Source organism: Rhipicephalus sanguineus, chromosome 11 (genome assembly GCF_013339695.2).
Source record: "Rhipicephalus sanguineus isolate Rsan-2018 chromosome 11, BIME_Rsan_1.4, whole genome shotgun sequence".
Classification (NCBI taxonomy): domain Eukaryota; kingdom Metazoa; phylum Arthropoda; class Arachnida; order Ixodida; family Ixodidae; genus Rhipicephalus; species Rhipicephalus sanguineus.
The window spans coordinates 39,851,047-39,993,995 of NC_051186.1; the positions used below are offsets into that span (position 1 = coordinate 39,851,047).

At 46.6% G+C, this 142,949-nt stretch overlaps 9 protein-coding genes across 12 annotated transcripts in view; 5 read left to right on the forward strand and 4 right to left on the reverse strand.

Annotated features, from left to right (window-relative positions):
• Positions 1-1,191, reverse strand: part of LOC119373358 (blastoderm-specific protein 25D) — a 430,103-nt gene extending 428,912 nt beyond the window's left edge. For all 4 annotated transcript variants that reach the window (XM_049420437.1, XM_049420436.1, XM_049420435.1 and 1 more), the window contains exon 1: positions 667-1,191. The gene's annotated coding sequence lies outside the window, so the exon portion shown is untranslated. The remainder of the gene's footprint in view (positions 1-666) is intronic.
• Positions 1,192-2,714: 1,523 nt separating this feature from the next.
• LOC119374971 (ubiquinol-cytochrome-c reductase complex assembly factor 2) lies at positions 2,715-3,182 on the forward strand. The gene has a single exon (XM_037645169.2). It carries the CDS (start codon positions 2,781-2,783, stop codon positions 3,180-3,182), a length of 402 nt encoding a protein of 133 aa, XP_037501097.1. The 5' UTR covers positions 2,715-2,780.
• A 71-nt stretch (positions 3,183-3,253) lies between these two features.
• LOC119374654 (protein ARV1) lies at positions 3,254-14,717 on the forward strand. Its single transcript, XM_037644824.2, has 6 exons — positions 3,254-3,443; positions 4,569-4,688; positions 6,461-6,593; positions 11,978-12,044; positions 12,834-12,976; positions 14,417-14,717. Exons 1-6 carry the CDS (start codon positions 3,351-3,353, stop codon positions 14,512-14,514), a joined length of 654 nt encoding a protein of 217 aa, XP_037500752.1. The 5' UTR covers positions 3,254-3,350; the 3' UTR covers positions 14,515-14,717.
• Positions 14,718-17,643: 2,926 nt separating this feature from the next.
• On the forward strand, positions 17,644-19,955 carry LOC119373203 (uncharacterized protein K02A2.6-like). The gene has a single exon (XM_037643211.2). It carries the CDS (start codon positions 18,411-18,413, stop codon positions 19,905-19,907), a length of 1,497 nt encoding a protein of 498 aa, XP_037499139.1. The 5' UTR covers positions 17,644-18,410; the 3' UTR covers positions 19,908-19,955.
• Positions 19,956-73,566: 53,611 nt separating this feature from the next.
• Positions 73,567-80,131, reverse strand: LOC119374694 (trafficking protein particle complex subunit 6b). Its single transcript, XM_037644868.2, has 6 exons — positions 80,011-80,131; positions 79,762-79,823; positions 79,556-79,673; positions 78,811-78,894; positions 75,439-75,532; positions 73,567-73,653 (listed from the first exon to the last, which is right to left on the reverse strand). Exons 1-6 carry the CDS (start codon positions 80,089-80,091, stop codon positions 73,619-73,621), a joined length of 474 nt encoding a protein of 157 aa, XP_037500796.1. The 5' UTR covers positions 80,092-80,131; the 3' UTR covers positions 73,567-73,618.
• Positions 80,132-80,251: 120 nt separating this feature from the next.
• On the forward strand, positions 80,252-98,215 carry LOC119374692 (pinin). Its single transcript, XM_037644866.2, has 9 exons — positions 80,252-80,399; positions 80,748-80,822; positions 82,613-82,678; positions 84,475-84,532; positions 86,742-86,927; positions 89,534-89,689; positions 90,136-90,274; positions 93,178-93,564; positions 96,386-98,215. Exons 1-9 carry the CDS (start codon positions 80,269-80,271, stop codon positions 96,595-96,597), a joined length of 1,410 nt encoding a protein of 469 aa, XP_037500794.1. The 5' UTR covers positions 80,252-80,268; the 3' UTR covers positions 96,598-98,215.
• A 1,604-nt stretch (positions 98,216-99,819) lies between these two features.
• On the reverse strand, positions 99,820-108,587 carry LOC119374693 (zinc transporter ZIP9). The gene is made up of 7 exons (XM_037644867.2): positions 108,122-108,587; positions 107,809-107,914; positions 105,737-105,988; positions 104,113-104,190; positions 102,658-102,743; positions 102,294-102,428; positions 99,820-101,231 (listed from the first exon to the last, which is right to left on the reverse strand). Exons 1-7 carry the CDS (start codon positions 108,215-108,217, stop codon positions 100,980-100,982), a joined length of 1,005 nt encoding a protein of 334 aa, XP_037500795.1. The 5' UTR covers positions 108,218-108,587; the 3' UTR covers positions 99,820-100,979.
• Positions 108,588-108,910: 323 nt separating this feature from the next.
• Positions 108,911-119,889, forward strand: LOC119374695 (enhancer of rudimentary homolog). Its single transcript, XM_037644869.2, has 3 exons — positions 108,911-109,085; positions 111,619-111,824; positions 119,768-119,889. The coding sequence occupies exons 1-3, from the start codon at positions 108,951-108,953 to the stop codon at positions 119,868-119,870; spliced, it is 444 nt and encodes a 147-aa protein (XP_037500797.1). The 5' UTR covers positions 108,911-108,950; the 3' UTR covers positions 119,871-119,889.
• A 5,464-nt stretch (positions 119,890-125,353) lies between these two features.
• On the reverse strand, positions 125,354-134,344 carry LOC119374810 (uncharacterized). The gene is made up of 5 exons (XM_037644998.2): positions 134,054-134,344; positions 132,965-133,081; positions 131,167-131,375; positions 128,342-128,430; positions 125,354-125,461 (listed from the first exon to the last, which is right to left on the reverse strand). The coding sequence occupies exons 1-5, from the start codon at positions 134,172-134,174 to the stop codon at positions 125,443-125,445; spliced, it is 555 nt and encodes a 184-aa protein (XP_037500926.1). The 5' UTR covers positions 134,175-134,344; the 3' UTR covers positions 125,354-125,442.
• Positions 134,345-142,949: the final 8,605 nt, after the last annotated feature.

Genomic DNA, 142,949 nt, shown 5'->3' on the forward strand with positions numbered 1-142,949 from the left:
AAACAAGAAACTGGCATGAAACCTCCGCAAAACTGACGGCGTTCCGAAAATTTCGACGGGCCACAACAGAAAGCACGTTTAGTTTTCACAACGCGCCGCGACTGCACTTTCGGAGATGCGATTTCATTCAAACTCGCGACTCTAGAAGTGTGCATTCCGCTGCGAACACGTCGATGCTGCCCTTGAACTCGGATATAATTCGCGACTGAAGCTACGTTGGAGGACTCCGATCCCGTTGGATAAGGTGTCTCGGACCGAAGTAGTCTAACACTCGTAGCCAATAGAAACTATAGCACGTCATCGCAAACTTATTCGAGAAAAAAGAAAAACAGTTCATTGATTGACTGAATCCTCAACACTGGCACATACCCAATCTGATGGATTGGCCAAGACTGCGTATCATAACATTTCGATGTTAACTTGGATGCTTATTAATAAAAATAAAAGGAATTAAATAACAGCTAATATATCAACGAAATTCTGCAAATATTGTGCGAGCAGACCAACTATTTTGAATGTATATATATTAGATTTTAACGCATTTCTTTAAGGATTACTTTACGAATATTTGTTAAATCAGAGATTAGAAATGGATACGTTTAGTAGGTTGAATAAAATTCCAAACCGCATCAAAGACGTGCCTGTGGCAATATCTTTCGCACTCACCTTCTTTTTCTTTTCACGGGGTCATGAAGGCAGTCAAAACTTTCAGCGTCGGCGGGTGGTGTCAGGCCACTATCCCCCGTAAAGAACTCTTGTAGGACGCCAAAACAAAAGCACGGTATCCAAAACCAACTGGCACTTACGCAAACGCCGCACAGCCAAGCCAACACACTCACTGGCCACGATTCACGAAGTCGGCTGTCAAAATCGCACGGTAGGCTTAACCGGAAGAAGCCCGTGGTGTTGTCGGTCAGCGGAGGTGCAGTCGTGCTCCTAGCAGCGCACAAACGAGACCGAAGTCTTGACGACTACGCGAGCCATGGCGAAGTCGAACACGGGAGTACAGTGCGGTGTGACATTCCAGGCGGGACGAAGTCGATGAGATGTCTTGCCCCTTCTCGGCGGTGACGAACGTGGGGTAAAAATGCAGCTCTTGCGCGCGAAATGCAAAGAACACTTGGCAAGCGGCGGCCGCAGCGTGCTCGTATGCACGCACACGGCTGCTGACACCTGTGCATACATACACACACGCGCGCTCGTCGCTGGACGTCGAAACAAAATTGCTGGCGCGCACCGCCCACCTGCGACGTCGCTGTCTCCCTGGCGGACTCCGTAAGAAACTCACTGACAACGTCGCTTTTGGGAATTTCTCTATCCTACTATAAAAAATGCAAATATCATCGTTGCCTTCTGATTTAGTTTTGTTATATTGGTTGCAACATTGCTGTACATATGCATTTAGCCTACTGTAATTCTTACAAACAAAATGTAGCCTCAGAGATTCAGCCACAGGCAATCTTCGAGGCCATGCGCTCGCCGGTATCGCTTTAGCGATATGGCTTTTAGAACATCTTGCACAAATAACGCAACGTATTCGGTTTCATTTGGAGTGAGGTTTGATTAATTTCTTTACAGGTGAGTCAATGAGCGCCAGAAATAAACGACATCAAGAACGTCACTTCATCACCGCGATTTGTACCTGTGCAAAATGAACCGCTGTAGCCAGGTGTGCCGCACATCTTACAGATCATTCATGGCCAATATTCATTTCAGCTTTTCGTCATTTGTTGTAACCTTCACCCGCAAATGGTATCATAGGACATTCAGGAAGGAAAACTTGTGGAGGTGTGGTGGCTACCGGAGGGATCTCTGTCGCTTTATCTCCACAGAGTTTCTTGCAAACGTGGAGTTTCACGTCATATAGCATGAACTTCTTTGCTTGCGGCATGAGATTCTCTGTCTCTTAATTCCTTCTGGTAGTCGGGCCTCCTACGTTAGGCTTAAACGTAGTTTTCGGCTTCACCACTAAGCATATCCTTTGTACGTCCGCGAGGGAAATTACAAGGACGTGCACAAATGTTAAGGATCACCTTTGAACTGCAGGATGAGCATAGGCATTGGCTAAAGCAAGCGCAAAGGCGACGAAGACGTGTTTGTTTCTGATGGCCCAGCACAGAGGGCCTGTGGACGACTGCCCGATTCCAACGGTTTCTTAAACAGCTCTCGGCATTTCGGGTGTTCACGCGGCCGCGCACACGTTATTTTACTGTTATTTCGGCATCACCGCTGATTCGGCCTTCTTGCCTCATAAACAAAATTCATGCAGACTTTTAAAAAATGTGTCACGCGCGGTGCATTGTCGTCTGCAAGCAAGACCGTGGAAGAGTGTCGTCATACGGCCGACTCTCAGAAACGCAAGATTAAAGCAAATGATATACAATAAACCTTTATTATCCGGCACGATACGCGTGCATCAAACGCATTTTTCTGATGTTCGCTGGAAAGTCAGAGCATGGCCTCAAAGATGGTCGCGCTTAATTTCGGAGGCCATAGCTAAAAACAAAATTGATCGGTACTTTTTTTTTTTTTTCCTGCGTGACGGAGAGGCTAGGCCTATCTGTCGCGACATGGGAGCGGTCCGCTACATGCTAAAGGGCCTAAATAAAGTTCTTCCATTCCATTCTTTTCACCTTATTCTGCTAAAGGCGAAGCCACATCACCATCATCATTACCATCATTCTCCAGCCGATGTGAAATCCAAGTTCATACAATCCAAGCTTCGACTGCTTCGACTTTCACGTCCGTGCACGCTCAATCGCTGATGTCCGCGTCCGCAAATGGCTGGAGCTAACTTGTACCGCGAATACATGAAAATCTGCACCGTCTGGCGCGCTGATCCCGTGCGGAGCGGCAAATGCCTGGGCGAGTACGTGCGGCGTAGAGTGGCCGAAGAGTTCCGCCAGAGCGAGCAGACCGTGGTGCCGGACGCCGAACTGTGCTCCCGTCGACTCGAAAGCCTGCGTGCCCTCGCCTCAGATCGGTACGCCAAGCAGTACCCGAGGGTCTCCGTCTCGTCAGCCCTGGGGCTCACGAGGGCCGAGTGCGCCAAGGTGATCGTCGAAAACCTGCACACCGCCGAGGGAGCCGAGCAGGAGAAGTCGCTGCTCGGAAAGCTCAAAGAGCGGCTCTCTTTCAAGACCGACATACGGGAATCGACGCCTGCCGAAAGCAAGAAGTGAATAGCGAGTAGACGGAGTAGCGGACGTGTTTTTTCGTGTGTGTAGCCGTTACCCGGTCTAGTCCCGGTTTGGATTTTCGTAGAGATAGTCTTCAAGCGAGAGAAACTTTTGTTTCTTGTGCCGTGTGTATCGTGTGTAGTAGGGACAGTTTTCGTAACAAGTGTCACCATGAAGGCGAGTTACGCCTGCATTCATTGCGGCGAAAAGCAGCAGCAACTGTACAAGAGCTACGGTCCCGACCTGCTGAAGTTGTCGAGATGTGTGAGTATCCTCGGCGTCTTCTCGTTCTCCAAAACAAATAGCCAGTAGAAATAGAAGCGGCAGTGTTCTTTCTTGTGTGTTGCCGCTGATTACTGGCGATTACCGCTGATTTCGTGTGTGTTGCCGCGTTACCAGGTCTCGCACCGGTTCGGAGTTTCGTAGAGATAGTCATCGAGCGAGAGAAAAAAAAAACTGCGTGTTTTGTGCTGCGTGTACAGTAGAGACAGTTTTTGTAACAACGCATGACCATGAAGCCCAGTTACGCCTGCTGTTCTGTCACGCGAATCGTATTTTCGATACACAAGTTACATCGTATCGTCTAGAAAGAGGTGTTTGAATGACGCATCAGGCAATATCTATACAGACGCAAAGGGTACCCGAAAGTCTGTGCATCGGTTCGCGGGGATAATTTGTGGTGGAACACTTAATGCATGCTCCCTTAAACAGTGGACCACACTATTCATTGAGAAAAATGCACCATACAAATTATGCCACCTTATCACACTTATGTATTCTGCACCTTATAGCACGTCTTTGATTACCTGACTAATTATTGTGGGCCTTGTGACACCATCATATCTGTGTAGTATGTGCCAGCTTGAGCAACTATATTTGACCTACATTCAATACCTACTACACCATACTGAGCTAGCGAAAAGCCCATCTTGTATCGTCAGCACGGGTTGTGCATGATTTTTTTATGGTGTTGATCTTGTTTCACTGCAAAACATTGACACTGTTTTAGCATAGCTCCTACAATTTGTCGCTTGATCTCCTGCACTACACTACAGCCAACTAATGTCTCATTGGATCGGCTGCATATTCGTGTGCACACGTGCCTCTAGAAGGAATAAACATTACCTTAAAGGTTCTGTCACATGAAATGCTAATAACCATTGCTTACTGTAATTAACATTTCCTGTTTCCAAGAACGTGCCTGAAGTGAAACACAAAAGCAATCAGTTGTATGCTGCATCACTTTCACCACTCTGAGCCTACATTCCTTTGTCTCATGTTACCATATTTTGAAACTGTGTTTTTCTTTAATGCTTACACATATCCATTGCAGACTTCTGATTTCTAATGCTCTATTTTGTGTTCTATTTCTTCTCTCAATTTTTTTAGTCTGGCTGCAATCGTGTTGTTGACGAGTACATCGAGATGGAGTTCTCAATCGTCCTGATCGACGCAGTGCTGCAGAAGTTGGAGGCATACAGGCACATCATTTTCAACGTTGGGATGGGCGTAAGTACTCGAGTCCCGCAACACCTGATCATTCTAGAAGTTCGCAGCAAGATGTGCTGTGTTATGTAGGATATGTTGCACAAAGAACGGACAATCACCGGAAAAAACGAATCAGACTCCTTCTATCTACATCGGTTTTTCCTGTGATTGTCCGTTCTTTGCACAGCCTATCCTACATAAGACATGCACCAACTCGCCCAGCAATTTCTTCTCAGATGTGCTGTCTCATACCGGAATCGCGTGGTCACCATCGATCACAGTTGGTCCCGATCGGAATGAAATGCTACTACACATTTACATTTAATCACAGTTGAGACCAGTCAAGTTAATGTGATAGTTATCCATGCATTGCAATTAAGCTTCTTGATTGCTATTTGCCTAATGTCGGCATCCTCTAGCTGGGTGAGCTACAAAACGCTAAAAACGAGAACAGCCATAGTTTTGTAAAAACATATGTTAAAACAGCATTTGATAAGAAAGGGTAGGCTGTAAGATTGTAATCATGTCTAAAAGTTATGCGTATTTTGCAAATTGGCACCTGTAGCCACGACCCTGTGCAGTCCTAGATTTGCAGTCTGATAGGCAGACAACAATTGTTTGCTTGTTATGTTGTTTAATAACCCAAAATTTCAGGACGCTTGGGCTACGCCTTCAAGAGTAGAATGCAATAGTGTGGTCGGGCTCCGTTCGCATAGTCATGTCATTGGCTAGCCAGACTTCGCTTCTCAGTGGACATTTCAAGCTTGCCGTGAAGAGACGAACATTTGTGTGAGCAACATTGCCCATTATAAGTGCACTTGCAAAGTGGCCCGCTAAATAATAAGTCGTCATACTGTGAGTCAGCGAATTACCCAATGCGCGTACGCAATGCAATACGCACAGCTGCACACTTTGTTGATGTTGTTGCTGACGATGGGGGACAATCAATTACCGTATTTACACGATTGTAAGTCGACTCGAATGTAGGTCGACCCCCCTAAAATCGCACATCAAGAGAAAAAATAAAAGTGCGAGAGCATTTCATTAAGGAAATTTATTTTCAATGTCGCTGAAGAAAACAATCTTAAATGCCGGTGTGCAAAGCTGGCTTCACGGCAGTGCTTCGAAGCTCTGCAGAAAAGCTAGCTTTGCGGCAATACGCGGAGATTTTTAGAAAGTTTTCCGTGAATCATTGCTGAGGGTGCGGGTTGTACACGAGAAAATACGGTATATGTTACAGGTAGAGCCGGAACGTTAACATGATGTCGTAATCATGCCACAGCATGCCTGATTTATCGTTTGTTTCGCTTTCAGTTGTAACTCGACCTTACAATCGAAACTAGTTTCGATTGTAAGTCGACCCCCCAACTTCGGACTTCAAATTTTGATAAAATGGGTCGACCTACAATCGTGTAAATACGGTATGCATGGGCGCTTTGTAATGGGTGGGTCTTGAAACCACCTACTCGTTGCACAATTCACATGGCGTGATGCCTGGTGCCATTCTACGGTTCTGCCATGCAATATTACATGTGTCAACGAGACTCTTCGCACAGTATGATGCCTGTGTAGGATTTATTTCCTGCAACAGATTCAAGCACTGGCATGTCTTTGTGTTAGAACGCCTGACTGCCACGCAAAAGTCCTGGGTTTCAATCCTACTCGACCTGAAGCTGATTTTTATTTATTTATTTATTTGCGTCTATCTCGATTTTTCGCTCACAACCAATGACAAGAGCGTTAGCACCTTGTGTTCTCAAAGCTCTAGCATGCTCTTTCTTGTCCCGAAACAGAGGCCTTGGAAGATTGCCTTGCTCTTCCTGCTTGGCGAAGCCCTGGAACACTGGATGTCAAGGCAACAGACTCATAAGGCGGGCTACGACTTGGAGTGGCACTTCTACATCATCTGCCTTTTTCTCATTGCTAGTAGGTGTATATACCACCCTCATCCCGCATTATTTTTATCACTCGACCCAATATTTAACCTTAAGGTGGCGGTCCTACTCCGGCGAACCCCCCTCCGCATTTTACGCATTGTTTGCGGACGCACTGTGCTCGCTGCGCTTGACAAATAAATATTAATTGTAATAATTCATAAAGCTTATGATCTCCGCTTTCTAATGACACCTGGTGTTAATGCCTGTTCGGAAGCGTTACCTAATAGCAATGAAAATAGTGTGAGCAACAAAAGGCATTTTTGTTGTACAAGCCTCCGTTGTACTGCCAGTACGGCGAAACTGTTCAACATAACAAGACCAAATTTACCGTGCCTTTAGAAGAAGTGCTATTTAAGGTTTCTATGAAGAGATATTAGCCATAAATTAATCAGTAATTTATTTACGCTCCAATGAAAATGGGCAAAATATTACGGTAAAAGTTTTTGTGAGAATATCTTTTTTCCTTTTCAAAGCAGAACAATAATATTTAGTGGCTACGTAGACTACATTACACTTATTTTCCATGCGAAGTTGCTTTGTGTTCTGACGAAAACTTGATGAATTATTATTGTGTCAATGCGGCAGTTTATGGCTGTACTTGGTCACGCATTACCGATGAAGCGACAAAACTGTACAAGCTTATACTGTGAACTTCTACATAATGAAGAAGCAAGGCCCTTTCTATGATTCTATGAAGAGAAAATTCCTTTATCTTTATTAGGGAACCTGCAAGACAGCAGTGAATTTACGTAATTTTCCTGCTGACCAGTCCCGTAGAAACTCGCTTTTTTTTTTTCTTTTAGACGCTAATTGCCAACGAGTATTGCACATTAGTAGATGCATATTGTGTCTTTTATCTACTTGTGCTCACTAACTTGACCACTGTTTGCTTCAAACAAAATATTTTCAATGAATCATAAGTCTCACAGGCGTTTCTTGGTGGTAGCTCCATCTATGAAATGAAACATCAAGTTGCTTTATGCGAGTTCAAGCGTTCGCCAAAAGTGGCGCAATTAAACATAATAAAACGGGTAGAACAGGCATGAATTATATCTCCAGGCCTCATAGGTTGCTTCACTAGCTAAGTCTAGCCGCCGCGCGTAACAAACACCAACCGTAAAAGGACGAGGGCTTAGTGATCATGTTAGTGATAAACCCTTTCCACTCGCCCCACGTCAGCAGGCAGGGCGGTTTCATCAAGCGGCAAATGGTTTCGGTATGCAGGAAGATTGCGCGTTCGTCACGCGTTCTTAGAACCAGTGTTCCCCGGCACGTCTTTAGTAATGTGCATCTCTTTGTGGTTCAGCTGCTCGTGTTTTGCGCGTTCCTTTGGGTGTTTTCGTGCCTGTGAGGTTCGAAATTGTGAAAGGAAGGACGCTGGCATGCCGTGTGAATGATACGTATGTAGCGCCGCTTCAAAGGGGACACGATGGTGAACGTATGAAAGCTTGTCATTGCCGGAATTTTCAAAGTATGCCTGTCGAGCACTGTGCCGACAACTTCCACTGACCAGTAGTGGTAAGTTGTACCCAATCAGGTAATTACATCCTAGTTGCAACGATGCGACAGAAGCGAGACTTTGTTGAAGATGCAGAACGTTCTAGTCAACGTGGCAGAATATTCAATGTACGGGACCCTGGAAAAGTTATATTGTGCTTTGTGAAAAGACGCACTCACTTCGGATAAGACGATCACTGTCTTTGCCACTAATGAGCGCTACGGTGTCAGGAAACAGTTCGACTGAGGAGGACTACTCTACCTAGTGGGGGGGATAACGCTGTTGCGCACTGCTACTTTGTCGTAAAGCGGCTTGCTGCGTAGCCAGAACTACTACTAATGATCGGATAACAACTAGTTCGTAGCAAAGTACAAGGCGGACAGTGCAATGTCTGGTCAACGAAGAATAACCTGACTTAGACGCACGTGAGAGTGGCCACATGAACAAAATAGTGCCGATACATATGCTACTGACGAACATTTTGTTGAAAAACTTTTGCGGCAACCTAAATGGAAAACTTGTCGATGGTGCCTGTAAGCCAAAATAAAGGAAAACCACAGCTTTCCACAACAAATAAGTGTATTCATGCTTTTATAGAACAAGCATAAATAAAAACTGGATTCTGTAAAAGCCTACATGACGGGTCATGTAAGCCCCCAAGGCGACCCTGTCCAGCTCTGACCCAGTGCAACAACAAGCCCTGGTCGACCGTCGTGCCCGGGCGGCAGCAAGAGCCAATGGTCTTCCGGACTAGGAGGCCCACCCCCAATATCGACTTATTTCTACCAATAAATGTTGTAGTCTCTCCCTCCCAAGGGGGGGGGGGCGCCCAGCCCCCTCGTGTGCACGCCTACGCTGGCCGATGTACCTATACTCAGATTCATACAATATATGCAACGCTGTGGAAGCTATACAAGAAGTTCAGTCAGCAGTATGTGTGACTACGCGCGTCTTGCGCCTGGCTTTCATCGTTGTAAACGCTCGTGCGAGACGACCACGAACGCGCCTGCACAGCGTCGCGAAAGGTCAAATGAGAACAAAGAGACGAAAATAACGGGGTGTCTTGCCATCCAACGCACAAACCATCTTGGTTTATTACTGTTCCCAAGAGAAAAAAAATCATGCCTCACATGGAAAAATCATTGTCTTCTTCCTCACGCAAACGCATTTGTCAGACGTTTCGCTGGCAGAAGCATGTGTTCTAGGAGGTTCTAACTCCGGTAATTAGTGTTAGTCATGTGTTCAACTGATCATCAAGATGTACTTTATTTTGGTAACCATTTATTACAGTTTGAGAGGATGAAATTTCGCAGATAACTCTCGAATTATAATTTGCTGAAATCTGTCTGTCCATTTTTTCCTCCTCCAATTGTAATAAGCAAAAGCACGCCTCCCCCCCCCCCCCCCCCACACACACACAAAAGACATGAGCTCGCGCGATGCTATAAAAGTCACTGGCACGGTCGCTAAAATGAACCAAAATGAGTGTTTTAGTAGCGGCCGTGCAATTCCACTGAAACGCTGCGAAGCGTTTGATTGATGTTTTGCTCAATACTATTTCACTGAGGCACATTATATTATGTGAGTGAGTGCGTTGGTGAGAGCGTAGCGCGTGCGTGTGGGTGAGAGCGTGTGTGTGTGCGTGTGTGAGTGCACGCTGTTGTACGCACCAGTGCGTGTGTGTGCGTGTTTTTTTTTCTTTTGTTCTCAAGCGATTGTATTTAGACGCTGCGCTGTCCTTTCTCAAGGGCTGCAATAGGAAGCGAGCGTTTGTCCTTACAAACTGGGGTACTTATCGTCATGTCGTTGAAACGACGCCAACAGTTGGCCCCGATTGTAGGTGAAAGACGCCGTCCGCGTTTGTGCTCCTTGCTTTTTGTCGGCCGATTTCCGTCACCTAGCGCGACATATAACATATAAAACACGCGCGAGGCGACGCTGACCATACTTGCGCGCGCAGTTTTCTCGCTTTCTGCAAACGTGGATGAGTGGCGCCGTCTGTTGTCGTTTTTAGAACTATTGGCAAGATGGTGGTAGTGGAACCGCCACCTTAAATGGACCAACAACTGGCCAGAACATGCGATTAGATCCTGGTATAAATGAAAACGCCGTAAAGTATAGCGACCGATTCCAGCATCCTTCTCGCGTTGCGAGTAGGATTTACATTTTTAAATTGTGTGTAAAAGTAACAAAAACCGGTATGTCACACAGCCTAGCGGAAGAGCCTTGAAGCTGGATTATGAAGTCGATCACTTTGCTGTACGTAGTCTGATGCTGTCACGAGTGCCATAATTAGTCCTCAATGTTAGAGTATGTATATTATTATCCAGCCCCACTCAATTCTATGTTGCTTACGAGGTAAAAGGAGCTGCACAGTGAGAAGCGGCACTGCCTTCGCGACCGCCAGTGGACCATGTCGAGCCGCGGCGCAAGCGCGCGAAGTGTACACATGCGCAGTAACTCACCGCGCTCGAACACGAACCGCTCACGCGCTCACTGTTTGCAGCATATGTTGTCTCGTGTGTATAATGACTTCATATTCGCCACAGATGGAAAAATTCTGATTACAAATGTTTTGCGCCGTTTTCCACGTTACCATTCCGTGATTAGGCACTCTGACCGCTGAGCTTTCCGCTGCGCTGAAGAAAATAGGTACCATGAAAATTGGTTGTCGGTCCCTTCAAGAGAGTTCTCAATTATCTTGCAGAAGTTATTTTTTCAGAAATTGTATCATTCCATCGTAATCACCAGGCCGTGCCACACTTGAGGTACAACCTGTTGCCAAAAAAGTACATCTGAGCCCTCGCACTTCTTGCTCAGGCAAGGATTGGGCAGTGAGGGACTCAAACATTGCCGACTCATTTACCACGACAGACTGCAGCCAATGAATTGAAGGCCTTCTATTAATTCTGGCATTCATTTTTAGACACACTGTATTTATTTCTATATATTTTATACGCATGCCCCTGCACAGCATTTATTTTAAATAACGATTTTTAGACTACTAACCCGCAATGACATGATACTTTTACTGGCGCTCTTTGGCCTCAGATGCCCTTGCACCAATAAAATGTAATGTAATGAAAAAATTGCTAGTAGGTGTCAACAAATACCTCTCTTACATGTTTGTCTGTTGTTTTTACATTTATCATTTATCTCCTGGGCCACTGTTGCATAGCGACACCTTCTTCACTGCCAATGCCTTTTTTGCTTTCATGTTTCATTGGCAACCAGAGCCAGGGATTTATACACCCAGGGCCGTACCCAGGAATTTTTTTCGGGGGGTGTTTGTGTGTAAAACGGCTAACTTTGGCAACTGGTGGTCACTGTGAACACGTGCAAGCATTTTAGTGTCACCCGAAAATTAAAGCATGAAAAAATTTCGGGGGGTGTCAGAATCCCGTCAATCCCCCCTTCGTTACGGCCCTGTATACACCCCATCCCCACCCGCCCTTAAGTGGAGCCAACAACTCCACAAATTATTTCCAAAATACCCATATACGGTAGACTCTCGGTAAACGGAAATTGCTTCAAGTGAAAGGGCACACCCTCTGCTCCTTGGGGAAAGCGTCCGATGATTAGAATAAATTAATTGTCGAGCTAGTTGGTCTTGCGTAACTGGCTGAGCTAAATTAGCGCAAAGTATAAAATGTCTCATTTCTTGTGTCACTTGTCATTTTATTCTTGGCACTGATTTATCTCGGGCAGTCACCGGATGATTAGCTCAAGCAAGAATTCTTGGCTTACGAATAAAGGGGTGGGGTGACTACTGATACACGGATTATCGAAATTCTTTTTTCCACTTCCGCAATGTAAGAATTGCCTTTTTCACTGTCCCAGCCAATGTTAAAAGCTTAAATATCTCTCCCTCACAGGTAATGCAGTCTTCATTGCAGCAGTCATCCTACTCACAAGGCTGTCTGCACGCTGCCTTTGCGATTGGTGAGTTCGTGAATTTGTTGCTGCGTGCTGTACATAATACCCTCGCATAATTTCTGCACTTTCTTTTTTGCCTTGGTATGCGAATTTCAGAAAAGCCATGGCTACAGCTATTTCATTGAAAACAAGCCTGTGCTGATTCGTGTCATCTAAATGTACTAGTGTTAAAGATAAATAAAACAGAGATTTGATATGCAAAATATCTTTAATTGACGTACTTGAACGGGTGTTTTAATTCTGTCCTTTTACGCTGCATGAATGACTGTGCGAAAATCATTATTGAGTGTATTATAGGATGCATTGGTAATCTGTTACTTTCACTATAGTCGGGTACAACTTTAGATGGCAGTGTCATTTCCTGTGGATGTACACTAGCCTGCACCAATGGGCATCCTCTCTAGACTGGCAGTTACGTACAAACGGCCTTTTTTTTTTGTTTCATTTTTTTGTTTCATTTTTTTGTTTCATTTCGCGTTGAATGCGCACCAGTCAGGCGCGGCGCCAGGATTTTTTTACTGGGGGGGGGGGGGGGCACCCACGGCAAGTGAGTTCCTTTAGGGGGGTAGGGAGGCTGGGAACATATGCGCTGTGTTTTGAATATGTTTGCTCTTGGGGGGGGAGGGGGGGGGCAAAGGGGGGCAGGTGAAAATTTTGGGGGCACTCCAGTACCCCCCCCACCCCCACCCCCCCCATGCCCCCCCTGCTGGCGCTACCTCTGGCACCAGTGCATGAAGTAGCGAGACTTTATTGTCGCAAGCTGTCATCATTTGGCCACGTTTTATGCGTCGGCAGGACGTTGCTTGCACGAGCGGTGATACTGGGCAGCTACGGCAAGCTGCTTGCACTCCCAGCCAACCTGTGGGGCTGTGACCGCTTCCAGTCACAGCTCTTCCTCGCAACCTTCTTCCTCTTCTCCCAGGTGCAAGCCTGCAGAGGTGCGTGACCTCCTCCTGCCATCGTATTACTGTTGTGCTTATAATGAAGTAATTGCATTTCTTCTTGAAAATTTCTATAGAGATACGTGTACTTGGGGCCTCATTTTACCGAAGTAAAATTGTCATGTCAGTGGATACAATGAACTTAATTCAACTCTGAAGCAAAAAAAAACGAATTGGTGCAACTTGCCCTAGTGGTGCAAGACTGGAGCAAACAGCGGAGTTAGGCGGCCCTCCTTGTTTCTCTTTATTTCTCTTTCTTTGTTCCTCTTTCTGACTCTTTTTTTCGATCTCCTTTTTGTCTCTTGTTTCTTTCTCTATATATCTATTTCTTCCTCACTCTTTCTATCTTATTTTCCTTTCTTTCCCTATTTGTTACGTTCTCTCTCTATCTCTGTTTCTCGCTTCCTCATTCATTCTCTCTCTGTTTCTTGCTTTCTCTCTCCTTCTGTCTTGATATCTCTTTTTTTCTATCTCTTCCTTCCTCTTCTTTCTCTCGATGCCTTTCTTTGTATTTCTTTCTATCTTTTTCTTCCCCTCTCTCTTTCTCTGTGCTCGTTCTCTCGCCCATCAGAGTTATTGCATCCCATGTCAGACAATTTGGTGCAGCGGGAAAGCACGCGCCAGGCACACATGTTCAAGGAGCAAAGAAGAAGGTGAAGGCGCCTGCATGACGTTGAGTTTTCATGAGCCGAAGCTTTTGCACCAACTACATCACTTTCCACGAACTCTATTGAATGCTGGTGGGCGCAGCTAGGTGTGGCCTTTCACGTTGCACCAGTGCCACAGTTACCTTATTAGCCACAAGGCAGCCAAGCCAAGCCAGTGTGGCACGGTTCCCGCCACTTCTTGCCATCTCACCCAAAATTGACAAAAAAGCAGTCTGTCGAATGGCGGTGGTTACAAACTAGGACATATTTGAATCCTGCGCTCTTGTACATCATATATCTGGATGTATACGAAACGGACAAATGCAAATGTGATTCCAGAGCCACTCTGGAGCATATATTATGGGAGTGCCGCGGGATTAGTGGCAATAACGGGAACGCGGCCTCTAGTGACAGCCTTCGCGCATGCTGGGAAGCCACGCTGGGAAGCCCGTCCTTGAGGATCAACTCTGGGCCGTCCAGCGGGCCAAGGAAGCCACCAGGACTCCCAACTGCCACCTAGGCGGGGCCTTTGGGCTGCCCCACCAACTCGCAGGACTCAATAAAGTTATTTCCTTCCTTCCTTCCTGGAGAGCATTACCGTGGGCTGCAGTGCCATCTTCGTCCATGTGCATTTAGTGTTTTGCGAACTATTGACTGTATATTGAAGTAAAGGTACATAACGGATATAATGAAGTAGTGGTTGTAACGAAGTAAACTTCATTTCCCCTTCAACGTCATTACAACGGGATACAGTTTGTAACGTTTCACTGGGTTTTCCTGCAACTTGCAGCCATTACCGGAATGGGACGCCTCCAGACGGCTGCCATCGTGTTTGCTTCCTACAGTCTACAGCAGAGCTTGAGCATCTGGATGTCGCCCTTCCTGTGACCGTTGAACGACTGTTGAGAAGCCATTCAACGCCAGTACAGAGGCGGCGTGGATTGGAATCACCGCTGAAGCCCTTGGAGCATTTCGATGTCGAGTGACGAAGTAGGCAGACTTACAGCGTTCCCTTCAGATGTTTCGTTGAGCTCTTGAAACTTTTAGTGACTAGCGCATCGTTTCAAATACAGCGGACTGTTAATTTACAAGTCGTATTTGTGCTTTTTTGTTGTTCGTTTCACTGCATCAGCAGGTTGCTCCAAATTAATGAGAAGTTAAAAAAAGATTGGGTAGAAACCATATGCAGTACAGAGCTCATGGAAAGAAACACGTCATTTATAGACTTAGTAAGGCAGCAATTTTACTGGGTACTATCAGCGTCAAATGAAACCCGAACACCGGCAAGCAGTGCGCGCCGTCCAGTTATCACCATGGAGAGGTGCGCATATATGCGCAGTGCTGCCGAACCGGATGCGCACACCTGTCCATGGTGATAACCGGACGGCACGCACTATACCTCTGCGAATGCTTGCCGGTGTTCGGGTTTCATTTGACGCCGATTGTACATCGCTACCGAGTGTACAGAAATGTGGCCCTCGAACGTGCACCAGTCACATGTGTACTTTTTGGCTTGTGCGAACATTCGAGCAGTTTGAATATTCGAACGAATATTACAGTATTCGAATTCACTTTGAAACGAATTTAAATTTATTCTAAATTTCGAAGCATTCGAATTGAATGAATAGACATATATAAACCGCATGTAACCCCCTGTAAAGGTGGTTTCACTACAGTGCAGGGGTGCTGTACCGTGAATACATCTTTCCAGGGCAAATCCGCACTGCCGCGAAGCCCCACTTCAAGGTGAAATGAACAAATTACCCTCACATCGATTCATCATTTTTTAAGTTTAAAGGCTCGTTATACTGGCTTATGTGCTCTAAGTAAAGTAAATTTTAAAACGTAATGTATTTTACAGTATATCACTTGCATTCTACATTAAGTCAAATCCTACTACTATTCAAAGTTGCTTCCACTTCCCTTTGAGCCAATAAGAATGACATTTGTACATTGATTGATTGAATAACTTTATTAAAAATAGTCCTGAAGCGCGGTTTTTTAGGCCAAGGAGGGCCGCGTCCACGTCGGCACCACCAGTCCAAGACGGGTGGCTGCGTCGTGGGCCTTCTGGACAGCCCTTGATTGATCGTCCAGTTCGTCGCTCTTGGTGAGCCGCATCAACTTCTCCCATTCCCGGTCGGGATCAGCGAGAGAGGCGGGGCATCTCGCCATCACGTGTCTGATTTCCATGACGCCATTACATGCATCGCACACTGTCCTTAATTCCATCTCCGGATAAATTTTACTTATGTTGTACGGCGTCGGGTAGGTACCCGTCTGCAGTAACCGCAGCCTGTGGTCTGTTTAATTTTTGGTGTGGCAACGGAAAATGCCTACGCTCCATGTAGTAGTGCTTGGTAATTTCGTTGTATGACAGCAGTGAATCTTTTGTGTCGCCCGAATGGTCATGGACGTCACCTCGAGTTTGACCGGCACGGCATGTCAGTCCTCGTGCCCGGTCGTTGGCGACCTCGTTGAGGTTCACTCGGGTTTCGTCCACTTGTCCCATATGCGCAGGAAACCATCTGATGGCTGTTGCCTTGTTTAAATTTTTAAAAAATATTGTGTAGGTTAGTTCGGTCATGGCAAATATGCCCATTTTTCTTTATAATATGTGATATATACTATTTGAATTCGATTCGAAATTATTCGACCAAATCACTATTCGCTTCGAATTCGTTTCGAACCTAAAATGCACTATTCGCACAAGCCTAGTATTTTTATAATTCCAATAATTGATGCTCTCTCGATCCTGGGCTTGTTGGCAATCAACAGTTTCTGATACGGCAATCTGATACTTTATCGAGGTCGCTTGTCGTTTCACATTGCCACATTTCATTGTTGCCTGAATATACATAGACGCATGACAGTCGTCGTTGCCTGAAGCAACTGAAGTGTTGCACTGCTAAGCACGTGGGTGAAGGTCCAATTCCTTGCATGGAGGAAGGGAACAGTTTGGAGGGAGCATTGCACAATGCGATAGACATGCCCAGGAATTTGGGACATAGCTTTTAGTTCGCCGTTTTTCACACCACGTGGCGTACGGACCATCAACTTTCAAAAATTGGCACGATGATGCATGCCGCACTGCAGACAAAACGAGAATACGTGCAACAAAAACCAGCACGACATCGACTATCGCCACCAAGAGCGAACCGCAATCGCCAACTGACAAGCGCAACGCGTACGACGAGTGGTCAGCTGGCTGCTCGATTCTGAATGGGCAGTTTTTTTGCAATGAATGTGTGTATACAAGTCGCTTGGCTGTGCTTGAAAAACACTGAAAATCTTGAAAGGGTGTGCTGCCGTTCCTCTCATCCTTTTCAATATATTTCGTTCAACTGTACTGTCGTCAGCCCCTGTGGGTTTCGGTGAACTACAGCTTCAAGCCCAATTTTCAGGCAAAGCTGTCCCTGCCACCGTGATCGTTATAGGGTGTTCTGGCCCTAGCCTTTGCGGAAGGGATTTAATCCAAGCATTGTCAATACTTCCGAGCGAGTTCCTCGGAACAGTGCAATCGATGTCAGTTGCTCGCGACAGCCTCTGCACAGAGTTTAACGCACTTTTTGAATCTGGGCTCGGAAGAATTCAGGGGCCTCCTGTGAAATTCCACCTTCGAGAAGACCCAACCTAAGTTCCACAAGCCACGGCCTATCCCTTACGCTCTTCGTGAGAAAGTGGAAACGGAGCTGGAACGCTTAGTGAGTGAAGGCATTTTATCGCCTATAGCACATTCAGAGGGGGCGGCACCAATAGTGCCGGTACTAAAGAAAGACGGGTCACTCCGCATCTGCGGTGATTTTAAGACCACTATTAATGCTGCGTGCATAACTGAGCAGTATCCACTACCTAACATAGAGGATATTTTCGCGTCACTTCGTGAGGGATCTCTGTTCACTACATTGGATCTGAAGGACGCATATAACCAGCTCCCCTTGGATGAGGAAGCGAAGAAGTTGGCCGTGATAAACACGCACAATTGGGGCTGTTCTGCTATAACCCTCTCCCGTTTGGAGTTGCCTCGGCTCCCGCGGTTTTTCAACGGCGCATGGAAACCGTCCTGGCTGGCCTTCCAGCCGTGCAGGTGTACTTGGACGACGTATTAATAGCCGAGCGTCCAGACAGTAACGACTCCGTGCTCCGGGATGTTTTGCACCGGCTACAAGAAAACGGTGTCAAGCTGAAGGCAGAAAAATGTCACTTCAGTAAAGACTCAATCGTCTATTTGGGGCACCGGATCGACAAAGACGGCTTGCACCCGTTGGAAAAGAACCTGGCTGCAATACGTGATTCACCACGGCCTACGAATGTGAGCGAACTGCGCTCGTTTTTGGGTCTGCTGTCGTATTATCACCGGTTCCTGCCACACATGTCAGCCATGTTGGCCCCCTTGTATTTTCTACTAGAAAAAGAGCATAAATGGGAGTGGGGTGAAACCCAGGAAAAATCTTATCTCAAGGCGAAACGAACGCTTCTCAGCTCACCAGTGCTGACATATTTTCAGCCCGACCAACCAGTGCGGTTGGAATGTGATGCATCACCGTCGGGTTTAGGTGCCGTCATCTCGCACCGCATGGGCCACGTGGATAAGCCCATCGCTTTCCGTTCACGCGCACTGACGCGCGCCGAAAAAAAAATATTCGCAGCTCGAGAAGGAAGCTCTGGCGCTGGTGTTCGGAGTCTCAAAGTTTCGAGACTACCTGTTGGGCCGCGAGTTTGTGTTGGTGACGGACCACCAACCACTTGTGGGTCTTCTACGAGAAGATCGACCGGTGCCTCCAATGGCGTCGGCGCGTATCCAGAGGTGGGCTCTGTTCCTAAGTCAATACCGGTACCACATCGAGTACAGGGCCGGGAAGCAAAACGCCAACGCAGACGCACTTAGCCGTTTGCCAGTGCCGACACCAGAGGCCGTTTACTCGGAAACCTTGCCAGAATACGTGCTGTCCACAGAGAATCTTGACAGTTCGTTCGTGCCAGCTGGTGCTTTGAGGGCTCTGACGAGTGCAGACAAAGATCTTTGTGTTGTCCAGAACTTCATGCTTAATGGATGGCCTAAACGTCTCTCATCATGTCACAGTCATCTTCAACCTTACTTTTGCAGAAGACTGGAACTGTCGAGCGCAGAAGGTCTGCTCTACTGGGGTCATCGAGTTATCATACCCTGCAAGGCGCGGGGGCCCATGCTCTCCGAGCTACACCGGTCACACCAGGGAGCATCTGCGATGAAAAGACTGGCTCGGACACTGTTCTGGTGGCCAGGGTTGGATAGTGAGATCGAAAATCTCGCTCGTTCATGCATGCCATGTGTACAAGCCCAAACTATGCCACATCGCCAGGAGCCTATCAGTTCGCCAGAAACCGGGATAAAGTGGTCACGGCTTCACATTGATTATGCCGGGCCAATAGACGGGCGCATGCTGCTGATAGTCGTCGACTTGCACACGAAGTGGATGGAGGCACTCCCGGTCAGGTCGGCAACCACCGAAGTCACAATAACACGTCTTCGCGAATTATTCGCGCGTTTTGGCTTGCCGCAAACTGTAGTGTCTGATAACTGGCCCCAGTTTGCAAGTCAGCAGTTTGCCCAGTTCATGACAGACAACCACATAACGCATCTGCGCAGTGCCCCGTACCACCCACAGTCTAACGGCCTTGCGGAACGCGCAGTTCGCACTATCAAGGACGGCCTTGTCAAACATTCAATGGTGAACGATCTCGACGCCAAACTAGCGCGAGTATTGCTAGGCTACCGACGCACGCCCCTACCGTGCGGAAAGTCTCCTTCGGAACTGCTGCTTAATTATCAAGTGCGTTCACGCTTGGATACATGTGTGCCATCTTTATCTCGGAGTCGTTTCCAGCCTTCCAGATTCCAGCCCGGGGACCCGGTGTGGGTGCGCATCTTTGGACACGGGAGGCGGTGGTGCCCAGGCGTCATCAAAGGCACCGAAGGTTCGCGCCTCGTGACAGTCGACACACCAGGCGGACCAACCCGGCGTCACTTAGACCAGATTCGCCCGCGGGTGTCTAGGTCACCCGGGACTCCAATGGCGGAGACTTTCGAATCAGTACCGCCCAGCCCTGAAAACGGGGAGCAGCAGGAGTCACCACGAGAGGAGCGGTTAAGCCCGTCAACTCCAGCACGCAAGGACGCTGTTCCCGTTCCTTCTACAACGCCACCAGCATCTCTTCCAGCTGTGGGGGCTTCCCCAACTCCTCCGGTCTTACGAAGGTCTACCCAACTACGAAGACCTGTGCAAAGACTCAATCTTTGAAAGAAAAGGGGAAGTGATAAGAAGTGCAGTGCCAACACGTGTCAAACGTCATCCACCAGGGGCGTAGCCAGAAATTTTTTTCGGGGGGGGGGGGGGGGGGGGGTTCAACCATACTTTATGTTTGTTCGTGCGTGCGTTTGTATATGTGTGCGTGTATATATACGCAAGCAAAACTGAAAAATTTCGGGGGGGGTTTGAACCCCCCCAACCCCCTCCCCTTGGCTACGCCCCTGTCATCCACCGTCTTGTGTTACGTCATAGGCCAACCGCCTATATATACTACATTGTCTGCTAAATAAAGCATTCTGCGTTGGTTACTGGCCTGGCTCTGTCACTTTGGCGTAAGCTACAACAGAGCACAAGACGTGGGACGCCGTCCTTCCGCACGTGATCTTCGCTTACAACACGGCCGTCCAGGAAATGACGCAGATGACGCCGTACAAGTTAGTCTACGGAAGGAGCCCGGCGACGACGCTCGACGCCATGCTACCCAACGTCACCGACGAAGAAAATCTCGACGCCGCCGCTTACTTACAACGTGCCGAAGGAGCTCGACAGCTCGCCCGCCTGCGCATCAAGACCCAGCAGCACACCGACAGCCGTCGCTACAATCTTCGACGACGCTTCGTGGAGTACCAGTCCGGCGACCGTGTCAGGGTCTGGACGCCAATACGACGACGCGGACTGAGCGAGAAGCTTCTTCGACGATACTTCGGACCGTACAGGGTACTTCGACGTCTCGGCGCACTCGACTACGAGGTTGTCCCCGACGGCATCACGAACTCTCAGAGGCGCCGAACTCGACCCGAGGTCGTGCATGTGGTGCGCCTTAAACCGTACTATGCACGTTAACGCACCTGAGGACTCTAATGTTTGATTGCTTTATTAGTTTTCTTTATTATTGCATGTATTCATGTTCTGTTTTTAAGCATCAGGACGATGCTTTTTCAGAGGGGGGCATTGCCGCGCGTCTTGTTTCATGCCTTGAAGCTTCACCCACAGAGACTAACAACGCTCAGCGCAAACCGCGCCACATTGTTCGAGAGGCTTCGCGATCATTGTAGATCGTTTTGTTAAGATTGCGCGCCGCACGGGAATGTTCCAGCTTTCTCGAGAGATAACGCCGCCACCAGCGATATCGCTGGAAAGTTCGATAGCGCCAACGCGCTTGACCGCTTGTCAGTTTTATCGACGACTGACGCCCTGTTCGCCGATATCAGTGTACAGCGTGTATTGCTGTAGCTTGAGTTTTCATTTCCCGGCCACAAGTTCGGCCAAATAAAGTTTCAGCTTGAACACGACGACTGCTGTCTTCGTCGACGTCACGACCACGTGACGTCGACGAAGACAGCAGTCGACAGCAGTATAGCGAGAATTTTTTTTCGGAAGGAGTGGGTCGGTTCAGTAATACTTTATGTTCGTGCCTGTGTTTGTATACTTGCGTGTATGTATACACATGCAAAACTGAAAAATTTGGGGGTTTAGACCGCCCCCCCCCCCCTTACCCCTGGTAAGTAGCCACCTTACCCCTGGATATACGCCAGCGCTAGCTACTGTCATCGCGGCGACTTCATTGAAGGTAAAGGTGAAAAACTGTCGGTTATAACGAAGAACGTGCTTTACGATGCCGTTAAGCATACTATGACGAAGGAAAAAAAATGTTGAAAAGGTGTTTCAAAACAATAAAAATACAATTAATCTGGAACATAAGCATTAATCGGAATTGCAATAAAACCTGTAATTGGGCAAGGTAAAGGCTTTCAGAGGAGGGACTGCACGAAGGGAAAACAATAAATATTATTCCCTCGCGAGCATACGACGAAATCATGCAATGACGTATTTGTTCCCAAACACCTACGAGAACCTTTACGTACTCTTCTGGTAGCCAGGCAAAGAAGGTTTGTGAAGTCAGCTCTTCTGGTATTTCAATATTGACTTAGTGGGCAACGCTAACGTCTGTAGCAACGAACATGACGAGAGCAGCGACGGCCGTGCTCACTGTCTACTGTCATTCGCGTAACGCAGAACACGAGCAGGCCCGGTCTCAGATATTGTTGCTGACAATCGTGCTATTTAACACGATTACCTAAACGGAAGAATAAGTCTTTTTCGCAAGTGTGTTGATAAGCAATTCAATATTTGCGCGGACAATCGCAGCTGTCCGCTGCCTTCACTCGCGCTTTGCAGTCTGCTACTAGAGCAACGTTTATAGAACGTAACGTTGGCCGCAGCTCATGCATTAGTGAGCTGTGGTGATAATGCCCTATAAAACGAAGAGAACTGAACGCTGGTGCTTCGTTCCTGGCTGCTATAGGGAAAACTCTGAAACTAAAGAACTGAATTGCGAAGAAATACAATGATAATGATTAACAAAATGTATGTTCGCCCTATCACGGTATAGGGCGTCGTTTTCTTGTTATTTTTTTCTCTGGCAAGGCAGCTTAAAAAATGAAGCCTCTAATATTATTAGAAAGCAAAGATTTGCGCTTGTGCCTTGGACTTCTAATGTTCGTTGCGAACAACGCGTTAGATATTTGAAGCGCGATTACCATGGTCTGTAATTAGATCACAGATACCAACAGTTCAAACGTACATTTTTAAAGATATACAGTTTGCATCAGAGACAATCATTATATGTTTTCATTTAAAAACCTAGTTTATTCTTTGAATCACATTGGTCGTGAGTGCACACCCCTCAGATTACATTCGGATAAGCGCTGCTAGAACTATTCAATGTAAAAATATAACATATTGGCTCTTCAAGTAAGCTCAGTTCGATCCTTCGCACACAATGTCGTGATATTTTTTTTCTCCTAATGCTAAACAAATGCCATTTTTATATTTAAATGACCAGTACACGATTACCTTGCTCACATGACAATTAGCAATACAACTCATTATGTCAATAAAAAAACCGCGACTTATGCATCGGTAGAGGGCAAGGTTAGGCCAGCGTCACTAGACTAGGTTGCTAACCTAGTGTAGTAACGTTGGGTTAAGCATCTTCTCTCGCTATTTTCAGTGGTCTTTTTCAATTCGATTTCCCAATCATACACCCAAGGCGCTTAGCCGTGCTCCCTATTGGGTTGCAGAAATTAGCGCTTTTTTTTTCTATCTTCCTCTTATCATCGTATATATACAGATATATTAATTCCAGAAATATTGGCTGTTGTTTTAGCAAGCTCCCGTCAAATGAATCAACAGCAGTTATAGTTACAGATTATCTTTCGGTATGTTCAGCACTTCCTATATACAGCAGCGAATTCAACACTCCTGAGCATGTTTCGTTATCTAATACCTGCAAAGTTACACAAAATTTGGTTGCTGAGGGTACGGGGCCACCGCGGATTGTATCTGAATGAAATGGTGGATTTATGAGCCTCTGCATCTCTATGTGGACCTCTGATACCTAATTTACCAGATACGGCTTATGCGACAGCTTTAAGGTATAGAAATGCTTGTTTGCAAAGCGACACTGGCAAATTATCGCTGGATAAATTAAAAAAAACTTCGTACATGTAAGGTATTGCTGGAATAAACAGGGGTGTGCATCTTGACAATTAGAAGTTTCTTACAGCAGATTACGCTGTCGAATTCCACGAGTGAATTTTTATTTATATAATGCTGGTCTCATGGCGTCCCCGGCCGTTGTGCAAATTTTGCAATCAATTGAAACAACAGACCATTTCTTTTTATTCTGTCGCCGATATTACAATTAGAAAAAAAAGGTGCCTCGTAGCTCCATTTCAGAAGATAGGATTATCAATAAGCTGCTATTTTTATAGTCGGAGGGATATGTCTGTTATGCTGTATTCTGTTATATAAATATGACAAAAAGATCACCGCGATGGTTTATTTTTCTTTCCCTTTTCTTTGTTCCAAATCCATTTTGTCTAGATCGATCCTTTGCATTACTTCACATCTAGATATTTACTACCGCGCGGGTTATCTCTTTCATAAATTTCATCTGACAGTATGACCGCTTGCTCATTTATCATTTTCATTTACTCAATGTTTACTTTTTAATCTAACTTTCTAGTTACCCTTGGCTTCATATGTGTTTTCTTAAATTATCCACATTGTGTGTAACGATTTTTTTTCTTTCAAGGAAGTAACACCAATCGACATTTGCGGGTTTGTGCGCACCGCATCTCACTCCGATATATTCTTTCTCGCGTGCATTCCTTCACGAAAATCACTAAAGAAGGAGAGGAAGATGAGAAGCGTGCGAACTTGAGCTTGTTGGTACACATTCCTAGTAAAAAAACAGTGCGAAAACTACAAGGACGAGACGGCGCTAGTCCTGTTTCATCTGTCTCGTCTTTGTAGTTTTCGCGCTTTTTTTTTTTTTTTACTAGGAGAGGAAGATGTTACAGTGTGCCCTTTTTTACTGCACCCGCTGAAAGAAAAAAAGGAAAAAGACGATTATCGCAGCAAACTGTTGCAAGCTAATAGTGATAATAGCGCGAGACAGGTTTACCGGACATGAGTAGCGCTACGCGGCATGTCGTCTGCTCGACTCCCCGGATGGATGGATGCTATGAGCGTCCCCTTTATAACGGGGCGGTGACATGTCTGCCACCATGCTCGAAGAAAAAAGAAAAAACTTCCTTGTTTCATGCTGGCCTAATACCTTGTCTACATTGATTAAATCTATCTTATTATACCAAAAAAAATTATAAATTCACGGTCTATCTCTCTGCCTCTTTAGGCAGAGTGACCTTATTTCCCCCCCCCCCCCCCCATTATTTATTTTTGTACTTTATCTCTACTCTTCTGCCACCAATACTCTAACCGTCTCTTACTTATTTCTATCGCGGACGTGTTCAGCTTTCCATTGTTGTCCCTAAAACCCAAGGCTTCCTGTATACTCGTGCCCACTAGTATACCTGGGTGAATATCGCCACATTCAATCAGTACATGTTCCATCGTTTCCTTAGTTCCCCCGCAGCATGTACAGTGTTCGTCTTCGTTACTGAATCTCGCTTTATAACTTCGCGTTCTAAGGCAGCCCGACCTTGCTTCAAACAGTAAAGCGCTTCCCCTTGAATTATCATAAAACCTTTCCCTCCTTATTTCGTTTTTTCCCTTTCGGTAGTTACTCAGAGCCGGCTTCTTTTCCATCGCTGTCATCCAATAAGTCTTCTCCGCCTCCCTGACCTTCCGCTTAATGCTCCCTGTTGCCATATCGCCCGCACTGCTAGCCGTATATTTACTGGTGAGCCTCCTAGTTCTCTTTCTCCACTGCGTGTCAACGCTTTTTCTATACAAATACCTGAAAACCTTCTCTGCCCATCTACTCTTCTTCATTTTCCTCAGCCTCTCTTCGAATCTCATTTTGCTCTGAGCTTCCCTCACTTCAAAGCCTGTCTATCCCATATCACCCTTTACAGCCTCATTTGTCGTCTTCCCGTGAGCACCCAACGCGAGGCGGCCCACCGTCCTTTGATTTACACCCATTCCTGATTGTACCTCTGACTTCATGCAAACCACTGAGTTCCCAAATGTAAGCCACGGGACCATCACACCCTTCCACAGCCCTCGAAGCACCTCGTACCTATTGTATCCCCATAAAGCTCTGTGCTTCATAATTGCAGCATTCCTCTTTCCCTTTGCTACCGCTGCTTTCTCTTGTACCTCCATATATCTATCCCCCTCATTTACCCATTTACCCCGCGCCCCTGCGTGCAGCGCCCCTTGCGGCATCGGCGCCATCTGGGGACCGGTTTTCGCGGCCGCTTTTCACACCTCCTCACAACGTTTATAGATACTTTTTCAGTTTCCGAACTCCCCGGGGATTCGCTCGCTGGATTTCAAGCAAGACGGACGTGCCGGCCGCGATGTCCTGGATTACTCCTCGTACCTCTCGCTGACCGGCGCCCCGTGACGGACTCCTCGCCCGCTATGCCGTGCGCCGCTCATCGTCGGGACCTTCTCCGTTTCGTCGATGTTGTGCACTGTGCCTCTAGCTGTGTTTCGCGGACCCGTCCCTGAACTCCCGTGACCGTTTCCCAATCTTTCCTGTCCTCTTTTCTCTTCGTTGGATGGATGTGCTCCTCTCACTTTTCTCTCTATTTTCCTACTATCCTTTTATTCCCTCCTTACCCCCACCTAACCACTGAAGAAGAACTCCCCGCTTCGCCTACAGGGAGCAGGCGGCCGGCTGCAGTTCCCGCCACCGCAGCGCTGCAGTCGAACTTTGCGCCAATCAAACGAGGGTCCTCTGCTACGGCTAGGCGCGGTGTGAAGCGTTTACACGACGATTTCAGGGGAAGAAAGAGCCCTGCAGCGTAACTTCTTGTTTTAGGCATGAGTAGTATAACGTCGGGCCTAGATACGTGAGCTACGTCTTTCCGTGACCTCGGTAAAAACAGTAGCTCACGTAAGCGTGGTGCTAGGCGTGCACTTGTCGATTAAAGAGCCGTTTCGCCGCCCTGTAATTTCTTTTTTCAGATACTAGAAGCAAAATTTGGAGCTCAGTTGCATGAGCTACGTCTCAACGAAGCCTGGGTAAAAGCTGCGGCTCGTCTGTTTCCTGCTGCTAGTTATTTAAAAGCCGTTTTCGTGAGTCTTAGCCATAGGTCGACAAACTCACTCATTAGTCGACTCACTCAGACTCAAATCGAGCCGTGATTCTGTGTTTAAGTGAGTCCGGGTGATTAATATTTTGGTGAGTTTGAGTCTGTTTGAAAAAGATTTTAGTGAGTCTGGGTCCGATTGAGTCCGGTTGAGGAACTTTTGGTGAGTCTGAGTCCGAGTGCGCCCTGAGCGCAAAATGTATTTCTTGAGTGAGCTCTACATTTTTTTTGCCGAACTTTGGTTCTATTTACTCAGCTTCAGCATTACTATCAGCCTTACGTCGGTCCACATCTATACTGACGCCGACTCACACATACTTAAATGCATCAGCGTTCAAACGTCAGCTTAATTAACATTTATTGATGGGAGGCGTGATCGAGTTACGGAGGAAGGGGGGGGGGTTGTTGCCGTGATCTCCACCCCCCTCCCCCCCGAAAACTATTATTCGAAAAGTCCTGATGATGATATCTCGTTTGAGTCATCTCTTTGAATAAAAAATGTTCTTACTGGATTGAAACCATTGATATATCTCATATCTGAAGGTACCAGATCAAAAGGCACCATGTAGAACACCGATTATGCGAGATATTTGTGTTAGAAATGAGTCTGAGTGAGTCCGAGTGAGTAATATTTCGGTGAGTCTGAGTCAGAGTGAGTCCGGTTGAGGAAAACTTTGCGGAGTTTCAGTCCCAAGGGCCAATATATTTCATGAGTGAGTCTGAGTGAGCTCCGCATTTTTTGCCGACCTACTGTCTTAGCATAGGATCTTCGACATTAACATTAACTTTGCGCAGCGATAAGCACCTCAGCGTCCCGTGCCATAGAGCAAGTTGAAACTGAGCCTTTGCTGTAAGGTAAGACCCTCGTTGAAAATCCCACTGAAACGACGCTATTTCTCTATTCAGATGACATAAACCAGTGCACTTTCTTCTTTTCAAGTATTCAGATTTCTGGATGTCTGTCAGTGGATAATATTTAGGATCATTCAAACAGACAATGCAAATTTTGTGGAAAGAAATAGGAAAACATCAATATATTGACACAAGAACACTTGCCACGGCTTTAACCTATGAAAAGGAAAATGTATCTTTATTAAAGCACAGTTGTCACGAGCATTCGACTATCACACAGGTTTGGCCTTTTTTCTTCTTTCTGTGCTTTGATGGCACTGCCATTGTCTTGAAACTTTTGTCTTGCAAAGAAATGCGTCCTAGTTACAATGTAGACGGGAATAAACTCTGCAGTAAATTCACTGCAGCGTTGTTCGCCACCAACAAAGCTGGGGCTTCTCTGGGTAAGTGCATCCAAGACTCTACAAAAGAGGTCGCCAAAGGAATCATTTTTTTTTATTCCTGGCTGATGACGTACTCCACACTCCTCACACATTCGAAAAGTGTCTTGGAGGGGTAAACGAGGCTGCCGCTCACGTATTCCCTCTCCAACACCAACAATGTTTCAGAAGGAAGGGAATCCTGCGCATCATATATCTTCAGGATGTCGCTTTCTTGGAGGTGAACATCGCACACCTTGCACGTCTTTCCCAAAGTTTTGTCCGCGTGTGGAATGGATCTTTCCCACTTTTGCAGAAACAGCGGGTCGGACGGCGGAGACAAGTGGCGTTTCTTGGGGTTTTTTCTGTACCGGCTGGTGCACCCGGGCAAAAAACACGTCGGCATAAGGTCTGAGGCATGACGCACAGATAGCAGCAGTAGTAGAATTTACCTCGGGAGACGTCCACACATACACACGTGCTCAGTGCATCCACGCGTGGTCAATGCTTAGATCGTGCCCACGATACACAACAATCAGAGAGTCCTACGTCGCAGATATCAGTGTAGACGTGGGATTGTCTTCAGAAGAGCGTGGAAGCTTGCCACGTGCACAGACATCGACTATGCAAACGCACAGAAAAAAAAGGCGCTACCGAACACCAACAAGAAACGCAAACAACAGCGGCGGCAGTGAAGCCAGCAGAGAGCGGCCGTTTACTTGGCGCAAAGTTAGACTGCAGCGCCCCCACACTCCCTAGGAGCAAATCGCGCCCGCCTTGAAAGGAGGAGTTCGGAAACTGAAAAAGTATCTATAAACGTTGCCTCCTCATTCTAGCCACCCTAGCCGCAGCATCGGCGGCATTTCAAAAAGCTCCGCTAAGAAGTGACGGCGCCACCATCGAAAATCCCTAGAGCTTCTGTCCCCAGGTACCTAGCCGTCGAACACAAAAGGATTTCGGACTCATTATAGGCTTCCCAAGCAACGCTTAGTGGCGCTGCTGCTCTTGACAGGCCGCGCCATCACTGGCGGAAAAATAGAAACTGGGGCATAAGGAGGGCACGTTTTCCCTTCTCTCCAACGCGCTGCCGCTCGCTTCCGTGCACGTGCAGAGCTCTCGCGCTGGACTTGCGGCGCCTCAAGATGTACCGCTTGCAGTGCGGCTTCAAAAGGATCTTCAAGCTTGACTGGCACTTCCGAAAAGCGAACTTAATAAAAGGAGAAAGGCTCGGCAATCACGTTAACGGTGAAGAGCAGACGATCGACGACAACGACGCCCGACTCAAAGCGAAATGCATTTCCCAAGTCGTGGTTACACCGTGTAGGACGTATACCTCGAGGTAAGTCTCGTTCTGTCATGTTAAAGATGAATAATGGTACACATGCACTCCAAATTGAAGCCGTACACGCTATCGAAGTTCTGCGGTGTGGACTACGAATCATATGATTGTTGTTTTGATATGGCATGCTTATAGTAGCAGCCGTGTACTTTCGTGAACAAACGTTTGCGGCGTGCGAAAAAAAAAAGAAATTATACGGCCATGGCACTGTTTCCTGAGAAGGTTAAAGCCAAGTCCTCCGTGCCGCTGGAGAATCGCCCTCCGATTAAGACGCGAGGCAGCTAGCTGAGCTTTAACCACTGTGAAGCAAGATGAACTACTTGCCTCGTTTTTTAGGGTCTCGCGTCATGCTTGCACTCTTTTTATGAGGATATCGACTTGACAGGCGTAGAAAACCTGCTGCGCGAACGCGGCTAGAAAATCGCACCAAAGTCAAAAGGTGGTTACTTCAAGGTTGCAATTGCAAAGCATGTATTAAGTGCCAGTTATATTTAGCGGCTTACATATATATCACCCTAATAAAGTGACAGAAACAAAGCAAACCTGCAGAACGATGTCAAAGCTTGCCGAAAATGCACAGACGTCCGTTCCGGTGTGATCAAGCAGCCTACCCGACGCGTGAATTGCAGGCGCCGAACTTCTGACAATGTGCCGAGTCCAGTTGAATTCAACCAACCGCGCAACGCTAAGGGTATAACGCGAGTGTGAACGTTCAACAACGACGGGTAGATCTCACGAACACGGGGAATGAAAAGACAAAGTTGTTTCACCTACAACCGTAACTGGACTTTCACAATGTGAGAAGACAGCGAGTAATCATGACTGAGTCGCTGCGTGCATGCCCGCGTTACTTACCGATTCAGGTAGTCGAAACGAACGAAAGCGATGTACTCAGACAGCCAAAATAGAAGGCGAGACAGCTCTGTCAGCTATCCACGCTTGCCGCCTTTATTTCTCGTGCGACACGACCGGGAACCAATACAGTTTCACACGTGAATCGCGTGCCTTGGTGATGGCTGCACTGTTGTCATGTCCACTTCTGTAGGGTCGCTTCTGCTATCGCGGAAATGCGCAGCTTCGCACAGCAATAAAACGGAAGCCTCTCGGTTCAACGCGCCGAGCTGACGGCCCCCCAGTAACCCGCACCGACAGAAGAACGCGTGCGCACGTGCGCTAGCGCTACCGCGAAAGGGGCTGAGTCGGCCGCGCATAAGCACCACAGCTTTCCGACAGAGCCGCAGCGCGGCGCTGTCGTCGCGCCGCAAACTTAACGCGTAGTGCGCCGTCTATAGAGGCGCCACTGAAAGCCACCTAGCGGCCGCCGGCGACAGTACACTCGGGGAGCCGAGCAGACGACGGCGCATTGCATAGCATTGCTGCAGGCAGGTTGTCGGAACGAAATGTTTTTCGTTTCGGTTATAGTTTCGTTTCACCGCAAAAAGTTCCGTTCCGTTTCTGTTCCGGACCGAAAAAAAAAACGTTCCGTAACGGTTCGTAACGGTTTCTTTTGTATGAAAAATTTCCAAGTAAAGTAATCATAAAAAAAACATTCGATTTGTGATGTAGATGTAGTTACTTGCCCTCCTCTTAAGAAAGGGGGACAAGGATAAAACACGTTCTTCAGATGAGTGGAAGTAACTGTACCACGAATTCATACAAACTAGCACAAACCAGTTCTACTTTCAAAGTCATAGTATTTATTTTCTCAAAAGACAAACACGAATTTTTTTTTGTGGGTTCAACGCTTTGTGTCATGGGAGTGAGCACGATCTCAGAAGCAGCACGTCATTGAGTGTACTCTCTGATGTGCGAGACCGCTGTTCTGATAGAAAGATGGCCATGCCTGTGCGGAATACGCAGCACAGTCACAGCGAAAGCTGGAAGAGCGGGCTTATGTAGAGCCCATTGTAGAGTCTCTTGGGGCAACTAATACAAGTACACATGCAAGGTACCCACTACGCTGTAAATCATCATAATTTTTCTGAAGTAGCGGAGTTTCCACTATGCCATTTTTCGTCATTCTTCGGAGAATCGTGGTACCCGCTACACATCTGTAAGGCATTATGTGCACTTTGTGCTGTGGCTGAACATGATGAAGTATTATGGCTGTGCACTTTGCAGTGGGTGGGAAGCAGTGTTGCGGAATGGGCGCCTCCCTTCCACTCTAATTCCATTCCGGGGAATCAGAACTTGCCGCAATTCCATCCCTTTCAATTCCTAGGAATGAAAAAACTTGGCCCATTCGGACACCGGGAATGGCCGGGCAGCTCAATTCCATTCCTGCAATTCTTCAACGTAGGAAAGGCATCTTGATAGTTTTATCGAGTTACGAATGAACGCCCCATAAAGCTGATGTCATCAGATGCATTAAGAACTGCAAAATACGCAAAGCACGTTACCAAGGTCGAGGATTAGTAGCTTGGTGAGCTATCTCGTGCAGTACAACTACCCTACTAATTCCCATAGGGGCATTTCTCGCGCTACCTATGGTATTTGGGTGGTTAGCGTGTTTGAACGAATGGTGGTGTTTTAGTATTGTTTAAGCTTAAATGTGCTCATGCTAAAATGACGACATAGCGTATTTTTTGTTTACAAAAGTAGTATTCAAGAAGGCTAAGCAGTTTTGCCACGCGTCTGGAGCGATCGGGAATATGGAGAAAACTAAGATTTGATTAATGGAGAAGAAAACCCTCTAGATCTGCTGGTATTAATTGCAACAGTGCACCACTCGGGCATCTTGTGCTTTTGCATCGAATACGGAACGCTGGGCCGCACTGCTCGTCAGCACTCACTCTTGTCGAGCGCGCCTCACAAGCATGGATGGGGTGAGGAGAACTTTCTGTGTTCACCTGTGCGCAGGTATGCAATGTCTTCCTTGTCGCAAAAGTTATTTACGTGTGTCAGGTACTAAACTGCTCGTGAGATAAAGATCAGGCTGTGCATAGAGTATACGCCACTTTCGTGTGGGGGAATCATTGGGAACCAACGCGCAGAAATAATTTGTTTTTCAGCGAAGGCTGTTATGAGATCATTTCAACGGCCGTTTTTGGCGCCGTAGTTGTCCGCCGCCGCCGCCAGTGTCCGTAACCACTATCGCACGAAATAAGAAAAAAAAGGAAATAAGAAAAAATTTCCAGGATGTAACGAGGTTCGAACCTGGGCCCTCTGCGTGGGAGCCCAGTGTTCTACCTCGGGGCCATGCCGGTGCTTGAAACTGCGCTGCAAGAAGACCCTATACAGGCTTCATGTCGGGAAGGAACCACATTAACGTATGTAATGTAGTGTGGTAGAAGAGTAAAATAACAACCAGGCGTCACGCAAACGCGAATTCTGTAACCGGGCATCAAACAATGCAAATTGCGCAACGATTGGGTTCTTCAGTGCTTCCAACCCATTACAATGGCCTCTACGATAATTCTTCATCGTCATCAGCCACAGCATCAACAAAGTGCACATAATGGCTTAGAGGTGTTTAGCGAGTACCACGGTTCTCCGCAGAATGTCGAAAAATTGCATAGTGGCTGCTTCCCTACTTCACAAAAATTATGATGATTTATAGCGTAGTGGGTTCCTGGCAAGTGCACTTCTATTGGTTGCCAAGGAAGCCCATAAGGCTCCCTTGATCCATTTCCTCAGACTAATTCCCGTTCTCTCTTTCTCGCTCTTCGTTTCTCCGGTTACGTATATTATAAATTGTGGTGGGACAGTTAAATGACGACCTGGCGTCACACAATATGAATTACGTAAGTAGTGGGTCTTTTAAAGCTTCCAACCCATTACAAAGGGCTCAGCCGTAATTTTTCATCGTCATCAACTACCGCAATAACAAAGTGTACATAATGCCTCACAGATGGTACCTCGCTTCTCCGCAGAACAACGAATAATGTTGTGGTGGGTGCTTCCCAACTTCCCAAAAATTATGATTTGTGGCGTAGTGGGTACGTTCGTAATGTACTTGTATTAGTAGCCACAAGAGAGTTTATAACGGGCTCTAGAAGAGAGAGAGAACAACTTTATTGGTTCGATCCGGCAAAACAGGGGAGGGGATATGGATGGAGACTCTTGAAATGCCGCTCTTCCAGCTTTCGCTGTGACTGTGCTGCGCTTTCCGCGCAGGCCTGGCGTTTTTTTCTCCCTTCTGTATCTGCTGGGATAGTGCATTTTTTTGTACACTAACTTATGCCTCGGTTTATAGCAGGCGCGTTGCTTAAAAATGTGCTGCGCTTGTATTTAGCCAAGCCATTTTAAAAATACTGCTTTATTGCTAATTTCGAGGCTCTGACTTCCTAATGTTTGAAGTTTGAAAAACAGGACGTGGACGAAAACGTGCTCTATTTTCGCAAAAAGACGTAATTCTATCCCTATTCCATTCCGTGCAAAAGGCGCTTAATTCCATTCTTATTCCATTCCTCCAAGCATTGTCCCCATTCCATTCTTGGCTCGGGAAAATGTCGAATGATTCCGCAGTCATTCCAATTCTGGTGGGGCAACTCCGCAACACTTGCGGGAATCATTACAGCAGGGCTTAAAGTCTCCCTTCATTGGAGGGGGGGGGCGCTAGGGCGGCGACCTATATAAATGCATACACACATACATACAGCCCCTCCTTAAGAAATGGAAGGCCTCCCCCCTTTACTTTAAGCCCTGCATTAAAGCACACACTCTTTGCGCTATTAGCATTGTCTGATGACTGGATGTTATTTTCCTCTTCTGCCACGCTATATTACATATGTTAACGCGATTCCTTGCCCGACATGACGCCTGTAAAGAGTGTTTTTGTGAAGGAGTTACAAGCACCAGCGTGGCACTCTGGTGGAAGACCCGACTGCCACACAGAGGGCGCGGGTTAAAGTCATGGATGCCACGGTTGAAGATACGACTGTGCTGCGCGGCTCCGCCAAAGCTACCGACGATTCCGTCGGTAGCTTTGGTTAGTTTCGGTTAGTTTCGGTTAGTTTCGGCGCGTTCGTGTGGGCGGAGCAAGACGAACTTTTCTTTTGCGTATTTTAAAGCTCCTGCTGCCAAAACAGCGATAAAAATTACGCCATTGTCGACAATAATGTTGGTCCTTCTTATCAACAATGTTTTACCGAATTATAAAGCCTCTACAGCTTCCCTTAAAGGTGGTTTGGACATGCCTCCAGGATCGGAGGCATTGCAAGCTTTCTGCTCCTCACAAGGTTTTGCAGAGCCTCCGTGATTGGCCCGCCTTGACCAAGCAACGATGTCCTTCGATGTCGCCACTACGTTGTCTCAAAATCTGGCGATATGTGACGTCATGATGACGTCACAGAATGACGTCATTAATGACGTTATGTTACACTGAGGTCATGTGACTTTTGGTACGCCGACTGCACGTACACGCACGTACACAGGCACGCGCATATTCACGTGAATATCACGTGACTCTAGACCCTCAATTACTTTTTTTGCATCCTTCGACGCCGTCGCCGGTCTCGCGAAGTATCGTCACATGTCGCCAAATCTCGAAGACGCCGGCAGTCAATTTTCGCGTTTGATGAGACACCTAAGGCTTTCGCCTTAGTAAGGGCCTCATACCAGTAGGCTGATGTTTCTATGGGCGGTGTATTCGTCAAGTGCATCATAAGCGCGGCATGAAAGTCATGTCGTACATGATATGCATGTCCCAATTTGCATGTTAGGGCCTATCGTTTATGTTCTTTATACAATCATGTCATGCCATATCAATATTGGTGTATATCCAATGGATGAAACGGCCGCGAACGCACCATGAGCGTGGCATGTAAATCATGCTGTACATGGCATACATGTCATGATTTTAATGTTATTACTTCTAATTTATGTTCGGCATATAGTCACGTCGCACCATACAAGTTTTGGTATCTACCAAACTAGCGAAACGGCTGCGAGCGCACCCTGAGCGTGGAATGTTAGTCATGCCGTACATGACATGCATTTAATGATTTTGATATTACCACCTGTCATTTATGTTCATCATGCAGAAATGTCACGCCATACGAATTTTGGCACACATTCATTTAATGACACGGCCGCGAGCGCCCCAACGCCGTGTCTTGTAAATCATGCTGTACATGACATGTACATCATGACTTGCGCGTTACGACCAGTCAATAATGTTCGTCATACACTCTTGTCAAGCCTTACCAATTTTGGTATACATTAAGTTAACGAAACGGCAGCGAGAGGACAAGACCGTGGCATGTAAATGATACCGTTCATGATATGCATGTCAAGATTTTCACCTTATCACCTGTCATTTATGTTCGTCATGCAGTCACGTGATGCCACACCAATTTTGGCGCATATCCCGTTAACGAAACGGTCAAGAGAGCACAAAGTCGTAGGCGGCTTGATAGATAGATAGATAGATAGATAGATAGATAGATAGATAGATAGATAGATAGATAGATAGATAGATAGATAGATAGATAGATAGATAGATAGATAGATAGATAGATAGATAGATAGATAGATAGATAGATAGATAGATAGATAGATAGATAGATAGATAGATAGATAGATAGATAGATAGATAGATAGATAGATAGATAGATAGATACCATGATGAGGATGACCATGATTACTAAATAAATATAGATGTCAGTGCTATTATTAAAACGCTACAACGCCATTTCGGATACTTTTCGTTTGACAGCACTGAACACTAGGTTGCATATAATTAATAGATAGTAATTAATCTTGATTACTAATCAACGATAACAATGAACAGTAGAAATCCATTATATGAAATTATGATCTATCGTCTTATCATAACTATATACCTTGAAATACCATCTATACGATACGTGTGCTTCTACACTATGAGTATGCGCCCATAAATTTCAAATAAATTGTTAGATTCTTTATTATTATTTATTACTATTACCAATTTCCTATACGTCAGCGTGATAATGTGCATCACATCTGCAGACTTTTCTGAGTTTTAACGTGATCAACATGCACTTTCTCATCAATTTAGCGACAGGCATTTTTTTACCCCTGTAGGGCTGCTTTCCCGCAGTAGGATTTAGAAAAACTCTTCGGGAAAAAAATCCAGCCAGCGCAATCATACAAAACTGCAAGCACATGGAAAGGTTGTACTGTACATGCCACTGGAGTGCAATTAGCGAATAAATGATCGTTGCACTACAATTAACTTTTGAAAAATCACCCCATGCATTTTCAACGGATCCACGAAAGTGTCTCGGGAAAAACATCCAGCCGGCGAATTCAAACTAATCGCGATGTACAGCATAAGAACGTTGTCAGCGTTAAGTCTCTTAAGTGCAATTTGCGAAAATTAAAGCATTCTTCATTAATCAATTTTTTAAAGAACGCTCTCCATAGCGTTACGCCGAGCGCTTCCCCTTTGGGTCGACTTTGCCGCAGTACTCTATGTCCCAGATTGCTTGACATGGATACCTAACAGGGAAACAAACTCTCAAAACCGTCGTCCATATTTGAGTCATTTTGGAGGTAGATATGTCGTTGGAATCCTGGCGCAAAATCCCCTTAAGAAATGACCCCATTTATGAAATATGGGAAAGGTCTTTCACATGGCAACGCTAGCTGGAATTTTGTACAAACTATTCCTACCCGCCCCCCACTCTTACCTTCGTCACTGTGCCCTGGCCCTTGCGGGAGTAAATTTACGTGACTGCGGCTCGTAAGCTGAGGTGAGTTTGAGACCCCTGGCATAAGCAGTGAAGGTGCAGTTAGCAAATAAGCGCGTCATACATTTTCTATTTGGTCAGTCGTCGAAAATGAAAGGTTATACTGTAAAAGGTCGCTAATTCGCACCCCGTTAATTCGGCAAATCGGATAATTCGGACGTGTTCTCTGGTCCTGGCAAGCTTATGCATTGTTTAATTGTATCGAACTCTCGTGAATTCGGTCATATTTGACCGCAACCCGGTTAATTCGGACGATCCTCGGAGCGGGCCAAGCACGAAGCGCCACAAATGCTCGACTCACAGGAGAAAAAACGGCGTTCGCGAACAACTGAAACGGCTGCGGTCCTTCCTAAAGGCGTGATAGCCATCTACGATCTAGCCATAATCGCGTTGTTGGCGACAAAGACTTCGACGGCTGCGGCCCACTTGCTTCATCTTCGATTTTACTCGGCATACGCGAACTGCGTGGGCGATATATCTATGATCGCGTACAAAGCGCCTGCGGCAACTGCGGGTCAAAGCTGCGACAAGCAATAGTTTCGTTTTCACCGCGTCCCTTCAGAACTGCGTAGTCGCCACCCATTATTGTGCATTAGCGGATGCTGTGCTGAGCAGTTTCGTTTCGACTGTGGGCGCAGGCCGCGCGCGCGCCTTCGGAACTGCGTTGACGCTGTGATCCCGTCTTAATTTAGCAACCACGCTTTCGTCCGCAGCGGATGCGGCACTCGGTAGCTTCGTTTTGACTTCGGGCAATGCGCGTGCAATGTCACGCAACTCGAACATAGTGGAAGCTGTTGAAGATGAAGAGCTTCAGCCGCAGTCCACGTGCTGGAATAAAATTCGGTTGCGGCATTATGATGAATGAACGCTCATTTGCCGATAATTTTTCCGGCGAAAATGTTATCATCACATGCGCGTGGGTGGTGGCGGTACGTAATAATGGAATGGGGATAGAACACGTTTAGTGTTAAGACACGGCTGTCTTGAGCCGCGGCCACATTGTGAACGAAGTAGCGAATAAATTTGCGGCATTTACATTGCTCTTATATGCCAAATATGTACCATAAATTTACGTATTGATCAAGAAAAGGCAAATGCATTGATGTAATAGACACTTGTTTATTGTTTTCTTGATACTTTCGATAATTCGACATTCGGTTAATTCGAAAATTTTTGCCGCGGTCCCGACATCGCATATAAAACACACACATAGGACATCTCTCTTGCACGAGTGTTAACATCCGCGGTTTGTCCCTAATATTCATTGCAAATCTGCACGTTCGGATATAACGCGAATATATGAGAGATCATCTTAGATGCGAATGGATACAAGACGTCCAATGTGAGAGACAGATCTCAATGAGACCCGGCGAGGTTGAGTGGGTGTGAGCGGTAATGGTCGAATATGGGAGCTAGTGGACGTGTAAACGCGAGTATCTGTGAACAGGAGTGTACTTCAGTATGACCGCATGTGAGTGTGAGTAGAGCGGAAAGCTTGGCATGTTCATTCATGAGTAGACTCATTTCGAAGGCGTCAGTATGAGTGAGTGACGAGGGATGTGAGTAGACATGCGTATGAAGGTAACATACTAGTGTAGTAGATGTGTATGAATGTGAGAGTACCCATGGGAGTGAGTAGACATGAGCGAACGTGAGCACAAATGGCTGCGAGTAGGTGTGAGTAGGCGCGAGTGAGTATACTTACCAGTGTGAGTGGGCGCGAGTAGGAACTGAAGGCGAGTGAGTACCGATGGGTATGAGCAGGTATGAGTATGAACGTAAGCGATTGCCCATAAGTGTGAGTACACTTGAGTATGAACGCGAGTACTTATGAGCGTAAGTGGGCGTGCACGTTTGAACGCGAGTGAGTACCAATTGGCGTGAGTAGGCATGAGTATAAAAGTGAGTGAGTGCCTTTAAGTGTGAGTAGGCGTGAGTATGAACGTGAGTGAGTGTCTATGAGTGTGAGTAGGCGTATGAACGTGAGTGAGTGCCTATGAGTGTGAGTAAGCGTGAGTATGAACGTGAGTGAGTGTCTATGAGTGTGAGTAGGCGTGAGTATGAACGTGAGTGAGTGTCTATGAGTGTGAGTAGGCGTGAGTATGAACGTTAGTGAGTGTCTATGAGTGTGAGTGGGCGTGAGTATGAACGTGAGTGAGTGTCAATGAGTGTGAGTAGGCGTGAGTATGAACGTGAGTGAGTGCCTATGAATGTGAGTCGGCGTGAGGATGAACGTGAGTGAGTGCCTATGAGTGTGAGTAGGCGTGAGTATGAACGTGAGTGAGTGCCTATGAGTGTGAGTAGGCGTGAGTATGAACGTGAGTGAGTGCCTATGAGTGTGAGTAGGCGTGAGTATGAACGTGAGTGAGTGCCTATGAATGTGAGTCGGCGTGAGGATGAACGTGAGTGAGTGCCTATGAGTGTGAGTAGGCGTGAGTATGAACGTGAGTGAGTGCCTATGAGTGTGAGTAGGCGTGAGTATGAACGTGAGTGAGTGCCTATGAGTGTGAGTAGGCGTGAGTATGAACGTGAGTGAGTGCCTATGAGTGTGAGTAGGCGTGAGTATGAACGTGAGTGAGTGCCTATGAATGTGAGTCGGCGTGAGGATGAACGTGAGTGAGTGCCTATGAGTGTGAGTAGGCGTGAGTATGAACGTGAGTGAGTGCCTATGAGTGTGAGTAGGCGTGAGTATGAACGTGAGTGAGTGCCTATGAGTGTGAGTAGGCGTGAGTATGAACGTGAGTGAGCGCCTATGAGTCTGAGTCGGCGTGAGTATGAACGTGAGTGAGCACCTATGAGTGTGAGTAAACGTGAGTATGAACGTGAGTGAGTGCCTATGAGTGTGAGTAGGCGTGAGTATGAACGTGAGTGAGTGCCTATGAGTGTGAGTAGGCGTGAGTATGAACGTGAGTGAGCGCCTATGAGTCTGAGTCGGCGTGAGTATGAACGTGAGTGAGCACCTATGAGTGTGAGTAAACGTGAGTATGAACGTGAGTGAGTGCCTATGAGTGTGAGTAGGCGTGAGTATGAACGTGAGTGAGTGCCTATGAGTGTGAGTAGGCGTGAGTATGAACGTGAGTGAGCGCCTATGAGTCTGAGTCGGCGTGAGTATGAACGTGAGTGAGCACCTATGAGTGTGAGTAAACGTGAGTATGAACGTGAGTGAGTGCCTATGAGTGTGAGTAGGCGTGAGTATGAACGTGAGTGAGTGCCTATGAGTGTGAGTAGGCGTGAGTATGAACGTGAGTGAGCGCCTATGAGTCTGAGTCGGCGTGAGTATGAACGTGAGTGAGCACCTATGAGTGTGAGTAAACGTGAGTATGAACGTGAGTGAGTGCCTATGAGTGTGAGTAGGCGTGAGTATGAACGTGAGTGAGTGCCTATGAGTGTGAGTAGGCGTGAGTATGAACGTGAGTGAGCGCCTATGAGTCTGAGTCGGCGTGAGTATGAACGTGAGTGAGCACCTATGAGTGTGAGTAAACGTGAGTATGAACGTGAGTGAGTGCCTATGAGTGTGAGTAGGCGTGAGTATGAACGTGAGTGAGTGCCTATGAGTGTGAGTAGGCGTGAGTATGAACGTGAGTGAGCGCCTATGAGTCTGAGTCGGCGTGAGTATGAACGTGAGTGAGCACCTATGAGTGTGAGTAAACGTGAGTATGAACGTGAGTGAGCGCCTATGAGTCTGAGTCGGCGTGAGTATGAACGTGAGTGAGCACCTATGAGTGTGAGTAAACGTGAGTATGAACGTGAGTGAGTGCCTATGAGTGTGAGTAGGCGTGAGTATGAACGTGAGTGAGTGCCTATGAGTGTGAGTAGGCGTGAGTATGAACGTGAGTGAGCGCCTATGAGTCTGAGTCGGCGTGAGTATGAACGTGAGTGAGCACCTATGAGTGTGAGTAAACGTGAGTATGAACGTGAGTGAGTGCCTATGAGTGTGAGTAGGCGTGAGTATGAACGTGAGTGAGTGCCTATGAGTGTGAGTAGGCGTGAGTATGAACGTGAGTGAGCGCCTATGAGTCTGAGTCGGCGTGAGTATGAACGTGAGTGAGCACCTATGAGTGTGAGTAAACGTGAGTATGAACGTGAGTGAGTGCCTATGAGTGTGAGTAGGCGTGAGTATGAACGTGAGTGAGTGCGAAGGCGGAAAAAATTGGGGTGAGTGAGTATGAGTGAGTATTCTCTTACAGTGCCGACCTATGGGGATCGCGCTATTCCTCGTGAGGACAAGAAACTGTCCGACGTATCACGTGTATGTGATATGCACTTTCGTGAGGAAGACATCCTGAAGACATTCACTCACGTGGTCAATGGTAAGAATTAAGGTTGAAATCGCCAGCGCAAAGGAGCCTCGTCGAAGGATGCGTCCCAAAGATATTGCCGAACTTGACATTTCATTGATTCTAAAAAATGTGCTGTAAATAATTTGTTACAGTTAATTAGAGCTGTTTTGATAAAGTTTAATACCTGAGACTAAATAAGTTGTGCCGTTTGTGTGCATCACACCATACATGTAATATCGGAAAAGTTTTTTCTCTGCATTGCGTGCGTGAAATAAATACAATTTTTCTTTCTGTAGCAGGACTGAAATTGTGGCGTGCAGTACACACACGGCAATTTTACCACTCCATAATTGCAAGTAACGACAACCGCGATACAAAGTGAGAACTCCTTACTTCAAAAAAGTTATAGTGAAGAATTATCGGAAAGAAAACAGCGAAAAAAAAAAAGACGGAGCAGCAGAAAAAGGATTACACAAAGATACAGCGCTGACTTACAACAAATATTTATTTGTTGACATCGCGCAATACCTGCACAGTCCGCAGCGAAAAGAAATACGTACCAACACGCCCAAGTATGCACCTTAGCTAAATAATTACGCTACGGGAATGCGCCATGTAGTTAATTTCTGTAATGGACAGACTCGCAAGTTATGTTATCAAGCATGAGTTATCGTGGGCAGTCTAGAAAGTCATAGCTTTAGTGACTTTGTCTACCGCTGCTAAATATTACTCAGTTTTAAGTTGCAGCGACAGCGCAACGAAAAATCTCGATAATATACAGTCGGAGAGTAAACAACGGAGCCCTTTCTGAACGGCTGCCCCGGCGTTATGGTACCGGCGTCTTGCCACGCAGACTACACATTTTCGTCTGCTAGCGGAAGCTTGTTGCGCCGCCAGCGCCACCAAACCGGAAGCTGCCCCGGCGCCGCGCGACGGGTTGGCTGACTTGCAACCGTGTGCGTTATCACGTTACCGACGTGCCATGGGAAGCGATAAACATCCAGCCATGGATCCTCTCCAGCCACCCCCTTTGTGAGCCGTACGCAGGCTCGCATGCGCGAAAGATTTTGAAAGCGATTCCTGCGAAGCGTGTGACTCAGCATCGCGGCATGCTCAGTAGCTGGGACCCAAGGAGAAGTTTTTGTGATTTGCGTAAAATGTAGTAATAATTTGCTCTTCAAAACCAACTGTTCCTCTTTTTTTATGTCAATCCGTCAATCCACAGAACATGTTCACGACCTAAAAATAATGATAACGGAAATTATTGCTCCATGCTCGCTCAATGTTGCGCTTACTCAGTTTACGTCAATTTGGCCAATTTTCGTGCTTCATAACTCCTACCTCACAAAAATAATGCAACATGTTTTTACAGATTAAGTTAGAACACATGCTTGGCTTTAGTTATGAAGAGTTTAAAGAAAATCGAAGATGGTGTTTTTTTTAAATGGTCTTCGAAATATTGCATTTTTAGAGACTTGTCCTCAGTTGAACATTTCTGGTTAACGTTTCAAGTCACTCTTAGCGATTTCGTTCAACATACTTGTTAACCTAACATATGGCAATGTTGTCAAAAATTTTGGAAAGTCTGGCGTTTATATGCGCGGAGAAAAAAAATCTTAAATTTGAGCATTATTGAACTTTGTGCCGATTTTGCGATTTTTTTTCTTAAAAGAACAGCACCAAAAGTGCAAAGTAATATAAGTTCACCAACTTACACTATCCGTAGTATGTGGAGAAAATTTTTCAGACCTACAGCTGCAATAGCTTTTTTGTAGCATCTCATCGAAATCCCATTTCCGCGAAATTCGAAAAAGGCGGTTGCGGCTCAGTGGAGACTTCTAGATTTTTTGATGGAAGGTGAAATTTTTTTTCGCGAGACTAAAAGTGGTTTTGTGGTCTTGGGGACTCGGACAACAAAATATATTTTTTTCGGCGAAATTACCGGGGGTCGACGGACATGCACCGACGTTCTTATCTGAACACAGCACTTCGTGCCCTCGTGTTGTTTTGACGCCCGTCAGAACGCGCGCGTGTGTGTGTGTATGTGCCAAGGCTGCCTGCGTGACGTAATGTTCCCTCCTTTCTTTTTCTTTCATCCATGGCTACAAAGGACAAAGCCACATATCATCATTATCATCAAGGAGCATTCCAGAGTCGGCGACGCGCGGTGGGCCAGGCGCGCCTGACGCCGGCGGCGCCGAGCTGGCCCCGATTCCGTCGTAATCATCAAAATTGGTGCGTTTCCTTTCTATTACAGTTTACATCTGTTCCCAGTGTGTGCTTCCTGTAACTCCATCAAAGGATAGCTAGTTTAGTCGTTCCTTCGCAGTGGCTGATCGAAGGGACATTCTATTGGGTATTTCGATCATCGTATTTGCAAGTCATCATTGCCACAATCTAAACTAACCTTAACTTGTGGCTGCGTTTACTTACGGACTTTGAACTGTTTTAGGTCATCTAAAATACGGAGCAGTTCTACAGTAGATCCCCCCCCCCCATCTTTTCTTCCCAGCAAGGGAAGAGCACGCATGCTTCCAGTTACCGCAGCTGAAAACTGAAACGTGTTATTCAATATTTTTCAGTCTCGCCGTGCTTTCTGTTTTCAAACATTGCCAGTCCAAGGCGTTGTGAACAATGGTTGATATTCTTGGTTGTTTTCTTTCGAAGATTCAGTCACTTTCTTGAGATTTCTGTGACTAAAACCAATCACGGGAACAGCCGTGGGATAAAGACGTAGAGAGTCCATGTCTGGCTAGAAACACGTTCTTTTTCTCAATCCAACAGAGGAAGCTTCGGTTGGTTGCAAATGTTGTTTGCACCTGCCCACTTGCATCTTCCCTTCTTTTGTTGTGATGCCCGTGCTTGTGCATTGTGGAGCGAAAATGGGAAAAAATGTTTCAGAAGTTCAGAATTGCGTAAGGAGAGTAACCATAAAAAAAGGAATTGTGGGCCTTCTACCAATGAAAACTGTATTTTGTCGTCTGTACAACACCTCTGCCAATCGCTCGCATGTATTTTCAAACCCGCATATGGTGCATGCTGCCTCGTGGGAGAGCATCGCTGCTGATTTCAGGGGCGCCATCGTGTACACGTTTTATGATAGAACGGAACGCAACGTCGCAAGAGAATGAGGAGGAACAAACAGCCCATAAGTGAAGGGGAAGCACCCCAGAAGAGTGCGTCACATTTTGATCGTCTGCTGGGGGACCGTATGATGAAATCAGAAATTTTTTCTATACATGAAGAAATATAGTATTATTATTAATGAATATCGATATTTGGGGGCATTGTTTTTCAGAGCTTCAAATTGAAGAGCATAATGACTTTAACAATTTATTTGTGTTAATGTCTTGATTGTGCGCTAGGTGGTGTTGCAATTTCACGAGACGGTCGGTGGTGGCACCGGTGGCCATTTTCACAAACTGTCCGCACAGGATTGGATTAATTAAGCCAGGCATAAAGCGGGCTAATCGCTTCTCCAGCCCGAGTGCTTTCTTGATCCAATCCAAGTTGTCTGGGCACCGTTCTATATTCGTTCTGTCAAACGGAACAGTGTCTCTGTCCGTTCTTTGCCTACCAGACGACAAAATGATTGACAGCACTGTCTCCTCCGGTTGCTGTTCTCACGTCTGACTGTCAGATGTATAGGTGCGAGCCTCAGCCAATCCCATGCGGTGCGATAGAGTGCTCTATCACAGCACACGTAAAACATCGTGCCCCAGTAAAGCACTCGGCAGACATGGGCTAACCAATGGCCGTACCGACGTGTTTGACAGGATGGCGTTCAGTCCTCGGTGGTGGCGGCACCTGCTAAGGAGTCGCTGCGCACGCGCCGGGAGGTGAGCGCCCTGCAGAAGGGGGACCGCAAGTGCATGGAGCGCAATCGGCGCATGTTCGGCATGATGCTGGGCACCCTGAAAATGTTCTAGAGCGAGGAGACCAAGCGTAAGGACCAGGTTCAGGTACGTCTTGACATGACAGCCCCCACACCCATAGACCACCCTACATGTCATATTATAAATCTGTATATCATTTACGCACGTATGCAATGATGATACAGTGATTATCAACATATGGGCACGTCACAGTTTTATCGTTAAAATCTGGTGACAATACATTCACGTGCATCTTTATTTTGAACCCGCAAAACCTGGTGCGCGTTAAATTTGTGTAAATACGGTACTTGAAGGCGTAGTTTTTATCAAGGTGAGGCAAAAATAATGCTTGTTCTTGTAATGCTGCCCCTATTGTAAGTTCACTTCATTCAGTGCTTTCAAGTAACATATTTGTAAGCACTTCGCAAGTTAACATGTCTTTTTTGGGGGGGCACTTCTGATAAGTCCAACTGATAAGACAAACAAATGTCCACGGTCCCTTCGAGTTCATCTTAACAGGGGTCTACTATATTCCATTTGTCGTCACTGTATTGGTAACTGCTAAAACAATAAGATATGCGCGAGCTGTACTCGGTTACAACCTAAGAAAGTATGTCAGCTCCGCCCACAGCCATCGCTGTCCCTCCCACAGAAAATTTGCATAAATGCTCCATCCAATAGCGCTTACTCATTTTCGTGACATCAAGTACTTCTCGAGTGTTTCAGATAGTTGACTTTGCCATCAGACACGTTTGTGTCGTTGGTTTTAAGTCGAAAATTTGAACGCCCTGGTAAATTTTTTCAGGTATTCCGACATCGATGCTCAGCCAACCATAATGTTTTAGGTAGTAACGATGAACCTTTAGCTCTTAACACAAAAATTTTGGCCTCGCGTTTTTTTGCTGCAATGTGTTGCTGGGGGCCTGTTAGTCATAACACGGCACATCATTTGCTGCAGCGTGCGGCAGATAATTAATTACAGGCTCCTCATTACCAACCAGTGTCAGTTTCGGTTTCAAAAACGACAAGCCTGCGGGTGCAACTATCGCCACCTAGCGGGTGCAGCGCTCGATCACGTCAGCACACAGAACTGTGACGCACTTCCGCACGGTTCGCGAGCAGCCGCCGAGAAGTAGGCTGCTAGAGCAAACGCGGCAAAAAAACATGGCGGCTATGACGTCATCATAACTTGTTGCGGCATGGTCATGTGAGGGAAGTAGGGGTCCCCAAGGGTCGATTGCTCACGCAAACTTCAAAATTCATTTAATATAACTTCCAAGCTATATTCACTGTTGGTATTTTGCAGATGATATATGCATGTTCACCGGAATCGATCCCGCAGGCTATCTCAGCCGCGAAATATTGCGTCAGTACCCCTTTAATATGCATAGTACAGTAGACTCTCGATAATTCAAACTTGAGGGGACCTCAGGATTTTATTTGAATTATCAGAAGTTTGAATTATCAGAAGTTCTCATAAATATGACTCAGGGCAACACACCAACTAACACTGCGATGTTTATTGTTTCTCAGTGCCGCAGCAACATCACAGACTGCTCTGCTTGATTGCCAGTAAAATTTTTAGACATAAGCGATAATACTGGTGCTTGTTATTATACAAGGCACTCACGGGTGTGTAATTAAGGGACGAAATGTGTTGCGTCCCACGGCAGTTGCTAGCCCCTTCTAATTCTTAGGACGCTTTCTCGCATGGCATTAAGAAATGTTTGGCATGCAATGGATCAAGGCCAGACCATAAAGTTTTTTTTTCCCTCAGTCAGCATGAGATTATTGGTGCGCAAGGTTCGGCCAGTTTGGCCATTTTGAAGGTGGGCAATCAGCTTTATTTGTGCCTGTTAGTAACAGAAAAACGTGAATGTTCAGCTAGAAGCAACAAAGGCAGCAGATATTTCCAGACATGGACAAGCAAAAAGTTTGAATTAACCGAATTTGTGCAGTGAGGCAGTTTGAATTAAGCAGCTTTAAAATACATTGAAGACATAGTAGGCCAACCAAAAATTTAAGATTTGTTTGAATTAACCGAAATTTGAATTATCAGAGTTTGGTGAAAATGTGCAACTGGGAATCCAACTGGTTTCAACTGGTATTAACTGGGATCAAATGGTCCCAGTTGCAGTCCAACTGGCCCCAGTTGGAAACCAATGGGTCCCAGTTGATTCCAGTTGCAACTGGTTCCAGTTAGCAGCTGGTCCCAGTTACAACTCAACTGGTTCCAGTTGATTCCAGTTGCAACTGGTTCCAGTTAGCAGCTGTCCGAGTTACAACTCAACTGGTCCCAGTTGATTCCAGTTGCAACTGGTTCCAGTTAGCAGCTGTCCCAGTTACAACTCAACTGGCCACCAATGGGAACCATGACCAGTTGAACTGGAAGCAGCTGGTCCCAGTTGGAAACCCTAACCAGTTATATTGGAAGCAAATGGTCCCAATTGTGCGCTGCCTAAGGGGGTGTTTTACCGAAAATAATGAAAATAGGTGTTTTTCTCGAATAGTCAGGCCTTCACCAAGTGCCCTCCTCCCCCCCCCCCCCCCCAAAAAAAAAGATTCCTGGCTGTTCATGCAAGTCATGTACATTACATGCCACGCTCATGGTGCGCTCACGGCCGTTTCGCCAGAACGATATACACCAAAATTGGCATTGCACTATGTGACTGTATGACGAATGTAAATGAGAGGTGGTAACATGAAAATCATGACATGCAAGTCATGCACGACATGATTTACATGCCACGCTCATGGTGCATTTGCGGCCGTTTCGCTTGCTTTGATATGCACCAAAATTGGTATTGCGCGACGTGACTGTATGACGAAGGTAAATGAGAGGTGATAACATGAAATCGTGATGCAAGTCATGTACGACATGATTTACATGCCACGCTCGTGGTGCGCTCGCGGCGTTACGCTCACGTGATATACACAAACATTGGTATTGCTGACGTAACTATGACAAACATAAATGACAGATGGTAACTTGAAAATCATGATACACACATATCATTTACCGCATGATTTACATGCCACGCTTATTGTCCGATCGCGGCTGTTTCGCTAGCTTGATATACACCAAAAAAAAGTCACAGTTTCGCCGCAACGGCAGAGCAATGAATGCGATAGCAACAAATTGGAATGTAACGCGAAGAACGGAAAGCAGCTCGAAATTTCCAGCGCGTCGCTCAAGCGCAAAGGACGCGCGAACTATCATGCGTCACAGCTCGACACTTGAAGCGCACTGCTCAAACATAAAGCAGGACGCTTGAAACAAACGAACAGGCACACACAGGATGAGCGCGAACGGTCACAATTTTTGCTTATTTCTGTTTGAACAGGGCGCTTCTTTCGCAAACGCGGCCGCTGCAGCGAGCGAAGCAACCATCCTAAGCTCTCCGACTTCTCCGACTTCGTAAGCTCTCCGTCACGTAACACGTGACGCCAACAGGCAAAAAAGAGTGTTCCACACTCGCCGCCATGGCTGCGACTGGCGCTGACTAACACTCCTAGGTTTAAGTACACATATATACCCCATAAAGTGGACGGGAGGATGGCTGCCGCCGTAGCTCAGTGGTAGAGCATCGGACGCGTTATTCGAAAGTCGCAGATTCGGTCCCTGCCGGCGGCAAGTTATCTTTTCGTCCACTTTACTTTCTTCACACTTTATTCTAATTACAGCAGGTAACATCCCCTATACTTTCTCTGGCATTATTGTCTGTTAGTTCTCATTACTACTGTGTCTAACTAAGAAACGAGCCCTTAAAAAGTAATCGTCCTTCCTTAGTTCATTACTAAGTTGTTAGTAACCGCGCTAGCAACTTACTAACCGTATTAACTCTACTACATTTAGCCAATTAGAGGTTTACGCCTATTTTGTTTATATGTGCGTGTGCATTACCATATCAAATGGTTCTATTACAAAAGTACCTAAAGGATGAAGTGGCATTGTCCTCGTACATTAAATTGTAAGTACACATCACAGCAACATACATAGAGGCATGAATTGATCACGAATGAGAACACACGCAAGCGCACACACAGAATAGCAAGACTGTTACGTAGCCGTTATCTACTCTAGCAGCGGCTTGAAGACTATTTATGCTCCTACTTTGGGATAGCACACCGTTTACTGGTTAGCAACCATAGAATTTAGAAGAATAATTGATGTTTTCTACCCATTATCGTGTGTCCTTATATTTGCTTACATGCGTGCCATCACGTAGCCCGAAACTTTAATTCCAAGGTAGTCAATAAAATTAAAGTTCGTTTTAATTTTGCTAAAGACCGTCACGATTACGACAAAGTATACTGCGCATCTACGAAAGATCTGGCAACATGGGTGGCTAGTAGTTACTTAGTTAAAGACACCAAGTAAACTTTCTGGTTAGTGAAGGCAGCACTTTACGACCTTTACTAACTGCTGCCTAGTAAACAGATTTCGCGAAGGTAGTAAAATACGCTCGAAACTAGTAAATGCAAGCATTTACTAACCATTTACTAACTTTTTTTCTAGGGGTGTGCGAATATTCGAAAGTTTCGAATATTCGTCGAATATTACATTCGAAATATTCGTATTCGATTCGAAAATCGTGTATTCGAAAAGTTTCGAATATTCGATAACTTCGAATATTCGAAAAATTCGAATGTGCGATTCGATTATCATGCACAAAATAACTCGTCTTCCACATTTCTGCTGCGTTCGTATCGCTAAAAAGGTTGCCGAGAGGAGCGATAAACATCGTAAGTACACGGAGGCACGATATCTGCCTGCGACGAGCGCCCCAATACGTATGATTTATTGCTGGTGCACCTCCGACGTGCAGCGCTGTTGGCGATCATGTAACCGTACATTTTCAATATTATGCGGCCGTAACGTGCCGCACTACCACTCGTTCACTATGCGGGACCACTTCTGAAGAAAGACAGTGACCCACGTGACTGGTGGCGGACTGTAGGCACCTTCAGATACCCCAGTCTGGCAAAGCTTTGCCCCATGTAACTCCCTATACCAGCCACTTCTGTTCCAAGCGAGCGTGCCTTTTCAGTGGCAGGGGGGGGGGGTGTCTCTGTTACAAGGGAGCGCCTGCTGCCTGATCATGTGGAGCAACTCATATTTCTTCATGATAACATGTAGTCATCACTTTCATTGTGCCGTGATATTGGCTTGTGCTGTGATGTGCATTGTGCTAGCCTGGACATTGTGTTCTGGAGATAGCAGTGTATCTTGTGTTGCCAGTCAGGCTGTTAATGCTTCTTTTTTTTTCAAATAGCTACATGGGAAATAAAATATTGTTACTGTGGAGGCATTTTTCCTTTGATATTCGATATTCGATTCGATATTCGAAGGTGGATATTCGTATTCGATTCGTATTCGAAAAATTTGATATTCGCACACCCCTATTTTTTTCTAAGAGTGCACTCTCTAATCCATAACATCCAGTGGCGTACCAACTTGTTCGTGAGTGGGGGGGTTGGCCTCCCTCCCTCCGTCTGCGATATATATATATATATATATATATATATATATATATATAGCGAGAGAGAGAGAGAGAGCTGCATTCGCCCTCAATTTGATGTGATTTTTCATATACAGAGTTAAAATTTGGTTAGCAGTGTTTAATAAGATTATAGAAAAAGTACAGTCAGTCCTACGTAGCACACACTGGGACAACCATATATATACGGGTTATGCATGTGATAGCATTGCAAGCAACAGTTTTTATACATCACACCCACAACTTTATGCGTGAATACAATTATGTCGATGGTAGCCTCGCCAGTAGTATAGATTTGTATTATTCAGTGAAATTTTGTTAACGTCTAGAAGCTGCTCACTAATAATTGCGTTTTTTATGTAGGTAGCAGTGACCGCACCTTTTATTTTCCGTAATTAGTAGTACACGCGCTTTCTTGCAAATATTCAGGTTTGCGTATCCTATAGTTTGTCTTGGTTGCTCCTAGTCGAAGTAGTGTTTCTAGCAGATTGTTATTATTGTTACTATTATTATTACCATTATTGTTAACTTGTCAACCAAACTTATTTTTAAGTAATAATTTGTGGTATTAGAGGCGTAGTACATTCTTTATACTTGTCATATTTGCATTTGCAACTTTGCTTGGAGCGTGCAAACTTCATAGTAGGAAACAGTGCAATACAATGAAGACAAGAGAGACCAAACAGGACCAGCGCTGTTCAGCGCTGGTCCTGTTTGGTCTTTCTTGTCTTTGTTGTATTGTGCTGTTTTCTACTTTGCTTGGAGGGCCCCTCGGCCCTCCAAATAAGTATGCCTATGCAAACGGTGTAAGCACAATTTTTTTTTTGAAAAAAAGAAATGTGGGTTAAATAGTGTTCAACTAACCCGCATTGTTTCTTTCCGCATTCACCATTAACTGTTTATGATTGGTCGAAATGTTCTGGGGTCATGCCCACTGCACCTGCTCATTACGCGATGCCACATATGACCCCAAAATGATCCATTGCATAATGACCACTCATGCATGACTGCATAAAAAAATTGATAATACAGAAGTTTTAATACGGCATATTTTTGGTCATTGGTTCTTCTTTGCCATTAGCCAAAAATTTTTCGGTGTGCCTTAAAATTACGTGCTCGTTATGCGTCGTCACAAATCTATGAAATCTCGTGGTGTTAAAATTACGTGTGCACACTAAACAGTGCATTACTATACTGAACAAAAACTAAACATTTTTTTGAATAACCGGACAGTGTCTCATTCTGAATGTAATTCAAGAAAGCTGCCCGCCGATCACATTGGCAGCGGCTACTTAGAGCAGCTGGCGAGATCTTCAGTTGTAGTATAACGATGTGAGCTGTTTGTGCGCGTGAACAACTCTGTGAACACATTCTTGCTGAGAGGGAGGGAGGGAGGGAGGGAGGGAGGGAGGGAGGGAGGGAGGGAGGGAGGGAGGGAGAGAAATAAACAGCGCTGCGCATGTGTGCTTCTTTGCCGTCCGAGTTGTATTTTGCCCTGTACAAGTCAATTCCAGATGACTCAAAACCAACTAGCCTGGCTGTCAGTTCAGTCTCCTTAGTCCATAAAACTCAGGTCGCGGGGTCGAATCTCGGCCGCGGCTGCTGTGCTTTCGAAGGAGGCGAAAATGCGTGAAGTCCGCGTGCTTAGATTTAGGTGCACGTTAAAGAACCCCAGGTGGTCGTCATTTCCGGAGCCATCATAACTCATTATCATATCGTGGTTTCAGGAAGCTAAACCCCAACAATTATTAGTCCAGAACACCGTGGACCTTGACAATTTCCCTGGTCCGGTAGATCAAATTGCGGGACAAGCTTGAGAGCTGGGCTTCATAATGTACTCGAGTCCACTGCCTTATTCCTCATCTTGTTCCAAACCGCCGCGATCGCTGCAAGCTACCATATGATAAGGAAGGCCAACGTTTTTAGATTAATCTAAAAACGTTAGCAAGGCGACGCAAGTATTCGGAAACTCAAGCGGAAACATTCTTTAGCTCCCCCAATGCGACCCAACTAAAGCACTCAACAGTCCTGCACACTCATCAACTCATAGCAAATTGGATATATATAGCAGCGGTGATGCTATTCCTTTCCGATGAAAGAAAATGATTTTCCTGAAACAGGAAGACCACTTCATCGGTCCATAAAACGTTTACTGCTGCCCGTATTTGCGTCATCGATTATGTAAATTACAGGCCAGGCAGAGCAGAATAAAACGATGACAAAGTGCTCTAACGTTTAAAAGCCCCTACTCAGCGGTAGCCTTCTCTGCAATGTTGTAGCGCAAAGCGCGAAAGCGTCGCATAGGCGGTCCGCACCGCAGATAAACTACAGTGCATGGTCGTGAGACACGGGAGACGATCTCCACAGCAGAAGCGCAGGATAAATTTCATTATATTAATAAGTGTTTAATGTGTAGAAGTAAAACTGCGCCTCAGCTGATGGTTTTCCAGTGTGCAGCCGACAATGACCACTGTCGAAAGTGGGGGGGGGGGGGGGGGCTCGCCCCCCTAACTTTTCGCAGTGGGGGGGCTAGCGCTCCCCTTGCCCCCCCCCCACCCCTGGTGGGTACGCCTATGATGACATCGTTGTCACGTCATCTACGCTCATCGAACGATTTCTCCCGCTTGTGAATACCCCTTTACATTGTCTAGATTACAAGAGAAAAAGCAAAAAAAAGCGAAACTTCGCGCACTATGGAAATCGATGTCTTGTGAAGCTTTCAGCGAGGGGCTCCGTACAACGTGTTGTTTGGCTTTGAGACAAATCAAAACATTCATGTGATGACATGTCGCATGATTGTCATGTACATTCTGACATAGACCATGCCAATGAAACGATCGCGACAGCTGTGTGACGTTTGCACCATATCATTCAAAATGTGTCATGTATGTCATGTTATGATCATAGGCGTGCGCACTGGTGGGCAGGGGAATCACCTTAGAGGGAGGGGGGGGTGCAAAATCTGCCCCATACATTGACCCCCCCAGTCACCTAAGAGGGGGGGGTGGAGCGCGAAATCTGCCTCGTACATTGGCTTAATAGGAGGGGAGACGCTGCGATGAACCTTCGCCCCCCCCCCCCCTGATGGGGAACCCTGCGCACGCCTATGGTTATGATACAGATGACATACATGTCATGAACATTCATGTTGTTACAGGTTCATGCTAGTCATACGTGGACTTCATGTAATGCAAATTTTACTATATAGCAAGGTAATAAAATTATCAGAGTGAGCTCACGATGGTGCCTTGTCACATATGTCGTAACGTACGAGACATGCATGTCGTGCTATTCACGTCATGACCAACAATTCATGTTGCTCAAGCACTAATGTCACGCCATGCCACTTTCGTGTATACCAAGTCGACCAAGAGACTACGAGAGCTCGGAGTGTGTCATGTGTCACGGTACATGATATCTCACGACCTGTCACTCATGTTCGTCATGTGCTCATGTTACGCGGTGCCATTTTTCGCGTATATCACATTTATAAAACGCCCGCGGAGCATCAGGACAGTCTCATATGCAAAACATGATGTGCATGAGATGCAGGACATGATTTTAATGTTATGACCTGTCCTTTATGTTCACGTGCACTCACGTCATGCCATGTAAATCTTCCTATATATCAAGCTACTGAAACGGCCACGAGAGCACCAAGTCTGTGTCGTGTAAATCATTACAATGATGACGTGCAAGACATGGTTTTCATAAGGTGTGCCAGGGTTCGAGCTAGTTCGTACTCCATGATCACCACTTCTTGCGCAAAATTTCTTAGACAACGGACTAAACAGACACGAGACTTCCAACTGAATTTATTATCGAAATGTGAGATATAAATATATATATATATATATATATATATATATATATATATATATATATATATATATATATATATATATACATACATACATACATACATACATACATACATACATACATACATACATACATACATACATACATACATACATACATACATACATACATACAGTAGACTCTCGATAATTCAAACTTGAGGGGACCTCAGGATTTTATTTGAATTATCAGAAGTTTGAATTATCAGAAGTTCTCATAAATATGACTCAGGGCAACACACCAACTAACACTGCGATGTCTATTGTTTCTCAGTGCCGCAGCAACATCACAGACTGCTCTGCTTGATTGCCAGTAAAATTTTTAGACATCAGCGATAATACTGGTGCTTGTTATTATACAAGGCACTCACGGGTGTGTAATTAAGGGACGAAATGTGTTGCGTCCCACGACATTTGCTAGCCCCTTCTAATTCTTAGGACGCTTTCTCGCATGGCATTAAGAAATGTTTGGCATGCAATGGATCAAGGCCAGACCATAAAGTTCTTTTTTTCCCTCAGTCAGCATGAGATTATTGGTGCGCAAGGTTCGGCTAGTTTGGCCATTTTGAAGGTGGGCAATCAGCTTTATTTGTACCTGTTAGTAACAGAAAAACGTGAATGTTCAGCTAGAAGCAACAAAGGCAGCAGATATTTCCAGACATGGACAAGGAATAAGTTTGAATTAACCGAATTTGTGCAGTGAGGCAGTTTGAATTAAGCAGCTTTAAAATACATTGACATAGTAGGCCAACCAAAAATTTAAGATTTGTTTGAATTAACCGAAAGTTTGAATTATCAAAAGTCTACTGTACATACAAGTATGACAAAACTAAAACGTCAATGGCACAGGTGTGCATTGTGTCAGCGCGCATCAGCTTATCACTCCCGCACATGTAGGGCTCCTTCCAAGAAGGCCATTTCCTTCTCTGTCAATGAAATTGATGTCATGCTCACGCAGTTGCTGCCCTCCCGTTGCAACCGTTGTATCCGGGTGCAAACCGTTGTATCAGCAGTGCACTGCTATTTTTCATGACGGGGATCAGCACACGCGAGAGATTGAGGAAGCAGCCGAAATGCAACGGGAGGGCAGCAACTGCGTGAGAATGACATCAATTTCATTGACAGAGAAGGAAATGGCCTTCTTGGAAGGAGCACTACATGTGGGGGAGTTATAAGCTGATGCGCGCTGACACACTGCACACCTGTGCCATTGATGTTTTAGTTTTATCATACTTATATATATATATATATATATATATATATATATATATATATATATATATATATATATATATATATATATATATATATATATATATATATATAGTATATATATATATATATATATATATATATATATTCAGTTGGAAGTTTGCGCCCGCTCGTGTCTGTTTAATCCGTTGTCTAAGAAATTTTGCGCAAGAAGTGGTGATCATGGTTTTCATGTTCTGACCTGCCATTTATGTTCGTAACACTCATGTCAGTCCATCCCAATTTCGGCATATGTCAAGTTAAGTAAATGGCTGTGACATGTAGGTGGATAGATAGCAGGGGCGTAGCCAGGAGGGGGGGGGGGAAGGGCTTGCGTATATACACACGCACACATACAAATGCATGCACGAACATACATAAAGTACGGTTCAACCCCCCCGCCCCTCCCCGAAAAAATTTTCTGGCTACGCCCCTGATAGATACGAGGGTTGATCCAGAAAAAAGGTTCCCATCAATGTTACAAATAGACAACAGATTTATTCTCATAGCCACGTACATCGTTGTCAAGAAGACATTTTTCTCTATTTTTTTACATAATATCCATCTTTTTCTACGCATTTTTGTAGACTGTGCTCCAAATTCAGTATCCCACTGTCGTAGAACTCCGCCGCCAACCCGTTGAGGAAGCGTTTCGCCTCTTCTTTGACTTCATCGTCGCTCCGGAAGCGTATGGCCACTCAACTGATCCTTTAACTTGGGGATCAAGTGATAATCGCTGGGGATGAGGTCCGGACTGCACGATGGGTGGGGCATGACAGGCCACCCAAAGTCCATGGGTGAAGTCCCTTTGGTGTGCAAAAAAGCGAATCTCGCACTTGGCGGGAGCAACGATGGGCACCTCTACCTTGGACGGTTGATGGAGAGTGGGTGAACAGCTGCACACAGCGGTGTTGACGGACTTCGCCCCGCACCTTCCCGTGCGGCTGGGGCTCCTTGGGAACCTTATTTATGGATCGACCCTCGTAGATAGACACTGGCATGGCTCTGAGGCTCGTTGTGTTGAGCTTATCTCAGTAAGGGTCACCATAATGTCATGTGCTTGAATTTGCCAATTACTGTTGCCTGTATATGCTATATGTGGGTGGGGAAATTTAAATGCAGGTGCCAATGGACTAGAATACGCAAGAAGAAGAACAACACGTCTCCGGGATGCTGCCGTCGCAGCTTGCAACAACTACAAGAGTGCAAGAAAACATGAACGAGAGGGCACGCTTACTCAGCACATGCAGGATAGCCTGGCGGCTGCAAAGACCAAAGTTAGGAATAGTATTCTGCATGTGCACGCTGCAGTAAGTGTCCCAGTCATTTTCTGTTGGTTCAGTTGAAACTACATTTCCTCCCATTTGTGGTAGTGCTAGTTTATGCCCCTAAATGAGCACATCTACTTTGTTCGCATGGGCACGTCTTTTGCACTCGGCAACGTAGTCAATCTGTCATACTAACGGCTCCCGTAAACAAAAGTGTGAGACAGGTTGAAAAGCCACTGAAGTAAAAATTTCGTGACAGTGGGACTTGTCTGTTACATTTGAGGCCGGCTTTGCTGTGACATGGCAGTTTCAGGACTTTGTATGAGAACCCCGTTAAAGGTTTACTGACGCAAAGCTTTGAAGGCGAACTTGTGGGATAGAGTTTGTGGGGGCACACGTACATCATCGACATCAGCTTGGTTAGAATGTAAACCAACAACTAGCTACGTTATAAGTTTGTGTTGCCTGCTGTGCTCCTCGCGTGCGCTGTCAACACGGTGCACGCGATGCCATGTGCGCGTCGCCTGGCGTGTGCGTTGATGTTTTGTGTGCTCACAGGCCCGGCTGTCTTTACCAACAAACCGCGCTGGGTGCCGCCTTTCTCGGTGTTCGGTGAACTGAAACTGTGACTGGGCGCTGTAAAAACGTCTCCAAATAATTGACTGTCGGGCACTCGAGCAAATGAGGTTTCCTGCCGTCATAAGTGGGTCGTTAGCTACTTATTGCACCCGAAAAAACAAGATGCAAGATTTTTGTGCCAGAACTTCTTTTACTTTATGTTTCTTTTTTTAACTTTTTTTTTCTGGTACCTGGTACCAGCTCGTTCTCTAAAGGGCCCCTAAACTACCCAGAGGTCGAAACTTAGTTGCGGAGTGGCAGTTGTGCACGAGTCCACAACGAACACGTAGCCGTGGGAATTTTTCGAAACGATGCTTAATAGCAGAGTTACACATTTTCACTACCCTCCGTTCGTCGGCTGCTCTCCCAAAGCGACTTTGCCCTCCTCGCTAAGTGCCCCTCGCAATCTCATGTGACATACGTCATTGCCGATGCGCTCTTCTAAACAGCGTCCGCTTCCGGTTGCCGTGACTTCAACTACGGTGTACTGAAATGGGGTATTGGCGACGAGGGGTATTGTGCCGTCTTCGCAGCAAACCAATGGGAGAATGGTGGTCACTTTTGCGATGACGCCACCATAAGGCGCTACGATCGAACGGTGTTCCAGGCGCGCGAAATTTAAATCGGAATTGCGAAAATTTCTATCGTTCTTGAGTCGAATGGTCACGTAGCACGATTTAAACTAAATATTCTTGGAAGATTTAAACACTTAAACACATTTGGTTGCATTATTGCAACAAATAAAGATGCTTCTGCGTCGTCTGAGCTTGCACAATTCCTATCCTAGAGCAGCGTCCCGGATCGTCTGCATGCTTACTGTTTTGATTGCAAAAGGCATAAAAAAGCACATCGCTGTTCATTCCATGCATATGTACGCCTGTCTAGCTATCACAGTAATTTGAAGTTATGCGTCGAAACACACGAGGAGGTCCGGAAGGCTAACATTAACAGCATCAGGTGAGCTGTACGACCACCCGTCACCTGCGTTAGCCAGAGGAGCAGTCGCAAGGTTTTGGACAGAAAAAATACAACGCTGAATGACGAATGCTGCTCCATTTATTTAGAGATTTTACTCCTCAAAGGGGCGCCAAAGTGCAGGAATGCAGCTAAATGCACCGCGATCTGTACGGGGTGTTGGATTTATCCTATGTGAATAAGTCCGTAATTCCAATCGGTCTGCAAAAAACTTGAATGCATCAGGCTTCCTCAAACACTGAGCCTTCCACGCACACGAAAAAATTCGGCAACGCGTCATGAGAAACAGAAGGGAACAATCAACGAGTTTCTCACGTGCACGGGGCGCGTCAGATAAAAAAAAAAAGACGAAAACTTATCTGTGCATGCCCGTGCAATATGCGAGCCTGTCAATCCGGCACGTGGGGGGGGGGGGGGGGTATACATGACAGATAACTGTTAAGGCATTTGATTTCTTCTTATGCAAGTTAATCAAAGATTAACTCACGCATGCGCTATCACTGTTATCGATATGCCATGCCTCAATCATTGAACGCGTTTCTTCAGTCCTGTGCCGGTACAAAACTGCGCATTCATCGAACTTCGACGTGCACTTACATTCTCGGCAATGTAAAGAAAGATTAGGACGTGAGCCTCCGGTTAGCGATCTCTTATGTTTCAATAATCTCCAACACAGCGGCCCGTCTGTCCTACGACGACAAACGCGGCCCTGTGGCTCGCTAAGTCTGAACCCACGCTAGTGGCCGTACTCCAGTGAGATACGTGCACACTACAGTGTTGTACTTTCGCCCGTGGCGTGGTTAAGCCTGTTTTGCTTTTCCCGCCGCCTTCGGGAGCGGGTGTTGTACTGCTTTGTGGTGTTGCCGCAGGCAATAAAGTGTTGCGGATCCCGAGAGCAGTACTGTGTACTTGCCGCGCTGCGCTCGGCGCCTTTGTTGCGCCCAAACGCGCGTGTGCGAGCGGTGCGTTAGTTCACGCGAGGCGACGACAAACGCGGCCCTGTGGCTCGCTAAGTCCGAACCCACGCTAGTGGCCGTACTCCTGTGAGATACGTGCACACTACAAGTTGTACGTACACAACATAATCACCAAGCATCAGCTCCACAAGCGCAGCCAGGCGTCATGGTTCAGCAAGCTTGGTCTTGCGACCAGCCGCTTGACAAACCCACAGCGAGCGGGTGCTCACATTACATGAGGGCCACTTCGACTGCGGACGAGCTACGCTTGCGCGCCAAACTACGCTCAGAGGACGGACGAGATAACTTTGAATGTTAAAGGCTATTAAGGTGCCGACAAAAGCTATATTATACAACGAAAACTCTGCCGTCAATTTTGCAGTGAGCGCCTTTAGTACAGCACGCATGTATTTTTTTCCGTGCTCTTAGCCCAAAGCCGCAAAATATTGTGATATACGCGCGGCTTGCGTTGAATATTATATCTGCACACGCACAAGAAACATTACTGTAAAAGCGGTGCTTTTACTTGGACACACTTCTGTTCACAGCCAGCTGACTAAAGTGCTCTTGCACGAGATGAAGAACAACTGCAGTTTGAGTTATTCGACCATTGGAAGCACGTATGACAGCTTTCCATAGATGTCAATGGCTTGCTTTTGTGTCATATGTTGCTGATAGAGTGAACCTAATTATCTGTAGGCCATCAGAAGAGAGGAAGCAACACATGAGCACACTATATCACTTATGCTTCGAGTGCTAGTTGTTCAATATCCTAGAGAACATTTTGATATAATGCAATGCAAAGTGTTTTGAGTGTTCAGACGATGGAACGCCGCATTGTAAACAAGTTCTTTCGGCATTGCTCTGTAATATGTTTGCTTAGGGGTTTGTGCGTAGTGCTTGCTAATTTTCTGCCATTTGTTTTGGAGCATCACAGAAAACGAGTGCCGTGCAATAGTATTTTGAACGGTATGCTAAATAACTATAAAGTATACTCGGGCAAATTTGTAGCTCCGTCCGCGACTTTTAAAGAAAGCGCAAAGGGGCCCATATTTTGCACTGCAAATGGATATTCCCGAACCTCTGTAGGTACATACATTCGAGTGGAAACAAAGATGCTTTCGATCGCCTTACTTCCCGTAGTTCTTATGTTTTTGGCGCTGAGGTGAGCGACTTAAAAAACGGATTACATCCGGCATGATCTCTGGAATAGTGTTCGTAGTGTGAATTTTTAGAAGGCTGGTCTGCTGTGTATAATAAACTGATATGGCTGTAACATATGTTACCTCTTATTTTGCAGGAACGCTCTCCCATTGGTCACGGGTACGTGAATCTCACGGAAAAAATTTAGGATTGCCGCCAAACACTAAACAATTTGAGTGCTGTGTAATGTTTGTAAAATAAACATTTGATGGAGTATCAAAGGTTGTTTTTTGTTTATCTTGCACTGGAGCCCCAGGAATTAAATAGCCACATCAGGTTTAATTTTTAATGGGACCAGTTTCAGACAGTAGCTCCTAATGGGACACCATTTGCAACGGGCAACTGCTGGGACCCACTGCCAACTGGAAATAACTGGGACCAGATCAAGTAGTTTATGGTAGGATTCCCAGTGGGGACCAGTTGTCAGTGGGTGCCACCTGGGACCAGGTCAAGTGGTTTATGGTCAAATTCCCAGTTGGGACCAGTTGCCAGTGGGTCCCAGTTGGGAATTCAGTCCCAGTGGGTCCCAACTAGGAATTTGACCATAAACCAGTTGAACTGGTCCCAGCTGGGGCCAGTTGTTTCCAGTTGCAATATTTTCACCTGGGTACTGGAGGCGCTGCACTGCAAAATTGCTGGCAGAGTTTTTGTTGTATAATACGGCTTTTGTTGGCACTTAACAGCCTTTAACTCACAGTCATGCATTCTTTCTCTCGTTCGTCCTCTTAGCGTATGTTTGGCGCGCAAGCGGAGCTCATCCGCAGTCGAAGTGGCACTCATGTAACGTGAGCGCCCGCAGCATCGAGCGTCCACTGCTGCGGGTTTGTCAAGTGGCTGACCATGACAGGTCAGTCACTGTCACCATGGTTTGTCAAGTGGCTTCACCATGACACCGGGCTGCACAGTCGTCGTTGTGGAGCTGCTGCTTTGTGATTATGTCGCATACAATTATTAACGCGATAGCGTTAAAGAGCTCGTATCGCAGAAATTCCGCCGTCGGCGTCGGTGTCGGCACCGTTGGTTGTGAGCGAAAAATCATCTTGTCCGTGACCGAAAAATCGAAAAAGCTGCAAATAAAATAAATAATACAAATGTTGGGTCCGAGTGAGAATCGAACCCAGGCCGTCTGCGTGGCAAGCAGGTGTTCTACCACACAGCCACGCCTCTGCTTGGAGCTGCACTGAAAGTAACTTTAATGCTTCACAAAAAAATCACAGCATATCCACGTGGTGAATGATGATGAGTGGGGCGAAGCGAACTCGCGCTGCAGCACGGCGATGGCATTGGCGCGAGCGTGGTCCTTCTTGATGGAAGATATTGTAGCGCGCGTTCTGGTATGCAGTAGAAGAAGAAGAAGACGACGTTGACGAGTGAGACTCTCGTGCGTGTTCGCCTGTGTGGCATTCTTTCTTCTTTACTGCGCGCGTTCTGGTATGCAGTAGAAGAAGAAGACGACGTTGACGAGTGACACTCTCGTGCGTGTTCGCCTGTGTGGCGTTCTTTCTTCTTTACTAGAGAAAGCATCGGTAGCAAAGGGAAAGAGGAATGCTGCAATTATGAAGCACAGAGCTTTATGGGGATACAATAGGTACGAGGTGCTTCGAGGGCTGTGGAAGGGTGTGATGGTTCCGGGGCTTACATTTGGGAACTCAGTGGTGTGCATGAAGTCAGAGGTGCAATCAGGAATGGATGTAAATCAAAGGACGGTGGGCCGCCTCGCGTTGGGCGCTCACGGGAAGACGACAAATGAGGCGGTAAAGGGTGATATGGGATGGACAGGCTTTGAAGTGAGGGAAGCGCAGAGCAAAATGAGATTCGAAGAGAGGCTGAGGAAAATGAAGGAGAGTAGATGGGCAGAGAAGGTTTTCAGGTATTTGTATAGAAAAAGCGTTGACACGCAGTGGAGAAAAAGAACTAGGAGGCTCACCAGTAAATATACGGCTGGCAGTGCGGGCGATATGACAACAAGGAGCATTAAGCGGAAGGTCAGAGAGGCGGAGAGGACTTATTGGATGACAGCGATGGAAAAGAAGCCGGCTCTGAGTAACTACCGAAAAGGAAAAAACGAAATAAGGAGGGAAAGGTTTTATGATAATTCAAGGGGAAGCGCTTTACTGTTTGAAGCAAGGTCGGGCTGCCTTAGAACGCGTAGTTATAAAGCGAAATTCAGTAACGAAGAAGAACAATGTACATGCTGCGGGGGAACTAAGGAAACGATGGAACATGTACTGATTGAATGTGGCGATATTCACCCAGGTATACGTGTGGGCACGAGTCTACATGAAGCCTTGGGTTTTAGGGACAACAATGGAAAGCTGAACACGTCCGCGATAGAAATAAGTAAGAGACGGTTAGAGTATTGGTGGCAGAAAAGTAGAGATAAAGTACAAAAATAAATAACTGGGAAAAAAAAAAAGGTCATTCTGCCTTAAGAGGCAGAGAGATGGACCGTGAATTTATATTTTTTGGTATAATAACGTAGATTTAATCAATGTAGATAAGGCATTAGGACAACATGAAACAAGGAAGTTTATTTTTTTTCTTTCTTTTTTTTCGCCTTCGAGCCTGGTGGCAGACATGTCACCGCCCCGTTATAAAGGGGACGCTCATAGCATCCATCCATCCATCCATACGTCTCGTGCAGCTTGTCGAGCACCTTCGGCCTCGCGGGCTGCCCATTACAAAAGGCACACACCTTAGTGCGCGCATTCTGTACTAGGGGCAGGATATCGCTATCGCGATCAACTCTTACAGGCGAAGCATAAGCGTCCCCCAATTTTTTTCGAACAACAATTATATCCGATTTTCAGCACATAACGAACGGCGTTGCAGCTAGGCTGACTTGGTCACATGTGACGCATTATAACTTGTTAGTAACCAAAATAACACAACGCTTTTTTACGCAGAATGGTAGATGACGTCCTTGAATTCAGTCAGAGGGATTTTAAAACAAATTTTAAATGGCCTTATTTAGAAAGCTATTTTCAAACTGTGGCGTTTTTCCTAAACTACGTTTAGCATTAGCACAATTATGGAGTGAAACGGAGAGCGATAAAACCGCAGAAATTATTTTAAAAGATAGCACAAATATCAACTAGCGCAAATATCAAATATCAACTACAGATATTTTGTGCGATTGGCCATGTTTGTGACATTTTTCATCAAAAGTGTTTCGGCACGTAAGAAAAACAATAGACTCATAGATTGTATTTAGACTTGTACCATAGGCTAATAGATTAATTGTATTTCACTTGTCCTTTGAAGGGAATAAATATTGTGTCCAAAGAGTGTACCGTTTTCTCCCTAGGTGCGTTCAAAATTCAGAAATCGCGCGATTGGCAGAAAAGTTTGTTTTGTGGTCAAAATTTATAATATTTTTTTAGGTGAACAATTTTTTTTTCACAAAACGAACTTCGAGACCATTGTTCTGGGTCTAATGCGCAGGCCTATAGTAAATTTCATCAAAGTCGGAAATGGTGACCGGGACCTCGTGTTCGATCTTATTTGGACACACCCTATAGCTATTACACCAAGCACGCGCTTTTGGAGCCGCGCGTGATTTCAGTGGTGGCTAAGTAATCGACAAAAGAGTGAGTTCTCTGAAGTGATCGCCCTTTCGCCATCTGCGGCGATCGCTGGAACTTGAGACATTCCGGGGCCTGGTGATAACAAGAACACGCTGAAGCCACCGAGCTGCGAGTATATACCGCGAAGGGTAAGTGGTGTATATAAGTAGCTCGCCCTTAGAGGTATGTTTTTCTTGTTCGTTTTCTCCTCGATGTGGATTGAAGTCCCGTCAAGGAGATGATCGACGTCGATGAAGCAGGAGGCAGGTTGGAGGTAATAAAAACTTGAAGGTATATTGCAGCGAAATATTTACAGTCATATGTACAGCTTGCCGAAGCACACTGATAGTAACATAGACATCAACAGCGTCTTACTCTTCTACTTAACTTTTCTTAATTAAGTTAGAGCCTAGAACACTGTTACTACATACAACGAACCTAGTCTCACTGTTCGACCACCGAGTGGTTACGGCCCAGACAAAAGTTGCATCGTACGGAGTCTTACTGATCGATCAGTTAAGTGATTACAGCCTAGACTGAAGGGAAACGAATCCCGTCCAGTCTTTAGTACCTTGTGGTAACAATGATAAGGGGAGGTGGCCACTGCTGGTCCGCCTCAACCTTCTGTTATCCAAAATATCTGTTAACCCTCAGATTAAGCCACTCCCTAGTGGGCTGTCCTTAATCTCCAGCAGCATCTTTACAGTTTAAACAGGCGTTTTGGCACTCTTTCCCATCATGGCTCTCTCTCTCTCCTTATCCCACACTTTCAGGGATTCTCACGGTCGAAATATCGGTATCGTAGCAGCCCTGCGGCATTCGCGCCATCTCTCACGCTCATCGAGTCGAACCCCCGGTGACGGTCGTAAAGACGGTTCTGGGAAACAATTCGCGTGTCCTTGCCTTTCCCGCATTCGGACCGTGCATTGTTGCGACTCAACCCTGCTTTACCGTCGGCGCGCCGAAAGCGCATGCCGTTCATTGTTGTGGTCAAGCATGCTGTCGCCTTGTGCGACGGCATAGAGCAGGAGATGTTTGCCCTCCTCATTTTCCCACACGTTCGGGCTGCTCTTCCCGAAGCCGACCTCTGAGAACGGTCGCGTACCCGGAACCCGTGGGGGCCATCGTGGGAGCGAGCGGCAAGAGAGCCGCGAAAGAAGCTTTGTATAACGCATAGTGCCGCGCCGTCTCTTCCGCACGATCGACTTATGAGCGGCAAACATAACACTTAGTATGCTGAAGAACGTACGCTCTGTGGCCGAGTGGTTTCGCGCTGCGGAGCGAAGAGTCGTAGGTTCGACTCCCGGCAACGAAGCTGTTTCTTCTAGATATTTTAAATGCGAAGCATTTCTTAGCGAACTTCTGCGACTTTGAGCGTATCTATCTATCTATCTATCTATCTATCTATCTATCTATCTATCTATCTATCTATCTATCTATCTATCTATCTATCTATCTATCTATCTATCTATCTATCTATCTATCTATCTATCTATCTATCTATTTATCTATCTATCTATCTATCTATCTATCTAGCCGCCTACGACTTTGTGCTCTCCTGGCCGTTTCGTGAATCGGATGTATACCAAAATTGCATGGTGTGTCATAACATGGCCTTATTACGAACATAAATGGCAGGTCGTATCATGAAAATCATGACACGCATGCCATGAACAGCACGATTTACATTCCACGGCCTTTGGGCTCCCTGGCCGTTCCGTTAATCGGATGTATACCAAAATTGGTGTGTCATAACATGGCCTTATCACGAACATAAATGACAGGTCATATCATGAAAATCATGACATGCATGTCATGAACAGCATGATTTACATTCCACGGCCTTTGGGCTCTTGCGGCCGTTCCGTTAATTTCATATATACCAAAATTGGTACGGCGTGACAAGAGTTCATGACGAACACAATGACAGGTCCTAACATGCAAATCATGACGCGCATGTCATGTGCAGCATGATTTACATGACATGGTCTCGGGGCGCTCGCGGCCGTTTAAATGAAGGGATACATACGAAAACTGGTATGACGAGACATTTCTGTATGACGAACATAACTGACACGTGGTAACATGAAAATCATGATATGCATGTCATGTATGACATGATTTACATGCCACGCTCATGGCGCACTCGCAGCCGTTTCGCTAGATTGATATACACCAAAACTGGTATTGTGCGATGTGACTTTATGAAGAACATGAATAACAGGTGGTAGCACGAAAACCATGACATCCATGACATGTATGTCATGATTTACATGCCACGCTCATGATGCATTCGCGTCCGTTTCGCTTGCGTGATATACACCAAAATTGGTGTTACGCGATGGGACTGTATGAAGACCATGAATAACAGGTGGTAACATGAAAACTATGACATGTATGCCATGTATGTCATGACTTACATGCCACGCTCATGGTGCATTCGCGGCCGTTTCGATAGCTTGATATACACCAAAACTGGTATTGCGCGATGTGACTGTATGATGAACATTAGTGACAGGTGGTAACATGAAAAACCATAATATTCATGTCATGTATGGCATGATTTACATGCTCTACTCATGGTGCATTCGCGGCCATTTCGCTCCTTTGATATACACCAAAATTGGTATTGCGCGATGTGACTGTATGACGAACATAAATGAGAGGTCTTAACATGCGAATCATGTTATGCATGTCATGTATGGTATGATTTACATGCCACTGTCATGGTGCGCTTCCGGCCGTTTTGTTAACGTGATATATACCAAAATTGGTATGGCATGACACGAGTGCGTGATGAACATAAACGACAGGTCATGCATTTATATACCAGAATATGCGTTTCATTGGCACGGTGTACACTAGTTTGTGCATGCATGCGTGCATGGCAAACATGCGATATATGGTGGACTAGATGACATGGCATGAATGATTTCATTTGGCTCAAAGACAAACAAGGCGATGTATGCAGCTCTTTGCTGGCTGCTTCGCATTACATCGATTCCCACAGTGCGTGGGATCTGCCGAATTTTTTCTTTGCCATCTGTTAGTGTATATTTTACAACATCGTATCCGTGACGGAAATACGCCAGTGGAGCCGTGGTGGACCCCGGCATAAAACACTTTCGTGTTAAAGGGACCGACAACCGCTCTGAACACGAATTGAGATAACCCCACTAATAGAAGGACTGTCTATTGTATTTGTCTAAAACAAAACCTGTTTTTCTCGTAAACGCGGATTCATATTTTTATTTCTTCACTCAGAATTACTTTTGGCGCTTTTTGCGGCAAAAAAAGTGAAGATGCACTTGTAGACGATCACACAACCGTTTACTGGTGTACACTAGCTATTGTCTCAGCACACTTTTTATTTTAATCGTTTATAGCTTAAAACGTGCAGATATGCCTTCGTTTGCACTGAGCAGAACAGTGGCGCCGCCTTCGCTTGACGTAAGATCCGATCAAGGAGGTTTAAATAAATCTTGCTGGAGTGGAGGTAGACCTTTTCACAGACGGCTCCCTGGGCGCCGTCATAGTCCTCTCTGGGCTGCGCTAAATAGGCGCGCGACCCCCAAAAAATACACTGCTGAGGCTGTGACGTCAGCATTTGTACTACCGCGCGCAGCCCAGCATGGCGGCGTTTTTCTCTCTCCCTGTGAAAAGATCTATACTTACCAATGGGCCGCAGTGAAGCCGCGCCACGCGCGCGGTGGCCATCTTTCCACAGGCAAGAAACGGGAGCCAAAGCGGGCCCACCGCGCTGACTGCGTCTCTCCGCCATGGTTTTTAACGGTTATGGCTAGCATTAAGGGAGAAGTTGTCAAGAATAAGAAGCCAAATGGCAGATAAGAATGCAGTCACTTCTATTCTGTTTCTTTTGGCATTTTCCTTGCAAGCATGCACACCGAAGAATGGTCTGTATCACTGGTTTTTATAGATAATCATCCTCGTAAGAGCACACCTCACTTTCTTGGCACCCATTTTTCTGTTTATTTCATTCGTCATGTGATGGAGTCTTATTCATATGTAGAGTTCGGCTACTTTCTTTGCGCGGTATATAAATGCAGGTGTCCAAAGCACCACACTTAAGGATATGCTCATCAAGACCTGAAAGTAGGCGTGTGCGAATATTTGAAATTTCGAATATTTTTCGAATAGTGTTTGCTATTCGATTCGTACTCGAATTTTACTATTTGAACTTCCCAAAGACAGATACAGTCAACGTCCGATTGAAAGTGACCCCTTCAGATTTTTTATATGCTTCACCTCATTACGCTTTCGTATTGCGGCAAAGCTGCCTTTCAAGCTCCGTTATGGTCGAACTTGGTCAAGACACAGTGAACGTCCGATTGAAAGTGACCCCTTCAGATTTTTGATATGCTTCACCTCATTACGCTCTCGTATTGCGGCAAAGCTGCCTTTCAAGCTCCCTTACGGCCGAACTTGGCCAAGAGACAGTCAACGTCCGATTGGAAGTGGTCCCTAGAGTTTTAATATGCTTCACCTCATCAAAACCCCGTATTGCGGTAAAGCTGCCTTTCAAGCTCCGTTACGGTCGAACTTACCCAAGAGACAGTCAACGTCCCGATTGGAAGTGGTCCCTAGATTTTCAATATGCTTCACCTCATCACACCCATGTATTGCGGCAAAGCTGCCTTTCAAGCTCCGCTACGGTCGCAAATGTATTAACTCAAGAAAACGCTGTTTCCAACATGTAGATGAAAGATGCGGCAGAAGTGGGGGCTCAATTGATGCTGTTTGGACCTGAGATTTGAGCAGGAAGTCCGAAAAATCGGACGCCGAAGCTTTTTAGCATCCAAAATTTCAGATGTTCTTATATATCGACGTCTACGAGGCCGATTTGGAACTCCGGACTTGAAGGGAGCACACCCTTGTCCGCCACATCAGTTGGGTTTCCACAGAAGTTGAAAGAGGAGGAGAGGCTGAGGAAATGGCATCTTTGCCTATCACGTGTAAAGTGTTGTCGGCTACACTTTGGTTGCACCAAATCATATACATAAATACAATTCAGCCTCTACATTGCCTCATTCTTGATAAGCCAACTATGAAACACCACCTCGCCAGCGCTTCATCAACCTAGCGAAAAGAAATGCTTTCATGTTGCTATCTCATGAGCATATGCTTAGGAATCCACTCCAACTTTTCTTTTCGAAGTATTCGAGAAACATTCTAGAAATACTCGAGAAATATTCGATTCGGTTCGCACTCACACTTCAATATTCGAATTCGCTTCGCACCCAGAATTTTGCTATTCGCACAGCTCTACCTGAAAGCCATCTCTTTTCTTAAGACAAGCTCAAAACCTCCAAAACCAATAGTTTTGGCTTTGCATGGACGTGCTTCAAATATGGGCATTCAGCTTGCAGTCGACATTATTTCAATAGATATATAGCTTTTCGATACTATTTCTTTGGCACGGCTCTCTCTTATCCTGTCAATGAATCAATTAAAAACGCCCAAGTGACATCCTAAGTCGCAAGTTTAAGCCAACCAGCACATACACATGATATTTGTCATCATGCATTCCAGTCCCAAAGTGCACATATCTAACCACTTAGTCGCCCACAATCTCAACGTGTTTCATTTGTCATCAACAATCATAGTATAGTACAATTTTTGTGCGGCATTGGGCTACCTTTTTCGAGACAGTGACTCATCTGTGAAGCCAGCATTTCCTGTATACCGTTCTTGTATAGTGCGCTCTGCTTACAGTGATCGATTAAACTTCGAGCATACATACTCGTAAGCTGATAGAGAATAGAAGTGCAGCATTAACGCAGACGCCCGCAGCTCGGATGGATACGTGCCTTTCTGGTCTTTTTGTGCTCTGTGGTGGAGTTGCTGTATGCATGGGGGAAGACTGCAGTGAACATCCCCCTGTCCTATCTCAGACACGAGTTTTTGATCCTTGATCTCCTTTATTATGGCTTGAGGATCGAGCCTCGCTCTTTTTGGTCTGTCTGCAATTTCCCTGCTGAAGAATTTTAATCTTGAGCTGTTTTATCTCCCCTTGGGAAGAATGAAGCATTTCTTTGTAATGCTGCCGTGTAGATTATGCAACTGTCCCATCTTCAACAACGCTTTCAATTTGAACACATATAACGGCCGGACCCCGGGGCCTCGGTTATGGTCGCTTTATTTGCAGCTAGAATGAGCATTGCACAGTTTAGACCTACTGGTTTTACTCGCTGCACTGCATAATGCAAATACAAATAACATTAGAAAAGGCACGAATGTAAGAAAAAACAGGTCCTTGTGTATTGCCCAAATGACATTACTTAACCTCGTAGTTGCAAGCTACCCTTTTATAACACAACAGGGCAACCGATAACGAAATCTAGGGAGTCCACTATTTATATAATTTCAACGAATAGGAAACGGTGCATCCTTTTCCTATTCGCGCTCCGCACCAGTGGTATCAACAAGCACAAAAATGTGTATCACTGGGTTTATCAGGTGTCTTACAAATGCGTCAAGCACAGTCGGACAACTTCCGGGTCACAGTATAGTCCGGTCGGAACAATTCAACGAGAATTAAGTGCCTCTAACATATGTGATCGCTGTCTTTTGGCTTCCAGACTTTCCGTCAAACAGCCCGCCCCGACATACTTTGAACATTTGGGTCCTTAAGAAACCGGTTAGGAAAAAAGAATGACCATCAGATGTGAAATTAGAGAGCTATCAGCATGTGTTGCGGCATATAGAGAAGCTTTCATCAAGCTTGAAATGTTCTGCTTACAACTGAAACTTCATCCTAGAGAACCTTTCCACTCGATTTATGCAGCCGTACGCAAAGCACGATGTACCCAACGACATCGAGACGCCACCACGCCAGAGAACAGCTGGAACATCTATGCAGCCGCTGCAGCATGCATTGCGGAAGGCGCGCTTTCTGCCTATGGCAAGATGGCGGCACGCGGCTTCGCTGAGGGGCGCCTCCATCACTCCAGGAAATTTTTAGGGGTGTGCGAATAGTGAAATTTTATCTCGAATCGAATAGTGCCGAATAATGGCCAAAAATATCGAATACAAAAGATGTTATTCAAATTTGAAAGAAAGAACAATGAAATGAAATCTGCTCATGCACTCGAGCACATAACGTGGTGAGTGACTGCTACCAGAAAGACTACAAATTGTCATGCAGAGGCACAAGCTGTTCTACGACGTGGCTTCAGGCTCTCTCGCCGTGATGTTACGGTGTTTATGGCGCATCTGACAACGGTAATGTTGTGCTTCATCGTCATGAGTGCTCCAGGCCAGAAAATCTTTGAGTGCACGCCAGAACGATGGGAGTTTCTGAACGAGTGTTGCTGTACGGCAGTGGCAACTGCACAGCGTGAACAACTTTGCACAAGTGAAGCCAATCACCGAGGGTTTACGGGCCAAAGCCTGGACGTTTTACGGAGCATGCAGCGCACGCGACCGAACTACGCAAGGAGTCCGTGCCTTCGTTTCAGAAGCGAAGTTGTGAAGGGCTTGACTGTTTTTTCATGTGTTTTTTACACGCAGAAATGACATATAATCTCCTTTAAAGTAAACATGCGCTCGGTTTCCAACCAGGATATCAGTGACAGTTTTAACGAAAGGCCTACTGTAACAACGTCAACGTTAGTTTTAGCCACCCCACCCTGATCAAGTTGTACCATTGGCCTTTGTCACGTTTTAGATATTTGTCCTGTCGAATTATTCGAAACTTCGAATACTAGCAATTCGAAAGTCGAATCGAATTATTCGATTATGTATTATTCGATTTGATTTCGAAAGTCGAATATTCGCAAACCCTTAGAAATTTTATTTTAACCTCCTTGGATCCGATGCTCATGAGCGGTAGCATGAACGTTGTTAGCTATTAAGGGGCTTTATGTTAGCTGAGGGCGTAGCGGCACCTGCCGAATAGTTGGAGAAGTACGAAGAGCGCCTCGCGGCCTCCGAGATTATGTTCGGCGACGCGTTGCCGGAACTAATCGCAGAGGCCACAAGCGCTTGGCTTGTGAGGCGGTAAAGGGACCTCACGCGATGACGAACGTTCGGAAAACTTATTCTGCCTGCTTTTTCTATCCCAAAATGGTCGAAAATATCAATATGAAGGTGGTTAACCACAGTTTCACCCACTCCTGCGAAAGCAACACATTGAACATAATGCGAGGAGGGCTATCATCATCGCTATCGCTTCACAGCGTTGCTGGAGGACGTCTACGTACAGTTTAGGGGCTTTTCAGATCGAAACATTCTGCTTATAAAATAACCGCACACTCTTGGGATCAACCGCTACAGCTACAAACACTATAACTGAAACCTCGATATAGCGAACACGGATATAACAAAATACCGATTATAACGAAGTAAATTAAGAACAGTCTTGCAATACATATAGTGTTAGGAATGTAAGTTTTTAACGAATTTTCGGATATAACGAACTTATTTTCGTGCAAGATGTAGCTTCGTTATAGTGAGGTTTGAGTATAGAAGGGGGAGCTTTTTGTTGCGCCGTAAAAAGCTGGGTCAAGAAAAATCAGTTGTCAGTCCCTTTAATAACTGGTTCCAAAAAAAAGATTTTTTCTACGAAAAGTTTGGTGCAGATAGAAACAAAACAAGAACCGTAACTAAATCAACTGCATTTCGTCACATGCCATCTGGCGGAAAGCTGCCAGACTAAGCAGCGATGAAGCAAGAAAAGAAAAGGGAAGCCGCAGCTGGGTTGGTATCAGAGATTTTGATCTCTCGCCGTTCAGCGTGCTCGGCTATCACTTCGGCGTGCTACTGCGGACAAAAATCAGGTTTTTATATGTACTAGAAAGGATTCTGTGACCTCCTTATGAAAACTGCGATTTTGGAACAACTTTTTTGCCATTTCAAGAGCTGCTGCTGCAACCAGCTGAAAGAGGAATCATTGAAGTTGATAAATCCCCGGGAATATACCAATCGATGCAACAGTTCAGTTGCAAATCGCTTTTTAGTGGCCAGAAAAGCCTCCAAAATTTGAACGTTTCCATAGACTTCCATACTTCAAACTTTGCCCGCAATTTGGAACGGGTTTTCAGTCGTAAGTAATGGTACTGCTTGCATGAGATGTCGTGATAAGTGCATAGAACTTATTTCCGTGGGAATATTTTGAAAAATGGCTTCTATGCTTAGTTATTCGCGAAAAACGGCGCTCTTCCATAGAAAACGCGCATGTTTGCAGAGGCGACCGCTAGAAGCGCTGTGTGGCAATGTCCCTAATTCCTGGACATGAAGAAAGTAGTGTGTCAGGCACGCACGCGCCAAACTTCACTTGCCCGCATTTTTTTTTATAGGGCACGGGCTCCTGAATTTTTCTTCTGTAAGAAGTCCCCCATGGGTAGAGACAGCTTTAGCTGTTTTTGTATGATGAAAAAAAAGAAAGAACACAGAAAATGTATGTAAGTACATGTTCACTGACTTTTATGTAACACAAATACCGATGCACAAGGAACAAACACCCGACGACGACATCATGAGTTCTGTGCAGCCTGGACTTGAAATTTGCCTGCGAAGAAAAAGGTGGCCTCGATATGCATTTGTAAATTTGGCACTTGCACGTGAAATTGCCGCAGTTAATCCAAACAAGCGTCAACACCTTTCTGCGTCAATGAAAATTGCAACATCTCATTCACATTTATTGCTAGATTAGAAGAGCACACCACACAGCAAAAATTTGTGGGACGTAAATTGTTTGAGAAAGCTTCACTCTCGCATTGTCTGGGAACTTAAGCTGCAAATAAATGTTCCAGCCTGTAGTCGGTATTGCAGCCTATACAGCCACCAGATAGATTAGAAGCATTACACACTAACAGAGAACAAATTTGCAGTTGTTGTGGAGCCTGTGTCCTGTAAACTTCTGCTGCTGGGTGTACATTGGTACGTAAAAAGAAAAAAGAATAAAATGTGGTCTATTTGAGAAAAAGTTCTTCCCTTGTAAAAGGCGCGTTTTACCGGGTTGCTAAATTCAAAGGGACGCTACAAAAGAAGTTCGTCCTGTATTGGTAAATCATTCAACCTCGCAACTTCATTTCGAGTGATTACTAATCCAAACCACTGATACTACCACTCTAAATTGCAATGACGGCACCCTTCCTTCTGTTTACGCATGCTGTTTGCGCCATCTATTTGCACGTACAGATGGGTCCACTGTTAACGGGAACACTTGCACGCAGGGCACGTTCGGATTTCGCTATCCTGCATAAGCATAGGGGCATAGATTTGCATAAGACTACTGGTGGCTGACAGTTGCGACTCCTTTTTACAGAGCAGTGTCATCCACGAACGAAGTTTCCTCATACACTTGCTGTTAAGAGGCCAGCAATATGAAGGGTGCTCATTCGAGTGTTCCCTTTAACAGTGTACTGTACTGTAAATAGTCAACCCCCGTTCTTTCATTGCTTCATTTGTGAACAAGGCCCCCATACGGGAGCCGGAACGTCCTTGTTATTTTTAAGTGTTTTTGGCCGGCATCTTCTTTTTGACCACAAATCATTCTTCTGCAATACCAAAACGGCCACTCACATCACCAGAGGTCAAAGTTGTCGGACTAACTGTGCATTGAGGGTGACACACACAAAGTGAGTCTTTCATCATTGTAGTCAAAAGCAAAGCCCCCCCCCCCCCCACCACATAAGTGACGCCTCTGCCGAAGTTTATGAATGACAGAGTTCCTCAAAAAATATTTCACCAGTCTAAATTTATTTAGTGTTTCCCTTTATCATTTCTTTTAACCCTTTCAGGTGCAACCTATAAAGAACTGTCTGTAAATGCATCAAATTTACACAACATTATTTCAGGGCACTCGATATTCTATTGCAACAAAAAATAATGTCATAATACGTTGACTTATGCGTTTCACAGTAATCAATCTTAATTAAATTGTCATTAAATGTCTACTTTTACTGAAGTCATTCATGTTGTTTGTAGCATAAATACAATCAAATCTCGAGCTAGAAATATAATGAAATTTCGTTTTCGGTTAAAGCAAAGAAAAATTATCCTTTTAACGTGGCTTGCGGAAAGCGGTACATTGAACGACTTGTCGAACATGGTGATGCCTTCAGCAAAGTGATCGTACGCACCAGTACATTGCAAAATGAAGTTAAAACGAGATCAATTTATTACGCAGGAGGTTCAATTCATCTACACCTCAATGTATTTTGCTCTTTCTTAGCCACTAGTTGGCACAACTAGCAAAAACGCATTGTACACACAAGTGCGTACACAGCGTCTGTAAGGGTTAAGCATTCAAGACTGTAAGCCAGAGCAGTAGAAGGAGGCAGCGACTTACACGCAGGCATGGCAGTGACCTCGACGGTCACGATGCTGTTGATGCCCAGATTAGCAAGGGTTCCTCGGATGAGGCCGCACGTGAACGCCAAGTACTGCGAAGATGACACATTCCTTTTCAGTAAAAATTTTCTCGCGGAGAGAGAGAGATACAACTTTATTTAGTGAAATTAGATATTTCAGGGAGCGGTGACATTCAGGCAGTGTCTGATGGCCATCTCTTCAGCTGTTCTCACTGCCCGAACTCGTGGACTATAATCGGTAACAACTTAAAGGGGCCCTGCAACACTTTTCCAAGTACACTTAAACCTCGATATAACGAACCCGAATATAACGAATTATCGGTTATAACGAAGTAAATGAAGAATAGTCTTGTAATAGATACAGTGTTGCAAATAAACGTTTATAAAAATTTTTTGGATATAACGAAGTTATTTTCGTGGCAGATGTTACTTTGTTATAATGAGGTTTGAGTGTAATCATCGAATGGCTTCATTAAAGGAGCTTATTGCCTCACGAATCAACTGCCACAAAAATTGTTATAATCCATCAAGCACAAGTGGAGTTATAGGGATTTGTTGCACACTGCAAACGCTTTCTCTCTCCTCTCGTAGCCACGCGTGCACTGAAAGCTTCGCAGGGGGGATGACGAGGGGGTAAGAAGATGCGTCCCTTCGTCGGCGCGCGTCATGACCTTGCGCACTTTCTTTTCTTTTTTTCTTCGAACGCGCAGCTTACTTTCCGTGTGATAGAAAGCGCGCGCGCGCGTGTGGCTACACGGCGGCATCCCGCAGCGGTCACAGTAACTAAGCTCACGATGCTCAAATCAGCCAATGGCTGTGGACTTAGGGTTTATGGCATCATTTGTCGAGAGAATAGGGAACAATTTCAAGCTGACTTTGAGGATTAATTGTAAATTCCAGGCCGCCTGCTGTGCTATAACGTTTGGCTCACATGTTCCGATCGGCAGCGTTTTCTGGCCATGCTGAATAAGTGTTGCAGGTCACCCCCCAGTACTGTGGAGCACCTGCCATTTATCTATGCAAGGGTCGTGCTAGGTGGTTTCCGTTGTGACCGTAAGTATTTTTTCGCTGATAATGTAAATACTACGCGTACTATGAATTAAAAGATTGTCGTCCCTTGTTAAAATGTTACATTTGGCTGAGCAGTGAAGTCGTAATCTTTTCTGAAATTTGCCAGGAAGTTCAAGTTTTCGACAAAAAACTTGCGACACGAGCATGTGCCTATGTGAAATACGTGATACTTCCTGTCATGCCATGCAAATAAGCAACTGCAATTGGATGGAACATTTATTCTCTCTGGATCGAAAAGTGACGGCTGTTTGTGGAGCTTACATTTATTCTTCAGCTGTAATTGACTGTAGTTGGTTCATGCTGAACTAATAATGTGCCGCACAAGATAGAAAAGAGAGTGGGAGGAAGACGAGAGAGTGGGAGGCTGCGAAGATTAGCTTTCCCCTGCAATACAAGAAAGTTCTTTCGTGACAGAAAGATAGTGTGAATGCATTTCATGCTGCGTGTGGCAAAATGACTGTTTAGTGTATTGCACATCCAGGTGGTGCATCTCATTAATTAAGAGATCGAGTGACTAGATTTCTAGGTTTCATGCAACAGACAGTTGGTAGTCTGCACTTTGTCTCATCTTTCTCCTTTATTTTATGCAGCACGTTGTGTCTAATTGTTTTGGACAACCTTCAAAACGGCTGCTTGTCTTTTCCAATGCAGCAGTCTGTTGTACGCCCATCAAACGCAGGTGAGATCACGGACATTTGTACTGATCCCCATCATGGCAACAAGGCAAAGACATTTTACGGTGCCCCGCCTCCATTCCATCTTTCTTGTTAATTCTTTTTCTACTCACGATGTAAGGTCGATTGCATCTGTTAGCAATGCACGAGCATGAGTTATACTTATAATCTCCCTCTCTTCAAGGGGGACTCCACAACATACATGTTTTGCTGGCATGCATGTGGGCAGGGGTGGAGCCATGATTTGTGTACTGGGGGTGGGGGGTGACGGAAGAGCTGGGAACTTGTGCATTGTGTTCTATGTTTGCTTTTGAGGGGGCAGGCAAAAATTTGGGGGGGAGTGGCCACCCCCCGTGTGCCCCCCGCTGACACCGCCCACCGCCCCTGCATGGGGGGGGGGAGTTATGTGTTTGTGCATGTACTATTGAACACGAAGCAAGGGGTAGTTCCCCTCCACCAAGTTTTACAGGAAGAGCCTGCCCCCCCCCCCCTCCCCTTACTTGAGTTAAAGGCCTGATGACTTGTGAGTAGTACACATGAAGTCCAAGTCCAAATCCTGATACAGCTAGTAACTTGCTCACTTTCCTAGAATGCTGCAGGGGGTTCAGGCCCATAGCCAGGGGGGAGGGGTTCTAGGGGCCCGGGCCCTCCAGAAATTATGGAGGGGGGTGTTTTACCGAAAATAAGTAATGAAAATAGGTGTTTTTCTAAAATAGTCAAGATCTTCAGCAAGTGCCACCCCCCGCCGCTCCCCCCAAAAGATTTCTGACTATGGGCCTGAGGGGGCTCCTGATCTTACACTATAGGCGGCATCATTTTCTCCTCTGCATGACCATGAGCCTCCATCAATGGGTGCGCACACACTATCACAAGCCAGGCATCCAGTGACCCCACCATGAAACACCGTGGCCGAGAACATAAGCGGGACTTATTTCTTTAGTCGCAGAGGCACTCGGCTGTCGCGCCTCGGTCATCTGGGTAGGGCCCCTCCTGCATTGTTAAAATTGTATGCAACTACAGTGCTATGTAGGGGGCTTAACATAGGGAGAATGGCACAAGAGTCTACGTCGAACACTCGCAAAGGGTGTTGCTGTTGACAAACTGCTGCAACCATGTGTGGAAATAAATTTGTAGCACAAGATTGTTGCGAAGTGCCATTGAGTCTCTATCATCTCTTAGTGATGCCAGCAGCATATGAACGTCAATGAGAACTGTTTTACCGCAACTTCTTAAACCTCATCGAATTTACGTTTCACTGAATTGGCAGCCCACACAAGGTGGCCACGAGCAAGACTGGCACATGACCTTGGATGATCAACCATCCTAAGGAGATGTCCTTGATTGTGAGAGGCTGCATCAATGAGTCTCCAATTTCCTAAATTTTTGATGGGGATGACAAATGTAGGGGGCATGTACCACATCTCCGGATCTACAAAACGAGCTCCCGTAACTACCAAACTCTTCCGTAGCTAACAAACAAATTTTAATCCATTCCTCTACACATCCAATTGACAAATTCAACAATGATGAATAGCAGTAGCTGCAGTGTAATCCGTAAGGTCCAGCATTCTTTTTCAAGGCTACAGTGAAGATGTGAACACTTACCTTGGGCGCCATCTCAATGTACTGCTTGTTATTGGACATCTGCGTCAGGAACCGGAACTTGTTGTCGTGCAAGACGTACACTCCCTGCATCAAGAAAAAAAAGGGCAAATGGCAGGGGGGGGGAGGGGGCATCATCTCGAAGAGGGCGCTGATTCTGCTCTACACTTTTACTCAGTTGGACCGTTCACGTCATTTTTAATGTGCAGGGTTATGGTTATGCATGTTTTTTCATGACAATGTCCGACGAAGGACCCCTGATGTTGCATTCCAAGAATGGTTTCCTTCACACCTTTACCCCGTAAAGCCGGGGACCAAATGAAAGTCGTTGTGAGCAGCATGTCATTGCTTCATTTTCAGTTTTGCATTTGTTGCGAAGCTTATTCTAAGAGAATTTGTTGCTGAGCGAAGTTGGTTCATAATGCTAAACTGCGGAGTCGAATTCGTTAATGGACATAGAAGGACGCACACATTTTGAGCTCTGCAGTTTAGCATTATGAATCAACAATCCCAGCAAAAAATTCTCGTGAGATACGTTTCTTCTGCTGTGGGCCCTCAGCGCTTGTCCTGTGCTGTGTGCTCTGTACCCTATTTGCACTCTGCAGTTTGGCATTGCGAAGTTTTTCTGTCGGACTCGTCTAATGGGGGGGTCTGCGGTTAAACATGCACCCCAACCCCCCTCCGAACCCTGCGCACGCCTATGATTATATAATATCGTAAAACACTGATTTTTTTTTTAGTAGCGTACGTGGTGGTTCGTCCTCAGGTTGTCGATCTGCTTCTTGTACACCGCGGACCAGAACTCCTTGCAGATGAACTTGATCACGTCCAGCTCAGTCTTGAACCTGGGCCAGTCTTTCGTGAGCCTGCGTGGAAGCAGTCACACACACATACACATAATTGGTTTTAGAAACCATGCAGTCAAATATGGGAACGCAAGCCCAGGCATCTTACCTCTCGACCAATCGATAGCCAGTGGAAAATCCGATCTGTTCCAGCTTGGTCACCGATGCATCCTGCGCGAATGATTATACTGAAGGACTGCCATTGCGAATGTAGCATGGAAATATCAATCAATCAATCAATGTTAGGGGGAGGGAGGCATCTGCAAGTTTTAAACAGTGCCTAGTCTGAGAGCCGTTTTTTGAAACACTTATCTCGATAACATGCAGTACGTATTAGTGGACATCGCGGCGTACTCACCCTTTCCGCAACATCGTCCTGGCAATAAATAGAGTTTGTCATTTCCATGAACAAGAACTCAAACAGCGCGTCGTCCGCCATCTTCGTTTTCGTCGTCTGCTATGCAGACCGCAGAATCTCACTCGTGGTGTACCTATTATTTAATAATTAAATAGATAATTGCACTGAAATAATTAAAAAATTACTTTTAGTTTTATACGAGAAATATTCAATAAATTAGTTAAAGTAATTGTATTTTAATTTCTGCGGTCTTAAACAATGATACCCAAGATGGCGGCGTCTGGTGTGTTTTCGCTGCTCAAAGCCGAGTTTGAAGCTGCGCAAAAGAGTCTCAAGGATGTCGACGAAACCATCAAGAAGCTCACGGGCCGAGACCCCGAGGAGTTCAGGCAAGCGCACGTCCGCTTTGCGCGCCACGAATTGAACCTGCATTAAAATCGGCGAACTACGAGCCGCAGGCGTCTGCGCTCAGCGAAAGCGCGCTCGGATGCAGTGGTTCGCAATCGCTTATTTTCGGCATCCAAGAAGCGTCTGCGTCAAGGCAGACGTAGTACACCCATTCTCAAAGCTTTAAAATCTTATCCTAAGCTGCATGCATTACGGCCAGTGGTTACGTTCGCTAGGAGATCTGTGAACTACGCGCGGTACTGCCGCGTTTTGTAGCGGCGTCTCGTGTCGATATTTGTGCCGCCGACATGCTTTGAACCACGACACGTTCGTTCTTTTTCCTCTCCCAGGAACCAAGCCCGGCGACAGGGAGGGCCTGCGCAGAAGGCTGCCGCCGAACAAGGTGGTCGGGAACGGTTCACGAAGTGAGCGTACGATTCCAGTCTTAAAGTGTACACACGCATACACACACACACGTTGCCATGGGAAAAAGACGCGCTGTCGAAACTGCCCGTAACAGCTGGGCGCGTGTGCTACACAAAAGCGATACTCACGCGCACCTTCGGATTGCAGAAACATTTCTTGCACCCCCTACTTCTTCGAGCAACGAGAGATATCTCTCTGGTTGCGCTAAGAATGGAGCCATAAAGGTCGTAAATTTGCCGGCTAACACTTTGGCTCGTCTCTCCAGAAAAAAATCGAGGGACGTGAACGTCAGATTTTGGCAGTTCTCGGAGAACTTTCTTTTTGAGAATCCGAGTGGTGATGTGAAGTGAGAGATTTTGTGAAATTTGCGGCAACAAGTGGCAGTGAAGCCTGCAATGTCACGTCGAACGGAGTTTCCTTTCGAAACTGCGATGGCTTCTCGACCTCGCCAACGACGCGGACGTCGTGGGTGCGCCTCAGCGTGCGTAATGAAACGTAACCAATTTATTGGTCAGTGTGAGTGCTAACCGTTAAGCCCGGTTCGTGGGCTAAACTTCTGTTCCAGTACTGCTTAGAAACTACCCCTGCGTATTCACCTAGGCTGCAGTTATTTTTGCTTTGTTAGCCTGCTGTGGAGCTAAGTTTGTCAGCTACTCTCAGCTCATGCTGTTAAATTCGGGCACCTTGAAACATTATTTTGCCCGCTTCACTTTTTCCATTACACACCTCACAGCAACTTTTGAATTATTTGTGTGCTGTAAGGGAAAACCTTATTTTTCCAGAACAAGTTCCCATATTTCGTATAAGAAATGACATAAAAGATGAACCGCAGCTCTAATATGCCCTTCAGTGAATTTAAAGGAAAAGAGACAACTCCAACGAAAAGTGTTTTTTAAACTGGCTAGTGGCATAGTGCGGGAAGACACAAGGAAAAAGAAGACGTACGAGATGAACACAAGCGCGTCTCGCACTTCTTTGTTTTTGTGTCTTCCCGCGCTATGCTACTAGCCAGTTTACGATGAACCAACAAGCCCATATTGGTACCCTTGTCGACTTTATTTTAAATACACGACATTTCAATGTGTGGCGGACTTCTTTTTCAGGGGGGAGAAGGCCTGAGGTGTACTGTTTCCATGGAAAAAAACGCAAACAGTGGGAAGCGTGGCTTTTGGCTCAGTCCAACTCCGACATGCCTTGATTGTCGCTAAGCAAATCTGTGCTTTCATGCGGCATCACTGTAGCATTAGAATCTTGCTCAGGCTGGCGCTATTGCACCACATGTGCTTATCATCTGCCAGTCCTGACTGGCACTCAGAACACACACGCGGTGCGATAGCACCAGCCAGAGCAAGATTCTAACGCTACGGTGATGCCGCATGAAAGCACAGATTCGCCTAGCGACTGTCAAGGCATGTTGGAGTTGGACTGTGCTAAAAGCCATGCTTTCCGCTGTTTGTGTTTCTTCCCATGGCAATAGTACAGATGCACATGTGAGATTTGCAGATACTTGTCATAAGCCTTGACTGTAGACGGAGGGCAGTGTCCCCGTGGCCCAGTTGTTGTTTCCCAGCATCTGTTGTACGTGCTGAGATTCCGGGAGGAGCTGTCACCGAACGTTACTTTCTTTGTCCAGGACCACCTCACCGTCTGGACTAATCCAGTGGTCAAACTGCTTGCAGTGCTCTGCCGCTGCGCTACATTCACTAACATATTGCAGTGGCAGAGCTCTTAGAAAAAGTAGGAGGTTCAAAAGGTGCTAAGTGTGCGCGCTCTGCACTGACAATTGCAGGAAGCCGGGCGTCGCAATAGGAGGTCCCCCTGCCAAGCGGAGAAACCTCGGAGGACCGCCACTGCGGTAAGTTCGCGTAAGCTCAAAGGGTATCCCTGTAATGGTGTTACTGTTAAACCTCAATATAATGAAATATTTCATTTCCTGTAGACGATATTACGGATGGGTTTCGGTGCTGCCATATTGGGCTGTAGCCTTGTCGTTTTCTGTCTTTAAAGGAATGCTAAAAAGAAGCGATTTTTCTCATATTAGTGAATTACTCTTTCACTCTACCAAAAACACCACGCTTGCCGCAAGGAAACGCGCAAAAGCAACGTGCGGGTGGTGACGCCACGTTGAAATTCCCGCATCAGTCACCGTGACGTCGTAGATTTTGACGCTGTCTACTAGGACTTACGTAGTTCCTTATCGGCAGAAATGAAGTGCATTGAGTTCTTAGGGAGCCAGATAAGTAACATACCAAGTTTCAGGAAATTTCGTTAAGCCAATATGGGGGGGGGCACTTTGAAATTCGTGGCGTCACCATTAGATTTTGGTGCGAAATTTAGCCCTTTCCGTAACGAAGACGAGTCCACACGGTTTGTGCCACTCCTACCAAAGACAAGCTGGGCTGGTCCACGCAAAAAAGCTACTCTGATTCAATTTGCTTAGTTCTCCTTCACTTGAACATATGGTGCAGTAAAAATGTAAAAAACACGCTCAAAGCCTGCATTTTGTTATCATCAAATGCATGCTTGCATTTGCAGTGTATTGTTTTTGGCCAAAAGCTCTTTAGGGAAAGGGTTAAAAGTGAAGCTTTTAACATTTAATTGTCTCCTATATTAACAAACCTATGGTGGTGAAATTAACGCTAGAGTTCTCGCAGTATAATTTATCAGTCAACTAATTTACTGTTTCACTTGAGTGTCCCTTAAACAACTAAACGAACAGTGTTAGGGTAGACGCATATGCATGAAAACTGTTGGGTTGGTGTATTCGATGTTTTATGACCTTATTAATGCGCGTCTCGACATACATAAATAAGAAAACATTAGTTTAACAGCCCAAGATGGCGGCACCCATGCGTATTGTGTAAAATCGTCCATAACTTGTCTCTAGAACACCTCATATTTTTTACCCGCAGCATAACAAGGCATGTTTATGCGTGATTTCATTCAAACGAACATTCAGTGCTTTGACAAAGGAAGATTGAGGCAATAATCTAAAACTTCCGGTGCCAGTGGTAAAAATGTGCGTTTTCTTTTTCCCTTTTTTACGAATGAATTGTTAAACAGTATTGGTACTTTGTGAAAAAGCACCTACTGAGATGTCAAGAGCAGACAAAATGTATGTATTCCGACACTTGTTTATAGTAGACGGCGTAAATTTCTTGGTAGGACTTCTGTGAAACCCATTTAAACATGGTAAGAGTATCACGTAAGCAGAAAACCCTTAGGTAGAAATATATCTGTTTTAAGTGCTCGAAAGAAATGTGGTAGGCTGAACTGCATCACATTTATGGTGTAGAGCTACAAGTTACTAGTGTGGTTCGATGTTTTTTTACTTTACAAAAAATTTGGCAATTTCTGCTGATAGTTACTCTTCCCCATATCAATATCTTGCTTCCGACAGCTCATGCATTGCAGCTTACTCTCTTGATGCAGCTAATTGCATTCAGATCGGTTCGGTGGTTGTATAATAACAATGCACATGCATCTTACATGGATTTGTACAAAGGAATTAGCGTTTGTCTTGAGGTAAGACCCTTGATTAAATCTGAACAGAATTGAAAATAAGGTGTCTCTTATATGCACGTGCTATTGTGTTCATGCCTTTGCCCTGTAGCTATTGCGTTGCTTTATTCTTTCCATCAACCGTTTCAGGACACCAATCAAAGCTCCTGCGGAGGACAGCGGTGACGATGAAGAGCTACCAAGAAAGGTACTAAACTGTTATCACTATTAAAGCGAATAACAATTAGTGAGCCAGCCTTTGTGGCATACGTTTACCGTATTTTCTCATGTGTAACCCGCCCCTGCATAGAACCCGCTCCACCAAACGTGCGAAAAAAATTTGAGTAAAATCTTCTTGTATTGCCTTGAAGCAAACTTCCTTGCATGGCCGTGTAGCATTGCCATGAAGCCACCTTGCTCACCGAAACACGCATATAACTGGCACCCCGAGCTCAGCTCTCTGTGTAGGTTATATGCGAGAAAAATGCAGTGTGGGCACGTGTTTATCGGCTAGTGCTGTACCTCTCGTTTACTACAGGAAACAGTAATTAACGTATCGTGTTGCCCGCGGCTTGTGTCATGGGGAGTTTGCAGTAATACACCGCCAATGTTCACAGAACTTCATTGACGTGCAGACCTGCAGGAGACAGGCCTACCAGGATGTTCGGATTGTGTGGCTTCCAGCAAGTTTCATGCAGATGTTCTTAATAATTATCTATTGAATGTACAATCAGCACCAAAAGTTTAGAGACCGCTGAGTCTGAGAAAACTGAATTTACCAGCAATTTGTGACTATCTGGTTGAACTGCACAGTACATGTTGTTAATGCGTTTTAGAACAGGCCTGAAATCTAAAAATTCAAGGCTGCCTGCTGAAGCAGCGGGAATATTCAGCTCTTTCTTGCATCACGTGGTCTCTAAACTTTTGAACGCTGACTGTACCTTTCTGTTATGAGTTGCTCAAAGATGATAGCTCCTTTTTGATATTTTGAAGGTGTACAGTGGACAAATACAGTGGAAAAATTAACCTAAACTCGTGGCTGCGTTCACTTACGAACTTTGAACTGTTTTAAATCATCTGGTATATGGAGCAGTTCTACATTAGCCCCCCCCCCCCCCATCCCTTTGTTTTGTTTTCCAGCAAGGGAACAGCACGCATGCTTCCAGTTCACGCACCTGAAAGCTGAAACGTGCGATTCAACGTTTTTCAGTCTCACCGTGCTTTCAGTTTTCAGACGTTGCCAGTCCGAGACGTTGTGAACCATGGCTGATATTCTTGGTTGTTTGCTTTCGAAGATTCAGTCACTTTCTCGAGATTTCTGTGACTAGAACCAATCACGGGAAGAGCCGTGAGATACAGACGTAGAGAGTCATTGTCTCGTTAGAAACACAATTTTCCTTTTCTCAATCCAGCAGAGGAAGTTTCGGTTGGTTGTAAATATTGTTTGCACCTGCCCACTTGCGTATTCCCTTCTTTCGTTGTAACGCCCGCGCTTGTGCATTGTGGAGCGAAAATGGGAAGAGATGTTTCAGGAAGTTAAGAATCGCATAAGGGGAGTAACCACAAAAAAAAAAGAATTGTGGGCTTTCTACCAATTAAAACTGTATTTTGTTGTCTGTACAACACCTCTGCCATTCGTTCGCATGTATTTTCAAACAACCCGCATATGGTGCATGCTGCCTCGTGGGAGAGCATCGCTGCTGATTTCAGGGGCGCACTGTTGTACATGTTTTATGACCGAACAGAATGCAACGTCACGAGAGAATGAGGACGAACAAAGTGAACAAAGTGAACAAAGTGAAGGGGAAGCACACCAGAAGAATGCGTCACATTTTGATCGTCTGCTGGGGGACTGCATAATGAAATCAAATTTTTTCAATGCATGAAGAAACATAGAATTATTATAACTGAATATCGATATTTGGAGACATTGTTTTTCCGAGCGTCAAATTGAAGAGCATAATGACTTTAACAATTTATTTGTGGTAATGTCTTTATTGTGCACTAGGTGGTGTCGCAATTTCATGAGACGTTCGGTGGTGGCACCGGTGGCCATTTTCACAAACTGTCGGCACAGGATTGAATTAAGCCAGACACAAAGCAGGCTAATCGCTCCTCCAGCCCGAGTGCTTACATTTTGATCCAATCCAAGTCGTCCGGACACCATTTTATATTTGTTCTGTCGGACGGAAGAGTGTCCCCGTTCTTTCTTTGCCTAGCAGACGGCAAAATGATTGACAGCACTATCTCTGCCGGTTGCTGTTCTCACGTCTGACTGTCAGACGTACAGTGCGAGCCTCGGCCAATTCGATGCGGCACGATAGAATGCTCTATCACAGCACACATAAAAGATCGCGCCCTGGTGAAGCATTTGGCAGACATGGACTAACCAACGGTTGTACCGACGTGTTTGACAGGGTGGCGTCCAGTCCTCGGTGGTGGCGGCACCTGCTAAGGAGTCGCTGCGCACGCGCCGGGAGGTGAGTGCCCTGCAGAAGGGGGACCGCAAGTGCATGGAGCGCAATCGGCGCATGTTCGGGATGATGCTGGGCACCCTGCAGAAGTTCCAGAGCGAGGAGACCAAGCGCAAGGACCAGGTTCAGGTACGTCTTGACACGACGGCCCCCACACCAACAGAGCACCCTACGTGTCATACCGTATAAACGCGTGTAAGGGCCGCACTTTTTTTTCAAGAAATGAGGGCCAATTTTCAGGGTGCGGCCCATACACGCGACTTTTTTTTTTTAAGTAAAAACGCACCAGTTAGCGAACGAAGAGCGTTTATTGCAGTAAACGACATTTCTTGCGACATACGTGCTCAATCGTCGTCGCTCAATCGGAGTCCGAGATGAGATGATGTGCTGCGAAGCGCCGTCACCCTACAAGCAGTCATCTTCCGTGCCATCCAAGCTGTCAGATATCCCAGCGACTTTAAAACTTCGGGACACAATGTCCGTCGACACCGAGCTCACGCAGATAGGATCCACCCAAGTACAGTCGCCAAGGCTAGTCCCTTTACACGCAGCATGTCCGTTGTGAGTGCAAGACCATCATTCCGCACTTCAGTCACATAGCGGAGCAAGTCTTCTTCCAAATCGGGAAACTTGCACTGCTCTCCTCGGAAAGCGCGCTTAGTGCTGTTGGTGTTTCGCAAGGCTTCTTTTTGAGCACACCAACGTCGAACACACTTCTCGTCAACGTCGAATTTTCTGCCGGCGGCACGTTTCCCATGCTCGAGAGCATACTCGATCACCTTCAACTTATAGCCAGCAGTGTAGCTATTCAGGTACTTGCCCATCTTGCCAAAACGTGAACGCCGCGTAGAAAACAAGCTAGCACGAAGGTCATCGAACAGTGCAGAAAACTACAGCAAATGGCTGGCTGAACTGCACAAACCGAACAACGCGAACGCCATGCCCGCCATGCCAAAGTTGGTGATGCTAATGCCGATGTGGATAGCGCCGATAGCGCGTTTGTATAGAGATGTGAGAAGCTAAAGATAAAATCCTGCTTTAACCTTTAGTTGGCGGCTCTATGAATACTAATAAAATAGTTAAAATTTTTAGCCCACTTCACGAACATCTTAACACGAATAAAATCGAAAAATATATATGTACTCTGGTGACGATGATGATGGTTGCGTTTCCTTGCGCCATCTATCGACTACGCCTAGAAGCTTACGCGCGCGCGCATTTTGAATGCGTATTGGTTGCGGAAAGTGTGGGTGCGGCCCTTACGCGGATTTTTTTTTTTTTTAGAATGTGCACTTCAAAAAAACGGGGTGCGGCCCTTACACGGGTGCGGCCCTTACACGCGTTTATACGGTATTTTTCATCTGTATATAATTTACGCATGTATACAGTGATGATACAGGGATCATCAACATAGGGGCATGTCACAGTTTTATTGTTAAACTCTGGTAACAATACATTCATGTGCATCTTTATTTTGAACTCGCAAAATCTGATGCACGTTAAACTTGTGTAAATACTAGAGCTGTGCGAATAGCAAAATTTTGGGTGCGAAGCGAATTCGAATAATAAAGATTGAGTGCGAATCGAATCGAATAATTTCGAATAATTTTCTAATATTTCTCAAGCATTTTTCGAATAATTCGAAGTGAAATTACAGAAAAAGTTGCATAGAATCCCTAAGTATGTTCTTGTGAGATAGCAACATAAAAGTCTTTCTTTTCGCTAGGTTGATGAAGCGCTGGTGGGGTCATATTTCATAGTTGTCTGTCTTATCAAGAGTGAGGCAATGTAGAGGCCGAATTGTATTTATGTGCATGATTTGGTGCAACCAAAGTGTTGCCGACAACACTTTACACGTGATAGGCAGAGATGCCATTTCCTTAGCCTCTCCTCCTCTTTCAACTGCTGTGGAAGGCCAGCTGATGTAGCGGACAAGGGTGCGCTCCCTTCAAGTCCGGAGTTCCAAATCTGCCTCGTAGACGTCGATATATAAGAACCTCTGAAATTTTGGATGCTAAAAAGCTTCGGCGTCTGATTTTTCGGACTTCCTGCCCAAATTTCAGGTCCAAAACAGCATTAATTGAGCCATCTTTCATCTGCATGTTGAAACCAGCGTTTTCTTGAGTTAATACATTTGCGACCGTAGCGGAGCTTGAAAGGCAGCTTTGCCGCAATACGAGAGTGTAATGAGGTGAAGCATATTGAAAATCTGAAGGGGTCACTTTTAACCGGGCGTTGACTGCATTTGTCTTTGGGAAGTTCGAATAGTAAAATTTCAGTGCGAATTGAATCGAATAGCAAACACTATTCGAAAAATATTCGATATTTCGAATATTCGCACACCCCTATAAAATATTTTATATATCGAAAATATAGTCAAGGGGATTTTACAGCTGTTCGATATGCACAGTAATGCGTTATATGGGGGTTTGATGTATGCAGATTCGACTGTAAATGCAGCAATACCTTTGTGATACATTTCTCCAAACAAGAGTACCTCGAGGTGTCATAAATGAACATAGTGTTACGGTAGACTTGAGACATAACGAAATAGTGCACGAAAAGACGACAAACCAGGCAAAGAAACACAGGACTAGCCCAATCTTACTGTTACAGTAGACTCTGAGGGCCTGTGTAATAATTTGCCTTGGTATGCCGCCTCGCACCTGCGCATTGGTGCAAGGATCAGTGAACCCTTGTGTAACCGGTACGTGTGCCTTCCTCTTCCCTCGCAGTCCCAGAAGCGTGCTGAAATTGAGCAGAAGCTGGAAGAGGCGGCCGAGCGTGAGAAGGCTGAGCTGCGCAAGGAGCGTCAGGACCTGTTCCTGGCACGGCGCCAGAAGCAGCAAGGCCTCCGTCGGCTAGAGCTCAAGCTGGAGGTGGCCCGCCTGGTGAGTGGCTGTTGCCCTGACAACAGGGGCTCAATCTTGTACGTGTTCTATAACAGTACAATCCTCTTCAATGCACACAATTAGTCGAGGCTGATATAAAGGACACTTATGTGACCTTCACATCAGCCTTGATCAATTGCCAGCTTTGTGTCAGCTTGACGTAGAGCAACCGTTATGTCAAGCTTGACGTAGAGCAACCTTCATTCCAGTTGAGTTTGCGCTTGTCGTGTCCACTTCGTAATGTGTGTCCTTCCCAACTTCTTTTGTCCCAGTAACTGTAGCACAGTATTTTAATCATGCAAAACCAACTAGCCAAATACGTCACTTTGCTAATAAATAACAGTATATTTCCGTTTCACAAATCCACCTGCACCTTGTTACGGGCTTCGCAAAACTCCATTTGCTGTGCTTCATACCTTCTTCCATCTTCATTTCGTCCACCCCAGCACGAGGAAGCCGAGGCCCGCCAGCGACTGCTGCTCAACTTCATCCACACGAGGACCAAGCCGCACATCATGTTCAAGCCAGCCAGGCACACGCCTGAAACACAGAAGCGGCTCAAGGAGTCCCAGAAACGCATCCTCGGTTAGTGCGACACCTTCGCAGGCAGGATGTTCAGTCACATCTTTTAATAGCCAGTATGTTTCATTCATGTACAGGGTCGAACACATCCAAGGGGAACACCTCATTAGTATTCAGGCCGGTAAAAATAGAACGTTTATTCTACTTCACAAGGGAAATGTCCATTACATGGCAACTAATCATGGTGTTCATAAAAACAATAATAAGTTTATGCATAATGTACTAAACACAAGCTTCTGTGAGGTTTTGAATACTAATGAGGCATTCACCTTGAATGTGGATGACCCTGTACATCGTGTACCACATGCACATTTCCCCAGTGTTAACATTTGTGCTTCCTTCCAAATAACGGCACAAATCCGGTTGTGCTGTTATAATGAATGCAATTCTTTTCAAACAAAACACAAGTATTCTTAGATTTTTAAAATGATTTCTTAGACTTGCATGGCTGAGTACCAAGTGTTTGTGGTCATGTCACATTGACATTCTTTTTTAAAGGGGCCCTGCAACACCTTTCTTAGTTATATTGGAATAGTCTCATTATTGACGTATGACTCTTCACGAGTCATATGCCGCAAAAATTTTTCGAATCCGTCAAGTCTAAGTGGTGTTACCAAATTATAGAGATCACGTTCCGCAGCTTTCTCCCTCAACTCAACGCCGCGAGCGCGCGGAGAGCGAGGCAGCGAGTCGAGGGAGGGAGCGCAGACGAGCAAGGCTCCGCCCAAGAGCGCCGGCGGAAATTTTTTCTTCATCTTTTTCTTTCTGACGTCTGGGCGCAACCACGTGGTCTGTGCCGCCACTTCCGGTCGGCTTGCGCCGTTCTCGTCGAGCGGAGCCGATGTGCATCGCGCGTGCTTGAAAACTGCGCGTCGGTTTGGGTGTTGGGTTGGGTTGGGGGTTGGGTGTGCACCTCGAACGCCGTAGTGTTTTCATCGCTCTGCCAACCATGGAAGCAAACCTGCGCGCTCGTTCGGAACGAATGACAGCTCAGATCGGTTTCGGCCCATACTCCGATACACCGCCTCGTAAGACGGCACTGGCAGACGACCCCGAAGCGTTGCCATTACCGGACGCCAGCATTGTTATCGGAGACATGCTGCACGGCTGCCTCGGTCGGTCGTGAGAACATGCCGACGATGCTGTTCCCAGCTGACGAGGCAACACTCGAACGGCTGCCACTCTCAACGGCAACCGGCGATGGTCAAAAGCACAGAAATATTCACGTTTTCGGCACTGCGCATGGCGAAGAAAACGGAACCACGCAACTACGAGCAGACGAGCTGTCGGTGAGACCGGAAGTGCTAATATTAATGTTTGTTCGGTGTTTTTAACGCGATAACAGAATATAAACATACATATTATCTACTTATTGAACTCAAAATTAACAACGAAAGTAATAATGAGGGTGTTATCGTGATTATAACATCAGCCAATGGTGGAACTGCCGACAATCGCGTCATATTTTGCGGACTAATACATCATTTGTCGAGAGAAGAGGGAGCGATTTTCAGCTGACTTTGAGAATTTATTGTAAATTCCAGGCCGTGTGCATCGCTATAATATTTGGCTCGCGTGTTCTCGGGAGCCTCGACTGCCGATCGGCAGCGCTTTTTGAGCATGCTCGAAAAGTGTTGCAGGGCCCCTTTAAGCTTTGGCCCTGACATTACCCCTTGTAACAATCCATTTTGTACTAAACCGGACGTTGTTGTCACTTATCACAATAAGTATCTTGAGCTGATCTGCTCAGACAACGTGTGTGTAAGGCATAGCGCTACTTTCTGCCTACTGCACGCTTTTAATAGGCAACAACCTGAACGCCCTGGGCCGCCGATCGCTGCCGCCTTGTTTTTGTGGCACCGTGTTCAAGCGCACACCACTTTATGGAGACGAAGACATCTCGCCGTTGCGGACTTTAGCGTTACGGGTCGCAGGCGCCGAGAAACCTCGCTGCATTGACACTATCACGTTAAACGCATGCGTACGGTACAGCAAGCGTAGCGCTGTTGCAGTTATACTGCACACTTTTATTAGGCAACAACCCAAATGCACATCGCTTGTAGGAAGCTCGTCATCGCCGTGTTAACCCAACAAGCTACTCTCCGCATCTGTGAACGGTCTGAGAAGTGGGTACGAACATTCCCACGGCAAATGTGCACATGCAGTATAGCAAGCGGCCCGGCAGTGATGCCATGAGCCGAGAAGGCGATGCGCTGCACGCAACTAGCCAGGAGGCGATCGGCTCCCCACAGCCTTACCGTGTTTCATTGTAACGGTGTCAGTTTTCGCTTTGTAGCTGATCATGGTACAGACGCATACACATGTATTGCGGGAAGCCGATACTGTCCGTTCTGTCGCAATGTCAGTCGGTGTGTATCCCGGACCGTGTAATAGTTTCGAAATGCTCCTTGGCATCGCCACCACATGCTATTGGACGGTCATGCACGAGAGTGCCACAATCTTTTCAGCAGTGTAGCAAAAATAAAGAAAAGGCTCTGTGGTGTGTAGTTTAGGCGATACCTGCTATGGCACTGTATTTATTTCTTTGTTGGCGGCAATGGTGCATGTCAAGAGATGCACATTTGTACTTAGTGGTTAATGTGTACTACCTGTTGGTGCGTACTTATGCCGTGTTCCCGGCAGGTACATATCAATGAGGTGTCACTGTATAATGAAGTCGCATCTGACACAAAAATGCCTTTGTTATATTCGAAAATTCGTTATAAACATATATTCATAACACTGTACCAATGACAAGACTGTTCATTTACTTCGTTATAATCAATAATTTGTTATATCCATGTTCGTTAAGTTGAGGTTTGAGTGTATCGCTTCTCATTTTGCTCCATCTTGACTTTACGGTCTTCTGTTGTTTCGTAACGAGTGCCGCTGCTTTTCCTGCACAGCCATCATCGAGAGCCGACGCGCCAAGATCAAGGAAGAGCTGGACGCCATCGACGAACTCTACCACCGCGACAACATGATCGTGCAAGCCGGTGAAGAAGAGGAAGAGGAGATCCACCGGGACAAGGAGAACTGGGGACCCTCCAAGGACCAGTCTGCGGAGGAAGAAGAGCAGGCCACCGCGGACAGCAGTGCAGACCCCTCAGTCGCCACGGAGAAGTGCGACCGTGTCGAAGCGAAATCCGAACCCACGGACAATGGCGAGGTTGCGGAAGGGGCGACGACAGCGGCGACCGCAGACGGCAAGGCTGCAGAACCGATAGACACCGCGGAGCCCGAGGAAGCCGCGAAGGAGCACTCTGCTGCTGATGACCGGGCCGAACCTGGGGGTAAGCTAAGCGCTAAGCAACTGCCTTGGTGCAAGGTCCATTCGATCGACCCTGCACTACTTGAACACGTTCATGGTGGTGCTGTCTGAGTGCCGCCGTCATGCAGGGAACGTTTCAGCAAGTGCAGTGGCAACACAATGCCAAAACTAGTACAAAAGTGCAGATGTCGTGCAAGCCGTATGCTACGGTTGGTTGCCTCACAGGTTTTGGCGGTTGTTATTCGTGAAGGTCAGCGCCACTTACATTGCCTGGGATTTGCAAATATTTGCAAATACTGGAACAAGTCCACTGACGTACTTGTCAGACGCCATTAAAATAGACACAGATGCAGTCGGTTCTGCCATCTGCTGCGGTTCCAGCCATTTTGCGCTGCACGAACTCGGCGCTACCTCACGACAAGGTGCAGGGAATTCGTGAACTAGCCTTGCACGACTTCTGAACTTTTTTGCAGCGAATACCGCAATGTCGAGACTGCCATGTTGAACTCGTGATACGTACGCCAGGGCGCAGCACCACCGTGAACCGGTTCACAAAGTGCAGCTGAAACAAATGGATCTACAGTGGTTACTGGGCTCACCTGAGTTGAGTTGAGTTTGTTCAACCACATTGCAGTTACATAAGAGTACGCATAAATGTGGTTTGGTGTCAACGACGGCAGGCCTACATGTGACTCGGTGACATACTAGTACCTTCGATCTCATTGTGAGGCAGTTCTTTACAAGTAATAAGTGTCAACGCAGTCACTAGGAAATGCCGGTAACGTGTGCACCCTTACACACTCGTGTGATATTTTTATGCCCCGATTGCTTATTATCAAAGCAGATATGAGCAAGAAGTTACAGCAGCGACAGCAATACGATTCGGACACAAGCCTCCAACATGGCGGCGTATCGGTAGCTTCATCAAACCTCCAACAAATTGCAGAAATTTTGCATAAGGTCTATTCAGCAAGATCTGCACAGCCAGTTGAACAAAGATGCAATCGAGTGATGTGCTCATAAATAATGAATGGCATATTGTGCATAAAAACTGGGCTCATATTTCATATCAGCACATGAAAAACACAGTCACTGAGGATTGTTATCGTCCTAGCTTAAATAATAAAACACTTTATACAGTCGCCGACCGTTTATTCGGACTCGGCGGGAACCGCCGAAAAGTCCGAATAATCGGGAGTCCGAAAAAAAGGATTCACCAGAAAAAAGCACTTTTATTGGCCCGGCGGCCGGAAAAAACTTGTCAGAGCGTGCCTGTACACATGAACGCTTACACGCCACCAAGTCGGCCTGTATTTCAGCCAATGTTTGGCCACCCGTGATGGTCGGCAGTAGCACTGTAACGGCCTATGCTAAATCCGCATTTGATGACTGGTGTGGGAGGTGCGTCATCACGGCAGTCACTGTCCACATGCGCTGGTTCGAGCAGCTGACTGATATCTCATCGCCCAACTCGGCGAAAACTCCCAGGGAACTTCCACCTGGTGAATAATCGCCACTTTTTTCGCCATCGTCACGGCCTTGTAGTTGCCGCGTTTCTTTAGTTCCGACGGCGCACATGAAACGGGCAGCGTCGGAGCAATTTCAGCAGATCGGGCCTCACACGCCAAGCAACAAACAAGGGAGCGGGACACTAAGCTCGGTATGCAGATCAGGCCTAGCCACAGAAACATCTGACAACGCAAACCCTCACACGCCAAAAGGAAACGACGTTGGGCTAATTGATGTTGCAGCGCTTCTGTTGTCGTACTCTCTTTGTCCGAATTAGGATCCGCGTCGTACTCATACGCGCTGTCATTCTCCTCAAACGCCGCACCGAGCCGATTACAATCTTGGCTTGGCTTGGCCTGCTGTTCGGCCGTCATAGCCGTTCAATGGATACTTGACTGGCTAAAGCCAAAAGGCAACCGTTACGTGTAGCCAACAAACATAGCCTTCGAGATCGGTAATTTCTGCGTGGATTTTTGACACTGGCACGATCTCCAGTTATAGCCAGTGCAACATTTCAGTGCTGGCAACCTATCAAAATTTTGTAAACATTGCTGACAGCTTGTTATGGCAGTCAACGTCGCACTCTATCAGCCAGCCGGAGTCCGAAAAATCGAACGGCGGACTGTGGGGCGTCCGAATTTTCGGTCGTGAGTTTACATTGGTTCAATGGGACGAGTGGCGGTGCCGCGAAGGTGTCCGAATAAACGAGCATGTCCGAATTTTCGGCGTCCGAATAAACGGTCGGCGACTGTATCTAAGTACCGCTTGCCCCGTTGTGTCTGACAGCTGCAGTCATGGCACGTTATTTCGGTCTCTTTGACCTTTTGCTAGCGGTGGCCTTTCGCAAGCTTTCCTGCAACCTTCTGATGATATTTCGGTGCCCTTTTTCTTGGGTTCACAGCCAACAGAGATGAAAAAAGAAAAGACAGTTGAATGCAATCTTTACTCAAACCTAAGCCAGCTTAGATTCAAATTTTAGAGATTCTGGAAACAAATACTATTTTAAAAAACACTCTTGAACACTTATCTTGTATGCAAGCAAAACGAAAAACGTCTGTTGACAGAACATTAATTCTTTTACATTCTCTCAACATGTCAAAAGTGGGCAGGCAACGTGTTTGGTGCGATGCCTCTAATGTTTGTGATTTTCGTTGTGTTTTCCTATGCCTGCATTAGGGACTTGCCCACCCCCTCAGAGCATGTCGTGTGCTGTGTTCTATAACATTCAAAACCTATTATATTATTATATTATATTAACATTATATTATCTGAGAGTTTTAAACACTCAAGATTTGCTCATGTTCACACAACTGGTGAATTACCATTCCCTGCAGCGGCCAAGGAAGCTCCCACCGACCCTGAGTCGGCAGAGGGCTCGACCGAGCCTTCCGAAGACGAGCCAACAGTGAAAGCCGACGCCACGTCGGAGGAGTCAGCTAAAGCCGAAGAGGAAGCGCCAAAGGAAGAGACGCCAGCCGCTCCCACCGAAGTTCCCAGCATCAATGCGTTAGGAGACGAAAAGTTTGAACCCATCTACGACGAATAAGCCTCCCCTCCGCCGCTGCCTCTCACGGAGTTGGTTGGCCAGCTGTACAGCCATTACTGCACCAATTTTGTGTCGTTCAATGGGTGCCAACCCTCGGCAACCGCATACCGAGCACGGACTTCAGTGCCGCCCAGACACCGCCCGTTCCTTCCGGCCGATCCGTGAAAAAGAAAGACGGCGTTGCCTGATCGCATCTGGCACGAAGCTCGATCGAAGGTGGTCAGGCATGTCCCACAACTGGAAAACGGTCAGGGAACATTGTATCTACGGCACACGGCTCTTCAAGAAATCAGATATATATACATACACTTTGCGAGCGTATTCATGAACTGTGAACACTGCGACCTGTAGCGTAGATTATGTGGAATTAGAAGGCGAAAGTAAGGTACCCGCGAAACTTGCTCGTAGTGTGCGTTTTCTTTTGCTTGCTGCGCCATTCTCGGTGTAATTCGTAGTGGCTAGACGTTCCAGTTTGAGCAGTCTTCTCGCTGAAGTTCTTGCTTACATTTAACTTGCTGCCAGTGCATTCATTCGTGTTTAATTCACAGAGTAAGTTTCATTGTTGAGCTGAGAAAACTTTAGAAATCTTTGTGCTGCCAGCTGCACTTAGAGCGTTCACTTTCATAAAAATTGCACGGTTCGTCGGGGAGCATCAAAGTTTTAACGAAGCACGGTCTCATTGTCGCCATCACATCTTGTTAGGTCTTGTCGGTTTTACTAGCACATCACATCGGGTTTCGAGATTTAGGTTGTGGGGTCGTGGCCCTCGCAGTGGGCAGCCACGAATCTTAAGGGTCTACCTGTTGCAGAGACACTTCACTGAAGGTAATAGACTTACCTGCCTCGAACGCAGCATACCCCCAGCTCTTTTTCTTCTTTGTCACTTGTTTCCATCAGCTTCCTAATTTCGTTAAAGAAAGGTTGTAGTATACTTGGCATCACTGATGACTGGAATCACGTTAATTCCAGTCATCATTACTAGCTAGAATTTTTAATTAACTGCTGTTGTTGAAACGTGTTAGAACAGATTGCGGCTAAGTACTGCCCATGTAAAATTGCAATTCTGCTGATCAGCTTCGGAATAACAAGTTGATGTGCTCCTTTTCACGGCCTGCATTACAAAGCTCTTGCTTTTTTTTTGTGCATGTGTTTACAGACAGGATAGTCCGTTTTATGCACCCGCTGCTAACCGAGACATTTGCCGCATTTGTTGGAGCTGGCCCTCTTGCACAGCACAGCCTTCGAAAGTGTAGGTGCTCCGACTTATCGTATAATCTGGCTTTACTGAAATGCTTGTCACTCTTCAACCAACATCGGGGTTGTTCCACAGTGGCTGTTCATAGGCTCATCTTGAACGCTTATGATGTATACATTCATGAAGGAATGCTCAACATTGCAGTTAACACATATGCAACTGTCGGTGCATCGTCGGCCATGTTGCAGCGCAGAGTTTGCGCCTCACTGCAGTTCAATAGCAACTGCCGTGAGCGTATTTTCATCGTTCAATTGTGTACAATACTGCGGCTCTGTGTGAAGACCAGGGGTCTCTATCTCTGGTCTCGGTTGAGCCAGTGTCCATACATGTTGACATTAAAGAAAGGTATTGTGTAACATCTGTTCTGCAGTGCCTCTTTCTCGTCATTTGAACTTCTGATCATCTCGTGGTTTGTTCTTGAAGGCATTCAAAATGTAAAGGGTCCCTCACAGAACTTGACAGCGCGAACAGACAGTCATGCTGCATAGATCATGTAGTGACGACTGTATCTGCCACCTGCGAGGTAGTGTTATTCTGATGTATGTATGTAGTAAGAACTGATAAAATTTTGAAGGGACACTAAAGAGAAAAACGATTTTTCTCATATTAGTAAATTACACTTTTACAATTCCAAAATCACCATGCTTGCCGCAAGAAGATGCTTGGTAAGCGAGAAAATGTGCAGAAAGAAAATGCAGGTGTCGATGTCACCTTGAAATTCCTGTACAAAACGCCGTGACGTCACAGATTTTGACGACATCTACTAGATCCTACATAGTTTCTAATTCGTAAAAATGACATACTACATTCTCCTCTGAAGGGGTTTAAAAAAGAAACCTTGACCTTAATTTTTCTCCTCCATTAGTAAACCCATGATGGTGAAATTAACAGCATTAGTCCGTTTATCAACTTAAAGTGATTCGTTGTTTCACTTTTGTTTCCCTTTAAAAAATGCCTGAATGTTTTGTTTGGAGGAGTCACATTGCATGCAATATATTTTTGCACATGGTGCTTCCCAGAGGCGGATCCAGGTGCCTACTTTGTGGGGGGGGAGAGATGAGGCGCAAGGTACAGGGCGGGGACAAGATTCTCGATCCCCCATTTGGGCAGTAGTAGCCGAGGCAATTTGACAAAGGAGGTGGACGACAGGCACTGAAGGAAGGAGGGGGGGAGGCTGACACAGGCTTTCATGGGGGGGGGGGGGGGGATAGCCCCTCCCCTGGATCCACCACTGATGCTTTGAGAACATCACATGCTTGCAGTTCGCACTTCAAAGCAGCAACAGTAATGGGAGCAGCCTTGTGCTTCAAATTCGTAAAATGCAGTGTGTGCAGAACTCGCTCGAAAACTGCGCAGATGCAGCTGCCATTGCTCACTCACCGTGGGAACAATTCGTAGCGTGCATGGATTAGTCTATAATCTTCGTGCTTTTGGATTCAGACACTTGTCACATCATTTATTATGCTTCATCTTTCTAGAAATTTCTCAGCAATTCCTACTTTTTTCAAATGCATGAAGGCAATATGTTCCTTTACGCATGCATAGCAATAAGTAATGTCCAAAGCATAGCGTCTTTATCTGACATCAAACACCTGCAACTCGCTGCAAGCAGCACCGCCTAGAAAACTATTGCAAGAGTATACCACTGTACTGGGCGCTTATGCTATTCTGGTACTAATTCTTATGCTATTGAAAGTACGCTACTCACTGATTGAAACGAGAAAATTTAGGGCCAAGTAATACATGCACTTTTGTTTCCAGCATCTATAATTCATATCGTATTGCCATAACTTTGACTCAAACATTTACGTCGGAGCCAACATTACCTTTAGCAGCCAAAATTTCAGCAACATGATGCAGTTATAACGAGCAATTACTCATAGCAGTCGTGCTAAATATCACGTTTCAATCCACGGGTACCGCACTTTCAATTGCTCTATGCTATAAGCTGCTCGTAAACACAAAAATGCACAACTCTAAGCAGGAATTTATTTCAATAAAACTGAATATGCTGTACTAACTACAATGAAAATGAATGATTACGGACAAGAAACCCGTACGTCGGAAAACGTTTCTTTCGCAAGTATAATGAACAAGCTTGTTTCTAAGCTCCTGCATTGAAATCTGAAAGTTTGCATTTATAAACAGTGTTGAACATAGTGGCAGTACCAGTAAAACATTAAAAAAAAAGAAATACTTGACAATTTGTACATTTATTTCTGGTTTTAAACAAAAGAAGTTTCTAAGTTGTACACTTCCTTACTTTGTAAATATACTTCATTTAAACATGGGGCACATTCCAGTAAACAGTGTTATGGGATGAAAAAAAAAAAATCATCCCAAACGTAACATCCTAAAGCAGTATAAAAACGGAACGTAGCTGCCATCTGGTGATTCACGCACACACCGTATCGGTCAAAAAACATGGACGAGGCGATGTCGAATGATGAATACCTTGTTACAATGAGCAACCATCCCGTTTTTGTTTTTTTTATACACTGCAAGAAATTATAGACAAGTGTGTTTTACTGTCTGCATTGGACTAGCATTTAATGCATGCAATGCAAGTCTGTAGAGAAGGAAAGAAGAAATACAGGTATCATGAGAACACACCGACACAATCGAGAAATAACGCGGAAAACATGACAGTTGATTTCCTGGTCACGCATCGTTCCTTCGGAATGTACAGCCGTGACTGGGCGTCCAGTATTCTGGAAAAGAACAAAAACCGGGAAAAAGCGCAAAAATGCATAATTGTATAATTACAAGCGACATATTCCGAGGAGCGAACGACGTTGCCACAGAAACCTGTCGTTCCTCGGAGAATCGGCGGTGACGCGGAGAGCCGCGCGCACGAGTGACGCGTCGCTGTCACGCCCGCCAGTGTTCCGTGCTCGTTGAAGCGAGCACGTCCAGATCGACGAAGAACGAGTTGGTGTCCGTAAAAAATGACGAATGTCTTTAACATCTGTTCGTCGGCGACAACAGTCGATCGGAAAAACCGGGGAGATCGGCCGATCGTCTCTAAGCAGTTTTTGTATCTCTTCTCTGCCACTTTTAATGAACTGGCAGTCAAAGTCACTTTGAGCACAGGATGCACTTTGACGAGACGACTAGCTCGCGACGACTAGTGACCGTGGTGCCCAACCGTGAGGATCGTGGGCAAGAGCGTGCCGACGACGATGGCCAGCACGTCGGTCCTGGTGAAGCCCTCATTCGGCGGGGTGTTCATGCGTCCCCTATTGTCCGCCTGGTGCGTGGTGTGGCGCACCACCAGCTCGGGAAGCACGTGGACCGTGGCGACGTACAGGAATGTGCCGGCGCTGAAGAGCAAAGCCACTCCCGTTGCGTTCTGCGACGCGATAGACTGGGGGGCACCCTGGAATGCGAGAGTGCGGTCACGTTTGAATCTCTGCCAGTGATGCGACTCGGTTTTCGTTTTCCAGCAATAGCTTTATGACAAATACATGGCCTGATTTACGGTGAGGTAGCAGATGGGCACACACTTAACCGCATAATAATGAAGGTGCATCTGACACGAAAATAGCTTTTTTATACCCAAAAATTCGTTATAAATGTATATTCGTAACACTATCTGTGACAAGACCATTCTTCGTTTACTTTATTATACTATATCCATGTTCATTATTTCGAGGTTTGAGTGTAGTGTAAGTCGTGACTGGACCAACATTAAGGAAACGCTAATGTTTCCTTAATGTTATGATAAACGTTATGATAAATTATGTCAATTGTACAGTAATAGGTTGATTATTAGATATTCATGAGAAATATTAAATCAGTTTATGACGATAAATTATTACTTCAGAACTTTATTTTCAGTAACTTCTGAGCCAGCAGGTTGACTATTCGACAAGAAAATGAAAAGTCAAGGCAAGGCTTTCTTATTTCGAATGCTTGCTGCTACTGTCTGTGAACTTTGCATTCCACTGCTCCTTGGGCTAAACACATCCTGGAGTACAAAAAAAAAGCTACTGTAGATGGAAATATGGCACAGGTGTCTACTTTGCCCTCTTGTCTTTAAAGGGGCCCTGCAACACTTTTTTCAGCATGGACAGAAAATGTTCCTGATCGGTAGTCAAGGCTCCTGAAAACACGCAAGCCAAACATTATAGTGCAGCATGCGGCCTGGAATTTACAATTAATTCTCAGTCAGCTTGAAAGTTTGGCATAGTGATTTCAGTAGGACACTTTATGCACAGTATTAATGAGCGAAAGGTCATGTTTGCTATAACCAAGTCCAACAGTAGCAAAACGCTCGGCGAGGAAACACTAGGAAAAAAAGCACACGTTGTTTTACATTTCCTTTCCTCGCGACCTCATTCTCCACGCCGTGCCTATTCGACATCGACACGGCGCAAAGTCAGCTACTGCACTTGGCTGCTTACCGATCGTGTGCGGAAGAAACGAAACGGGCTCTCACCCTGTTTATTGCGAGGAAGGTTATGATGGCTAGTAACGGCGCTGCCAGCGAGAAAATGAGCAAGTGCTTGCGGATCGTGGAACGCTCCACGGTCTCGTGCATGAGGAACGACACCAGGGCGAACGCTGCCGGCGCCTGCAGACAGAGCAAGGTGTTGGGCACAGTTTCATCATTCGACATCAACACATGGTGCACCAAGGACTGAAGTCACTCCATACTGTTCTATACGGCGTATAAAACTATTCTACACTATATCGACAGTGACTAAATCAACTCTGCACACGGTCTATAGACCTTTTCACAGGCGGCTCCCTGGGTGCCACCATAATCCTCTCTGTGGGCTGGTCTAAATAAGCATTCTCACCTTATGAAGCATTATGGCCAGGAAGACGACTGCCTCGGTGTCGAGGTTTGACGTTGTCGCCGCTGCCCCAAGAGCCACGCCGTCGGCTGGGAACAAAGTCGCAGAAAGTGAGTAACTGCCGATTGCAACTAATGTGAGATGACTAGAAAAGTTTTCACGACGCTAAAACGTCAGAAGAACAAAGTTTCGTCATTTTTCTCAAACAGAAGTTCAGGGGAAGATGGAATCTTGAAGTGATGAAAAATCCTATGGAACATGCAGTGTCACTCTAGCCAATGTTTCGACAGGCGGAATTTTCTTTGTTGTCAAACAGAAGGCACACAAGACAGCATGTAATGTGCCTTACATATCTTTGCTCTAGTGCCTGTCTTAGAAGAAAGATTGGAAGACGGCCTACCAACAAATGCAGATTGATTAAGTGTAGTAATAAGCATTGGATGAGTGCAGTGCCATTACAGGAAATAACAATCACGTGCTGTCATACACGTTGGCAGATAATCGCACACTCCTAATGAAAAGGGACATTTAATTTACATAGCCAAAATTCAGACTGAGTAAATGATGGGGTGGAAGAATGCCAGGTCTAACATCTCCGTTCAGCATCTTGACATTCGTGTTACACCAAAGTAGTTACAAGTCTTACAGTAAGAGCTTAAGACGGCAGCGTCACAGAGTAAGTCAAAATGGCCTTTCAATGCACAGTAGTACAGTCAAACGTAACAATAAAAAAGTTGCATCTGACACAAAATACTTTTGTCTAATTCTAAATTCATTATAATTTCGTTATTACGTCTTATGTTACGTTATTACGTCTTTCGTTATTATGTTATTACGTTAATCGTCTTTTGATGGCTGTCCGCAACAATATGTTTTCATATTTGAACTGGTATAGCGCATTACGGGGAAGAAGAAACGGCTGAGCAGACCGACACAAGAGGACAGAGCGCTCTGTCCTCTTGTGTCGGTCTGCTCGGCCGTTTCTTCTTCCCCGTAATGCGCTATAATACCAGTTCAAGTACGACGAACCAACTCGCCCAATCTTCAACACTTATGTTTTCATATGTTTCCAGTTTATGAGGATAGGTAACGTGGCTGCAGCAAGTACAGGACCGAGATAACTGGAGAAACATGGGACAGGCCTTTGCCCTACAGTGGGCGTAGTCAGGCTGATGCTGATGATCTTTTCATTACATCAGGTACAGTGCAAACAGGGCACGGATGACAACAGAGAAAACGAAACGAAGACACGGTGCTTCTCTGTCCTCTTACATGCCCTATCTGCACTGCCATAAGGCAATAGCAAGTAACAAAACAGTCCATTATAATGAAGCAACAAGAAAAAAAAATTTTAACATTTGCTTTGTCACATCCGATAATTTGTTACAGTTAAAATATCACTCTACTCCACTGGGAAGCAGGATTCTAGAATCATGTTGGGACACCGTCCACACTAACCGGCGGCATGGACCACCAAGCCCAGGGTGGCTGTGAAGCTGCGCCCCTGCATATGTATCGAGCTCGATCCCTCGGGGTCTGCAGAAGAGAAAGAATATGCAAAACAACATTGCACATACGTTGGCTCCGTTTATCGCAGTGTTAGCTTTGTTGAGGACGTAGGGTGCGAAGTAAACAAGACGGCAAGAGAGAAGTGTGGATATCATTGTTGACTCACTTATTTTTCCACAAAGTCAGTGGTACACCAACTAGCCCTGTTTGTCACTTTTGATGTACTATGAAACAAGGAATGCACTTTAACTCACACTCGTTTCATCTGTGCTTCATGGTGTGTGGTCGCACATTCACTGACAAGAGTCCACATTTCAAAGAAATGTATGGTCATGTGAGATGCTGCATTGTCTGGCTACAAATGAAACAAACCAACAGCCAATTTTTATGGTACCTGTTTTCTTTAGTGCAACGAAAAGCTCACCGGTCACAGTGTCTGGTAATGTGGAAAACATTGCAAAAAACTTATAAACATAATTGCTCAATCTGCGGCGACTAAGAAGTCGTATACACACAATGCATGCTACAAACAGTGGGAGGTGAGTGCAACAGTGGCTGGCTGTCGTTTGATGCGCATGCATGCACTCCACACGCATGTGCCGCGGCTCAACATGTTTCACTAGTTGCCAAGAAGTCAGTGCCACTTCTCAGCGTCAACACCTTTTACCTCGTAAGCAGCATGGAATAGAGTGGGAATGGATAATAATATACACACTCTAATTTTGAGCACCAATTATTGCATGCATAAAAGCATCAGACTATGTACAGCAGACAGAATGACTCCCATAGCTCAACATCAAGGCCAACCAACACTGCCGATTCTTGGGGGAGTACTTCTGCAATGATCCCCACTGCGATCAACACCACCATTATGGCATTCTTGCGGAGCTGGCAGCCAAAAAGAAGACGCCTGACCAAAGTCATGGGTGACGCCGAGGCAAGTAAGCTGATGTGGGTAAGCGCCGTTTTCGGGACGAAGTCCCAAAGTCGTTTCAAGGGCTTCCACACTGCCGAATAAGACGTTGGTTCAGATTTTGTGTACTCTAGTGAGTAGCAGCAATAAAGAAGTCATTTTTCTCATTTCACTAACACTGAGCCCTGATGACCTAATTTGACACCACATATGTAAATCCATAAATAATTGCACCACTGGCTCAGTTGTTCGTTTGTGGTCTCCTGAGGTCATAACCATTAGGAAAACACACACACAAATATCCTTCAGCCAAAACAAAAAATCCAGGGCTGAAAGGGTTAAACGAAATTTAAAAAATAATAATCCTACTCAAACTGTGAAAAGGATGCTCAAATCTGTCAGTATAATTCGTAGTCTTTTCATTTGCACCAAGATCTAATCACACGCTCTGGCCAGTTCTCGGTCCCTGGCCAGTTGTCCTATTGGATGCGACTCTAAAGCCAAGTACACGAGCACTGATGTTCTGCCTCTTATCCTAATTACACTGCACGGCCAGGAATCAAATCTGCGACCTCGCGCTCAGCAGCAAAGCCACAGCGGGCATTTCACGACAGCATAATCGGAACAGAAAGGAAGCCAAGTCCGTTGAAGACGACCTACCGCTAACGGCCATGGCTAGAGCCTTGTGATGCTTGTGCTGGGAGATGAGCTGGTCGACGAGCAGCATGAAGAGGAAACCCAGCACGAGCGTGATGCCGACCAGGTTGCGGGGGTCTATCGCTTCGAGTTTACCGTGGAGGTCGTCATCGTGCGAGTGGCCGTGGTGGCTCGATCCGCTGGCAGCGGTCAGGGTGGCGTCGCCGGGCTTCTGACCGTTGTGCGCCTCGGTCTGCGCATCGTGCACCAGCTCCTCTGCGCAGAGGAAGATTTCATGAGACAGTTTGTTTCCAGTCCCGCGACTTCTCGAAGAGAACTTCCCGCGACTGGTGGTCATGTCGGGGCATTCTAACAGTATATAGGAGTAGTCAGCAAAAGAAGCTTTATTACAATGCTAAGCAGGGCCGTAGCCAGAATTTTATTTCTGGTGGGGGGTGTCAACGATACTTTATGCATGTTGTGCGTGCATTTGTAGCGTGTGTGCGTGTATATATACCTACGCAAAAGTGCAAATTTTTTTTGGGGGGGGGGGGGTCCGTCCCCCACCGAAGTTTACCCCTAGCTACACCAACGAAGCTCAGCTTACTTCAAAGTGTACAGTACGGTCCACTGTTAAAGGGAACACTCCTATGAGCACCTTTCATGTTGCTGGCCCTCTAGCAGCAAGTGTACAGGGAAACATTGTTCTTGCAATGCACGAGTCTATCAAAAAGAGGCAGAACTGTCAACCACCAGTAGTGTTATGCAAATCTAAGCCACTATGTTTTTGCAAGAGAGCGAAATTGAAACATGTCCTGCATACAAGTGTTCCCTTTAACAGTGAACCCATCTGTACAGTAAAACTAGTAAAACTGGGCTACCGCTTCAGAACGTACTTGCAGTGCACCAACAAAGGTGATTTATTAGTAGGCTAAGTCAGTTACGATGATGTAATTAAAGCCAGCCTAAGGCCTCATTCACACAGCTGTCAAATGCTCCGCCACATCATTGTTACGGCATCAACATCCCTCCCGATGAAGAGTTCTGTTGCTGCTTTTTTTTTAAACCAAGTTCTGCCAACGTTAAGAGCATTGGCTAAATGTTATTGGCATGTAAGTATTTAGGAGAAAATAGCAAGAAAGTGCCTTATCACAACAGTCGCTGTGACGGCGAGGTCGACGTCATTAGATCGCACAGTCGCTTAAAGAAATTGCTCAGTTTTCTGAGTGTAGCAGGATTTTGCAAGAATAGCTAATGTGGTTGCTCGCTTTCAGTGAACAAAAGGTAAGCACAAATATTACACCATAATACACCATGAAGAGCTTTTCGCTGGTAAGAAATGAATGCATTCGATGAATGAATATTACCATTGCAGCCATATGCAGTAACAATAATAATTGTGAACAATCATTTTACAGCACAGTTGGAAGAACAGCATGACAAGAAGCAAGAAAATAAATGAACGAAGCTTTACGGAGGTGTCCGTTCTGTTCCTCAGAAAAACTGGAATTTATTATTGGCCTAGAGAACTCATAAAAACTAAAGCAAGATGCCCATCGCAAGCAACCTACTGCCTTTATTATTATTATTTTATTATTTCGGCCCTTTGTACGGGAAGCAGTACTATTCCGCTTAGCAGCTCCAGCGCTTTAGCATGGCTTTATTCATAGGACAGGCAAGGATTAAAATTAACTTAAGTATAAATTAAAATCTGAAGTTTTACGTGCCCGAAACCATGATACGATTATGAGGAACGCCTTAGTGGGGTACTCTTGATTAATTTCGACCCCCAAGGGTGCTTTAAAGTGCATCGAAGTCTAAGTACAGAGATGTTCTTCCATTCCGCCCCCATCGTAGTGCGGCCGCAGGGGCCGGGAATCGAATCGCGCTTAGCACGGCGTGTCTAAAAGTTAAGTGAAACCAACTGTCGCCCTAGCTAAAGTGGCATTACACAATATATTACTCATGCATTCATTCCGAAAAAAAGTGAGGGCCCGTAGCAGACGACGACACGCGGAATACGATTTACATCCTAAAGCGTTCCAGCCGGCGTCGCAAGAAGCCACGCTGTCTTCAAGGTCGTAAAATAAACTCACTGATCTGCGTCAGGTACAACGTGCTGATGCCTTCGGGGATGATGACACTAAGCGCCGTGCCCACTAGTAGCCCGGCGCCGAACACAGAGACCAAGTGTAGCCGAGCCTGCGTAGAGAAGACAACAACAAACCGATGAAGGAGGTCCGCAGCAGGTGTTCTTGCGAGCTTGCCAGATGCTCGATTTGCTAGCCCAGCATCGGTTCCAGCGCAAACCGCTCGCAGAAATTGACGAGTTCGAACGCTAGAAGCATCGATCGTGTGTGCCAGAAATGCTTCGCATTTAAAACGCGACCAAACGAAACAACCACATACCTCTGTTAGAGGAACCGATAGCGGAACCATTCCACTCATGTAGCTGCCCACGAACATCGCTCCAGCGAGCGCTAGTAGCATCACAAAGTCCGCCATCGCGGTTCGTGGCGGAGTCCCCTTGGATCAACACAGGCTGCCGACGGAAGCTATCATCTCGCGCTTGGGAATAACAATAATTACGGGTATGCCGAGGGGACTGCGATGGATGAAACGTCTTCCCGGCGCTTCCTCGGCGGTGCCAACCATACGTTACGTCTAGGCGGCCATCATGCACATGGTGGTCTGTGCCAGCAGTCGATCTCGCATAGCTGGCATATTTTCGTTCCAGCGCCTGCATGCTGCCTCTGACACGTATACAGCGAATATGTTTCTCATCGCTGTTCTTAGGGAAAAGTCGTTATCGTCAGTGCGCTGACGGGGTTTGATGTACAGGACGAGTTTGCGCTCAAAGCATTCGCTCTTTTGTGGTTTTCAAACACCTGCCTCATGATGGATCGCTCGAATTGTTAGAGGAAAACAAAGATCGCGAGCATGCGCTGCCTCTTGATAAACACGTCTAGTAAAATGCAGCTTAGTGTACGGAGTGTAGACCTCTCGGATGGCACTGTAAGACGTGAATCGGTTTATTCTCTGCAGCCAACGGTGGCAGGATTCTTGGTTTGCCCGTTTTTCACCGCGTCGTCTGCTACGCCAAAAAGGGTTAACCGCGAAAACAGACAATACGCGCGTGCAAATGCCAACCACGACCTATGCCAACAACATGGGAGCGTCATCATCATCATCGATCTCGTGTGCGCGTGCGCTGAGTTTGTGACGCGATAATCGTCGTATGCTTGTGCACTTGTGCTTTGGAGACGTGAGTAGTGTACACTGCGGCCTGTGTTGTTTTTTTCGTCGGGGTTTTCATTCGTCCGAACCGTATAATCGCCGGGCTCGTCGTGCTGCCAACGGCCTGGCAATCATGGTAAGCTTGAAATAGCGGCACCGCTTCCCGGTAACGTTGTCGTAATCTGTAGCCCACGTTTCTTGATGGAACTGCGTTGCCGATACACGGCGAGCTTACGCTAAGCCTAAGACGCTTACGTTAATAACCTTTTAATATTGCTAACTTAGCCATTAGTAGACTCTCCCGTGTCTTGGGTGCTTCGTTCTAAAGCCCCGTCTTTCGTTCCTTCAATGCGTGCCTCGCGAGAGTGCGTAAAGTTTCTCGAAGCGAGCGTCTGTACGGCCTAAACCGGCGTTTGCGCGTCGCGGTTTTTCTTTCCTTTATCCATGAGGTTCGTGCGTAACAACAATCGACAAATTTTATTGCACACTTCAATTAGCACGTGCGACACCTTTGAGTATCCTTACCTTTGTTCAACCATGCCGCTGCTTGAGCTACTTAAGCGCGAACTGTGGGATCTCATTTACGCGAAGTTCAGGCACCGGCGTTCGATTCATTAACAGTGGAAGAAGCGACCTTTCGAACTTTTACGAGCCTGATGACAGTTTTTTGCCAAGCGTGGCATTGCTACGATCTTTTAGCCGGCCTCGTACTCCGTGTAGAGGCCCTTTAATATGTAGTTCGTCAGCGAAAGCAATAACTGCGTTTGCTTTGACCCGCACAATAGGAAGCGGTAGGTGCGTTTGTACCAGCGCGCAAACTTAATAAACGTTAAAACTGTACCCCAAAGAGGTATCTGCGGTACCTCTTTCGAAACTGTGTGTGGAAACAAGTGTCAGTTTGCATAAATGGTACTGCGCATGCGTGAGCAAACACATCTTCCAACCAATTTACCTCGACCACTGACTAGCAGACCATTTTTTCTGTTCAACACTCGTCCCTGCATTTCCTTTGTCTCTGTATGCCGCAGAGCTCAGACGTAACATTCCAGCAGTGACCTTTGAAAAGCCTTCCGTGGTGTTCCTGCACTTTCGGTAGAATGCGTACGGGTGAACGCAGTTAGACTGAGGGAAGCTTGCCGTAACGAGAATTTTTGGTTTGGAAAATATCCATGGGAGGAAATCGTACTTTCGTATCTTCTGCAATTCAATTCAAGCATCGAAGTTGGCAGAAGGAACAATGGTTAAATGTGTTTGCTTATGTGATAACTGATGTGGTAGCTTATGCATATGTGCCAACAAAGTTTTCATGCCGTTTTGCCAAGTTTGGTTTCACCTAACATCTGGATTAATTATTTTGGAAATGGCCCTTGAAAAGGCTGCTGGAAGCCACGTTCCAAGTTGTCCCTTGCTGCGTAAAGAAAATAAGGTTGACCACACAGCCTCCAATGGAACAGTAATAACAGGCGTAATACCCGGGTCACACTGGCACTTGAAGGACTTTTGAGCAAGAAGACTTCTTCCAAAAAAGAGTTTCAACCGCAGACAGATGACTGAGAGCGATCTTTTTTTGAAGGGGCCTTTTCTGGAAACAAAGTTCGTTGATCTCTTTCATGGCAGTAAAAGAATCATCTTGAAGCCAGTGGGCGCGAACACTTATGAATTGAAGAAAAAAATTAGCGAAAGCTTTCCTGTCACCGAGGCTTACCATAAAAACAAATTTCATATCTCGTAGAAGGTTTAATAGACCCTTTAAAGCTTACTTTCGTACTCTCGTAAGCAGGTCAAATGGGTCGAAGATATCACGTGGGACACTTCGCGCATCGCAGTCATGGGCGTAGGCAGGGGGGTGCAAAAGGGGCACTTGCCCCCCTCAAGCCACATCGGCACTTGCCCCCCCACCTAAGCTATGCCAGCTCTCTCCCTCCCCCAGACGCGATGTAACACGGGTTTGCACCCCCCAAGGCAAAATCCTGCCGACGCCCATGATCGCAGTCACAGGCGCATGAAGAGCGCTAGTGCCGTTTACCTAACAGCCTTGAAAGCACTTGAAAATAGAAAATAGTCTGAGAGGGATGCTTGCACTTCAATTAGACTGTGGGAAAACAACCTGCACGCAGATGCATAATGGCAAAGTCTATGCCGACATCGCATTCATTTATGTATCAAGGTACATAACTTTATTTTGGCTGGTTCTGTTTTGAAAGCTAGCACCACACTTTCAGTAGCACGTTGGGAAGAAAACACTAAAAAGAGATCGTCAGTACCGTGTGTCTGCGACGCAGTGCCTCTTTTAAAAAGGTCTTTCAACTTTGTAAAAGTCCGCTTACGTAAAAGATTTTTTTGCGTGCTCGTGTGACGGGTATAACCTTAAGAGAATGGGAGACAGCTGAATAGCGGAGGGAACAAACAGGGATAACCAAGGGATTCACGTTAAGCAAAAGAAATGGACCTGGGCCAGTTAGAACAATGGAATGGTTACCAAAGGATGGGAAAGTCGACTGAGGACTGCAGCTAGATAGATGAAGTTGACGACATTAGGAAGTTCGCAGGTATAAAATGGAATGGATTGCTCGCACAAGATAGGGTAAACTGCGGATCATTGGGAAGACGCCTTCGTCCTGCAGTGGGCATAAGATGGGCTGATGGTGATGAGTACTCCTTCTTTCCAGTCTCACACCATCCTGCTAGTCCAGCCGGGGAAGCCGGAGACCCGCACCTACTCGGACTACGAGTCGGTGAACGAGTGCATGGAGGGAGTGTGCCACATCTACGAGGAGCACCTGAAGCGGCAGAACCCCAACACGCCCTCCATCACCTACGACATCAGCCAGCTGTTTGACTTTGTGGACCAGCTGGTGGACCTCAGTTGTCTCGTGTGAGTGTGCTTCTGTACCACAGAGGGGCACTTTCCTTTACAAACCTTACATGCGGGACTCCCACTTTTGTCTGCTTTTAACGGTGAAGCTGTTGAAGGTTCTTGTTCTGCATGTGGCGTCCGCAAAAAAAAAAAAAAAAAAAAAAAAAAAAACCTGCAGGTATGCACCCCTGAACGTGGACTGGTGCCAAGCAGCTCCTAGCATAGCGATCGATGCCTAGTGATAGCCAATCGATAAACAATCATTAGCTAATCGATCAATAATTGATTACCAATCAATAGCGAATCGGTCAATAAACGATGCATTATAGAAAATGCTTGGATGAGCTTAGCCTGACAAAAAAATGCATGGCCGATATGTTGTCATAACTAATCGATAGCCAATGAATAATTGATGAATAACTAATAAATTCTATAAAATGCTTCCTTGTGCTTACCCTAGCCGTACATACGATGTGCCACGAAAGAAAGGGAAAGAAACACACAAAAAAAAAAAAGATAGAGGGAGAAGAGGAGTAATGGTGAGGAGGGAAAGTGGGGGGGGGGGTGAGAGGGTGAATTATAGCATAATCATTTATAGGGTAGTATAGGCTTCCCAAGCAACGCTTAGCGGCGCTGCTGCTCTTGACAGGCAGCGCCATCTCTGGCAGAAAAAGAGAAACTGGGGCGTGATCAGCGAGTGTTTTCCCTTCGCGCCACCGCGTTGCCGCTCGCTTCCGTGCACGTGCAGAGCTCTCGCGGTGCACTTGCGGCGTCTCACAATGTACCGCGTGCAGTGCGGCTTCAAAAGGATCTTCAAGCTTGACTGGCACTTCTGCAAAGCGAACTTGATAAAATAAGGAAGGCTCGTCAATCACGTTAACGGTGAAGAGCAGACGATCGACGACAACCACGCCCAACTCAAAGCGAAATGCATTTCCCAAGTCGCGATTACACCGTGTAGGACGTACACCTCGAGGTAAGTCTCATTCTGTCACGTTAAAGATGAATAATGGTCCACATGCACTCCGAAATGAAGCCGTACACGCTATGGATGTTCTGCGGCGTGGACTACGAATCATATGATTGTTGTTTTGATATGGCATGCTTACAGTAGCAGCCGTGTACTTTCGTGAACAAACGTTTGCGGCGTGCGAGAAAAAGATTATACGGCCATGGCACTGCTTCCTGAGAAGGTTAGAGTCAAGTCCTCCGTGCCGCTGGAGAATCACCCGCCGATTAAGACGCGAGGCAGCTAGCTGAGCTTCAACCACTGTGAAGCAAGATGAACTGCTCGCCTCGTTTTTTCGGCTCTCGCGTCATGCTTGCAGTCTCTTTTTATGATACCGACTTGACAGGCGTATAAAACCTGTTGCGTGAACACGGCTAGAAAATCGCACAAAGTCAGAAGGTGGTTAATTCAAGGTTGCAATTGCAAAGCATGTATGAAGTGCCAGTTATATTTAGCGGCTTAAATATATATCGCCCCAATAAAGTGACAAAAACAAAGAAAACCTGCAGAACGATGTCAAAGCTTGCTGAAAATGCACAGACGTCCGTTCCGGCATGATCAAGCAGCCTTCCCGACACGTGAAATGCAGGCGCCGAACTTCTGACAATGTGCGGAGTTCAGTTGAATTCAACCAACCGCGCAACGCTAACGGTATAACGCGAATGTGAACGTTCAACAACGACGGGTAGGTCTCACGAGCACGGGGAATCAAAACACAAAGTTGCTTCACCTACAACCGTAACTGGACTTTAACAATGCGAGAAGACAGCGAGTAATCATTACTGTAGTCGCTGCGTGCATGCGCCCCGTTACTTACCGATTCAGGTAGTCGGAACGAACAAAAGCGATGAACTCAGACAGCCAAAATAGAAGGCGAGACAGCGCTGTCAGCTATCCACGCTTGCCGCCTTTATTTCTCGTGCGACACGCCCGGGAACCGATACAGTTTAACACGTGAATCGTGTGCCTTGTCTGCACTGTTGTGGCTGGCCACTAAACCGCAATTCTTCGGACCTCGCTTGCGCTTCCGCGGGGTCGCTTCTGCCATCGTGGAAATGCGCAGCAAGCCTCTCGGTTCAACGTGCCGAGCTGACGGCCCCACAGTTACCCGCACCGAGAGAATAACGCGAGCGCACGTGCGCTACCGCTACCGTGAAAGGGGCTGAGTCGGCCGCGCGACGGTTCAGAGTTTTCCGACAGAGCCGCAGCGCGGCTGGCGCGGCGCTGTCGTCGCGCCGCAAACTTGAGCTTGGGTTCCCTATGGCAAGGGGTGGGAAAGGGAAAGGAAGGCAGCACCACCAGAGAAACTGCACATACGTTCAGTATCAAAAACGCGTGAAATTTGCGACCAGCATTAATGGTGGAAACTACATGCGATGCTAGTGTTCCCTGCGGGTGTTGAGCAATGTCTCCGCTTGTACAATACTATCCTGAAAAGTAATTTTGTTTAATACTGGTACTGTATTTGACTTCGAAAAAAAGGTGGTTAAAGTGACCCTACAACTTTTTCAGCATGGTCAGAAAAACGTTGCCGATCGGTAGTCGAGGCTCCTGAAAACATGCAAGCCAGACATTAATGTGATGCAAACGGCCTGGAATTTAAGATTAATTCTCATAGTCTTCAAGAAAGCGCTCCCTTTTCTCTCGACAAATGATGCCATAAACCCAAATGACCATGCCGTAAGCCCAAAGTGCACAGCCATTGGCTGATTTGAGCATCATGAGCGGCATAGCTACTGTGCCTGCGCGTGCGCGATCACACTGAAAGTAAGCTGTGCATTCGAAGAAAAAACAAGAAAGTGCTCAAGGTCATGACACGTGCCGACCGATGGACGTAGCTTCTTGCCCCCCTTGTCATCCCCGCTGCGTAGCTTTCAGGGGGCTCGCTGGTATGAAAGGAGAAAGAAAGCGCTTGAAGCGTGCGGCAGATCCCTGTAACTCTGCTCGTACTTGATGGATTCTAAACATTTTTGTGGCAGACAATTCATGAGGCGATAAACTCCTTTAATGAAGCCATTCGACGATCACTTGGAAAAGTGTTGCAGGGCCCCTTTAAGGGCCGCTTCAAACTGTCACCATTCCATCAGGTAACTCCACCGTGGCTTGAAATATGCATACTGGGTGTCTGCTGCTCGGCTTGCATTTTCTCTCTGATTATGCTGTATTTGTTTTGCTGCACTCTACTGTGAGAAGCGTCTTTATCAGTTATGACCCTGATAAAATATTTTGCATCTATTGCAGCAACTTCTTCAGCCAGAAGGGAAGAATTTTCAGAACCATTGTTGCATATGTACCTCACTGTTAGACTAAAGTAGCTGCTACACAGGCATGGCCTTTTTTTTTTCCCTTCATTTTTGACCATGAGCACAATAACAGCTGCAGAAATAATGTGGCCAGTTGCATTTTAACGCACACCGTACTTACAATAAGTGTCATGCAAACTTTTATGCAATTAAGACTTGATCTAATGAAATCCGATTTTATGAAGTTCCCAACATAACCAAGGAATTTTCGTTCCGTGACAGGTACGCATATTGTTCAGTGTTGACACAAATTAACTTGGGCTAAACCTGACTTAACGAAATCTTTCTTGCTTTTTTTTTTTTGAACTAAGTGAAGTGAAATAAATAAAGCAATCACTGCTACCCCTAGTGCCATTTGGTACGCAAGACCACTATCGACTGCCAAGTCCGTTTTACCGTGCATGTGCTCGGCGTGCAGCCTGGTCAAAGTTGGTGATTTCGTTCAAATTTTGGCACAGGCGGGTTTTCCTTAGAGCATCCACTATCTATCGTAGCAAGACATCTAGGCACCCTAGTCACGCCCTAGCTTTACTTCGATCAGGCTGCACGCCAAGCACATGCACGGTAAAACGAACTTGGCAGTCGATAGTGGTCTTGCGTACCAAATGGCACTAGGGGTAGCAGTGATTGCTTTATTTTAGAGCTGTGCGAATCGAATATTTTTGAATATTTCTCAAATATTTCTCGAATACTTCGAAGTGTAATTGCAAAAAAAAAAGTTAGAGAGGATTCCTAAGCATATTCTTATGAGATAGCAACATGAAAGTGTTTCTTTTCGCTAGGTTGATGAAGCGCTGACGAGGTGGTGTTTCATAGTTGTCTTATCAAAAATTAGGCAATGTAGAGGCCGAATTGTATTTATGTACATGATTTGGTGCAACCAAAGTGTTGCCGACAACACATCACAGGTGATAGGCAAAGATGCCATTTTCTCATCCTCTCCTCCTCTTTCAACTTCTGTGGAAGCCCAACTGATGTGGCGGACAAAGGTGTGCTCCCTTCAAGTCTGGAGTTCCAAATCTACCTCGTAGACGTCGACATATAAGGTCTGAAATTTTGGATGCTAAAAGGCTTCGGCTTCCGATTTTTCGGACTTCTTGCCCAAATTTCAGGTCCACAACAGCATTTATTGAGCCCCCACCTCTGCCACATCTTTCATCTCCAAGTTGGAACCAGCGTTTTCTTAAGTTAATACATTGGCGACCGTGGCGGAGCTTGAAAGACAGCTTTGCCGCAATACTGGGGTGTGATGAGGTGAAGCATACTGAAAATCTAGGGACCACTTCCAATCGGACGTTGACTGTGTCTTGGCAAAGTTCGACCGTAATGGAGCTTGAAAGGCAGCTTTTCCGCAATAGGGACCTCCCGCTCAAGTTTGCGCGCTGATGTAATCAGGGTTCTGCCCAGAGGACCGGAGCCAGCCAGAGTCCCAGGGAGATGTCGAGGAGAGGAGCCCGGAGCTGTTAACAGTAACGTTTATTATATTATTTCACAAGTAGCAGGCTGCTACATGATGGGGTTAGCATCATGGAAGCTCTCGAGCTTCTGGGAGCTTCTCGGCGCTTGAGAGCTTGAGAGAACTTGTGAGAGCATGTCGGGAGCGCATCGGCGTTCGCATTTTATGTCCTGGCCTTCCCAAGGTTCCCTGTAGGAAAAAACAATGGAGGCCAGGACAGTCCAATGAAAATTTCCATCTTCACCTCCGCTCCCAAAAGGGGAAGGTGAAACGTCGCCTCCTTCCCAACCCACGAAAGGAGAAAGAGGCACGTCCAGTTCGTCCCATGGCGAGGAAAAAACACTGCCCACCGTGCACTACACGGCACAGCACGAAGACGTTGAGTCTTACGTGGAAGTCAATTTCGTAGTCTGTTGCAGTGATGGGTATGCGGCGCCAGGCAGACCACGAATTGTGGAAACAGTGGCACCAAGGCGCCACGGAGAACGTGGGAAATGCATCTGCAGACAGTTCCCAGACGCTGGGCCCTTTGTCCGGGTCACCTTGACGACAAAGCAAGCCGCCTCGACGGCCAACAACTCTTCCTAATCTGTCAGTCGGTCAGGCATGCCCAAAGGGTTTTACGAGGGGCGCAGACAACCTGAGATAATTAGACGAACGACTTTCGTGTTGTCGCCGCTCTTGGTGCATCTCTGGAACCGCTGACCCGGAAGAAATCAGGGTAGTCTTAGCCGCAACGTCTCATGCGTCAAAGCGGCGCCAAGCCAGGCAGGCCGATCATAACAGCGCCGACGCCAGCGCTTGCCATTCCCCTGCCGGAAAAAGCGTACAACTGTTGAGCGCTACGACCCTTCCGCTCCCTTTGGCTCCCACGCATTTGCGAAGCGCGCGCTGCACGTGAAACCCCCCTCGTTCCGCGATGTCACCCCGACAGAAAGGGGGGAACTATTGCTGCGTCGTCAACTGTCCCAATGGCCATGCAAACACGAAGGGGTCAGCTCCAACAGTGAAATTCTACCGATTCCCAAACAGATGGCACGAAAAAAGCAGATGACAGGCATGGATGCGAAGCTCACGCTTGAGTGGGCACGACCACGACAACTACAAAAAAAAGAAAAAAAAGCATTAGCCGTTGTTCCACGTCCATTAGTCTTTTTGGCAGATACAGTGAACTAGTTGTTACTGAGTGTGCAGGTACAGCCCGTACAACACGGTGCACTTTCGATAGGGACCAAGATAAAATGTCTTGACAGCAATTGGCTCTTCCCCCGCAGATTGCACCCAAAAAAGTTCCCTATTAATAATGCTATGTCACGTTGATAGTATGCACGCTGTTCGTGAACTCGGAGTACAGGCTATGAGAACGGTGATAACGCAAGGAAGGACACGCGAGATAGATGTCAATTTTTGTTGTGGGAAAGAAGCCGAAGAAGACCATTTGTTTTTGGAGTGTTGCGTGCCGCACGATAACTCGAATGGTTGCTAGTAAATTAAGGTATCCCAACTAATAGCAGACACAGCGCCAGGGCCACTTAACCTAGAGCATGAGAAGCGGCCTTACCCATGCATCCAGTAACAAACATAGGGAGTGCGTAGTACACACCACAAACCAAATAAAACAGTTGTATAATTATGAACGTACAGAAAATTGTGCAAACTCCACGTCGTAAACAGCGTCGTCCTTCACTTGCGAAATGCACTTCGCTCTGACGGGGACGGCGTCGTCTGCTATCACTTGTTCCGCATCTGCTACATGGCTGAGCAGACGCTGGCCTTTCACCAAATTGCTGCCACGCGGACAGAAGCGTCTACATTCTAACCGCGTGCGACGCGAAATTCTCAAAAACACGTGCAGAACGCGTGCAGCGTGCGAGCAAAGCAACGCGTTTTCAAGGTAGCTTGAAGGGGACAGTGGAGGGGTCAACACTCGAGTAACGAGTTTTTCTCCCCACATTGACTGACAGCGCCCAGCACCGCAGCGCCTCCCACGGCGTGGGTCTCCCCTATACCGGGGTGTGATGAGGTGAAGCATATTGAAAAAATCTAGGGACCACTTCCAACCAGACGTTGACTGTGTCTTGGCAAAGTTCGACCGGCAGCCTTGCCGCAATACCGGGGTGTAATGAGGTGAAGCATATATAAAAATCTAGGGACCATTCCAATCGGAGGTTGACTGTCTCTTGGCCAAGTTCAACCCTAACGGAGCTTGAAAGGCAGCTTTGCCGCAATACGAGAGTGTAATGAGGTGAAGCATATTGAAAATCTGAAGGGGTCACTTTCAATCGGACGTTGACTGTACTTGTTTTTGGGAAATTCGAATAGTAAAATTCCAGTGTGAATCAAATCGAATAGCAAACACTATTAGAAAAATATTCGAAATTTCGAATATTCGCACACCCCTACTTTATTTATTTCATGCTTTGTGCGACAGCACTTGCAACTTTCTCTCTCAGCCTGATCGTGCAATCGCTACATTCATTAGCCACATCTTTGCATATCAGTTGGCTGTCATAGCTTCACATGACCGTCTACCTAGCCTGCATCACCCGACTTGGAAGGCTGCATGTGCAGGTTGCCCATGCAGGTTTTTCACACGCGCAGGCGTGGGTTAGTGGCAAGGACAATGCTGTGGTAGCCTTTGAATGTCGCTACGTTACAATTTTAGATATTGAAGGACCGGAAAGTACCTTTCTCGATTTTACGAACTTCCCGATTTAAAGAAATTATTCACACGTGGTTATCGCTTTGTTAAAACCTGCCACGGTAGTCCAATGGTTATGGTGCTTGACTGCTCCACTACGGCGTCCCTCATAATTATATCCTAGTTTTGGGACGTTAAACCCCAACAATTACATTACAGTCACCCACCATTTATCAGACTCAGCGGGAACCACCGAAAAGTCCTAATAATTGTACTGAAGTTGGGGGAAGATTGACGCTTAAAAGTGATGAGTCGGCAATCAATCAGTCATCAGATCGAGGAATGTTGCTGGAGCCAACACTTCAATGATGGAACGTGTCTTTGCTTTGAGGAACACGTCTCCTTGTTGAAATGTTGGCTTTATTGACATAGCTTCTACGATTTCTGATCATGTTAACTTTTGGCTGATTTTGAGTTTGAGTTCGCTTAGTATAGAATTGATACAGACAGATGCGTTTGTTTCACTAAGCCCTTTCTTTTTCATTTCTGCAGATACCAGAAGTCAACAAACACATACGCACCATACAACAAAGCATGGATCAAAGAGAAGATCTACATCTTGTTGCGGCGACAGGCATCGAAGAGCCAATCGTGAGCGGCGACGGCAGTCCCCTTGCCCTCTCGTCCGGCCGCGGCAAAGCCAGCTGTCGGTTGCGTCTCCTAAAGAAAAAAAAAATGGCCGTTACTGTTGCCCAGATTATTATGGATATGATTGAGTCTCGTCACCCTACCCTCTGGCCCCCATCTTTTCGATAACTATTTCCAAAGCTTAAAGTAAGGTGTGAGTGAGCATCTCTCCATCGGTTGTCGTTTTTTTTTTTTTTCTGCCATTTGCCACCGTCAGCCGTTTGCATTCATCCTCTTGGAAGTGTTGTCGTATTTCGTCACTCACGGCAGACGCCGTTGCCACCCGTTTCCAAGTCATCATCTCAGCGAGAAAGAAAGACACTTTTGCCCGTGTGTTTCACCCCTAACGTGCACGTGTCGTGCAAGTTTTGACTTGTATAATAAATGTAAAAAGGTGTTGTGTGATAATGTGTCGAAGCTGACTATTTCTTTCACCTGGTGTGCTGTTCTGATGCACACTGCTACTGCTGTATGTCATTGGCTTGATTCCTTGCTTTGAGGTTTCATTGTGGTTGCATCAATTGCAAATAATTCTTGTGCATGTACGTTGAAGGGATACTAAAAAAGAATACTGCATAAGTTGTGTTGTAGCAGGCCAAGTAACAAAGAACCACTCTGACCACGAAAAGACTTGGCAAGCCAGAGTAGATGCGAAACCAAGTTATGATGGTGACACAAGTTTAAAATTTCCTGTAGCAGCTCTTAGATTTTAGCATCTGCTTAAACCCATTTTCTTGAATCGAAAGATGGGCTACAAGAGAGCCAAAGAGGGAACCTAACGATTTACTAGAACTTTTACATTCCTAACCATTGAAATATAAACAAATATTTCCTGAATCTAGTCTGTTTCTAAATCATCTCGACGTTACAGTGACAAGCCACAGCCAAGATGTAAGCATGGAACTTTGAAAAATTGCACTGTGATTTTTTTTGTCTTCCACGAGCCACATCTTGTCAAAAGTAGTGAATCTAGTTTTACAGCGAAGGTATATATGCATAACGTCCGGGACTTTGCAGGCTCCGCTAGCAAAAGGTGTTTTCTCACGCTCCGGGAGATGGCAGTGGCCACCATCCACACGAGTCGGAACGAAGAGCCAGTTCTGAGCACAATGAAATAGGCAGTGCCCACTCCCTCCCAGGACGCACGTGCCTCGTGGCAACCGCAAACAATAGTTATGAAAGGTCCTACAGTCATATTTTGATATGACTGCTTAAGCTTGCCCTGAAAAACGTCTCAGCAATGCATTTGTGTTTAAAAGTGAAGCCGACTTCAGGGGATTGGTGTAAGCTGGCTTTCTCAATCGGAGAAACAGCAAATAATAAAAAAAGACATTTTCGCTGCAAGGGTGAAACAATGAACAATAGCAAAAAACTAATGCTATACGAAGTGAGGCTCTCGAATGGATACTCTCGGTTTGAACAGCGCTTCTGTTGCAAAGGCGGTCGAAGCAGCGAAGGAAACTAGCGTGCTTCAAGTGTCGAGCTGTGACACTTGATAGTTCGCGCTCATCTTCTGTTTGTTGTTTAGCGGCGTCCCTTGAGCTCGAGTGACTTTCGTACGCTCCGTAACATCAGCGCGGACATCACGGTGAAAGCGCGAAACATCCTTCCTCCCCTCACCACGAGATAACCGCGCGAGCAGACAGCGGAAGGGCAAATATTAGAACGAGCGAGCTGGCCAACGACTTCTAAATGCGCCCGTTGCGCTCCTCGCGCCATCTCGCTGATAATGAAAAAATGCTTATAAGCGCCTGCCGTCTCGGAGTATTGCCACCGGTAAAGGGTGTGCATATAACCATGCATATAACGCTCGCCGTTAGCTACCTGAAGGATTGCGTTTTGTGGCGTAGTGGTTAGCGCCACGCGCTGCGGAGCGAGAGGTCGCTGGTTCGATTTCGTGCTTCGGAAGCATTTTTCTGAATTATTCTTTCTTTGGGACTTTTATATATATACACATACTTATACGGTGCATGACGGCGGCGACGGCAAAAACCAGCCGAGGCTGTCCGTATAATTGCTATCGCAATAATAATGAGGGTCGTAGGGCCGTCATATATTTGGTATAAGACTGCTTATGTTGCCCCTGAAGAAGTGCCTTCAGCAGTGTTGTGTTTAGATGTGAAGCTGACCTTAACGGGGTCTGTGTTAGCTTGGTCTTTGTAAGCTTGCTCTCCTACTCAGAGAAACGGCAAACAATAAAATGAGAAACGTTCTGAAGCCGTCATATATTTTGATATAAGACGACCTATGTTGCCCTGAAGAATCTTCCCAGCTCTATATACATTTGTGTTTAGATGGAAAGCTGAGTTTAGGGGATCGGTGTAAGCTTGGTCTTTGTAAGCTGGCTTGTCCTGATTGTGTGGTGCAGTGAAGCCAACACAGAAAAATAAGCAGTTCCGTATACGAATACAACCGATGAGCGAAGCTGCTTAGAAATGGGACGCAGACGATATGCGCCTGATCTCGTTGCTAGCTTTCATGATGGCGGTAGGGTTGGAAGAGCGTCTGCTGCGCTCGATGGCGGTTATGCGGTGCGCTTAACGCTGGGGGGGGGGGGGGGGGGGGAGACAGGTGGGAGAGGTGTGCGAGCGGTGATGCGGCGGGGGACCTTCGACGGCGGCGACGGAACGCCGAGCGCAGCGTTTCATTGTCACTTCGTGCCGGCGCCGGCTGGGGAGACCGTCTGCTACTACCTTCGACAAGACTTAACCAATGGTTGAGAAAGACTTTAATAAACAGTCAGAATTAATCCCGTGATAAATACCGGGGCCGCACGTTTGAGTTTCGCTGGTTAAGTATCTGTACGTAATGCTTGGGCGGTATTTATTGAATGGCTTGGCAGGTAACACGTACTAAATTTGGATTTAGTATCCATGAACTGTCACCCCACCAGCCCATCCAATTAATTACGTCTGCACTAGCTTCTGTTTAAGGTACAATAAAGCGAATGATTTCTCTCGCGTTGGTAAATTACCTTTCACAATAACAAAAGCACTACTATTCCGGCGAAAAAGGGCGCTAAAAGAAAATGCAGGTCGCGACTGCGTCGTGGTTCACATGCCGTGACGTCATAAATTTTGACGGCCCCTTCTGGTGCCTGTGTAATTACCGGCAATGGTGAGTGTCACTTAACTCGAAAAAAAAGAAAGAATGATGATCGTTTGGTCTTCCGTAACAGAAGCACTATGTACGATAAAGGACAGGGGCGTAGCCAGGGGGAGGGGGGGGGTTGAACCCCCCCCCCCCTTTGAAAAAGATTTCTGGCTACGCTTCTGATAAAGGACATTGAGATCCGTGACCTCACACCGCTCAAACTTTAGCGCGAAATTCAAAAATGATACGACGGCGATATTTCTTTTTCTCTGACGGTGATGAAGGGACACTAAAGAGAAGAACAATTTTTCTCTTTAATAAATTACTCTTTCACAATACCAATATAACCGCGTTTGCCGCGGGAAAACGCGCAAAAAGAAGAAACGGATGGTGACGCCAGCTTGAAGTTCCCGCATCAGTCGCCGTGACGTCATATATATTGACGGCGTCTGTTAGGGCCTACGTAGTTCCTAATCGGTGAAAATGAAGTACAGTACTCACGGATTGAAATAGGACAATTTAGAGCTACGTAATGCACATGTTTTCGTTTCTACCGTCGTCAGTGCGGGTGGTATCGGCGTAATTTCGATTCTAACGCGTAGATCAGAGCCAACATTAGCCAACATTATCTTTAGAGATCGGATTAGTCGCGACATCACGCGGTAAAGCATTTGCGCGTACAAATCGTTATACTAAAAATTTTGATGTCGCGTTTGAATCTGTGAGCACAGTACACCGTATCCCGAGGGAGCCAGAGACTTTACATACCCAGTTTCAGGGAACTTTATAGTGAGGCAATGTTGGCACACTGCAAAAAAAAAAAAAAAAATGCGGGCAGTGCGTAAGTCGCGCAAAGCTTGGCACAGCGAAGCGTGGACCCGTCACTGTGACAGGTTATAGCTGTGACCTGTTGTTGAGCCTATCACTAGCGTAGTCAGCCCCCCCCCCCCCCCCCCCCCCGGAAAAGATTTCTGGCTACGGTCGCCTATGGTGGTGAAATTAACGACACTAGGGTTTTCCGAGTATCTGCCCCATACCTTGACCATACATTGCAAAATCTGCCCCATACATTGATTTAGTAAGGGGAGGGGACGCTGCGAACCTTCCCCCCCACCTCCTGGTGGGGAACCCTGCGTACGCCTGTGAGTGAGATCGTGTGTATATATATATATATATATATATATATATATATATATATATATATATATATATATATATATATATATATATATATATATATATATATATATATGCGACCACCACTTGTCTAGCTAAACTCGGCTGCGGAGCGGCTGATTCTCCCCAGATACTGTTTATGCCGAGTCGGTGGCTTCTTTACAATAGTGGCGAATATTCTGGTGCCCGGGATGAACGTACCCCGTGGATACGCTCTTTAAAGAGAGCGCGTAAAAAGGGTGTGTTTTTGTCGCACAACAATAATCGTAATCCGGCTTTCTCGCGTTTCCTTTCTTGAAAACTCGGCACTCGCCACTTTCCTACCAAGAATGCTATGTCACGCTGATAGCGCACGCTGTTCGTGAGCTCTTCAAATACTGGCCGGGCGCACAGCGATAATTCAAGGTATACACCCTTTTTACTCGCTCCTTTTGATGAGTGTACTCAGTGCACTCCCTCGAAACGCCGATGACGAGAAAGCCATCCTGGTTAACCTAAAGCGACATTCTACCGTCCACATGGGGATAGTATTTATTCGCGTTCACGAAGTGACAAGTGACTATAACATTTTTAGATATGAAGGAAAAGACCGGATTAGTCGCGACATCACGTGGTTATCCCGAGCATTTGCGCGTACAGGTCGTTATACTAAAATATTTGATGTCGCGAGGGAGCGAGAGACTTAACATACCCAGTTTCAGGGAACTTTAGTGAGGCAATGTTGGCAAAAAAAAAAAAAAATTGCGGGCAGTGCGACATCAAACATTGGGAAGGAGCGCCACGTGATTCCGCAAGCATCGGAAAACCAACATCCTCTGATGCCGCTGCTCCCATTTGGCTGCTCCCTCCCACTTTCGGGAGTGCTGTTACGGACATTGTCAAATTCCACCATTGGTGAACTCCGATTTGCCCAGAGTGTTGCTACAGCTTCTTTTGATTGGCTTACAAATGCCGCGCCATTGCTAAATTTGAAAGTATGGCGGAATTGACAGTGTCCAGAATAACACCCCGGTGCGCCGTGCCTCTTGGGTGGGACCGAATCGAGCCAACAAATCATTCCACTTGTCCGTCACGTGACTTCATTCACGTGACTTTCGCGTGTTTTTATAACGGGTACAAGAGGGCGCCCCAGTTGTGCGCCGATTCCATTGTGTGAGAAGTAAAATGACAAGGACCTTCGTCATATGTTAAATTATTTATTTTTGCTGTAACAGGGCTCCGCTCCAGGAGTCTTCGGCAACTGCGCCAGGTGGTCGAGGTCGGCGACCAGCTCACGCCCCTTCCTTGTCCCTGCGGAAACGAAGAAAATATAAACATCGTGACGTGAGATAACAGCGGCAGCCATCTTGTCGGCTCCGATTGGCTTACGGGGCAACTACGCGCTCTCTGATTGGCCCAAAACACAAAAACATGGCAGTGTTTTTACAAAATTCAAAAATGGCACCGTCGCCACAAATTGTCGGTTTGTATGTGACACAGACACATACATATAGAGGAAAAGTATAAACTGCGCATAATAACGACCACTTGGACCAGACACAAGTACAAGCTTAGCCTGGTCTATGTGGTCATAGACCAGGCTACGAATTTTTCTCCCCCCCCCCCTCCCTAAGACGCGCCACATAAACCTACTGTGCTTTTGACACGTAATATGCCAGAATTTATTCGTTTTTTTTTAATTCACAATATTCAAAGCCGGGCTGGGTGCACAACTACCCTTTTTCGGCACATTTATTTATTTATTTATTTATTTATTTATTTATTTATTTATTTATTTATTTATTTATTTGCAGATACTGCTGTTGCGATAAACGAGACATAAAAGGGGTGGGTATATCGTACAGTAGATCAAACAACAAACATACAATGCATTAGAAACGTATTAGAAAATATGGTGAGGTAATTCTTTCACAAACTGTTCACTTGGCTTTTCCCGCAAAGAACCAACTAGGTTGTTCCAAATGACAACAACGCTTGGAAAAAATATTACGTAAAACATTTTACAAATGGCTGAAGAGGCATAAGCGTGCGCAGGGTTCCGCTTCAGGGGGGGGGGGGGAGAGCAAAGGTTCATCGCAGCGCCCCCTCTCCCTATTAAGTCAATGTATGGGGCAAACTTTGCGCCCCCCCCCCCCCCTCTTGCATGCTTGTGTGCAACTGCGGCCGTGTACAATCTTATGCAACAAAGTGATGCGCTCAAGCGCGCGTCGATGAGCCATGGGGGTTCTATTGATCATCCGCATGCACGAAATGAAGGAGAAAAATTGCGGTCATATCGAAGTGTGTGCGAGTCGGAATAACGGTGTAGTTTGTCAATCGCTGTCTTCTAGTTCACGAGGCTTAAACCTCAGTGCAGAAGCCACTTGCTCCCCGTTATCTGTATCTGAAGATGAAACGTGCTACGGAAAGCTTCCGTCAGGTACAGGTGCACAGCAGGTACAGGCGCACCGGCTGCGCTGACTGCATGCAACGACTCCTCGACTTGCTCCGCGATAATACAACGAGGAACCGTGCGAATATGCTCAAGATTCGGAAACACTTGCTCGTTGCGACAGTGCACGCCCTGCTGCATGCTGCAGACTGCGACGCGGGCACGCAGTGGACGTTATCGACAAAGACATGCCTACGGAACAAGCGAAAACCAGATGACCGCGCGCGTGTGAGTGCGCTTCTACTTCTTCTTCTCGGCGCCATCCTCCTTTCCAAGAAGTCTCATCCATCCGGCAGATGTGCAGGCATCTTGTCTCCGCGCTCTTCAAAAGCGTGAGACACAGCGAACACGATACCGGACGCGTCGAAACTCGCAGGCCCCTGGTTTATCTGTATCTGCGAAACCTTTACTGGCGATGCCCCCCCATCACGCGTTTTTTTTTTCTTTCTATCTTCTTGGTTCTTTTTTCGTACTGTAGAAACTGCTCACGCGACGCGCTGAGCGTCATCCATACACTCGTGGACAGGAGTTCGGGGGAGGTGGGGGGGGGGGGGGGTGATAGCTCGCATCCGCTATCTCAGTTTTCGTACGAGAAACTGCGCGCGGCGTGTGTCCGATGACGTCCGTCTGCGGTGGTGGTCTCGACACAACCGTCCGTTATACAGGGAGCGGTCGTGTTCCCAAGGCCGTTGCTTCTATGCTGACGCGCGTTGATGCCCCAGATATTCTTAAGCTTCTCGCTTAAGATAAATACATAAATAAAAGAGATAGAGAATAGCGTTATCGCGTTAAAAAGAAAGGTCTGGGTGACATTTGGGAAAAGGTGGGGGACGGGGTGCCCTACAGGCCCCATTTTATACAGATATGTGAGATTCTGGACATTGCAATGGCTGCTTTATGCGGGACGTTGCTGCGGGGGGCGGGGGGGGGGGGAGTCACGTGACCTGAACAGTTACGCGACATATGACGTCACTGGTAGAGCGGTATGTCGGTGTCGACACTGGCGCTGGCAGCAGCGATGCTGGAAAAAGATGTGAGAACCGCCAAGCGGCATGGCGTAGTTACTTACGCTTCGAGAGGAAACCAGCTAGCATATGAATGTTTTTCACAGGTAAACGGCCGGTGCGCCAAAGTTCTGTGGGCACTGGCCAACATTTTAGCCAGCCGTAATTTGTCCAACGCAAAAAAAAAAAAAAAGAAAGAAACTCCCCGCAGCGCGTTGCCTTGCAACCGGTTGTACAGTTGTGCGCCTGCTTCGCTAGCCCATACACTGCTCCGCCACCTGCCCGCCTGCCTGGACACTGCGCGCAACCGCTCGGATGCGCAAGACGTGACGTCACGGTTAATTGCGCGTGCGTTCTTTCGTTCTGTATAAAGCCGGCGCGCCGGCGCCTGGCGGCGGCGCCAGACGCAGACTTGGGGAGACCGAATAATGTTCGCATTGCATGCCGATGTGGAAGCGGCTTACCCGGAATCGCGGCGCGCTGCCAAGCGAGACTGCTCGACCTAGTACAGCTCAAAACGGCGAGAGGTGATTGTGCTGGACTCGACTGGAACTTGGCATCACTTGACATTACTTCGTATAACTTAGCATCACTTCGTATGGCCAGGACCAGCCAGGAACCGATCAGCTCCACTGTGGTGTTAGCCTTGCACCACTAGTGCAAGCTAGCTACGCCTGGCTCTTTTTTTTTTTTTTTGCTATTTGTAACTGACTATCAACGAATGAATGCACTCACAGAATCTCGACGGGAATCATGACGCAGGCGATGGGCGTCTTGTTCGGGCCTTCCTTGTCGTAAACGTACACGGCGACGTCCACCTTCACCTGTGACAGCAAAGAAAAGAAAGGAAAAACAATTCAGTCAGATGAACGGCTACGTGTTTACCAAAGGTGCGTAACCAGGTTCAGATTCGATTCGTTACGTCCGTTTCGTACATCAGGTGCAATGCTGTGGAAGTTATGCGAGAAGTTCGTGTGCAAGTCTGCGCGTCTCGCGCTTGGATTTCGTCGTTGTGAAGGTGGCCTCCGCGATCGGCTCCGGCTACGTGCTACCGGAACTAATCGCGGAGGCCGCGATACGAAAACAAAGATACGCCATGCCATCCAGAACAATCTATTGACAACCGTATACATAACGGGCTTTCTTTATTTCTAGACACAACGTATCTTAAATTATTACTAGTGCAAAAACGGAAGAAAATCACCTTACGGGTGGCAAAATCATTGACAAATTTGTTGGTGCGAACGCACCTACTGCAAGAAGTCTCGCTAGCTTTCATAGCGCTGAACCTGATGTATGAAACGGAGTATACCTACGATTCCCACTTGCTCCTGAAGGCGTGTCAGCTACTCTCAAAAACAGAATTATGGCTTCAATCCATGCTGAGGTGGTTGGACAGCGAAACTGTATCAAACACCACGCATACTGACAGGGGGTATGCTTTATTATTACTTTAAATGGTAATGGTAGTGATGATCGCTTTGTGGTGACTGTGGTAGACCGTGATTGATTCCGCGATCATTTTGAGCAAGGCGAATTTTTGTTCTTTCGTCGAGCATTGTATTGTCGCTGTTCTGGTTTCTTTAATTTCCTTGGTCTATCCATGGTAGTCTTAGAATGAACTGAATGAGTTGCTAGACGCGTGTCCCTTTTATATATGAAAGCGGGAAACTCACGCGGGAAGAAGGAAGGGCCGTTTGACGTCATTCGAAGCCCCCGTGTGAAGTTCAAAGCAGCTGCAACCTAATCTTTAACGGAACGTGAGGGAGGGTGTTCCCATTGTTCACAGGCGCCTTATCATCCAGCATGCGGATTTGATGCTTGTTTTGTGGTTTTATTTATTGAAGGCATAGAAAGATATGCCGTTTGCCTTCAACTGTTGAAGGGTCCCTAAACCACCCAGAGGTCGAAATTAAGTTGTGGCGTTGCAGTTGTGCACGAGCCTACAGCGATCGCGTTCGTCGGTTCGTCTGTCCACCTCTCCGAATGCCTTACCTCAGCGTCCGAGGTTAAAACGCAAGGAGCGCGCGCATCTGCTACCAGAGGAGCACGAGAGCGCGAGCGTCTGTTGGTGGTTTAGGGGCCTGGCGTTTCTGCCCACTGAAACGAAACCGTAGCGGGGTGGAGGTATACAGATTCGCTGTAAAGAAGAAAGAGCGTATTCGGGGCGTCTTTCTGGCCTACAACGATAGACATGTATCTCGCGTGCCTTTCCTCGCGTTATTGCAGCGAGGCCGGCATGCTTCCAAGCCACCAACGGCGTGCGCCCGCTATCAACGTGACACAGCACCACATACGCGATACAAACATCCATCGTACTGGCTGCGTCCGATATACGTTATGCACCTGTGCGACACCTTCCGCCGTACCAGACGCAATATCTTGTTTCGGACGTCGGCGCAATATCACACGAGGACGCGTCTTCTCAGTCGCGTACACTTCCGGTCACAGGACGTAGCTGTATGTGTTTACGTTAGGCGAAAAATCTTTTGTTTGCCGTGAGAAGTACGTGATAAGCTATACACCACTCGAGCGTACGGGTACACTGGCCTCCCTAAACGGCATCCACTCCGTTGCCCTAAATGACTCGTCTGTATAACGCGAACGAGTTCTTAAGTTCTTAGCTTCTGGGTGGGGCGGGTTGAAGCGTCTTATGGCTCATATGATGTATGTTATGTATATATGTATGCATGCATAGGCGTGCGCAGAGTTCCCCATCAGGGGGGGGGGGGAGGTTCATCGCAGCGCCCCCCATCCTACTAAGTCAATGTATGGGGTAGATTTTGCGTCCCCCCCTTCTTATAGGTGACTAGAAGGGTCAATGTACGGGGCAGATTTTTCGCCCCCCTCTTAAGTGATTAGGGGGGCGGCCGCCCCCCCCCCCTGCCCCCCTGTGCGCACGCCTATGTATGTATGTATGTATGTGTGTCTGTGTGGTATTTATGTATGTGTGTATGTGTGTATGTATATATGTGTATACTTGAGATTTGAATCAGATACACAATATTAAGTGATTGCCATAGGTATGGTGCACAGTACATGTGCGCTGCGTGCATCCATACTTTCTCTCTTTGCTGACCCGAAGGTCGCGGAATCGAATCCCGGCCGCGACGGCCGCATTTCGATGGAAGCGAAATGCTCGAGGCCCGTGTGCTTACATTTCCGTGAACGTTAAAGAACCCCAGGTGGTCGAAATTTCCGGAGCCCTCCACTACGGTGTCTCTCATAATCATACAGGGGTTATGGGACATAAAACCTCACCAGTTATTAATATTAATTACTTTCTCTCTCTCTTGCCCCCTCATTCCCTTCTCCACATGTAGGGTACCAAACTGGACAAATTCTAGTTAACCTCCTGCCTTTCCTTCGTTCTCTCTTTCTTGACGAGGTGCGGCCTTTACACAGGATCGAACCACTTCGCTTCGCAATGTACTATATAAACATTGAGCTAGTTGGTAATCCCCTGGGACCTCCTTCTCTATGTGCCATCCAGTATTCATGCACTTGCTAACTAAAAAAAAGCAGAACGATCGATTGACTTGATTGACTGACATACATACCTTTGGGAAGAAGGGCTTGACGAAGAAGGCTCCCGTGTGCCGGTACGTGTGACCCTCGCGAAGTCCCCGGTCTGCCTGGGAGCACTTGACGTCATCGTCGACGGAGGCCGTCGAGTCGCAGATGCTGGTCTCGCGACCGTACGGCACCATCACCTTCTCGAAGAGGCCGTAGATGCGCCGGTACACGCCACGGGTAGCGTTGTGTACCTCTGAAGGAAAAAAAAAAAAAAAACGGGCCCAAGCGTTTCAAGAGAAGTTTCTTCATCGCAAAATAAAGCGGCAGTCACAGTCGCAAGGTTTCTGTTTCTCTTCACTTGTGTCCGCGGCAAACATGCCTACCATTTTTATTCGTATATATAGTCTGCTGGATCAATGGATATATGGAGTGGACCACCATGACGCCTCGCGATGGATAGAGGGATCGATGAGTGGACGGATGTTAGGAGTATCCTCTTTGAATCGGGCTGAGTGCAAGTGCCACCACGCTCTCCATTACTCCTCCTTGTGCTTGGTAGTTGGTGCTAACAAGTGGTCAATTCTGACCTTCCTCACCCCTCCAGTCTTTACTGTTACTGTAAAGCTTCTCCATTGAGTGCAAGTGCCACCACGCTCTCCATTACTCCTCCTTGTGCTTGGTAGTTTGTGCTAACAAATGGTCAGTTCTGACCTTCCTCACCCCTCCAGTCTTTACTATTACTGTAAAGCTTCTCCATTCCGTGTGTTCCTTCGTTTTCGCCACCAATCTTGCGTTCTTCCACTGCTGGTGTCTAATTCTGTGGCGACAGCCAGGGGAAGAGGGGGGGGGTATTCAACCCCCCCTTCCCCTGGCTATATTTTTTTTCAGTTTTGCATGTGTATGTATACGCGCACACATACAGACGTACGTACGAACATACATAAAGGGTGGTTGAACCCTCCTTCCCCCCCCCCTCCCCCGCGTAAAAAATTTCTGGCCACGCCCCTGCAGGGAGCTGCATGGTTCAGAGGGCTGTGGTGCATGAAGGCCACGGTGTATGCCGCCGAACGCAGTCCGCGCTATAGATGTACGTATGTACACTTTCAACAGAGTGTTATCTTGTTTGTTACACTGAGAGGACACGCACATGGGAACAGCGACAAGACACATAAGGGCACAACGATAAAGCCATGTCGCGCTGCTAAGCTGGAGGGCGTGGCTTCGATTAGCGCCTTTCCGTGTCTTTTCGTCCCTTCTCCCAAACGTTTAGCGCTTAACGGTGGTCATGTTTCGATTCCCGGCCACGCGTACGTCGGCCACATCAAGGTCGGCCGCATTTCGATGGGGGCACCGTGCGAGAACACGCGTGTACTGCACTTGGATTTGGGAGCACGTGAAAGAACCCTAGGCGGTCAAAAGCAAATACGGAGTTCACCATACTACGGCGTGCGTGGTTTTGCCACATGAAGTCATCTATCAACGTCAACCTATTTTACGTCCACTGTAGGACGAAGGCCTAGCTCTCCCAATGATGTCCAATTTGTCCTATCCTGCACGAGCTGATCCCATTTTATGCGTGGGCGTCGGCAGGGGGGTGCAAAAGGGACACTACGCACCCCCCTCCCCCCAAGCCACACCAGCGCTTCCACCTCCCCTCCCCCCTGCCAAGATTGTAACACGGCTTTGCATCCCTCCAAGACAAACATCCTGCCGACGTCCGCTCTAATTGACCTGCGGCTATCTGTCCTTTGCATTACGTGATCTGTCCAGGCCACGTAAAGTATCCACTGACGCAATTCTCTAATAAAATGAAAGATGAAGAAACAAGAAGGGCATACGTACGGAACTGCATTTCAAGCTTGGCCGATGTGTTCCTGTAGAGGGGACACACCTCCAGTCCATCGCATCCTCCCAGGCGAGCCAACGCAGGCGCACCTGGATCACCCTTCTTCCATGTGCCTGCATCGAAGACGACGACAAAAAAAGGGCAAGATGCTGATTCATGCACCGACATTGATGTATTTCATCGTAAACACGAGGCAATGACGGCACACCACGCCAAATTGTAACTTTTTTTCCGTTTTTCACTCTTTGAATTAGTTACAGAAGTGTGAACATCGTCAACAAGGGACTCGTGAAAGACGACAGGTCTATGGCTCCTGCCCACGCTTTTTGAACCATGGGACTTCATATGCTGTAACTTTTCGTAATGTTGTGTGGAATATCTTGAACAGGACATCTTATTGGCATAAATGGTCAAGATATTAATGTGGCTGTCCCTTGTCGTTGGCACAGATAACTTTTCCGTGAAGATGCATCGACTATAGGCCTACAGTCAGCAATTCTGAACATCTGGGCCCGTATTCCCAAAAAGCACTCGCGCTATAATCCTTCGTAAGAGAAAAAATTTCAGCCAATCCTGATGCCGGACACCTCAATAGCGAAGGCAGCTGGGAAAATGGGGAACGGGGAGCAGTTGCGAAAAAAAAACTAAGTTTTGGGAATTTGACCACTGGAACTCGCTGAGCGTGCTTCCAAGTTACGCTCGGCCTTGCTGACGATGCAGACGAACCTGATGGCCCTTTGGTTGGGGCAAGCGCAACACAATAGTTATTGGATCACGTCATAAGGTTTACTGCTCTGACGTCCGTCTACTTGTAACAGATGGCGTAAGCAGATGTACTCTAACTTTTAAGCTGGGCGTCTTCTCGAAACAGAAGGCGTGGGGAATAGAGCGTTCACTGTCCATCTGCTGCTCGCAGCATACATAAAAGATGTTTATAAGCATCGTGATCATCCTGTCTGTATATAGTGTCACAGCCATCCTTATCCCGTCTATAGGTCTATACGGCGTCTACAGCGATTGACACAAAAGTGCCAATCGAGATACCGTGGACAGGTATATGAACAAACGGAGCGGCGGTCGCTTACAGTTGTGGAAGGGCCTGAACGGAGCTTCTTCGGCGGCGGCGGCATCCTGTGCTCGCGACCAGGAGACGAACAGGACGAGGATGGCGGCTACGGCCGGCAGGATGTGGCGTGTCGACAGCATGACTGGCTGTGTAGGAAGGATGATCCTTGCTTCTTGAAGCGGTGTTAACGAGAACGCCGACGGTTTGCGTGGAATCTGTCGAGCAGATGCTGTTTCTTGGAGAAAAGGTTACGATAGTCTTGAAAGATACGAAGACTGCAGCAGTCGTCCGTCAGTCGGCGGCTTGACGGGCACCACTGGTGTATCAGTTCTCGACTGGACGTTCGACCCACTGCCGACCGCAGGATATGAGGGCCCTGCTTATCGCACAGAGCGCGGGGGAGGGGCTTAGGAGGAGGAGAAGGAGAGACGCCCGCCCAGCGTACGTGATGACGTCACGAGCGAGGGGGTTTTTCACGTCGACGTCTCTCCGACGTCTTGTGAGGTCCTGTGCAATCGGAAGAGAGAGAGAGAGGAGAAGCGAAACATGAGCGCGGGCACCGAGCTAAGAAACGGGACACCGAGGTTCAAGGTTCGCATCTACGCATCCGTCGCATCCTCCCGCCCGCCCAACCCACGCAGCCACGCACGCTGAGGCGTTGTTGCGGTGGATATGGGGTTGGGGCGCGGTCGCTTGCGGGCGTTTATTATTTGTGTGCAAGAGACGCGGAGGTCGCGCTAAACCGCATGACCGTACGTTGCACGATCGGGCGCGCGATGTGGGATATGTGACCCGCTGCATGCAACAACCTCACGCGACTAGTTAACAACAGGTTTCATCAGGTTCCGAGTCAGACAGCATCGTGCCACGTGGTGTGTGTATCCTGGTGAACTTATCATCGGTTGCCGCAAACGTCGCGAGAGTTTTGCAATGGGTCGTTTTGAGAAACGGGCGGCATCAGGATTTTTTTTTTTTTTTTTTTTGCTGGGTGCACAGCTCAATTTGAACAAGGCCAAAGGAGAGGACACACCTCTGTCCTTGTTCGCATTGAACAGTGCGATCATGTCGACATTAAATCCCCAACTAGCCCAAGCTACCATTCTATCAAATTGACTACGTTTGCTCTTTGGGGGGGGAGGGGGCAAGGGGGCGGAAGGCGAAAATGTGTCCCCCCCCCCCCCGCCTTGCCCTCTGCTGGCGCCGGCCCTGTTTTGAGGTTGATACGTATCCGAATCGTCAGATGGAGCAATCGAACTTCACGTTTGGATCAAAAGCTTGCCAAAAGGAAGACAAAATAGGATTGCTAAAAAATCCCATGGCACGCGAACGTGCATGCTCAAAAGTAACTCCGAAAAAAAATAATACAGTTACAGGTTTATTGCTCAACACTCAGAGGGAATTGCCCCTGAAAGCCTGTAGTCTGATCTTCCTAGTTCTAACCAAGATGAACTATAGAGGTTGTATGAACGGAGACAAGGGCTAATACTAGGCTGCCTGGGGCCTCTATTCCGGTTCACACAACGTCTACAGCACATTGTGCTTTCATCCGACGGTTCCCACCTTTACCTTGGATTTTTCGCCAAGCTTTTACGCACGGAAATATCCAGTAAATTGGACGGGAGGACGACCGCCGTCGTAGCTCAATTGGTAGAGTATCGGACGCGTTATCCGAAGGTTGTTGGTTCGGTACCCACCGATGGCAAGTTGTTCTTGCCATTTATGTCATAATTAATACGCTACAGTTAAAAACTACAAACGATTTTCCCTATGCCTTCGTTGTCTTTCGGCTTCAATAGGGTGTGTCTAACAAAGAAACGAGCCCTTGATCCGTTCCCCCTCTTTCGATTTTGCCAAGATGAAGACACTGGGGCATCAGGACCAGGGGCGTAGATAAGGGGGACACCCCCTCCCGAAATTTTTCAATTTTGCATGTGTATATATACACGCACACATACAAACGCACACACGAATGTGCATATGGTTGAACTCTCCCCGAAAGAAATTTCTGGCTACGCCCCTGATCAGGACATTCCCCTGGATCCGCGTGTGGTGCGAAACACTCGTCCGCTGTGATAGTACCGTTTGCTCAAAACCTTTATGTGTGCCCAAGGCTGCCAGAGTCCTTGAGTGACATTCTGGGCGCATTGTCGTATTCCGCCATGCTGCCAAATTTGTCACCTTGTCAATTTCGATTGGTCCAGAGGGCCAGTTGCTACGACCTCCATTGGTGTCCGGAAATGCTATTGAACTCGGTAATGTCCAGAATTGTGCTCTTCGGCTGAGGACCCCTCCCACAACTGGTGCGGTATTCTACGGCATAGCTAAATAAAACAAAAAGTGCCTAAATGCCCTCGCTGCAATGAATATATGTCTTCAAGCTAATCGATATTATAATAAAGCTATAATAGCCCTTCTTAAAAATAACATTTGGCTACTTTACACTGATAACTGCGGTGCATAACTTATGTGCAATTTCTTAAATGCTGTTTAGCATTTTTGACCAGGTCCCAGGAAAAAGCGGGCCTGGGTGTGCGCGTTCAGGTCAGATTGTGTGTAGCCGAATATCTTGATCGAGCGAAGAGCCTCCATCATGATGCACGCAACTTGTGGAACAAGGGCGAGGTTTTTTTCCTGTTCGCAAGCCAAGCCTTCTCTACAGGGCTTGACAAAACAGCGAGACAGACCAATAAATTCTAAACGCACAAAAAGACGAGGGCAAAGAACACGTATGACACACAGGCGATACGCGTTCTTAGTCCTCGTCTGTTTTCGCGCTTAGAATTTATTGGTCACGTCATACCAACACGCCCAAACCGTCACAATTGTGAGCTAGACAGATATGCTGCACACACACGCGCACACACGCGCACACACACACGGGCAAGATATCAACAATCCTTGAACAAAGGACGTCGCTGGAGCCAACGGTTCGGGAAGCTGTCTTGTCCTTGTTGCTGGCTTTGCAAGGACAAATCTCGCTTGTTGAAATATTGGCTCCAGCCATTAAGTTAGCGAAGGGAGGTGGTGTGGAGGAGGGGGTTCGAACCCCCCGAAATTTTTCAATTTTGCGTGTATATATATACGCGCACACGCGAACAGGTAAAGGGTAGTTTGATACCCCCCTCCCCCCCCCTCCCCCCCCCCCTCCCCGCGCAAAAAAATTCTGGCTACACACCTGGCTCCAGCGACACCCCCTGTTCAAGAATTCTTCATCTCTTCGGGCTTCGCTCTTCCCATTCTGACTTATTTCAAACGCAGGCACCGCACACAGGAACATGCATATATACACGCACATGCACATACACACACCTATCATTAATTCTACGCGTTTACACGGCGTCTGTTTCTTATCTTGTCAATTTTCTCTTTGTTTTTTCAAAGACGTCTTTCGTTCCCGCGCGCGGTGTCGAAAGCTTGCGTTTTCGACAAACCGTGCGGAGTGACATTCTGCGAATGACCGAGTTTTCTTTTCTATATATTTTTTTAGACGATGATTGCGTCTCGACGCGTCGGATGACCTCCGATGAAGAGTCGTCGACGTTCGAGGCGACCGTGGCCCCGCTTGAAGGCATCGTGATTTCTTCTAAGAAACAGAAGACACCCCCCCCCCCCCCGCCCTCGTCTTTCTCTCATCTACTCCCACCCTCCCCCCAGGCATCTCCCTCTCCCCTCCCTCGCAACCGTTTGTCGTAAGAAAGACTGGGAAGGGAAAGCCGATGCCACGACGTATACCTGATGTCTCCACAACCTGCTGCTAGACACATATGGAGCGGTTGATATGCAGGGCTCCCCACCTAACTCTAGCCAGAGTTTTAAAAATATGCCGACGCACTCTATCACGACGTGATCAAATGCATGTTGCTGACTATTGCATAGAGTAAGCCACGCTGCTTTTTTTTGTGTTCTGCTTAATTGCTTAATTGAACAAGATTAATTAACTAACTTCTAATGAAACGAAGCTGGGCAAAAAATTCCATAGAGAAAGTTGTCGATCGGTTTGCATTAGTCAGTTTCTGACTTTCTATCTACTAATAGTGTTTTTCTGCTCACCATATAGATGTCCGTGAAATGCCGAAAAATGTATTATAATAACTATATATTTTAAAATATATTTTCGTATTTTGCGCGCATCCGTAGTGAGCAGAAACGGGCTGTTTTGCTTAAAAGATAGAAAGATAGCATCAAGTTCTTAGCATCAGGAGTTGGTTAATTAATCCTACCTAATTGAATAATCAAGCAGAACACAACGAAATAGTGCGACTTACTCCGTGAAATATATATATATTCCGCAACATGCATTTGGTCTCTCTCAGGCACTTTTCAAGCGTAATTTGGTTGATACACGGCTGCGTTCGGTCATCGTCGCATTGCACAAGACATTGCACAGCACAGGGCAGTTGCGTAGCCGGAGGGTGGCACCGGGCCCGTGTCCCTCCCCCCTCCCCCCTCCACGAATATTTTTCTGTGCCACCTATTGTTTGACTGTCCGTCTCTCAACACTGCGCGGAAGCGGCTCGCCATGAAGTACCGCCTCGTCGAACTGCCGTGTGCGACCCTGCAGGACTTGCTCCATCCCACCGGCCACGTGCACCGTCGCCGATCAGCCCTTGCGGCCCTACTCGCTTTTCTCGAGGATGCCGGCCTAGTCGAACGAATTTTCTAGCCGCTCACCATGGTGACTCGGACGCCCGTTCTCCTGCCCCCCCCCCCCCACCCCCTCACTGTTTCTTTCCACTCATACCTTTCTTTTTCTTCTTTTACCATACTCTTTTCACTCTCACTGTCCCTTTAATCCCCAATCCCCCGTGAGTGTATCGGTTGAGGTGTCCTCACTTGAGAGACAGTTATCGTGCACTCCACACCCAATTGCCATTTTCATTTCCTTATTCCTTTTAAGAATCACCCCCCCCCCCCCCCCCCCCATCGGATGGAGAGCACAAAATGGCACTCGACCACGCTTACCTGCCCGGACCCCACGTCTGATCAAGGGCGTGCCCCACCCGCGAAACAAGTTTTTTCTGAAGTTTCTGCCTACGCCACTGGCACCAACGTTTATAGATACTTTCTATAAAAGTTGACTGGCACGGGATCGACATTGCACAGGGCATGGAAACTCGCCGCGTCAGCGTCGAGCTTTAACAGCGGAGCAGTTTAAAGGGGTCATGAACCACTTTTCCAAGTAATGATCTAATGGCCTCAGTATCGGAGTGTACTGCCTCCCGAATCGATTGCCGCAAAAATTTCTTGAATCCGTCAAGAATCAGCGGAGTTACGGGGGTTTGGCGCACGCTCCCAGCGCTTTCTCTCTTTTCTCGTGCCGACGAGCGCACTGGAAGCTAGACAGGGAGGGATGGCATGGGGGCAAGAAGTTACGCCAGCGCGCGTCATGAAACGCGATCGCTCTCCCGCTGTGATTCGCTTGCGCGAGTGCGGCTACCGTGTACTGAGGAGTGCGGCGCCGGCAAGTGGCGGCACCCCGCGGCAAGAAGCGCATCTGATCCGAACGCCGCTCTCGATTTACGTCGGCTATCGGCCAATAAGCATGCAATGTCTCTTGCGACGTACAGCGGACAGACGCCCCGCCCACCGACGAGAGTGAGAACCGGCCTCTGTTTGAAAAGAGGGTGCCTGGGGAAACGGCAACTTCGCGCTCCGCTTGTGGCCATTACGCGGCGCGCACGACTGTAATATTTGGCAGAGCAGTTCATAGCCGTGTCAGCTTTCCGCAGGATGTGTTTTTTCAATCAGCCCAAGGGGTGCTTCATGACCCCTTTAAGGGACCGCCCTGTCGTTGTCTCATGTCTGGCGCTGGCGTCACGCAGGTCCCACGTTTGATACACAGAACTCTTGTTTGATGCACAAAACCCTCTCAGTGTTTGGAACGTGGCGTATCATCCACCTGCACGCGAATGGCCAATATGAACCGCGACAGACGTCACTGCCCTGCATTGACCAATCGCGTGCGGCTGGATGTAACGTCCGTTTTAAGAACGCGTACAATATCGCGCCACGAGTGAATGAAGGCGCGCCGCGGCCGTATGTTTTCGTGAAAAGCTGCAAGTCATCTCACTGTGATGTGCCACTTGGCGACAACGTGGCTGCATCCACGTTACACGGTGCTATAGCTGCGAAACACCAATAGACATTGTACAAGCTCTCATATATAACTACGTAATAAGCCCTACTTCTGTGAAGACACGTTTCACTTTCGTGTTATACCGATTCCTAGGATTCCTATGACGGAGGGATCAGCCATGTTTTTTTCTTGCAGACAGGCGAAATAGTTTTTCGCGCCTCTTTATAGTTTAAGAAAGAAACAGATAAGCACCACCCATCGCACGCAAACATTAACTATCTACTCGTGTATTTCAGAATGCTTGCCGATTTTCCTGAGCATATTCTGCGTCGGCGCGCTTTCATTCAAAATTCGTCACTACCCTGTCACGTGTCGTTCCGGTGTTCCGCTGCGCTTTGTGCGCGACGGGCGCCGTCAGTTTCGATTTCGCCCTTAAAATTCGATGCTGAATATCTCGAATTACGTGCAACTTTTGTGATTTATAAGAAATGGGTATGCCGTGATTTATCATGCACTACAACTCTCTAATATAAACAACTGCCCTCAAATAAACAATTAAATAGTTAATTAACGAGTTCTTGTTAATTAGTCGTGTCAACGTCATTTTAGCTGCGGGAGGGTATTTCCGTCTCGACATAGAGTTCATATGCGAAAACGACAGGCGCCTGACTGTCATAGATTTTTTATAAAAAATCTGTATTGTCTAAAAGAAAATACACCCTGTATGCGCTGTGTCCCAGCTGTCTTTCCCTTCCGTCGTGCTCTCTCGTACGCGCTACAAAAGTGTCTGTCATGCCTATTGCTGACCTTATCGGGCCTAAAATGAAGTCACCTCCCTTACACCCTGTGGAAATGGTTGTCCAGCGCGGTATGTACGTTATGGTGTGAAACATAGGCGTGCGCAGGTTTCCCACCACGGAGGGGGGGGGGAGGTGCCGATCATTCCTCGCAGCCTCCCCCCCCCATACTAGGTCTAAGTGTGGGGCAGATTTTGCCACCCCCCACCACTTAGATGACTAGGGAGCTCTTCCCCCCCCCCCCCCCCCCCCAGCCCCTCATGCGGTGTGAAACCAGTGAAACTTGCAGCGATACGATTATTTATCAACTAGTTTCACCCGCCAGAACAAGACGGCTGCGTTGAGTACGCGCATGGCGCAGACAACTAACGCCCCCTTGGCGCAACGGCTCACAACGGCGTCCCACATCTTCCATGGGCGGGAGATTATGCCGCGTGACTAACTCAGCCGAGTAAAAAAAAAGAAAGCACGTACTTTACCACTCTAATAAATCAGTTCCGTATAATACGTCAAGGAGACACTTATTTGAAATATTTCTGTCAAAAAGAATAAAAATATACACAAATAAAAGTGCTCAGTGGCTAGCTGTGTTAAAATTTACACCCCTTTCTGCACCTTTTAATCTGAGATATGCGCGTGTGTACACCTTGTAAGAATCAGGGGCGTAGTCAAGGGGGGGGGGGGGGGGGGTCAACAACTTTCCCCCCGAAAATTTTCAATTTCGCTTGAGTATATATACACGCACAGATACAACCGCACGCACGTACGTACAGCCGTCAGCAAAAGTTTACGGGACGCAGGTTTGACTACAAGTGCGAATTTCTGCTCTGTTATTGCGCAACCCTTCTACTCGAGCTGGTGGTGACTGCATCTGTTGCAATACGAACTACAGGCTGAAGTATTTATTAGGATTTAATGGTCCCAGATAAAGCGAAACTATAGCTTGTTAGAAAATTTCCCGTCCCGTAAACTTTTGCTGACGGGTGTACATAAAGTATGGTTGAACCCCCCCCCCCCTCCCGAAAAAAAGTTCTGGCTACGCCTCTGATAAGAATGGTGTTTTTACATCGGTTATTGCGTTCGTTTACGTTGAGAGAATATAGAACAGGGCTCCTATGTTCTGTGGCGATGTGGTTCAGCACAGCACCCGTCAGGAGCAGCGTCAAGGGGGGAACCATGGGGGAACACATACAAGTTGAACACATTCGACATTTTTTGACGCAAGAGTGATGAGGATGATGATGCTCCTGGGATGGTTGGGAAGTAAAAGAACCATAAGAAAGGGAAGAACACAGTGCGCAGGGCGAGCGCCGGGGTGGGGTGGGGGGGGGGGGTCAGATAGTTCCGTTCAGTTGCTAGAGTTCATGGAGTTACAGGGACTTCATAGGCAGATGGCATCACATGCAGGCTACCAGCAGGTTGGTAAGCGTGACACAATGATGCAACCACAAATTCGGCTCTACACTGGCACATGTCCGCCGCGGTGGAGCAGTGGTTATGGTGCTCGGCTGCGGCGGTCGCATTTCGATGGAGGCGAAATGCCAGAGGCCCGTGTACTGCGCGATGTCCGTGCACACCAGATGGTCGAAATTTCCGGAGCCTTCCACTACGGCGTTTCTCATAATTGGTTTTGGGACGTAAGACCCCAGATATTATTATTGTAAAGGCGTTTATTGACGGCGGGATTGACGGCGACGATGCACAACGACGACAGTCACGACGGAGCGCAGACTCGCAGACCCTCACGAGCACGAGGGGCGTGCTCTCCGAGAAGAGCTAGGCGAAGAGGGCGACCCACTAGAAGGCGCTCGAGAGGACGACTCATTACAGCGTTCCAATGCTTCTCTACATTATTATTACACTGGCACACATATTACTAACCAACCGTGCATGTTTCACAGGCAGTGGAAGGCATGGCTCGCGGTTGAGGGAAAGCACAGCCGAAGCTATGCTTGACCAGGACCAGCGAGCCGCTCGTGCCAGCTGAGCTAAGGTGGCTACCCTAGCTGAGCCCTGGATTGAGGGCCTGACCATAACAGCCT

Coding starts and splice junctions, on each gene's coding strand:
- LOC119374695 (XM_037644869.2), top strand. CDS start 108,951: ATGCTTGTGCACTTGTGCTTTGGAGACGTGAGTAGTGTACACTGCGGC. Junction 109,086..111,618: donor CCAACGGCCTGGCAATCATG/GTAAGCTTGAAA, acceptor CCTTCTTTCCAG/TCTCACACCATCCTGCTAGT. Junction 111,825..119,767: donor GTGGACCTCAGTTGTCTCGT/GTGAGTGTGCTT, acceptor TCATTTCTGCAG/ATACCAGAAGTCAACAAACA.
- LOC119373203 (XM_037643211.2), top strand. CDS start 18,411: ATGGCGTCGGCGCGTATCCAGAGGTGGGCTCTGTTCCTAAGTCAATAC.
- LOC119374694 (XM_037644868.2), bottom strand. CDS start 80,091: ATGGCGGACGACGCGCTGTTTGAGTTCTTGTTCATGGAAATGACAAAC. Junction 79,824..80,010: donor AGGACGATGTTGCGGAAAGG/GTGAGTACGCCG, acceptor TCATTCGCGCAG/GATGCATCGGTGACCAAGCT. Junction 75,533..78,810: donor ACATTGAGATGGCGCCCAAG/GTAAGTGTTCAC, acceptor TCATCTTCGCAG/TACTTGGCGTTCACGTGCGG.
- LOC119374693 (XM_037644867.2), bottom strand. CDS start 108,217: ATGGCGGACTTTGTGATGCTACTAGCGCTCGCTGGAGCGATGTTCGTG. Junction 102,744..104,112: donor CTTGGTGGTCCATGCCGCCG/GTTAGTGTGGAC, acceptor CTTTGTTCCCAG/CCGACGGCGTGGCTCTTGGG. Junction 102,429..102,657: donor TGGCCATAATGCTTCATAAG/GTGAGAATGCTT, acceptor CTCTGTCTGCAG/GCGCCGGCAGCGTTCGCCCT.
- LOC119374654 (XM_037644824.2), top strand. CDS start 3,351: ATGAAGGCGAGTTACGCCTGCATTCATTGCGGCGAAAAGCAGCAGCAA. Junction 6,594..11,977: donor CTGCCTTTTTCTCATTGCTA/GTAGGTGTATAT, acceptor TCTCCCTCACAG/GTAATGCAGTCTTCATTGCA. Junction 12,977..14,416: donor CCAGGTGCAAGCCTGCAGAG/GTGCGTGACCTC, acceptor TGCAACTTGCAG/CCATTACCGGAATGGGACGC.
- LOC119374692 (XM_037644866.2), top strand. CDS start 80,269: ATGATACCCAAGATGGCGGCGTCTGGTGTGTTTTCGCTGCTCAAAGCC. Junction 80,823..82,612: donor GGTCGGGAACGGTTCACGAA/GTGAGCGTACGA, acceptor TGACAATTGCAG/GAAGCCGGGCGTCGCAATAG. Junction 89,690..90,135: donor AGCTGGAGGTGGCCCGCCTG/GTGAGTGGCTGT, acceptor CGTCCACCCCAG/CACGAGGAAGCCGAGGCCCG.
- LOC119374971 (XM_037645169.2), top strand. CDS start 2,781: ATGGCTGGAGCTAACTTGTACCGCGAATACATGAAAATCTGCACCGTC.
- LOC119374810 (XM_037644998.2), bottom strand. CDS start 134,174: ATGCTGTCGACACGCCACATCCTGCCGGCCGTAGCCGCCATCCTCGTC. Junction 131,376..132,964: donor CAAGCTTGAAATGCAGTTCC/GTACGTATGCCC, acceptor TTTTTCCTTCAG/AGGTACACAACGCTACCCGT. Junction 128,431..131,166: donor TCAAGCCCTTCTTCCCAAAG/GTATGTATGTCA, acceptor TTGCTGTCACAG/GTGAAGGTGGACGTCGCCGT.